Below are 144,179 nucleotides of genomic sequence, written 5' to 3' on the forward strand. Positions count from 1 at the left end.
ATGTACTCAGGCTTTATAGTGTTTCAAAGAATGTTCTTTCAAGTTCATACAAGAATGTAGCATTTTATTTCCAAAGTGTAGTAAATCTTTGTTTTCTCACAGCAGGGTGATCGCACTACAAGGCTGCAATTTTTATTTGCCCATCAAGTGGGCTTTTGGTGGAAATGACACACTACCAGCAGCATGTTGTCCACGAGAGGGGGGTGGGATGGGGCGGCGAGCAGGAGAGGACAAGTGTTTCTTCTATTGGTATGTACACAGGCTTTATAGTGTTTGCAAGAATGTTCTTTCAAGTTCATATAAGAATGTAGCATTTTGTTTCCAAAGTGTACAAAAACTTTGTTTTCTAACAGCAGGGTGATCACACTACAAGGCTGCAATTTTTATTTTCCCATCAAGTGGGCTTTTGGTGGAAATGACACACCACCAGCAGCATGTTGTCCACGAGAGGGGGGTGGGATGGGGGGGCGAGCAGGAGAGGACAAGTAGTTCTTCTATTGGTATGTACTCAGGATTTATAGTGTTTGAATGAATGTTCTTTCAAGTGCATATAAGAATGTAGCATTTTATTTCCAAAGTGTAGTAAATCTTTGTTTTCTCACAGCAGGGTGATCGCACTACAAGGCTGCAATTTTTATTTGCCCATCAAGTGGGCTTTTGGTGGAAATGACACACCACCAGCAGCATGTTGTCCACGAGAGGGGGGTGGGATGGGGGGGCGAGCAGGAGAGGACTAGTTGTTCTTCTATCGGTATGTACTCAGGCTTTATAGTGTTTGCAAGAATGTTCTTTCAAGTTCATATAAGAATGTAGCATTTTATTTCCAAAGTGTAGTAAATCTTTGTTTTCTCACAGCAGGGTGATCGCACTACAAGGCTGCAATTTTTATTTGCCCATCAGGTGGGCTTTTAATGGAAATGACACACCACCAGCTGCATGTTGTCCACGAGACGGTGTGGTAAGGAGGCGCGGGGGGGGGGGGGGGGGGGCGAGTGTAACAGGACAAGTTGTTCTTCTATTGGTATGTACTCAGGATTTATAGTGTTTGAAAGAATGTTCTTTCAAGTTCATATAAGAATGTAGCATTTTATTTCCAAAGTGTAGTAAATCTTTGTTTTCTCACAGCAGGGTGATCGCACTAAAAGGCTGCAATTTTTATTTGCCCATCAAGTGGGCTATTGGTGGAAATGACACACCACCAGCAGCATGTTGTCCACGAGTTTGCGGTGGGATGGGGGGGCGAGCAGGAGAGGTCAAGTTGTTCTTCTATTGGTATGTACTCAGGCTTTATAGTGTTTCAAGGAATGTTCTTTCAAGTTCATACAAGAATGTAGCATTTTATTTCCAAAGTGTAGTAAATCTTTGTTTTCTCACAGCAGGGTGATCGCACTACAAGGCTGCAATTTTTATTTGCCCATCAAGTGGGCTTTTGGTGGAAATGACACACTACCAGCAGCATGTTGTCCACGAGAGGGGGGTGGGATGGGGCGGCGAGCAGGAGAGGACAAGATGTTCTTCTATTGGTATGTACACAGGCTTTATAGTGTTTGCAAGAATGTTCTTTCAAGTTCATATAAGAATGTAGCATTTTGTTTCCAAAGTGTAGTAAATCTTTGTTTGCTAACAGCAGTGTGATCACACTACAAGGCTGCAATTTTTATTTTCCCATCAAGTGGGCTTTTGGTGGAAATGACACACCACCAGCAGCATGTTGTCCACGAGAGGGGGGTCGGATGAGGGGGCGAGCAGGAGTGGACAAGTAGTTCTTCTATTGGCATGTACTCAGGATTTATAGTGTTTGAATGAATGTTCTTTCAAGTGCATATAAGAATGTAGCATTTTATTCCCAAAGTGTAGTAAATCTTTGTTTTCTCACAGCAGGGTGATCGCACTACAAGGCTGCAATTTTTATTTGCCCATCAAGTGGGCTTTTGGTGGAAATGGCACACCACCAGCTGCATGTTGCCCACGAGAGGGGGGTGGAATGGGGGGTGAGCGTAAGAGGACAAGTTGTTCTTCTATTGGTATGTACCCAGGATTTATAGTGTTTGAAAGAATGTTCTTTCAAGTTCATATAAGAATGTAGCATTTTATTTCCAAAGTGTAGTAAATATTTGTTTTCTCACAGCAGGGTGATCGCACTACAAGGCTGCAATTCTTATTTGCCCATCAAGTGGGCTTTTGGTGGAAATGACACACCATCAGCAGCATGTTGTCCACGAGAGTGTGGTGGGGGAGGGGGGGGGTGGGGTGAGCGTTAGAGGACAAGTTGTTCTTCTATTGGTATGTACTCAGGCATTATAGTGTTTTTAAGAATGTTCTTTCGAGGTCATATAAGAATGTAGCATTTTATTTCCAAAGTGTAGTAAATCTTAGTTTTCTCACAGCAGGGTGATCGCACTACAAGGCTGCAATTTTTATTTGCCCATCAAGTGGGCTTTTGGTGGAAATGACACATCACCAGCAGCATGTTGTCCATGAGAGGGTGGTGTGGAGGGGGGAGGGGGGGGGCGAGCGTAAGAGGAACAGTTGTTATTCTATTGGAATGTACTCAGGCTTTATAGTGTTTTAAAGAATGTTCTTTCAAGTTCATATAAGAATGTAGCATTTTATTTCCAAAGTGTAGTAAATCTTTGTTTTCTCACAGCAGGGTGATCGCACGACAAGGCTGCAATTTTAATTTGCCCATCAAGTGGGCTTTTTGTGAAAGTGACACACCACCAGCAGCATGTTGTCCACGAGAGGGGGGTGGGATTGGGGGGCGAGCAGGAGAGGACAAGTTGTTCTTCTATTGGTATGTTCTCAGGCGTTATAGTGTTTTAAAGAATGTTCTTTCAAGTTCATATAAGAATGTAGCATTTTATTTCCAAAGTGTAGTAAATCTTTGTTTTCTCACAGCAGGGTGATCGCACTACAAGGCTGCAATTTTTATTTGGCCATCAAGTGGGCTTTTGGTGGAAATGACACGCCACCAGCAGCATGTTGTCCACGAGAGGGGGGTGTAATGGGGGGGCGAGCGTAAGAGGACAAGTTGTTCTTCTATTGATATGTACTCCAGCTTTATAGTGTTTGAACGAATGTTCTTTCAAGTTCATGTAATAATGTAGCATTTTATTTCCAAAGCGTAGTAAATAATTGTTTTCTCACAGCAGGGTGATGGCTATACAAGGCTGCAATTTTTATTTGCCCATCAAATGGGCTTTTGGTGGAAATAACACACCACCAGCAGCATGTTGTCCACGAGAGGGTGTTGTAGGGACGGGGGGGGGGGGGGGGGGGGGGGCGAGCAGGAGAGGACAAGTTGTTCTTCTATTGGTATGTACTCAGGATTTATAGTGTTTGAAAGAATGTTCTTTCAAGTTCATATAAGAATGTAACATTTTATTTCCAAAGTGTAGTAAATCTTTGTTTTCTCACAGCAGGGTGATCACACTACAAGGCTGCAATTTTTATTTGCCCATCAAGTGGGCTTTTGGTGGAAATGACACACCACCAGCAGCATGTTGTCCACGAGAGGGGGGGGGGGGGGTGTGATGGGGGGGCGACAGGAGAGGCCAAGTTGTTCTTCTATTGGTATGTACTCAGGATTTATAGTGTTTGAAAGAATGTTCTTTCAAGTTCATATAAGAATGTAGCATTTTATTTCCAAAGTGTAGTAAATCTTTGTTTTCTCACGGCAGGGTGATCGCACTACAAGGCTGTAATTTTTATTTGCCCATCAAGTGGGCTTTTGGTGGAAATGACACACCACCAGCAGCATGTTGTCCACGAGAGGTGTGTGGGATGGGGGGGGCGAGCAGGAGAGGACAAGTTGTTCTTCTATTGGTATGTACTCAGGATTTATAGTGTTTGAAATAATGTTCTTTCAAGTTCATATAAGAATGTAGCATTTTATTTCCAAAGTGTAGTAAATCTTTGTTTTCTCACAGCAGGGTGATCGCACTACAAGCCTGCAATTTTTATTTGCCCATCAAGTGGGCTTTGGGTGGAAACGACACACCACCAGCAGCATGTTGTCCACGAGAGGGGGGTGGGATGGGGGGGCGAGTAGGAGAGGACATGTTGTTGTTCTATTGGTATGTACTCAGGTTTTATAGTGTTTGAAAGAATGTTCTTTCAAGTTCATATAAGAATGTAGCATTTTATTTCAAAAGTGTAGTAAATCTTTGTTTTCTCACAGCAGGGTGATGGCTATACAAGGCTGCAATTTTTATTTGCCCATCAAATGGGCTTTTGGTGGAAATAACACACCACCAGCAGCATGTTGTCCACGAGAGGGTGTTGTAGGGAGGGGAGGGGGGGGGGCGGCGAGCAGGAGAGGACAAGTTGTTCTTCTATTGGTATGTACTCAGGCTTTATAGTGTTTGAAAGAATGTTCTTTCAAGTTCATATAAGTATGTAGCATTTTATTTCCAAAGTGTAGTAAATCTTTGTTTTCTCACAGCAGGGTGATCATACTACAAGGCTGCAATTCTTATTTGCCCATCAAGTGAGCTTTTGGTGGAAATGACACACCACCAGCAGCATGTTTTCCACGAGAGGGGGGTGGGATGGGGGGGTGAGCAGGAGAGGACAAGTTGTTCTTCTATTGGTATGTACTCAGGCTTTATAGTGTTTGAAAGAATGTTCTTTCAAGTTCATATAAGAATGTAGCATTTTATTTCCAAAGTGTAGTAAATCTTTGTTTTCTCACAGCAGGGTGATCACACTACAAGGCTGCAATTCTTATTTGCCCATCAAGTGAGCTTTTGGTGGAAATGACACACCACCAGCAGCATGTTGTCCACGAGAGGGGGGTGGGATGGGGGGGTGAGCAGGAGAGGACAAGTTGTTCTTCTATTTTTATGTACTCAGGCTTTATAGTGTTTGAAAGAATGTTCTTTCAAGTTCATATAAGAATGTAGCATTTTATTTCCAAAGTGTAGTAAATCGTTGTTTTCTCACAGCAGGGTGATCACACTACAAGGCTGCAATTTTTATTTGCCCATCAAGTGGCCTTTTGGTGGAAATGACACACCACCAGCAGCAAGTTGTCCACGAGAGGGGGGTGGGATGGGGGGGCGAGCAGGAGGGGACAAGTTGTTCTTCTATTGGTATGTACTCAGGCTTTATAGTGTTTGAAAGAATGTTCTTTCAAGTTCATATAAGAATGTAGCATTTTATTTCCAAAGTGTAGTAAATCTTTGTTTTCTCACAGCAGGGTGATCGCACTACAAGGCTGCAATTTTTATTTGCCCATCAAGTGGGCTTTTGGTGGAAATGACACACCACGAGCAGCATGTTGTCCACGACAGGGTGGTGTGGGGGGGGGGGGGGGGGGGGTGGGGTGGGCGAGCAGGAGAGGACAAGTTGTTCATCTATTGGTATGTACTCAGGCTTTATAGTGTTTGAAAGAATGTTCTTTCAAGTTCATATAAGAATGTAGCATTTTATTTCCAAAGTGTAGTAAAACATTGTTTTCTCATAGCAGGGTGATCGCACTACAAGGCTGCAATTTTTATTTGCCCATCAAGTGGGCTTTTGGTGGAAATGACACACCACCAGCAGCATGTTGTCCACAAGAGGGGGGTGGGATGGGGGCGCTAGCAGGAGAGGACAAGTTGTTCTTCTATTGGTATGTCCTCAGGCTTTATAGTGTTTGAAAGAATGTTCTTTCAAGTTCATATAAGAATGTAGCATTTTATTTCCAAAGTGTAGTAAATCTTTGTTTTCTCACAGCAGGGTGATCGCACTACAAGGCTGCAATTTTTATTTGCCCATCAAGTGGGCTTTTGGTGGAAATGACACACCACCAGCAGCATGATGTCCACGAGAGGGGGGTGGGATGGGGGGGCGAGCAGGAGAGGACAAGTTGTTCTTCTATTGGTATGTACTCAGGCTTTATAGTGTTTGAAAGAATGTTCTTTCAAGTTCATATAAGAATGTAGCATTTTATTTCCAAAGTGTAGTAAATCTTTGTTTTCTCACAGCAGGGTGATCACACTACAAGGCTGCAATATTTATTTGCCCATCAAGTGGGCTTTTGGTGGAAATGTCACACCACCAGCAGCATGTTGTCCACGAGAGGGGGGTGGAATGGGGGGGCGAGCAGGAGAGGACAAGTTGTTCTTCTATTGGTATGTACTCAGGATTTATAGTGTTTGAAAGAATGTTCTTTCAAGTTCATATAAGAATGTAGCATTTTATTTCCAAAGTGTAGTAAATCTTTGTTTTCTCACAGCAGGGTGATCGCACTACAAGGCTGCAATTTTTATTTGCCCATCAAGTGGGCTTTTGGTGGAAATGGCACACCACCAGCTGCATGTTGCCCACGAGAGGGGGGTGGAATGGGGGGTGAGCGTAAGAGGACAAGTTGTTCTTCTATTGGTATGTACCCAGGATTTATAGTGTTTGAAAGAATGTTCTTTCAAGTTCATATAAGAATGTAGCATTTTATTTCCAAAGTGTAGTAAATATTTGTTTTCTCACAGCAGGGTGATCACACTACAAGGCTGCAATTCTTATTTGCCCATCAAGTGGGCTTTTGGTGGAAATGACACACCATCAGCAGCATGTTGTCCACGAGAGTGTGGTGGGGGAGGGGGGGGGTGGGGTGAGCGTTAGAGGACAAGTTGTTCTTCTATTGGTATGTACTCAGGCATTATAGTGTTTTTAAGAATGTTCTTTCGAGGTCATATAAGAATGTAGCATTTTATTTCCAAAGTGTAGTAAATCTTAGTTTTCTCACAGCAGGGTGATCGCACTACAAGGCTGCAATTTTTATTTGCCCATCAAGTGGGCTTTTGGTGGAAATGACACATCACCAGCAGCATGTTGTCCATGAGAGGGTGGTGTGGAGGGGGGAGGGGGGGGGCGAGCGTAAGAGGAACAGTTGTTATTCTATTGGAATGTACTCAGGCTTTATAGTGTTTTAAAGAATGTTCTTTCAAGTTCATATAAGAATGTAGCATTTTATTTCCAAAGTGTAGTAAATCTTTGTTTTCTCACAGCAGGGTGATCGCACGACAAGGCTGCAATTTTAATTTGCCCATCAAGTGGGCTTTTTGTGAAAGTGACACACCACCAGCAGCATGTTGTCCACGAGAGGGGGGTGGGATTGGGGGGCGAGCAGGAGAGGACAAGTTGTTCTTCTATTGGTATGTTCTCAGGCGTTATAGTGTTTTAAAGAATGTTCTTTCAAGTTCATATAAGAATGTAGCATTTTATTTCCAAAGTGTAGTAAATCTTTGTTTTCTCACAGCAGGGTGATCGCACTACAAGGCTGCAATTTTTATTTGCCCATCAAGTGGGCTTTTGGTGGAAATGACACGCCACCAGCAGCATGTTGTCCACGAGAGGGGGGTGTAATGGGGGGGCGAGCGTAAGAGGACAAGTTGTTCTTCTATTGATATGTACTCCAGCTTTATAGTGTTTGAACGAATGTTCTTTCAAGTTCATGTAATAATGTAGCATTTTATTTCCAAAGCGTAGTAAATAATTGTTTTCTCACAGCAGGGTGATGGCTATACAAGGCTGCAATTTTTATTTGCCCATCAAATGGGCTTTTGGTGGAAATAACACACCACCAGCAGCATGTTGTCCACGAGAGGGTGTTGTAGTGACGGGGGGGGGGGGCGAGCAGGAGAGGACAAGTTGTTCTTCTATTGGTATGTACTCAGGATTTATAGTGTTTGAAAGAATGTTCTTTCAAGTTCATATAAGAATGTAACATTTTATTTCCAAAGTGTAGTAAATCTTTGTTTTCTCACAGCAGGGTGATCACACTACAAGGCTGCAATTTTTATTTGCCCATCAAGTGGGCTTTTGGTGGAAATGACACACCACCAGCAGCATGTTGTCCACGAGAGGGGGGGGGGGGGGGTGATGGGGGGGCGACAGGAGAGGCCAAGTTGTTCTTCTATTGGTATGTACTCAGGATTTATAGTGTTTGAAAGAATGTTCTTTCAAGTTCATATAAGAATGTAGCATTTTATTTCCAAAGTGTAGTAAATCTTTGTTTTCTCACGGCAGGGTGATCGCACTACAAGGCTGTAATTTTTATTTGCCCATCAAGTGGGCTTTTGGTGGAAATGACACACCACCAGCAGCATGTTGTCCACGAGAGGTGTGTGGGATGGGGGGGCGAGCAGGAGAGGACAAGTTGTTCTTCTATTGGTATGTACTCAGGATTTATAGTGTTTGAAATAATTTTCTTTCAAGTTCATATAAGAATGTAGCATTTTATTTCCAAAGTGTAGTAAATCTTTGTTTTCTCACAGCAGGGTGATCGCACTACAAGCCTGCAATTTTTATTTGCCCATCAAGTGGGCTTTGGGTGGAAACGACACACCACCAGCAGCATGTTGTCCACGAGAGGGGGGTGGGATGGGGGGGCGAGTAGGAGAGGACATGTTGTTGTTCTATTGGTATGTACTCAGGTTTTATAGTGTTTGAAAGAATGTTCTTTCAAGTTCATATAAGAATGTAGCATTTTATTTCAAAAGTGTAGTAAATCTTTGTTTTCTCACAGCAGGGTGATGGCTATACAAGGCTGCAATTTTTATTTGCCCATCAAATGGGCTTTTGGTGGAAATAACACACCACCAGCAGCATGTTGTCCACGAGAGGGTGTTGTAGGGAGGGGGGGGGGGGGGGGGGCGGCGAGCAGGAGAGGACAAGTTGTTCTTCTATTGGTATGTACTCAGGCTTTATAGTGTTTGAAAGAATGTTCTTTCAAGTTCATATAAGTATGTAGCATTTTATTTCCAAAGTGTAGTAAATCTTTGTTTTCTCACAGCAGGGTGATCATACTACAAGGCTGCAATTCTTATTTGCCCATCAAGTGAGCTTTTGGTGGAAATGACACACCACCAGCAGCATGTTTTCCACGAGAGGGGGGTGGGATGGGGGGGTGAGCAGGAGAGGACAAGTTGTTCTTCTATTGGTATGTACTCAGGCTTTATAGTGTTTGAAAGAATGTTCTTTCAAGTTCATATAAGAATGTAGCATTTTATTTCCAAAGTGTAGTAAATCTTTGTTTTCTCACAGCAGGGTGATCACACTACAAGGCTGCAATTCTTATTTGCCCATCAAGTGAGCTTTTGGTGGAAGTGACACACCACCAGCAGCATGTTGTCCACGAGAGGGGGGTGGGATGGGGGGGTGAGCAGGAGAGGACAAGTTGTTCTTCTATTGGTATGTACTCAGGCTTTATAGTGTTTGAAAGAATGTTCTTTCAAGTTCATATAAGAATGTAGCATTTTATTTCCAAAGTGTAGTAAATCGTTGTTTTCTCACAGCAGGGTGATCACACTACAAGGCTGCAATTTTTATTTGCCCATCAAGTGGCCTTTTGGTGGAAATGACACACCACCAGCAGCAAGTTGTCCACGAGAGGGGGGTGGGATGGGGGGGCGAGCAGGAGGGGACAAGTTGTTCTTCTATTGGTATGTACTCAGGCTTTATAGTGTTTGAAAGAATGTTCTTTCAAGTTCATATAAGAATGTAGCATTTTATTTCCAAAGTGTAGTAAATCTTTGTTTTCTCACAGCAGGGTGATCGCACTACAAGGCTGCAATTTTTATTTGCCCATCAAGTGGGCTTTTGGTGGAAATGACACACCACGAGCAGCATGTTGTCCACGACAGGGTGGTGGGGGGGGGGGCGGGGGGGGGGGGGGGGGGGGGGTGGGCGAGCAGGAGAGGACAAGTTGTTCATCTATTGGTATGTACTCAGGCTTTATAGTGTTTGAAAGAATGTTCTTTCAAGTTCATATAAGAATGTAGCATTTTATTTCCAAAGTGTAGTAAAACATTGTTTTCTCATAGCAGGGTGATCGCACTACAAGGCTGCAATTTTTATTTGCCCATCAAGTGGGCTTTTGGTGGAAATGACACACCACCAGCAGCATGTTGTCCACAAGAGGGGGGTGGGATGGGGGCGCTAGCAGGAGAGGACAAGTTGTTCTTCTATTGGTATGTCCTCAGGCTTTATAGTGTTTGAAAGAATGTTCTTTCAAGTTCATATAAGAATGTAGCATTTTATTTCCAAATTGTAGTAAATCTTTGTTTTCTCACAGCAGGGTGATCGCACTACAAGGCTGCAATTTTTATTTGCCCATCAAGTGGGCTTTTGGTGGAAATGACACACCACCAGCAGCATGTTGTCCACGAGAGGGGGGTGGGATGGGGGTGCGAGCAGGAGAGGACATGTTGTTCTTCTATTGGTATGTACTCAGGCTTTATAGTGTTTGAAAGAAAGTTCTTTCAAGTCCATATAAGAATGTAGCATTTTATTTCCAAAGTGTAGTAAATCTTTGTTTTCTCACAGCAGGGTGATCACACTACAAGGCTGCAATTTTTATCTGCCCATCAAGTGGCCTTTTGGTGGAAATGACACACCACCAGCAGCATGTTGTCCACGAGAGCGGGGTGGCATGGGGGGGCGACAGGAGAACAAGTTGTTCTTCTATTGGTATGTACTCAGGAATTATAGTGTTTGAAAGAATGTTCTTTCAAGTTCATATAAGAATGTAGCATTTTATTTCCAAAGTGTAGTAAATCTTTGTTTTCTCACGGCAGGGTGATCGCACTACAAGGCTGCAATTTTTATTTGCCCATCAAGTGGGCTTTTGGTGGAAATGGCACACCACAGGCAGTATGTTGTCCACGAGAGGGGGGTGGGATGGAGGGGCGAGCAGGAGAGGACAAGTTGTTCTTCTATTGGTATGTACTCAGGCTTTATAGTGTTTGAAAGAATGTTCCTTCAAGTTCATATAAGAATGTAGCATTTGTTTCAAAAGTGTAGTAAATCTTTGTTTTCTCACAGCAGGGTGATCACACTACAAGGCTGCAATTCTTATTTGCCCATCAAGTTAGCTTTTGGTGGAAATGACACACCACCAGCAGCATGTTGTCCACGAGAGGGAGGTGGGATGGGGGGGTGAGCAGGAGAGGACAAGTTGTTCCTGTATTGGTATGTTCTCAGGCTTTATAGTGTTTGAAAGAATGTTCTTTTAAGTTCATATAAGAATGTAGCATTTTATTTCCAAAGTGTAGTAAATCTTTGTTTTCTCACAGCAGGGTGATCGCACTACAAGGCTGCAATTTTTATTTGCCCATCAAGTGGGCTTTTGGTGGAAATGACACCACCAGCAGCATGTTGTCCACAGGAGGGGGGTGGGATGGGGGGGCGAGCAGGAGAGGACAAGTTGTTCTTCTATTGGTATGTACTCAGGCTTTATAGTGTTTGAAAGAATGTTCTTTCAAGTTCATGTAAGAATGTAGCATTTTATTTCCAAAGTGTAGTAAATCTTTGTTTTCTCACAGCAGGGTGATCACACTACAAGGTTGCAATTTTTATTTGCCCATCAAGTGGGCTTTTGGTGGAAATGACACACCACCAGCAGCATGTTGTCCACGAGAGGGGGGGGGGGGGGGGGGGGTGATGGGGGAGCGACAGGAGAGGCCAAGTTGTTCTTCTATTGGTATGTACTCAGGATTTATAGTGTTTGAAAGAATGTTCTTTCAAGTTCATGTAAGAATGTAGCATTTTATTTCCAAAGTGTAGTAAATCTTTGTTTTCTCACGGCAGGGTGATCGCACTACAAGGCTGTAATTTTTATTTGCCCATCAAGTGGGCTTTTGGTGGAAATGACACACCACCAGCAGCATGTTGTCCACGAGAGGTGTGTGGGATGGGGGGGCGAGCAGGAGAGGACAAGTTGTTCTTCTATTGGTATGTACTCAGGATTTATAGTGTTTGAAATAATTTTCTTTCAAGTTCATATAAGAATGTAGCATTTTATTTCCAAAGTGTAGTAAATCTTTGTTTTCTCACAGCAGGGTGATCGCACTACAAGCCTGCAATTTTTATTTGCCCATCAAGTGGGCTTTGGGTGGAAACGACACACCACCAGCAGCATGTTGTCCACGAGAGGGGGGTGGGATGGGGGGGCGAGTAGGAGAGGACATGTTGTTGTTCTATTGGTATGTACTCAGGTTTTATAGTGTTTGAAAGAATGTTCTTTCAAGTTCATATAAGAATGTAGCATTTTATTTCAAAAGTGTAGTAAATCTTTGTTTTCTCACAGCAGGGTGATGGCTATACAAGGCTGCAATTTTTATTTGCCCATCAAATGGGCTTTTGGTGGAAATAACACACCACCAGCAGCATGTTGTCCACGAGAGGGTGTTGTAGGGAGGGGGGGGGGGGGGGGCGGCGAGCAGGAGAGGACAAGTTGTTCTTCTATTGGTATGTACTCAGGCTTTATAGTGTTTGAAAGAATGTTCTTTCAAGTTCATATAAGTATGTAGCATTTTATTTCCAAAGTGTAGTAAATCTTTGTTTTCTCACAGCAGGGTGATCATACTACAAGGCTGCAATTCTTATTTGCCCATCAAGTGAGCTTTTGGTGGAAATGACACACCACCAGCAGCATGTTTTCCACGAGAGGGGGGTGGGATGGGGGGGTGAGCAGGAGAGGACAAGTTGTTCTTCTATTGGTATGTACTCAGGCTTTATAGTGTTTGAAAGAATGTTCTTTCAAGTTCATATAAGAATGTAGCATTTTATTTCCAAAGTGTAGTAAATCTTTGTTTTCTCACAGCAGGGTGATCACACTACAAGGCTGCAATTCTTATTTGCCCATCAAGTGAGCTTTTGGTGGAAATGACACACCACCAGCAGCATGTTGTCCACGAGAGGGGGGTGGGATGGGGGGGTGAGCAGGAGAGGACAAGTTGTTCTTCTATTGGTATGTACTCAGGCTTTATAGTGTTTGAAAGAATGTTCTTTCAAGTTCATATAAGAATGTAGCATTTTATTTCCAAAGTGTAGTAAATCGTTGTTTTCTCACAGCAGGGTGATCACACTACAAGGCTGCAATTTTTATTTGCCCATCAAGTGGCCTTTTGGTGGAAATGACACACCACCAGCAGCAAGTTGTCCACGAGAGGGGGGTGGGATGGGGGGGCGAGCAGGAGGGGACAAGTTGTTCTTCTATTGGTATGTACTCAGGCTTTATAGTGTTTGAAAGAATGTTCTTTCAAGTTCATATAAGAATGTAGCATTTTATTTCCAAAGTGTAGTAAATCTTTGTTTTCTCACAGCAGGGTGATCGCACTACAAGGCTGCAATTTTTATTTGCCCATCAAGTGGGCTTTTGGTGGAAATGACACACCACGAGCAGCATGTTGTCCACGACAGGGTGGTGTGGGGGGGGGGGGGGGGGGTGGGCGAGCAGGAGAGGACAAGTTGTTCATCTATTGGTATGTACTCAGGCTTTATAGTGTTTGAAAGAATGTTCTTTCAAGTTCATATAAGAATGTAGCATTTTATTTCCAAAGTGTAGTAAAACATTGTTTTCTCATAGCAGGGTGATCGCACTACAAGGCTGCAATTTTTATTTGCCCATCAAGTGGGCTTTTGGTGGAAATGACACACCACCAGCAGCATGTTGTCCACAAGAGGGGGGTGGGATGGGGGCGCTAGCAGGAGAGGACAAGTTGTTCTTCTATTGGTATCTCCTCAGGCTTTATAGTGTTTGAAAGAATGTTCTTTCAAGTTCATATAAGAATGTAGCATTTTATTTCCAAAGTGTAGTAAATCTTTGTTTTCTCACAGCAGGGTGATCGCACTACAAGGCTGCAATTTTTATTTGCCCATCAAGTGGGCTTTTGGTGGAAATGACACACCACCAGCAGCATGATGTCCACGAGAGGGGGGTGGGATGGGGGGGCGAGCAGGAGAGGACAAGTTGTTCTTCTATTGGTATGTACTCAGGCTTTATAGTGTTTGAAAGAATGTTCTTTCAAGTTCATATAAGAATGTAGCATTTTATTTCCAAAGTGTAGTAAATCTTTGTTTTCTCACAGCAGGGTGATCACACTACAAGGCTGCAATATTTATTTGCCCATCAAGTGGGCTTTTGGTGGAAATGTCACACCACCAGCAGCATGTTGTCCACGAGAGGGGGGTGGAATGGGGGGGCGAGCAGGAGAGGACAAGTTGTTCTTCTATTGGTATGTACTCAGGATTTATAGTGTTTGAAAGAATGTTCTTTCAAGTTCATATAAGAATGTAGCATTTTATTTCCAAAGTGTAGTAAATCTTTCTTTTTTCACAGCAGGATGATCACACTACAAGGCTGCAATTTTGATTTGCCCATCAAGTGGGCTTTTGGTGGAAATGTCACACCACCAGCAGCATGTTGTCCACAAGAGTGGGGTGGGATGGGGGGGCGAGCAGGAGAGGACAAGTTGTTCTTCTATTGGTATGTACTCAGGCTATATAGTGTTTGAAAGAATGTTCTTTCAAGTTCATATAAGAATGTAGCATTTTATTTCCAAAGTGTAGTAAATCTTTGTTTCCTCACAGCAGGGTGATCGCACTACAAGGCTGCAATTTTTATTTGCCCATCAAGTGGGCTTTTGGTGGAAATGACACACCAGCAGCGGCATGTTGTCCACGAGAGGGGGGCGGGATGGGAGGGCGAGCAGGAGAGGACATGTTGTTCTTCTATTGGTATGTACTCAGGCTTTATAGTGTTTGAAAGAATGTTCTTTCAAGTTCATATAAGAATGTAGCATTTTATTCCAAAGTGTAGTAAATCTTTCTTTTCTCACAGCAGGGTGATCGCACTACAAGGTTGCAATTTTTATTTGCCCATCAAGTGGGCTTTTGGCGGAAATGACAAACCACCAGCAGCATGTTGTCCTTGAGAGGGGGGTGGGGTGGGGGGGCGAGCAGGAGAGGACATGTTGTTCTTCTATTGGTATGTACTCAGGCTTTATAGTGTTTGAAAGAATGTTCTTTCAAGTTCATATAAGAATGTAGCATTTTATTTCCAAAGTGTGGTAAATCTTTGTTTTCTCACAGCAGGATGATTGCACTACAAGGCTGCAATTTTTAATTGCCCATCAAGTGGGCTTTTGGTGGAAATGACAAACCACCAGCAGCATGTTGTCCACGAGAGGGGGGTGGGATGGGGGTGCGAGCAGGAGAGGACATGTTGTTCTTCTATTGGTATGTACTCAGGCTTTATAGTGTTTGAAAGAAAGTTCTTTCAAGTCCATATAAGAATGTAGCATTTTATTTCCAAAGTGTAGTAAATCTTTGTTTTCTCACAGCAGGGTGATCACACTACAAGGCTGCAATTTTTATCTGCCCATCAAGTGGCCTTTTGGTGGAAATGACACACCACCAGCAGCATGTTGTCCACGAGAGGGGGGTGGGATGGGGGGGCGAGCAGGAGAGGACACGTTGTTCTTCTATTGGTATGTACTGAGGATTTATAGTGTTTGAAAGAATGTTCTTTCAAGTTCATATAAGAATGCAGCATTTTATTTCCAAAGTGTAGTAAATCTTTGTTTTCTCACAGCAGGATGATCACACTACAAGGCTGCAATTTTTATTTGCCCATCAAGTGGGCTTTTGGTGGAAATGACACACCACCAGCAGTATGTTGTCCACGAGAGCGGGGTGGGATGGGGGGGCGACAGGAGAACAAGTTGTTCTTCTATTGGTATGTACTCAGGAATTATAGTGTTTGAAAGAATGTTCTTTCAAGTTCATATAAGAATGTAGCATTTTATTTCCAAAGTGTAGTAAATCTTTGTTTTCTCACGGCAGGGTGATCGCACTACAAGGCTGCAATTTTTATTTGCCCATCAAGTGGGCTTTTGGTGGAAATGGCACACCACAGGCAGTATGTTGTCCACGAGAGGGGGGTGGGATGGAGGGGCGAGCAGGAGAGGACAAGTTGTTCTTCTATTGGTATGTACTCAGGCTTTATAGTGTTTGAAAGAATGTTCCTTCAAGTTCATATAAGAATGTAGCATTTGTTTCAAAAGTGTAGTAAATCTTTGTTTTCTCACAGCAGGGTGATCACACTACAAGGCTGCAATTCTTATTTGCCCATCAAGTTAGCTTTTGGTGGAAATGACACACCACCAGCAGCATGTTGTCCACGAGAGGGAGGTGGGATGGGGGGGTGAGCAGGAGAGGACAAGTTGTTCCTGTATTGGTATGTTCTCAGGCTTTATAGTGTTTGAAAGAATGTTCTTTTAAGTTCATATAAGAATGTAGCATATTATTTCCAAAGTGTAGTAAATCTTTGTTTTCTCACAGCAGGGTGATCGCACTACAAGGCTGCAATTTTTATTTGCCCATCAAGTGGGCTTTTGGTGGAAATGACACCACCAGCAGCATGTTGTCCACGAGAGGGGGGTGGGATGGGGGGGCGAGCAGGAGAGGACAAGTTGTTCTTCTATTGGTATGTACTCAGGCTTTATAGTGTTTGAAAGAATGTTCTTTCAAGTTCATGTAAGAATGTAGCATTTTATTTCCAAAGTGTAGTAAATCTTTGTTTTCTCACAGCAGGGTGATCACACTACAAGGTTGCAATTTTTATTTGCCCATCAAGTGGGCTTTTGGTGGAAATGACACACCACCAGCAGTATGTTGTCCACGAGAGGGGGGTGGGATGGGGGGGGGGGGCGACAGGAGAGGCCAAGTTGTTCTTCCATTGGTATGTACTCAGGATTTATAGTGTTTGAAATAATGTTCTTTCAAGTTCATATAAGAATGTAGCATTTTATTTCCAAAGTGTAGTAAATCTTTGTTTTCTCACAGCAGGGTGATCATACTACAAGGCTGCAATTCTTATTTGCCCATCAAGTGAGCTTTTGGTGGAAATGACACACCACCAGCAGCATGTTTTCCACGAGACGGGGGTGGGATGGGGGGGTGAGCAGGAGAGGACAAGTTGTTCTTCTATTGGTATGTACTCAGGCTTTATAGTGTTTGAAAGAATGTTCTTTCAAGTTCATATAAGAATGTAGCATTTTATTTCCAAAGTGTAGTAAATCTTTGTTTTCTCACAGCAGGGTGATCACACTACAAGGCTGCAATATTTATTTGCCCATCAAGTGGGCTTTTGGTGGAAATGACACACCAGCAGCGGCATGTTGTCCACGAGAGGGGGGCGGGATGGGAGGGCGAACAGGAGAGGACATGTTGTTCTTCTATTGGTATGTACTCAGGCTTTATAGTGTTTGAAAGAATGTTCTTTCAAGTTCATATAAGAATGTAGCATTTTATTCCAAAGTGTAGTAAATCTTTCTTTTCTCACAGCAGGGTGATCGCACTACAAGGTTGCAATTTTTATTTGCCCATCAAGTGGGCTTTTGGCGGAAATGACAAACCACCAGCAGCATGTTGTCCTTGAGAGGGGGGTGGGGTGGGGGGGCGAGCAGGAGAGGACATGTTGTTCTTCTATTGGTATGTACTCAGGCTTTATAGTGTTTGAAAGAATGTTCTTTCAAGTTCATATAAGAATGTAGCATTTTATTTCCAAAGTGTGGTAAATCTTTGTTTTCTCACAGCAGGATGATTGCACTACAAGGCTGCAATTTTTAATTGCCCATCAAGTGGGCTTTTGGTGGAAATGACACACCACCAGCAGCATGTTGTCCACGAGAGGGGGGTGGGATGGGGGTGCGAGCAGGAGAGGACATGTTGTTCTTCTATTGGTATGTACTCAGGCTTTATAGTGTTTGAAAGAAAGTTCTTTCAAGTCCATATAAGAATGTAGCATTTTATTTCCAAAGTGTAGTAAATCTTTGTTTTCTCACAGCAGGGTGATCACACTACAAGGCTGCAATTTTTATCTGCCCATCAAGTGGCCTTTTGGTGGAAATGACACACCACCAGCAGCATGTTGTCCACGAGAGGGGGGTGGGATGGGGGGGCGAGCAGGAGAGGACACGTTGTTCTTCTATTGGTATGTACTGAGGATTTATAGTGTTTGAAAGAATGTTCTTTCAAGTTCATATAAGAATGCAGCATTTTATTTCCAAAGTGTAGTAAATCTTTGTTTTCTCACAGCAGGATGATCACACTACAAGGCTGCAATTTTTATTTGCCCATCAAGTGGGCTTTTGGTGGAAATGACACACCACCAGCAGTATGTTGTCCACGAGAGCGGGGTGGGATGGGGGGGCGACAGGAGAACAAGTTGTTCTTCTATTGGTATGTACTCAGGAATTATAGTGTTTGAAAGAATGTTCTTTCAAGTTCATATAAGAATGTAGCATTTTATTTCCAAAGTGTAGTAAATCTTTGTTTTCTCACGGCAGGGTGATCGCACTACAAGGCTGCAATTTTTATTTGCCCATCAAGTGGGCTTTTGGTGGAAATGGCACACCACAGGCAGTATGTTGTCCACGAGAGGGGGGTGGGATGGAGGGGCGAGCAGGAGAGGACAAGTTGTTCTTCTATTGGTATGTACTCAGGCTTTATAGTGTTTGAAAGAATGTTCCTTCAAGTTCATATAAGAATGTAGCATTTGTTTCAAAAGTGTAGTAAATCTTTGTTTTCTCACAGCAGGGTGATCACACTACAAGGCTGCAATTCTTATTTGCCCATCAAGTTAGCTTTTGGTGGAAATGACACACCACCAGCAGCATGTTGTCCACGAGAGGGAGGTGGGATGGGGGGGTGAGCAGGAGAGGACAAGTTGTTCCTGTATTGGTATGTTCTCAGGCTTTATAGTGTTTGAAAGAATGTTCTTTTAAGTTCATATAAGAATGTAGCATATTATTTCCAAAGTGTAGTAAATCTTTGTTTTCTCACAGCAGGGTGATCGCACTACAAGGCTGCAATTTTTATTTGCCCATCAAGTGGGCTTTTGGTGGAAATGACACCACCAGCAGCATGTTGTCCACGAGAGGGGGGTGGGATGGGGGGGCGAGCAGGAGAGGACAAGTTGTTCTTCTATTGGTATGTACTCAGGCTTTATAGTGTTTGAAAGAATGTTCTTTCAAGTTCATGTAAGAATGTAGCATTTTATTTCCAAAGTGTAGTAAATCTTTGTTTTCTCACAGCAGGGTGATCACACTACAAGGTTGCAATTTTTATTTGCCCATCAAGTGGGCTTTTGGTGGAAATGACACACCACCAGCAGTATGTTGTCCACGAGAGGGGGGTGGGATGGGGGGGGGGGGGGGCGACAGGAGAGGCCAAGTTGTTCTTCCATTGGTATGTACTCAGGATTTATAGTGTTTGAAATAATGTTCTTTCAAGTTCATATAAGAATGTAGCATTTTATTTCCAAAGTGTAGTAAATCTTTGTTTTCTCACAGCAGGGTGATCATACTACAAGGCTGCAATTCTTATTTGCCCATCAAGTGAGCTTTTGGTGGAAATGACACACCACCAGCAGCATGTTTTCCACGAGACGGGGGTGGGATGGGGGGGTGAGCAGGAGAGGACAAGTTGTTCTTCTATTGGTATGTACTCAGGCTTTATAGTGTTTGAAAGAATGTTCTTTCAAGTTCATATAAGAATGTAGCATTTTATTTCCAAAGTGTAGTAAATCTTTGTTTTCTCACAGCAGGGTGATCACACTACAAGGCTGCAATTCTTATTTGCCCATCAAGTGAGCTTTTGGTGGAAATGACACACCACCAGCAGCATGTTGTCCACGAGAGGGGGGTGGGATGGGGGGGTGAGCAGGAGAGGACAAGTTGTTCTTCTATTGGTATGTACTCAGGCTTTATAGTGTTTGAAAGAATGTTCTTTCAAGTTCATATAAGAATGTAGCATTTTATTTCCAAAGTGTAGTAAATCGTTGTTTTCTCACAGCAGGGTGATCACACTACAAGGCTGCAATTTTTATTTGCCCATCAAGTGGCCTTTTGGTGGAAATGACACACCACCAGCAGCAAGTTGTCCACGAGAGGGGGGTGGGATGGGGGGGCGAGCAGGAGGGGACAAGATGTTCTTCTATTGGTATGTACTCAGGCTTTATAGTGTTTGAAAGAATGTTCTTTCAAGTTCATATAAGAATGTAGCATTTTATTTCCAAAGTGTAGTAAATCTTTGTTTTCTCACAGCAGGGTGATCGCACTACAAGGCTGCAATTTTTATTTGCCCATCAAGTGGGCTTTTGGTGGAAATGACACACCACGAGCAGCATGTTGTCCACGACAGGGCGGTGTGGAGGGGGGGGGGGGGGGGGTGGGCGAGCAGGAGAGGACAAGTTGTTCATCTATTGGTATGTACTCAGGCTTTATAGTGTTTGAAAGAATGTTCTTTCAAGTTCATATAAGAATGTAGCATTTTATTTCCAAAGTGTAGTAAAACATTGTTTTCTCATAGCAGGGTGATCGCACTACAAGGCTGCAATTTTTATTTGCCCATCAAGTGGGCTTTTGGTGGAAATGACACACCACCAGCAGCATGTTGTCCACAAGAGGGGGGTGGGATGGGGGCGCTAGCAGGAGAGGACAAGTTGTTCTTCTATTGGTATGTCCTCAGGCTTTATAGTGTTTGAAAGAATGTTCTTTCAAGTTCATATAAGAATGTAGCATTTTATTTCCAAAGTGTAGTAAATCTTTGTTTTCTCACAGCAGGGTGATCGCACTACAAGGCTGCAATTTTTATTTGCCCATCAAGTGGGCTTTTGGTGGAAATGACACACCACCAGCAGCATGATGTCCACGAGAGGGGGGTGGGATGGGGGGGCGAGCAGGAGAGGACAAGTTGTTCTTCTATTGGTATGTACTCAGGCTTTATAGTGTTTGAAAGAATGTTCTTTCAAGTTCATATAAGAATGTAGCATTTTATTTCCAAAGTGTAGTAAATCTTTGTTTTCTCACAGCAGGGTGATCACACTACAAGGCTGCAATTTTTATTTGCCCATCAAGTGGGCTTTTGGTGGAAATGTCACACCACCAGCAGCATGTTGTCCACGAGAGATGGGTGGAATGGGGGGGCGAGCAGGAGAGGACAAGTTGTTCTTCTATTGGTATGTACTCAGGATTTATAGTGTTTGAAAGAATGTTCTTTCAAGTTCATATAAGAATGTAGCATTTTATTTCCAAAGTGTAGTAAATCTTTCTTTTTTCACAGCAGGATGATCACACTACAAGGCTGCAATTTTGATTTGCCCATCAAGTGGGCTTTTGGTGGAAATGTCACACCACCAGCAGCATGTTGTCCACAAGAGTGGGGTGGGATGGGGGGGCGAGCAGGAGAGGACAAGTTGTTCTTCTATTGGTATGTACTCAGGCTATATAGTGTTTGAAAGAATGTTCTTTCAAGTTCATATAAGAATGTAGCATTTTATTTCCAAAGTGTAGTAAATCTTTTTTTTCTCACAGCAGGGTGATCGCACTACAAGGCTGCAATTTTTATTTGCCCATCAAGTGGGCTTTTGGTGGAAATGACACACCACCAGCGGCATGTTGTCCACGAGAGGGGGGCGGGATGGGAGGGCGAACAGGAGAGGACATGTTGTTCTTCTATTGGTATGTACTCAGGCTTTATAGTGTTTGAAAGAATGTTCTTTCAAGTTCATATAAGAATGTAGCATTTTATTCCAAAGTGTAGTAAATCTTTCTTTTCTCACAGCAGGGTGATCGCACTACAAGGTTGCAATTTTTATTTGCCCATCAAGTGGGCTTTTGGTGGAAATGACAAACCACCAGCAGCATGTTGTCCTTGAGAGGGGGGTGGGGTGGGGGGGCGAGCAGGAGAGGACATGTTGTTCTTCTATTGGTATGTACTCAGGCTTTATAGTGTTTGAAAGAATGTTCTTTCAAGTTCATATAAGAATGTAGCATTTTATTTCCAAAGTGTGGTAAATCTTTGTTTTCTCACAGCAGGATGATTGCACTACAAGGCTGCAATTTTTAATTGCCCATCAAGTGGGCTTTTGGTGGAAATGACACACCACCAGCAGCATGTTGTCCACGAGAGGGGGGTGGGATGGGGGTGCGAGCAGGAGAGAACATGTTGTTCTTCTATTGGTATGTACTCAGGCTTTATAGTGTTTGAAAGAAAGTTCTTTCAAGTCCATATAAGAATGTAGCATTTTATTTCCAAAGTGTAGTAAATCTTTGTTTTCTCACAGCAGGGTGATCGCATTACAGCGCTGCAATTTTTATTTGCCCATCAAGTGCGCTTTTGGTGGAAATGACACACCACCAGCAGCATGTTGTCCACGAGAGGGGGGTGGGATGGGGGGGCGAGCAGGAGAGGACATGTTGTTGTTCTATTGGTATGTACTCAGGCTTTATAGTGTTTGAAAGAATGTTCTTTCAAGTTCATATAAGAATGTAGCATTTTATTTCCAAAGTGTAGTAACTCGTTGTTTTCTCACAGCAGGGTGATCACACTACAAGGCTGCAATTTTTATCTGCCCATCAAGTGGCCTTTTGGTGGAAATGACACACCACCAGCAGCATGTTGTCCACGAGAGGGGGGTGGGATGGGGGGGCGAGCAGGAGAGGACACGTTGTTCTTCTATTGGTATGTACTGAGGATTTATAGTGTTTGAAAGAATGTTCTTTCAAGTTCATATAAGAATGCAGCATTTTATTTCCAAAGTGTAGTAAATCTTTGTTTTCTCACAGCAGGATGATCACACTACAAGGCTGCAATTTTTATTTGCCCATCAAGTGGGCTTTTGGTGGAAATGACACACCACCAGCAGTATGTTGTCCACGAGAGCGGGGTGGGATGGGGGGGCGACAGGAGAACAAGTTGTTCTTCTATTGGTATGTACTCAGGAATTATAGTGTTTGAAAGAATGTTCTTTCAAGTTCATATAAGAATGTAGCATTTTATTTCCAAAGTGTAGTAAATCTTTGTTTTCTCACGGCAGGGTGATCGCACTACAAGGCTGCAATTTTTATTTGCCCTTCAAGTGGGCTTTTGGTGGAAATGGCACACCACAGGCAGTATGTTGTCCACGAGAGGGGGGTGGGATGGAGGGGCGAGCAGGAGAGGACAAGTTGTTCTTCTATTGGTATGTACTCAGGCTTTATAGTGTTTGAAAGAATGTTCTTTCAAGTTCATATAAGAATGTAGCATTTGTTTCAAAAGTGTAGTAAATCTTTGTTTTCTCACAGCAGGGTGATCACACTACAAGGCTGCAATTCTTATTTGCCCATCAAGTTAGCTTTTGGTGGAAATGACACACCACCAGCAGCATGTTGTCCACGAGAGGGAGGTGGGATGGGGGGGTGAGCAGGAGAGGACAAGTTGTTCCTGTATTGGTATGTTCTCAGGCTTTATAGTGTTTGAAAGAATGTTCTTTTAAGTTCATATAAGAATGTAGCATTTTATTTCCAAAGTGTAGTAAATCTTTGTTTTCTCACAGCAGGGTGATCGCACTACAAGGCTGCAATTTTTATTTGCCCATCAAGTGGGCTTTTGGTGGAAATGACACACCACCAGCAGCATGATGTCCACGAGAGGGGGGTGGGATGGGGGGGCGAGCAGGAGAGGACAAGTTGTTCTTCTATTGGTATGTACTCAGGCTTTATAGTGTTTGAAAGAATGTTCTTTCAAGTTCATATAAGAATGTAGCATTTTATTTCCAAAGTGTAGTAAATCTTTGTTTTCTCACAGCAGGGTGATCACACTACAAGGCTGCAATTTTTATTTGCCCATCAAGTGGGCTTTTGGTGGAAATGTCACACCACCAGCAGCATGTTGTCCACGAGAGATGGGTGGAATGGGGGGGCGAGCAGGAGAGGACAAGTTGTTCTTCTATTGGTATGTACTCAGGATTTATAGTGTTTGAAAGAATGTTCTTTCAAGTTCATATAAGAATGTAGCATTTTATTTCCAAAGTGTAGTAAATCTTTCTTTTTTCACAGCAGGATGATCACACTACAAGGCTGCAATTTTGATTTGCCCATCAAGTGGGCTTTTGGTGGAAATGTCACACCACCAGCAGCATGTTGTCCACAAGAGTGGGGTGGGATGGGGGGGCGAGCAGGAGAGGACAAGTTGTTCTTCTATTGGTATGTACTCAGGCTATATAGTGTTTGAAAGAATGTTCTTTCAAGTTCATATAAGAATGTAGCATTTTATTTCCAAAGTGTAGTAAATCTTTTTTTTCTCACAGCAGGGTGATCGCACTACAAGGCTGCAATTTTTATTTGCCCATCAAGTGGGCTTTTGGTGGAAATGACACACCACCAGCGGCATGTTGTCCACGAGAGGGGGGCGGGATGGGAGGGCGAACAGGAGAGGACATGTTGTTCTTCTATTGGTATGTACTCAGGCTTTATAGTGTTTGAAAGAATGTTCTTTCAAGTTCATATAAGAATGTAGCATTTTATTCCAAAGTGTAGTAAATCTTTCTTTTCTCACAGCAGGGTGATCGCACTACAAGGTTGCAATTTTTATTTGCCCATCAAGTGGGCTTTTGGTGGAAATGACAAACCACCAGCAGCATGTTGTCCTTGAGAGGGGGGTGGGGTGGGGGGGCGAGCAGGAGAGGACATGTTGTTCTTCTATTGGTATGTACTCAGGCTTTATAGTGTTTGAAAGAATGTTCTTTCAAGTTCATATAAGAATGTAGCATTTTATTTCCAAAGTGTGGTAAATCTTTGTTTTCTCACAGCAGGATGATTGCACTACAAGGCTGCAATTTTTAATTGCCCATCAAGTGGGCTTTTGGTGGAAATGACACACCACCAGCAGCATGTTGTCCACGAGAGGGGGGTGGGATGGGGGTGCGAGCAGGAGAGAACATGTTGTTCTTCTATTGGTATGTACTCAGGCTTTATAGTGTTTGAAAGAAAGTTCTTTCAAGTCCATATAAGAATGTAGCATTTTATTTCCAAAGTGTAGTAAATCTTTGTTTTCTCACAGCAGGGTGATCGCATTACAGCGCTGCAATTTTTATTTGCCCATCAAGTGCGCTTTTGGTGGAAATGACACACCACCAGCAGCATGTTGTCCACGAGAGGGGGGTGGGATGGGGGGGCGAGCAGGAGAGGACATGTTGTTGTTCTATTGGTATGTACTCAGGCTTTATAGTGTTTGAAAGAATGTTCTTTCAAGTTCATATAAGAATGTAGCATTTTATTTCCAAAGTGTAGTAACTCGTTGTTTTCTCACAGCAGGGTGATCACACTACAAGGCTGCAATTTTTATCTGCCCATCAAGTGGCCTTTTGGTGGAAATGACACACCACCAGCAGCATGTTGTCCACGAGAGGGGGGTGGGATGGGGGGGCGAGCAGGAGAGGACACGTTGTTCTTCTATTGGTATGTACTGAGGATTTATAGTGTTTGAAAGAATGTTCTTTCAAGTTCATATAAGAATGCAGCATTTTATTTCCAAAGTGTAGTAAATCTTTGTTTTCTCACAGCAGGATGATCACACTACAAGGCTGCAATTTTTATTTGCCCATCAAGTGGGCTTTTGGTGGAAATGACACACCACCAGCAGTATGTTGTCCACGAGAGCGGGGTGGGATGGGGGGGCGACAGGAGAACAAGTTGTTCTTCTATTGGTATGTACTCAGGAATTATAGTGTTTGAAAGAATGTTCTTTCAAGTTCATATAAGAATGTAGCATTTTATTTCCAAAGTGTAGTAAATCTTTGTTTTCTCACGGCAGGGTGATCGCACTACAAGGCTGCAATTTTTATTTGCCCTTCAAGTGGGCTTTTGGTGGAAATGGCACACCACAGGCAGTATGTTGTCCACGAGAGGGGGGTGGGATGGAGGGGCGAGCAGGAGAGGACAAGTTGTTCTTCTATTGGTATGTACTCAGGCTTTATAGTGTTTGAAAGAATGTTCTTTCAAGTTCATATAAGAATGTAGCATTTGTTTCAAAAGTGTAGTAAATCTTTGTTTTCTCACAGCAGGGTGATCACACTACAAGGCTGCAATTCTTATTTGCCCATCAAGTTAGCTTTTGGTGGAAATGACACACCACCAGCAGCATGTTGTCCACGAGAGGGAGGTGGGATGGGGGGGTGAGCAGGAGAGGACAAGTTGTTCCTGTATTGGTATGTTCTCAGGCTTTATAGTGTTTGAAAGAATGTTCTTTTAAGTTCATATAAGAATGTAGCATTTTATTTCCAAAGTGTAGTAAATCTTTGTTTTCTCACAGCAGGGTGATCGCACTACAAGGCTGCAATTTTTATTTGCCCATCAAGTGGGCTTTTGGTGGAAATGACACCACCAGCAGCATGTTGTCCACGAGAGGGGGGTGGGATGGGGGGGCGAGCAGGAGAGGACAAGTTGTTCTTCTATTGGTATGTACTCAGGCTTTATAGTGTTTGAAAGAATGTTCTTTCAAGTTCATGTAAGAATGTAGCATTTTATTTCCAAAGTGTAGTAAATCTTTGTTTTCTCACAGCAGGGTGATCACACTACAAGGTTGCAATTTTTATTTGCCCATCAAGTGGGCTTTTGGTGGAAATGACACACCACCAGCAGTATGTTGTCCACGAGAGGGGGGTGGGATGGGGGGGGGGGGGCGACAGGAGAGGCCAAGTTGTTCTTCCATTGGTATGTACTCAGGATTTATAGTGTTTGAAATAATGTTCTTTCAAGTTCATATAAGAATGTAGCATTTTATTTCCAAAGTGTAGTAAATCCTTGTATTCTCACATCAGGGTGATCGCACTACAAGGCTGCCATTTTTATTTGCCCATCAAGTGGGCTTTTGGTGGAAATGACACACCACCAGCAGCATGTTGTCCACGAGAGGGGGGTGGGATGGGAGGGCGAGCAGGAGAGGACAAGTTGTTCTTCTTTTGGTATGTACTCAGGCTTTATAGTGTTTGAAAGAATGTTCTTTCAAGTTCATATAAGAATGTGGCATTTTATTTCCAAAGTGTAGTAAATCTTTGTTTTCTCACAGCAGGTTAATTGCACTACAAGGCTGCAATTTTTATCTGCCCATCAAGTGGGCTTTTGGTGGAAATGACACACCACCAGCAGCATGTTGTCTACGAGAGGGGGGTGGGATGGGGGGGCGAGCAGGAGAGGACAAGTTGTTCTTCTATTGGTATGTACTCAGGCTTTATAGTGTTTGAAAGAATGTTCTTTCAAGTTCATATAAGAATGTAGCATTTCATTTCCAAAGTGTAGTAAATCTTTGTCTTCTCACAGCAGGGTGATCGCACTACAAGGCTGCAATTTTTATCTGCCCATCAAGTGGGCTTTTGGTGGAAATGACACACCACCAGCAGCATGATGCCCACGAGAGAGGGGTGGGATGGGGGGGGGTGAGCAGGAGAGGACAAGTTGTTCTTCTATTGGAATGTACTCAGGCTTTATAGTGATTGAAAGAATGTTCTTTCAAGTTCATGTAAGAATGTAGCATTTTATTTCCAAAGTGTAGTAAATCTTTGTTTTCTCACAGCAGGGTGATCACAATACAAGGCTGCAATTTTTATTTGCCCATCAAGTGGGCTTTTGGTGGAAATGACACACCACCAGCAGCATGTTGTCCACGAGAGGGGGGTGGGACGGGGGGGCGAGCGTAAGAGGACAAGTTGTTCTTCTATTGGTATGTACTCAGGATTTATATTGTTTGAAAGAATGTTCTTTCAAGTTCATATAAGAATGTAGCATTTTATTTCCAAAGTGTAGTAAATCTTTGTTTTCTCACAGCAGGGTGATCGCACTACAAGGCTGCAATTTTTATTTGCCCATCAAGTGGGCTTTTGGTGGAAATGACACACCACCAGCAGCATGTTGCCCACGACAGGGGGGTGGGATGGGGGGAGCGAGCAGGAGAGGACAAGTTGTTCTTCTATTGGTATGTACTCAGGATTTATAGTGTTTGAAAGAATGTTCTTTCAAGTTCATATAAGAATGTGGCATTTTATTTCCAAGTGTAGTAAATCTTTGTTTTCTCACAGCAGCGTGATTGAACTACAAGGCTGCAATTTTTATCTGCCCATCAAGTGGGCTTTTGGTGGAAATGACACACCACCAGCAGTATGTTGTCCACGAGAGCGGGGTGGAATGGGGGGGCGACAGGAGAACAAGTTGTTCTTCTATTGGTATGTACTCAGGAATTATAGTGTTTGAAAGAATGTTCTTTCAAGTTCATATAAGAATGTAGCATTTTATTTCCAAAGTGTAGTAAATCTTTGTTTTCTCACAGCAGGGTGATCACACTACAAGGCTGTAATTTTTATTTGCCCATCAAGTGGCCTTTTGGTGGAAATGACACCACCAGCAGCATGTTGTCCACGAGAGGCGCGTGGGATGGGGGGGCGAGCAGGAGAGGACAATTTGTTCTTCTATTGGTATGTACTCAGGCTTTATAGTGTTTGAAAGAATGTTCTTTCAAGTTCATATAAGAATGTAGCATTTTATTTCCAAAGTGTAATAAATCTTTGTCGTCTCACAGCAGGGTGATCGCACTACAAGACTGCAATTTTTATTTGCCCATCAAGTGGGCTTTTGGTGGAAACGGCACACCACCAGCAGCATGTTGTCCACGAGAGGGGGGTGGGATGGGGGGGCGAGCAGGAGAGGACAAGTTGTTCTTCTATTGGTATGTACTCAGGCTTTATAGTGTTTGAAAGAATGTTCTTTTAAGTTCATATAAGAATGTAGCATTTTATTTCCAAAGTGTAGTAAATCTTTGTTTTCTCACAGCAGGGTGATCACACTACAAGGCTGCAATTTTTATTTGCCCATCAAGTGGGCTTTTGGTGGAAATGACACACCACCAGCAGCATGTTGTCCACGAGAGGGGGGTGGGATGGGGGAGCGAGCAGGAGAGGACAGGAGGTTCTTCTATTGGTATGTACTGAGGATTTATAGTGTTTGAAAGAATGTTCTTTCAAGTTCATATAAGAATGCAGCATTTTATTTGCAAAGTGTAGTAAATCTTTGTTTTCTCACAGCAGGGTGATCACACTACAAGGTTGCAATTTTTATTTGCCCATCAAGTGGGCTTTTGGTGGAAATGACACACCACCAGCAGTATGTTGTCCACGAGAGGGGGGTGGGATGGGGGGGGGGGGCGACAGGAGAGGCCAAGTTGTTCTTCCATTGGTATGTACTCAGGATTTATAGTGTTTGAAATAATGTTCTTTCAAGTTCATATAAGAATGTAGCATTTTATTTCCAAAGTGTAGTAAATCCTTGTAGTCTCACAGCAGGGTGATCGCACTACAAGGCTGCCATTTTTATTTCCCCAACAAGTGGGCTTTTGGTGGAAATGACACACCACCAGCAGCATGTTGTCCACGAGAGGGGGGTGGGATGGGAGGGCGAGCAGGAGAGGACAAGTTGTTCTTCTATTGGTATGTACTCAGGCTTTATAGTGTTTGAAAGAATGTTCTTTCAAGTTCATATAAGAATGTGGCATTTTATTTCCAAAGTGTAGTAAATCTTTGTTTTCTCACAGCAGGGTGATTGCACTACAAGGCTGCAATTTTTATCTGCCCATCAAGTTGGCTTTTGGTGGAAGTGACACACCACCAGCAGCATGTTGTCCACGAGAGGGGGGTGGGATGGGGGTGCGAGCAGGAGAGGACATGTTGTTCTTCTATTAGTATGTACTCAGGCTTTATAGTGTTTGAAAGAATGTTCTTTCAAGTTCATATAAGAATGTAGCATTTTATTTCCAAAGTGTAGTAAATCTTTGTCTTCTCACAGCAGGGTGATCGCACTACAAGACTGCAATTTTTATTTGCCCATCAAGTGGGCTTTTGGTGGAAATGGCACACCACCAGCAGCATGTTGTCCACGAGAGGGGGATGGGATGGGGGGACGAGCAGGAGAGGACAAGTTGTTCTTCTATTGGTATGTACTCAGGCTTTATAGTGTTTGAAAGAATGTTCTTTTAAGTTCATATAAGAATGTAGCATTTTATTTCCAAAGTGTAGTAAATCTTTGTCTTCTCACAGCAGGGTGATCGCACTACAAGACTGCAATTTTTATTTGCCCATCAAGTGGGCTTTTGGTGGAAATGATACACCACCAGCAGCAAGTTGTCCACTAGAGGGTGGTGTGGAGCGGCGGGGGGGGGGGGGGCGGGGGGCGAGCGTAAGAGGACAAGTTGTTCTTCTATTGGTATGTACTCAGGCTTTATAGTGTTTGAAAGAATGTTCTTTTAAGTTCATATAAGAATGTAGCATTTTATTTCCAAAGTGTAGTAAATCTTTGTTTTCTCACAGCAGTGTGATCACACTACAAGGCTGCAATTTTTATTTGCCCATCAAGTGGGCTTTTGGTGGAAATGACACACCACCAGCAGCATGTTGTCCACGAGAGGGGGGTGGGATGGGGGGGGGCGAGCAGGAGAGGACAAGATGTTCTTCTATTGCTATGTACTGAGGATTTATAGTGTATGAAAGAATGTTCTTTCTTGTTCATATAAGAATGTAGCATTTTATTTCCAAAGTGTAGTAAATCTTTGTTTTCTCACAGCAGGGTGATCACACTACAAGGCTGCCATTTTTATTTGCCCATCAAGTGGGCTTTTGGTGGAAATGACACACCACCAGCAGCATGTTGTCCACGAGAGAGGGGTGGGATGGGGGGGCGAGCAGGAGAGGACAAGATGTTCTTCTATTGGTATGTACTCAGGCTTTATAGTGTTAGAAAGAATGTTCTTTCAAGTTCATATAAGAATGTGGCATTTTATTTCCAAAGTGTAGTAAATCTTTGTTTTCTTACAGCAGGGTGATCACACTACAAGGCTGCAGTTTTTATTTGCCCATCAAGTGGGCTTTTGGTGGAAATGACACACCACCAGCAGCATGTTGCCCATGAGAGGGGGGTGGGATGGGGGGCCAGCAGGAGAGGACAAGTTGTTCTTCTATTGGTATGTACTCAGGCTTTATAGTGTTTGAAAGAATGTTCTCTCAAGTTCATATAAGAATGTGGCATTTTATTTCCAAAGTGTAGTAAATCTTTGTTTTCTCACAGCAGGGTGATTACACTACAAGGCTGCAATTTTTATTTGCCCATCAAATGGGCATTTGGTGGAAATGACACACCACCAGCAGCATGTTGTCCACAAGAGGGGGGTGGGATGGGGGGGCGAGCGTAAGAGGGCAAGTTGTTCTTCTATTGGTATGTACTCAGGCTTTATAGTGTTTGAAAAAAATGTTCTTTCAAGTTCATATAAGAATGTAGCATTTCATTTCCAAAGTGTAGTAAATCTTTGTTTTCTCACAGCAGGGTGATCGCACTACAAGGCTGCAATTTTTATCTGCCCATCAAGTGGGCTTTTGGTGGAAATGACACACCACCAGCAGCATGTTATCCACTAGAGGGGGGTGGGATGGGGGGGGCGAGCAGGAGAGGACAAGTTGTTTTCTATTGGTATGTACTCAGGATTTATAGTGTTTGAAAGAATGTTCTTTCAAGTTCATATAACAATGTAGCATTTTATTTCCATAGTGTAGTAAATCTTTGTTTTCTCACAGCAGGGTGATCGCACTACAAGGCTGCAATTTTTATTTGCCCATCAAGTGGGCTTTTGGTGGAAATAACACACCACCAGCAGCATGTTGTCCACGAGAGGGCGGTGGGATGGGGGGGCGAGCAGGTGAGGACAAGTTGTTCTTCTATTGGTATGTACTCAGGCTTCATAGTGTTTGAAAGAATGTTCTTTCAAGTTCATATAAGAATGTAGCATTTTATTTCCAAAGTGTAGTAAATCTTTGTTTTCTCACAGCAGGGTGATCGCACTACAAGCCTGCAATTTTTATTTGCCCATCAAGTGGGCTTTTAGTGGAAATGACACACCACCAGCAACATGTTGCCCACGAGAGGCGGGTGGGATGGGGGGGCGAGCGTAAGAGGACAAGTTGTTCTTCTATTGGTATGTACTCAGGCTTTATAGTGTTTGAAAGAATGTTCTTTCAAGTTCATATAAGAATGTAGCATTTTATTTCCAAAGTGTAGTAAATCTTTGTTTTCTCACAGCAGGGTGATCACACTACAAGGCTGCAATTCTTATTTGCCCATCAAGTAAGCTTTTGGTGGGAATGACACACCACCAGCAGCATGTTGTCCACGAGAGGGAGGTGGGATGGGGGGGGGCGAGCAGGAGAGGACAAGTTGTTCTTCTATTGGTATGTACTCAGGCTTTATAATGTTTGAAAGAATATTCTTTTAAGTTCATATAAGAATGTAGCATTTTATTTCCAAAGTGTAGTAAATCTTTGTTTTCTCACAGCAGTGTGATCACACTACAAGGCTGCAATTTTTATTTGCCCATCAAGTGGGCTTTTGGTGGAAATGACACACCACCAGCAGCATGTTGTCCACGAGAGGGGGGTGGGATGGGGGGGGCGAGCAGGAGAGGACAAGATGTTCTTCTATTGCTATGTACTGAGGATTTATAGTGTTTGAAAGAATGTTCTTTCTTGTTCATATAAGAATGTAGCATTTTATTTCCAAAGTGTAGTAAATCTTTGTTTTCTCACAGCAGGGTGATCACACTGCAAGGCTGCCATTTTTATTTGCCCATCAAGTGGGCTTTTGGTGGAAATGACACACCACCAGCAGCATGTTGTCCACGAGAGAGGGGTGGGATGGGGGGGCGAGCAGGAGAGGACAAGATGTTCTTCTATTGGTATGTACTCAGGCTTTATAGTGTTTGAAAGAATGTTCTTTCAAGTTCATATAAGAATGTGGCATTTTATTTCCAAAGTGTAGTAAATCTTTGTTTTCTCACAGCAGGGTGATCGCACTACAAGGCTGCAGTTTTTATTTGCCCATCAAGTGGGCTTTTGGTGGAAATGACACACCACCAGCAGCATGTTGCCCATGAGAGGGGGGTGGGATGGGGGGCCAGCAGGAGAGGACAATTTGTTCTTCTGTTGGTATGTACTCAGGCTTTATAGTGTTTGAAAGAATGTTCTCTCAAGTTCATATAAGAATGTGGCATTTTATTTCCAAAGTGTAGTAAATCTTTGTTTTCTCACAGCAGGGTGATCGCACTACAAGGCTGCAGTTTTTATTTGCCCATCGAGTGGGCTTTTGGTGGAAATGACACACCACCAGCAGCATGTTGTCCACGAGAGGGAGGTGGGACGGGGGGGCCAGTGTAAGAGGACAAGTTGTTCTTCTATTGGTATGTACTCAGGATTTATAGTGTTTGAAAGAATGTTCTTTCAAGTTCATATAACAATGTAGCATTTTATTTCCATAGTGTAGTAAATCTTTGTTTTCTCACAGCAGGGTGATCGCACTACAAGGCTGCAATTTTTATTTGCCCATCAAGTGGGCTTTTGGTGGAAATAACACACCACCAGCAGCATGTTGTCCACGAGAGGGCGGTGGGATGGGGGGGCGAGCAGGTGAGGACAAGTTGTTCTTCTATTGGTATGTACTCAGGCTTCATAGTGTTTGAAAGAATGTTCTTTCAAGTTCATATAAGAATGTAGCATTTTATTTCCAAAGTGTAGTAAATCTTTGTTTTCTCACAGCAGGGTGATCGCACTACAAGGCTGCAATTTTTATGTGCCCGACCATTGGGCTTTTGGTGGAAATGACACACCACCAGCAGCATGTTGTCCACGAGAGGGAGGTGGGACGGGGGGGCGAGTGTAAGAGGACAAGTTGTTCTTCTATTGGTATGTACTCAGGATTTATAGTGTTTGAAAGAATGTTCTTTCAAGTTCATTTAAGAATTTGGCATTTTATTTCCAAAGTGTAGTAAATCTTTGTTTTCTCACAGCAGGGTGATCGCACTTCAAGGCTGCAATTTTTATTTGCCCATCAAGTGGGCTTTTGGTGGAAATGACACACCACCAGCAGCATGTTGTCCACGAAAAGGGGGGGGGGACGGTGGGGCGAGCGGGAGAGGACAAGTTGTTCTTCTATTGGTATGTACTCAGGCTTTATAGTGTTTGAAAGAATGTTCTTTCAAGTTCATATAGGGATGTAGCATTTCATTCCCAAAGTGTAGTAAATCTTTGTTTCTCACAGGAGGGTGATCGCACTACAAGGCTGCAATTTTTATTTGCCCATCAAGTGGGCTTTTGGTACAAATGACACACCACCAGCAGCATGTCGTCCACAAGAGGGGGGTGGGATGTGGGGGCAGGCAGGAGAGGACAAGTTGTTCTTCTATTGGTATGTACTCCGGCTTTATAGTCTTTGAAAGAAAGTTCGTTCAAGTTCATATAAGAATGTAGCATTTTATTTCCAAAGTGTAGTAAATCTTTGTTTTCTCACAGGAGGGTGATCGCACTACAGGGCTGCAACTTTTATCTGCCCATCAAGTGAGCTTTTGGTGGAAATGACACACCACCAGCAGCATGCTGTCCATGAGAGAGGGGTGGGATGGGGGGGCGGGCAGGAGAGGACAAGTTGTTCTTCTATTGGTATGTACTCAGGCTTTATAGTGTTTGAAAGAATGTTCTTTCAAGTTCATATAAGAATGTAGCATTTTATTTCTAAAGTGTAGTTAGTTTTTGTATTCTCACAGAAGGGTGATCGCACTACAAGGCTGCAATTTTTATTTGCCCATCAAATGGGGTTTTGGTGGAAATGACACACCACCAGCAGCATGCTGTCCACGAGAGGGGGGTGGGATGGGGGGGGGCGGGCTGGAGACGACAAGTTGTTCTTCTATTGGTATGTACTCAGGATTTATAGTGTTCGTAAGAATGTTCTTTCAAGTTCATATAAGAATGTAGCATTTTATTTCCAAAGTGTAGTAAATCTTTGTTTTCTCACAGCAGGGTGATCGCACTACAAGGCTGCAATTTTATATTTGCCCATCAAGTGGGCTTTTGGTGGAAATGACACTCCACCAGCAGCATGTTGTCCACGAGAGGGGGGTGGGATGGGGGGCGAGCAGGAGAGGACAAGTTGTTCTTCTATTGGTATGTACTCAGGCTTTATAGTGTTTGAAAGAATGTTCTTTCAAGTTCATATAAGAATGTAGCATTTTATTTCCAAAGTGTAGTAAATCTTTGTATTCTCACAGCAGGGTGATCACACTACAAGGCTGCAATTTTTTATTTGCCCATCAAGTGGGCTTTTGGTGGAAATGGCACACCACCAGCAGCATGTTGTCCACGAGAGTGGGGTGGGACGGGGGGGGCGAGCAGGAGAGGACAAGTTGTTCTTCTATTTGTATGTACTCAGGCTTTATAGTGTTTGAAAGAAAGTTCTTTCAAGTTCATATAAGAATGTAGCATTTTATTTCCAAAGTGTAGTAAATCTTTGCTTTCTCACAGCAGGGTGATCGCACTACAAGGCTGCAATTTTTATTTGCCCATCAAGTGGGCTTTTGGTGGAAATGACACACCACCAGCAGCATGTTGTCCATGAGAGGGGGGTGGGATGGGGGGGCGGGCGGGACAGGACAAGTTGTTCTTCTATTGGTATGTACTCAGGCTTTATAGTGTTTGAAAGAATGTTTTTTCAAGTTCATGTAAGAATGTAGCATTTTATTTCCAAAGTGTAGTAAATCTTTGTATTCTCACAGAAGGGTGATCGCACTACAAGGCTGCAATTTTTATTTGCCCATCAAGTGGGCTTTTGGTGGAAATGACACACCACCAGCAGCATGATGGCCACGAGAAGGGGGTGGGATGGGGGGGGGGGGCGGGCAGGAGGGGACAAGTTGTTCTTCTATTGGTATGTACTCAGGCTTTAATGTGTTTGAAAGAATGTTCTTTCAAGTTCATATAAGAATGTAGCATTTTATTTCCAAAGTGTAGTAAATCTTTGTTTTCTCACAGCAGGGTAATCACACTACAAGGCTGCAATTTTTATTTGCCCAACAAGTGGGCTTTTGGTGGAAATGACACACCACCAGTAGCATGTTGTCCACGAGAGGGGGGTGGGATGGGGGGGCGGGCAGGAGAGAACAAGTTGTTCTTCTATTGGTATGTACTCAGGCTTTATAGTGTTTGAAGTAATGTTCTTTCAAGTTCATATAAGAACGTAGCATTTTATTTCCAAAGTGTAGTAAATCTTTGCTTTCTCACAGCAGGGTGATCGCACTACAAGGCTGCAATTCTTATTTGCCCAACAAGTGGGCTTTTGTTGGAAATGACACACCACCAGCAGCATGTTGTCCACGAGAGTGGGGTGGGACGGGGGGGGCGAGCAGGAGAGGACAAGTTGTTCTTCTATTTGTATGTACTCAGGCTTTATAATGTTTCAAAGAATGTTCTTTCAAGTTCATATAAGAATGTAGCATTTTATTTCCAAAGTGTAGTAAATCTTTGTTTTCTCACAGCAGGGTGATCACACTACAAGGTTGCCATTTTTATTTGCCCATCAAGTGGGCTTTTGGTGGAAATGACACACCACCAGCAGCATGTTGTCCACGAGAGAGGGGTGGGATGGGGGGGCGAGCAGGAGAGGACATGATGTTCTTCTATTGGTATGTACTCATGCTTTATAGTGTTAGAAAGAATGTTCTTTCAAGTTCATATAAGAATGTGGCATTTTATTTCCAAAGTGTAGTAAATCTTTGTTTTCTCACAGCAGGGTGATCACACTACAAGGCTGCAGTTTTTATTTGCCCATCAAGTGGGCTTTTGGTGGAAATGACACACCACCAGCAGCATGTTGCCCATGAGAGGGGGGTGGGATGGGGGGCCAGCAGGAGAGGACAAGTTGTTCTTCTATTGGTATGTACTCAGGCTTTATAGTGTTTGAAAGAATGTTCTCTCAAGTTCATATAAGAATGTGGCATTTTATTTCCAAAGTGTAGTAAATCTTTGTTTTCTCACAGCAGGGTGATCACACTACAAGGCTGCAATTTTTATTTGCCCATCAAATGGGCATTTGGTGGAAATGACACACCACCAGCAGCATGTTGTCCACAAGAGGGGGGTGGGATGGGGGGGCGAGCGTAAGAGGGCAAGTTGTTCTTCTATTGGTATGTACTCAGGCTTTATAGTGTTTGAAAGAATGTTCTTTCAAGTTCATATAACAATGTAGCATTTTATTTCCATAGTGTAGTAAATCTTTGTTTTCTCACAGCAGGGTGATCGCACTACAAGGCTGCAATTTTTATTTGCCCATCAAGTGGGCTTTTGGGAGAAATAACACACCACCAGCAGCATGTTGTCCACGAGAGGGCCCTGGGATGGGGGGGCGAGCAGGTGAGGACAAGTTGTTCTTCTATTGGTATGTACTCAGGCTTCATAGTGTTTGAAAGAATGTTCTTTCAAGTTCATATAAGAATGTAGCATTTTATTTCCAAAGTGTAGTAAATCTTTGTTTTCTCACAGCAGGGTGATCGCACTACAAGCCTGCAATTTTTATTTGCCCATCAAGTGGGCTTTTAGTGGAAATGACACACCACCAGCAACATGTTGCCCACGAGAGGCGGGTGGGATGGGGGGGCGAGCAGGAGAGGACAAGATGTTCTTCTATTGCTATGTACTGAGGATTTATAGTGTTTGAAAGAATATTCTTTTAAGTTCATATAAGAATGTAGCATTTTATTTCCAAAGTGTAGTAAATCTTTGTTTTCTCACAGCAGTGTGATCACACTACAAGGCTGCAATTTTTATTTGCCCATCAAGTGGGCTTTTGGTGGAAATGACACACCACCAGCAGCATGTTGTCCAAGAGAGGGGGGTGGGATGGGGGGCCAGCAGGAGAGGACAATTTGTTCTTCTATTGGTATGTACTCAGGCTTTATAGTGTTTAAAGAATGTTCTCTCAAGTTCATATAAGAATGTGGCATTTTATTTCCAAAGTGTAGTAAATCTTTGTTTTCTCACAGCAGGGTGATCGCACTACAAGGCTGCAATTTTTATTTGCCCATCAAATGGGCATTTGGTGGAAATGACACACCACCAGCAGCATGATGCCCACGAGAGGGGGGTGGGATGGGGGGGCGAGCAGGAGAGGACAAGTTGTTCTTCTATTGGTATGTACTCTGGCTTTATAGTGATTGAAAGAATGTTCTTTCAAGTTCATGTAAGAATGTAGCATTTTATTTCAAAGTGTAGTAAATCTTTGTTTTCTCACAGCAGGGTGATCGCACTACAAGGCTGCAATTTTTATTTGCCCATCGAGTGGGCTTTTGGTGGAAATGACACACCACCAGCAGCATGTTGTCCACGAGAGGGAGGTGGGACGGGGGGGCGAGTGTAAGAGGACAAGTTGTTCTTCTATTGGTATGTACTCAGGATTTATAGTGTTTGAAAGAATGTTCTTTCAAGTTCATATAACAATGTAGCATTTTATTTCCATAGTGTAGTAAATCTTTGTTTTCTCACAGCAGGGTGATCGCACTACAAGGCTGCAATTTTTATTTGCCCATCAAGTGGGCTTTTGGTGGAAATAACACACCACCAGCAGCATGTTGTCCACGAGAGGGCGGTGGGATGGGGGGGCGAGCAGGTGAGGACAAGTTGTTCTTCTATTGGTATGTACTCAGGCTTCATAGTGTTTGAAAGAATGTTCTTTCAAGTTCATATAAGAATGTAGCATTTTATTTCCAAAGTGTAGTAAATCTTTGTTTTCTCACAGCAGGGTGATCGCACTACAAGGCTGCAATTTTTATGTGCCCGACCATTGGGCTTTTGGTGGAAATGACACACAACCAGCAGCATGTTGTCCACGAGAGAGGGGTACGATGCGGGGGCCAGCAGGAGGGGACAAGTTGTTGCTCTATCGGTATGTACTCAGGATTTTAGTGTTTGAAAGAATGTTCTTTCACGTTCATATAAGAATGTAGCATTTTATCTCCAAAGTGTAGTAAATCTTTGTTTTCTCACGGTAGGGTGATCGCACTTCAAGGCTGCAATTTTTATTTGCCCATCAAGTGGGCTTTTGGTGGAAATGACACACCACCAGCAGCATGTTGTCCACGAGAGGGGGGGTGGGAGGGGGGGGCGAGCAGGAGAGGACAAGTTGTTCTTCTATTTGTATGTACTCAGGCTTTATAATGTTTGAAAGAATGTTCTTTCAAGTTCTTATAAGAATGTAGCATTTTATTTCCAAAGTGTAATAAATCTTTGATTTCTCACAGCAGGGTGATCGCACTACAAGGCTGCAATTTTCATTTGCCCATCAAGTGGGCTTTTGGTGGAAATGACACACCACCAGCAGCATGTTGTCCACGAGAGGGGGGTGGGATGGGGGGGCCAGCAGGAGAGGACAAGTTGTTCTTCTATTGGTATGTACTCAGGATTTATAGTGTTTGAAACAAAGTTTGTTCAAGTTCATATAAGAATGTAGCATTTTATTTCCAAAGTGTAGTAAATCTTTGTTTTCTCACAGCAGGCTGATCACACTACAAGGATGCAATTTTTATTTGCCCATCAAGTGGGCTTTTGGTGGAAATGACACATCGCCAGCAGCATGTTATCCACGAGAGGGGGGTGGAATGGGGGGGCGAGCAGGAGAGGACAAGTTGTTCTTCTATTGGTATGTACTCAGGATTTATAGTGTTTGAAAGAATGTTCTTTCAAGTTCATTTAAGAATTTGGCATTTTATTTCCAAAGTGTAGTAAATCTTTGTTTTCTCCCAGGAGGGTGATCGCACTACAGGGCTGCAACTTTTATCTGCCCATGAAGTGAGCTTTTGGTGGAAATGACACACCACCAGCAGCATGCTGTCCATGAGAGAGGGGTGGGATGGGGGGGGCGGGCAGGAGAGGACAAGTTGTTCTTCTATTGGTATGTACTCAGGCTTTATAGTGTTTGAAAGAATGTTCTTTCAAGTTCATATAAGAATGTAGCATTTTATTTCCAAAGTGTAGTTAGTTTTTGTATTCTCACAGAAGGGTGATCGCACTACAAGGCTGCAATTTTTATTTGCCCATCAAGTGGGGTTTTGGTGGAAATGACACACCACCAGCAGCATGCTGTCCACGAGAGGGGGGTGGGATGGGGGGGGCGGGCAGGAGAGGACAAGTTGTTCTTCTATTGGTATGTACTCAGGATTTATAGTGTTCGTAAGAATGTTCTTTCAAGTTCATATAAGAATGTAGCATTTTATTTCCAAAGTGTAGTAAATCTTTGTTTTCTCACAACAGGGTGATCGCACTACAAGGCTGCAATTTTTATTTGCCAGTCAAGTGGGCTTTTGGTGGAAATGACACACCACCATCAGCATGTTGTCCACGAGAGGGGGGTGGGATGGGGGGGCGGGCAGGAGAGGACAAGTTGTTCTTCTATTGGTATGTACTCAGACTTTATAGTGTTTGAAATAATGTTCTTTCAAGTTCATATAAGAATGTAGCATTTTATTTCCAAAATGTAGTAAATCTTTGTTTTCTCACAGCAGGGTGATCGCACTACAAGGCTGCAATTTTATATTTGCCCATCAAGTGGGCTTTTGGTGGAAATGACACTCCACCAGCAGCATGTTGTCCACGAGAGGGGGGTGGGATGGGGGGCGAGCAGGAGAGGACAAGTTGTTCTTCTATTGGTATGTACTCAGGCTTTATAGTGTTTGAAAGAATGTTCTTTCAAGTTCATATAAGAATGTAGCATTTTATTTCCAAAGTGTAGTAAATCTTTGTATTCTCACAGCAGGGTGATCACACTACAAGGCTGCAATTTTTTATTTGCCCATCAAGTGGGCTTTTGGTGGAAGTGGCACACCACCAGCAGCATGTTGTCCACGAGAGTGGGGTGGGACGGGGGGGGCGAGCAGGAGAGGACAAGTTGTTCTTCTATTTGTATGTACTCAGGCTTTATAGTGTTTGAAAGAAAGTTCTTTCAAGTTCATATAAGAATGTAGCATTTTATTTCCAAAGTGTAGTAAATCTTTGCTTTCTCACAGCAGGGTGATCGCACTACAAGGCTGCAATTTTTATTTGCCCATCAAGTGGGCTTTTGGTGGAAATGACACACCACCAGCAGCATGTTGTCCATGAGAGGGGGGTGGGATGGGGGGGCGGGCGGGACAGGACAAGTTGTTCTTCTATTGGTATGTACTCAGGCTTCATAGTGTTTGAAATAATGTTCTTTCAAGTTCATGTAAGAATGTAGCATTTTATTTCCAAAGTGTAGTAAATCTTTGTATTCTCACAGAAGGGTGATCGCACTACAAGGCTGCAATTTTTATTTGCCCATCAAGTGGGCTTTTGGTGGAAATGACACACCACCAGCAGCATGATGGCCACGAGAAGGGGGTGGGATGGGGGGGGGGGCGGGCAGGAGGGGACAAGTTGTTCTTCTATTGGTATGTACTCAGGCTTTAATGTGTTTGAATTAATGTTCTTTCAAGTTCATATAAGAATGTAGCATTTTATTTCCAAAGTGTAGTAAATCTTTGTATTCTCACAGCAGGGTGATCGCACTACAAGGCTGCAATTTTTATTTGCCCATCAAGTGGGCTTTTTGTGGAAATGACACACCACCAGCTGCATTTTGTCCACGAGGGGGGGGTGGGATGGGGGGCGGGCAGGAGAGAACAAGTATGTACTCAGGCTTTATAGTGTCTGAAATAATGTTATTTCAAGTTCATATAAGAATGTAGCATTTTATTTCCAAAGTGTAGTAAATCTTTGCTTTCTCACAGCAGGGTGATCGCACTACAAGGCTGCAATTCCTATTTGCCCAACAAGTGGGATTTTGGTGGAAATGACACACCACCAGCAGCATGTTGTCCACGGGAGTGGGGTGGGACGGGGGGGCGAGCAGGAGAGGACAAGTTGTTCTTCTATTTGTATGTACTCAGGCTTTATAGTGTTTGAAAGAAAGTTCTTTCAAGTTCATATAAGCATGTACCATTTTATTTCCAAAGTGTAGTAAATCTTTGCTTTCTCACAGCAGGGTGATCGCACTACAAGGCTGCAATTTTTTATTTGCCCATCATGTAGGCTTTTGGTGGAAATGACACACCACCAGCAGCATGTTGTCCACGAGAGGGGGATGAAATGTGGGGGCGAGCAGGAGAGGACAAGTTGTTCTTCTATTGTTATGTACTCAGGCTTTATAGTGTTTGAAAGAATGTTCTTTCAAGTTCATATAAGAATGTACCATTTTATTACCAAATTGTAGTAAATCTTTGTTTTCTCACAGCAGGGTGATCGCACTACAAGGCTGCAATTTTTATTTGCCCATCAAGTGGGCTTTTTGTGGAAATGACACACCACCAGCAGCATGTTGTCCACGAGTGGGAGGTGGGATGGGGGGGCGGGCAGGAGAGGACAAGTTGTTCTTCTATTGGTATGTACTCAGGCTTTATAGTGTTTGAAAGAATGTTCTTTCAAGTTCATATAAGAATGTAGCATTTTATTTCCAAAGTATAGTAAATCTTTGCTTTCTCACAGCAGTGTGACCGCACTACAAGGCTGCAATTTTTATTTGCCCATCAAGTGGGCTTTTGGTGGAAGTGACACACCACCAACAGCTTGCTGTCCACGAGAGGGGGGTGGGATGGGGGGGCGGGCAGGAGAGGACAAGTTGTTCTTCTATTGGTATGTACTCAGGCTTTATAGTGTTTGAATGAATGTTCTTTCAAATTCATATAAGAATGTAGCATTTTATTTCCAAAGTGTAGTTAATCTTTGTATTCTCACAGAAGGGTGATCGCACTACAAGGCTGCAATTTTTATTTGCCCATCAAGTGGGCTTATGGTGGAAATGACACACCACCAGCAGCATGCTGTCCACGTGAGGGGAATGGGATGGGGGGGCGGGCTGGAGAGGACAAGTTGTTCTTCTATTGGTATGTACTCAGGCTTTATAGTGTTTGAAATAATGTTCTTTCAAGTTCATATAAGAATGTAGTATTTTATTTCCAAAGTGTAGTAAATCTTTGTATTCTCACAGAAGGGTGATTGCACTACAAGGCTGCAATTTTTATTTGCCCATCAAGTGGGCTTTTGGTGGTAATGACACACCACCAGCAGCATGCTGTCCATGAGAGGTGGGTGGGATGGGGTGGTGGGCAGGAGAGGACAAGTTGTTCTTCTATTGGTATGTACTCAGGCTTTATAGTGTTTGAAGGAATGTTCTTTCAAGTTCATATTAGAATGTAGCATTTTATTTCCAAAGTGTAGTTAATCTTTGTTTTCTCACAGCAGGGTGATTGCACTACAAGGCTGCAATTTTTATTTGCCCATCAAGTGGGCTTTTTGTGGAAATGACACACCACCAGCAGCATGTTGTCCGCAAGTGGGAGGTGGGATGTGGGGGCGGGCAGGAGAGGACAAGTTGTTGTTCTATTGGTATGTACTCAGGCTTTATAGTGTTTGAAAGAATGTTCTTTCAAGTTCATATAAGAATGTAGCATTTTATTTCCAAAGTATAGTAAATCTTTGCTTTCTCACAGCAGGGTGATCGCACTACAAGGCTGCAATTTTTATTTGCCCATCAAGTGGGCTTTTGGTGGAAGTGACACACCACCAGCAGCATGCTGTCCACGAGAGGGGTGTGGGATGGGGGGGCGGGCAGGAGAGGACAAGTTGTTCTTCTATTGGTATGTACTCAGGCTTTATAGTGTTTGAAAGAATGTTCTTTCAAGTTCATATTTGAATGTAGCATTTTATTTCCAAAGTGTAGTTAATCTTTGTATTCTCACAGAAGGGTGATCGCACTACAAGGCTGCAATTTTTATTTGCCCATCAAGTGGGCTTTTGGTGGAAATGACGCACCACCAGCAGCATGCTGTCCACGTGAGGGGAATGGGATGGGGGGGCGGGCAGGAAAGGACAAGTTGTTCTTCTATTGGTATGTACTCAGGCTTCATAGTGTTTGAAATAATGTTCTTTCAAGTTCATATAAGAATGTAGCATTTTATTTCCAAAGTGTAGTAAATCTTTGTATTCTCACAGAAGGGTGATTGTACTACAAGGCTGCAATTTTTATTTGCCCATCAAGTGGGCTTTTGGTGGAAATGACACACTACCAGCAGCATGCCGGCCGTGAGAGGGGGGTGGGATGGGGGGGCAGGCAGGAGAGGACACGTTGTTCTCCTATTGGTATGTACTCAGGCTTTATAGTGTTTGAAAGAATGTTCTTTCAAGTTCATATAAGAATGTAGCATTTTATTTCCAAAGTGTAGTAAATCTTTGCTTTCTCACAGCAGGGTGATCGCACTACAAGGCTGCAATTTTTATTTGCCCATTAAGTGGGCTTTTGGTGGAAGTGACACCCCACCAGCAGTATGCTGTGCACGAGAGGGGGTGGGATTGGGGGGCGGGCAGGAGAGGACAAGTTGTTCTTCTATTGGTATGTACTCAGGCTTTATAGTGTTTGAAAGAATGTTCTTTCAAGTTCATATAAGAATGTAGCATTTTATTTCCAAAGTATAGTAAATCTCTGTATTCTCACAGAAGGATGATCCCACTACAAGGCTGCAATTTTTATTTGCTCATGAAGTGGGCTTTTGGTGGAAATCACACACCACCAGCAGCATGCTGTCCACGAGAGGGGGGTGGGATGGGGGGGCGGGCAGGAGAGGACAAGTTGTTGTTCTATTGGTATGTACTCAGGCTTTATAGTGTTTCAAAGAATGTTCTTTCAAGTTCATATAAGAATGTAGCATTTTATTTCCAAAGTGTAGTAAATCTTTTTCTCACAGCAGGGTGATCGCACTACAAGGCTGCAATTTTTATTTGCCCATCAAGTGGGCTTTTGGTGGAAATGACACACCACCAGCAGCATGTTGTCCACGAGAGGGGGGTGGGAAGGTGGGGCGAGCAGGAGAGGACAAGTTGTTCTTCTATTGGTATGTACTCAGGCTTTATAGTGTTTGAAAGAATGTTCTTTCAAGTTCATATAAGAATGTAGCATTTTATTTCCAAAGTATAGTAAATCTTTGCTTTCTCACAGCAGGGTGATCGCACTACAAGGCTGCAATTTTTATTTGCCCATCAAGTGGGCTTTTGGTGGAAGTGACACACCACCAGCAGCATGCTGTCCACGAGAGGGGGGTGGGATGGCGGGGCGGGCAGGAGAGGACAAGTTGTTCTTCTATTGGTATGTACTCAGGCTTTATAGTGTTTGAAAGAATGTTCTTTCAAGTTCATATAAGAATGTAGCATTTTATTTCCAAAGTGTAGTTAATCTTTGTATTCTCACAGAAGGGTGATCGCACGACAAGGCTGCAATTTTTATTTGCCCATCAAGTGGGCTTTTGGTGGAAATGACACACCACCAGCAGCATGCTGTCCACGTGAGGGGAATGGGATGGGGGGGCGGGCAGGAGAGGACAAGTTGTTCTTCTATTTGTATGTACTCAGGCTTCATAGTGTTTGAAATAATGTTCTTTCAAGTTCATATAAGAATGTAGCATTTCATCTCCAAAGTGTAGTAAATCTTTGTATTCTCACAGAAGGGTGATTGTACTACAAGGCTGCAATTTTTATTTGCCCATCAAGTGGGCTTTTGGTGGAAATGACACACCACCAGCAGCATGCTGTCCATGAGAGGGGGGTGGGATGGGGGGGCCGGCAGGAGAGGACACGTTGTTCTTCTATTGGTAAGTACTCAGGCATTATAGTGTTTGAAAGAATGTTCTTTCAAGTTCATATAAGAATGTAGCATTTTATTTCCAAAGTGAAGTAAATCTCTGTATTCTCACAGAAGGGTGATCGCACTACAAGGCTGCAATTTTTATTTGCCCATCAAGTGGGCTTTTGGTGGAAATGACACACCACCAGCAGCATGCTGTCCACGTGAGGGGAATGGGATGGGGGGGCGGGCAGGAGAGGACAAGTTGTTTTTCTATTTGTATGTACTCAGGCTTCATAGTGTTTGAAATAATGTTCTTTCAAGTTCGTATAAGAATGTAGCATTTTATTTCCAAAGTGTAGTAAATCTTTGTATTCTCACAGAAGGGTGATTGTACTACAAGGCTGCAATTTTTATTTGCCCATCAAGTCGGCTTTTGGTGGAAATGACACACCACCAGCAGCATGCTGTCCATGAGAGGGGGGTGGGATGGGGGGCGGGCAGGAGAGGACACGTTGTTCTTCTATTGGTAAGTACTCAGGCATTATAGAGTTTGAAAGAATGTTCTTTCAAGTTCATATAAGAATGTAGCATTTTATTTCCAAAGTGTAGTAAATCTTTGTATTCTCACAGAAGGGTGATTGTACTACAAGGCTGCAATTTTTATTTGCCCATCAAGTGGGCTTTTGGTGGAAATGACACACCACCAGCATCATGTTGTCCACGAGAGGGGGGTGGGATGGGGGTGCGGGCAGGAGAGGACACGTTGTTCTTCTATTGGTATGTACTCTGGCTTTATGGTGTTTGAAAGAATGTTCTTTCAAGTTCATATAAGAATGTAGCATTTTATTTCCAAAGTGTAGTAAATCTCTGTATTCTCACAGAAGGGTGATCGCACTACAAGGCTGCAATTTTTATTTGCTCATCAAGTGGGCTTTTGGTGGAAATCACACACCACCAGCAGCATGCTGTCCACGAGAGGGGGGTGGGATGGGGGGGCGGGCAGGAGAGGACAAGTTGTTCTTCTATTGGTATGTACTCAGGCTTTATAGTGTTTGAAATAATGTTCTTTGAAGTTCATATAAGAATGTAGCATTTTAGTTCCAAAGTGTAGTAAATCTTTGCTTTCTCACAGCAGGGTGATCGCACTACAAGGCTGCAATTCTTATTTGCCCAACAATTGGGCTTTTGGTGGAATTGACACACCACCAGCAGCATGTTGTCCACGAGAGTGGGGTGGGACGGGGGGCGAGCAGGAGAGGACAAGTTGTTCTTCTATTTGTATGTACTCAGGCTTTATAGTGTTTGAAAGAAAGTTCTTTCAAGTTCATATAAGAATGTAGCATTTTATTTCCAAAGTGTAGTAAATCTTTGCTTTCTCACAGCAGGGTGATCGCACTACAAGGCTGCAATTTTTTATTTGCCCATCAAGTGGGCTTTTGGTGGAAATGACACACCACCAGCAGCATGTTGTCCACGAGAGGGGGATGAAATGGGGGGGCGAGCAGGAGAGGACAAGTTGTTCTTCCGTTGGTATGTACTCAGGCTTTATAGTGTTTGAAAGAATGTTCTTTCAAGTTCATATAAGAATGTAGCATTTTATTTCCAAAGTGTAGTAAGTCTTTGCTTTCTCACAGCAGGGTGATCGCACTACAAGGCTGCAATTTTTATTTGCCCATCAGGTGGGCTTTTGGTGGAAATGACACACCACCAGCAGCATGTTGTCCACGAGAGGGGGGTGGGATGGGGGGGGCGGGCAGGAGAGGACTAGTTGTTCTTCCATTGGTATGTACTCAGGCTTTATAGTGTATGAAAGAATGTTCTTTCAAGTTCATATAAGAATGTAGCATTTTATTTCCAAAGTGTAGTAAATCTTTGTTTTCTCACAGCAGGGTGATTGCACTACAAGGCTGCAATTTTTATTTGCCCATCAAGTGGGCTTTTTGTGGAAATTACACACCACCAGCAGCATGTTGTCCACGAGTGGGAGGTGGGATGTGGGGGCGGGCAGGAGAGGACAAGTTGTTGTTCAATTGGTATGTACTCAAGCTTTATAGTGTTTGAAAGAATGTTCTTTCAAGTTCATATAAGAATGTAGCATTTTATTTCCAAAGTATAGTAAATCTTTGCTTTCTCACAGCAGGGTGATCGCACTACAAGGCTGCAATTTTTATTTGCCCATCAAGTGGGCTTTTGGTGGAAGTGACACACCACCAGCAGCATGCTGTCCACGAGAGGGGGGTGGGATGGGGGGGCGGGCAGGAGAGGACAAGTTGTTCTTCTATTGGTATGTACTCAGGCTTTATAGTGTTTGAAATAATGTTCTTTCAAGTTCATATAAGAATGTAGCATTTTATTTCCAAAGTGTAGTTAATCTTTGTATTCTCACAGAAGGGTGATCGCACTACAAGGCTGCAATTTTTATTTGCCCATCAAGTGGGCTTTTGGTGGAAAAGACACACCACCAGCAGCATGCTGTCCACGTGAGGGGAATGGGATGGGGGGGCGGGGGAGGAGAGGACAAGTTGTTCTTCTATTTGTATGTACTCAGGCTTCATAGTGTTTCAAATAATGTTCTTTGAAGTTCATATAAGAATGTAGCATTTTATTTCCAAAGTGTAGTAAATCTTTGTATTCTCACAGAAGGGTGATTGTACTACAAGGCTGCAATTTTTATTTGCCAATCAAGTGGGCTTTTGGTGGAAATGACACACCACCAGCAGCATGCTGTCCATGACAGGGGGGTGGGATGGGGGGGCCGGCAGGAGAGGACACGTTGTTCTTCTATTGGTAAGTACTCAGGCATTATAGTGTTTGAAAGAATGTTCTTTCAAGTTCATATTAGAATGTAGCATTTTATTTCCAAAGTGTAGTAAATCTCTGTATTCTCACAGAAGGGTGATCGCACTACAAGGCTGCAATTTTTATTTGCCCATCAAGTGGGCTTTTGGTGGAAATGACACACCACCAGCAGCATGCTGTCCACGTGAGGGGAATGGGATGGGGGGGCGGGAAGGAGAGGACAAGTTGTTCTTCTATTTGTATGTACTCAGGCTTAATAGTGTTTGAAATAATGTTCTTTCAAGTTCATATAAGAATGTAGCATTTTATTTCCAAAGAGTAGTAAATCTTTGTATTCTCACAGAAGGGTGATTGTACTACAAGGCTGCAATTTTTATTTGCCCATCAAGTGGGCTTTTGGTGGAAATGACACACCACCAGCAGCATGTTGTCCACGAGAGGGGGGTGGGATGGGGGGGCGGGCAGGAGAGGACACGTTGTTCTTCTATTGGTATGTACTCAGGCTTTATGGTGTTTGAAAGAATGTTCTTTCAAGTTCATATAAGAATGTAGCATTTTATTTCCAAAGTGTAGTAAATCTCTGTATTCTCACAGAAGGGTGATCGCACTACAAGGCTGCAATTTTTATTTCCCTCATCAAGTGGGCTTTTGGTGGAAATCACGCACCACCAGCAGCATGCTGTCCGCGAGAGGGGGGTGGGATGGGGGGGCGGGCAGGAGAGGACAAGATGTTCTTCTATTGGTATGTACTCGGGCTTTATAGTGTTTGAAAGAATGTTCTTTCAAGTTCATATAAGAATGTAGCATTTTATTTCCAAAGTGTAGTAAATCTCTGTATTCTCACAGAAGGGTGATCGCACTACAAGGCTGCAATTTTTATTTGCCCATCAAGTGGGCTTTTGGTGGAAATGACACACCACCAGCAGCATGTTGTCCACGAGAGGGGGGTGGGATGGGGGTGCGGGCAGGAGAGGACTAGTTGTTCTTGTATTGGTAAGTACTCAGGCTTTATAGTGTATGAAAGAATGTTCTTTCAAGTTCATATAAAAATGTAGCATTTTATCTCCAAAGTGTAGTAAATCTTTGTATTCTCACAGAAGGGTGATCGCACTACAAGGCTGCAATTTTTATTTGCCCATCAAGTGGGCTTTTGGTGGAAATGACACACCACCAGCAGCATGCTGTCCACGTGAGGGGAATGGGATGGGGGGGGGGGGGGGGGGGGGCAGGCAGGAGAGGACAAGTTGTTCTTCTAATGGTATGTACTCAGGCTTCATAGTGTTTGAAATAATGTTCTTTCAAGGTCATATAAGAATGTAGCATTTTATTTCCAAAGTGTAGTAAATCTTTGTATTCTCACAGAAGGGTGATTGTACTACAAGGCTGCAATTTTTATTTGCCCATCAAGTGGGCTGGGCTTTTGGTGGAAATGACACACCACCAGCAGCATGCTGTCCATGAGAGGGGGGTGGGATGGGGGGGCGGGCAGGAGAGGACACGTTGTTCTTCTATTGGTATGTACTCAGGCATTATAGTGTTTGAAAGAATGTTCTTTCAAGTTCATATAAGAATGTAGCATTTTATTTCCAAAGTGTAGGAAATCATTGTTTTCTCACAGCAGGGTGATCGCACTACAAGGCTGTAATTTTTATTTGCCCATCAAGTGGGCTTTTGGTAGAAATGACACACCACCAGCAGCATGTTGTCCACGAGTGTAGGGTGGTATGGGGGGGTGGGCAGGAGAGAACAAGTTGTTCTTCTATTGGTATGTACTCAGGCTTTATAGTGTTTGAAAGAATGTTCTTCCAAGTTCATATAAGAATGTAGCATTGTATTTCCAAAGTGTAGTAAATCTTTGCTTTCTCACAGCAGGGTGATCGCACTACAAGGCTGCAATTTTTATTTGCCCATCAAGTGGGCTTTTGGTGGAAATGACACACCACCAGCAGCATGTTGTCCATGAGAGGGGGGTGGGATGGTGGGGTGAGCAGGAGAGGTCAAGTTGTTCTTCTATTGGTATGTACTCAGGCTTTATAGTGTTTGAAAGAATGTTCTTTCAAGTTCATATAAGAATGTAGCATTTTATTTCCAAAGTGTAGCAAATCTTTGCTTTCTCACAGCAGGGTGATCGCACTACAAGGCTGCAATTTTTATTTGCCCATCAAGTGGGCTTTTGGTGGAAATGACACACCACCAGCAGCATGTTGTCCACGAGTGGGGGATGGTATGGGGGGGCGGGCAGGAGAGAACAAGTTGTTCTCCTATTGGTATGTACTAAGGATTTATAGTGTTTGAAAGAATGTTCTTTCAAGTTCATATAAGAATGTAGCATTGTATTTCCAAAGTGTAGTAAATCTTTGCTTTCTCACAGCAGGGTGATCGCACTACAAGGCTGCAATTTTTATTTGCCCATCAAGTGGGCTTTTTGTGGAAATGACACACCACCAGCAGCATGTTGTCCACGAGAGGAGGGTGGGATGGGGGTTCGGGCAGGAGAGGACAAGTTGTTTTGCTATTGGTATGTACTCAGGCTTTATAGTATTTTAAAGACAGTTCGTTCAAGTTCATATAAGAATGTAGCATTTTATTTCCAAAGTGCAGTAAATGTTTGTTTTCTTACACCAGGGTGATCGCACTACACGGCTGCAATTTTTATTTGCCCATCAAGTGGGGTTTTGGTGGAAATGACACACCACCAGCAGCATGTTGTCCATGAGAGGGGGGTGGGATGGGGGGGGTGAGCAGGAGAGGACAAGTTGTTCTTCTATTGGTATGTACTCAGGCTTTATAGTGTTTGAAAGAATGTTCTTTCAAGTTCATATAAGAATGTAGCATTTTATTTCCAAAGTGTAGGAAATCTTTGCTTTCTCACAGCAGGGTGATCGCACTACAAGGCTGTAATTTTTATTTGCCCATCAAGTGGGCTTTTGGTGGAAATGACACACCACCAGCAGCATGTTGTCCACGAGTGGGGGGTGGTATGGGGGGGCGAGCAGCAGAGAACAAGTTGTTCTTCTATTGGTATGTACTCACGCTTTATAGTGTTTGAAAGAATGTTCTTTCAAGTTCATATAAGAATGTAGCATTTTATTTCCAAAGTGTAGTAAATCTTTGCTTTCTCACAGCAGGGTGATCGCACTACAAGGCTGCAATTTTTATTTGCCCATCAAGGGGGCTTTTTGTGGAAATGACACACCACCAGCAGCATGCTGTCCATGAGAGGGGGGTGGGATGGGGGGGCGGGCAGGAGAGGACACGTTGTTCTTCTATTGGTATGTACTCAGGCATTATAGTGTTTGAAAGAATGTTCTTTCAAGTTCATATAAGAAAGTAGCATTTTATATCCAAAGTGTAGTAAAACTCTGTATTCTCACAGAAGGGTGATCGCACTACAAGGCTGCAATTTTTATTTGCTCATCAAGTGGGCTTTTGGTGGAAATCACACACCACCAGCAGCATGCTGTCCACGTGAGGGGAATGGGATGGGGGGGCGGGGGAGGAGAGGACAAGTTGTTCTTCTATTTGTATGTACTCAGGCTTCATAGTGTTTCAAATAATGTTCTTTGAAGTTCATATAAGAATGTAGCATTTTATTTCCAAAGTGTAGTAAATCTTTGTATTCTCACAGAAGGGTGATTGTACTACAAGGCTGCAATTTTTATTTGCCCATCGAGTGGGCTTTTGGTGGAAATGACACACCACCAGCAGCATGCTGTCCATGAGAGGGGGGTGGGATGGGGGGGCCGGCAGGAGAGGACACGTTGTTCTTCTATTGGTAAGTACTCAGGCATTATAGTGTTTGAAAGAATGTTCTTTCACGTTCATATAAGAATGTAGCATTTTATTTCCAAAGTGTAGTAAATCTCTGTATTCTCACAGAAGGGTGATCGCACTACAAGGCTGCAATTTTTATTTGCCCATCAAGTGGGCTTTTGGTGGAAATGACACACCACCAGCAGCATGCTGTCCACGTGAGGGGAATGGGATGGGGGGGCGGGAAGGAGAGGACAAGTTGTTCTTCTATTGGTATGTACTCAGGCTTTATGGTGTTTGAAAGAATGTTCTTTCAAGTTCATATAAGAATGTAGCATTTTATTTCCAAAATGTAGTAAATCTCTGTATTCTCACAGAAGGGTGATCGCACTACAAGGCTGCAATTTTTATTCGCTCATCAAGTGGGCTTTTGGTGGAAATCACGCACCACCAGCAGCATGCTGTCCACGAGAGGGGGGTGGGATGGGGGGGCGGGCAGGAGAGGACAAGATGTTCTTCTATTGGTATGTACTCGGGCTTTATAGTGTTTGAAAGAATGTTCTTTCAAGTTCATATAAGAATGTAGCATTTTATTTCCAAAGTGTAGTAAATCTCTGTATTCTCACAGAAGGGTGATCGCACTACAAGGCTGCAATTTGTATTTGCCCATCAAGTGGGCTTTTGGTGGAAATGACACACCACCAGCAGCATGTTGTTCATGAGAGGGTGGTGGGATGGGGGGGGGGTGAGCAGGAGAGGACAAGTTGTTCTTCTATTGGTATGTACTCAGGCTTTATAGTGTTTGAAAGAATGTTCTTTCAAGTTCATATAAGAATGTAGCATTTTATTTCCAAAGTGTAGGAAATCATTGTTTTCTCACAGCAGGGTGATCGCACTACAAGGCTGTAATTTTTATTTGCCCATCAAGTGGGCTTTTGGTGGAAATGACACACCACCAGCAGCATGTTGTCCACGAGTGTAGGGTGGTATGGGGGGGTGGGCAGGAGAGAACAAGTTGTTCTTCTATTGGTATGTACTCAGGCTTTATAGTGTTTGAAAGAATGTTCTTTCAAGTTCATATATGAATGTAGCATTGTATTTCCAAAGTGTAGTAAATCTTTGCTTTCTCACAGCAGGGTGATCGCACTACAAGGCTGCAATTTTTATTTGCCCATCAAGTGGGCTTTTGGTGGAAATGACACACCACCAGCAGCATGCTGCCCACGAGAGGGGGGTGGGAAGAGGGGGCGGGCAGGAGAGGACAAGTTGATCTTCTATTTGTATGTACTCAGGCTTTAATGTGTTTGAAAGAATGTTCTTTCAAGTTCATATAACAATGTAGCATTTTATTTCCAAAATGTAGTTAATCTTTGTTTTCTCACAGCAGGGTGATCGCACTACAAGGCTGCAATTTTTATTTGCCCATCAAGTGGGCTTTTGGTGGAAATGACACACCACCAGCAGAATGTTGTCCATGAGAGGGGGGTGGGATGGTGGGGTGAGCAGGAGAGGTCAAGTTGTTCTTCTATTGGTATGTACTCAGGCTTTATAGTGTTTGAAAGAATGTTCTTTCAAGTTCGTATAAGAATGTAGCATTTTATTTCCAAAGTGTAGGAAATCTTTGCTTTCTCACAGCAGGGTGATCGCACTACAAGGCTGTAATTTTTATTTGCCCATCAAGTGGGCTTTTGGTGGAAATGACACACCACCAGCAGCATGTTGTCCACGAGTGGGGGGTGGTATGGGGGGGCGGGCAGCAGAGAACAAGTTGTTCTTCTATTGGTATGTACTCACGCTTTATAGTGTTTGAAAGAATGTTCTTTCAAGTTCATATAAGAATGTAGCATTTTATTTCCAAAGTGTAGTAAATCTTTGCTTTCTCACAGCAGGGTGATCGCACTACAAGTCTGCAATTTTTATTTGCCCATCAAGGTGGCTTTTTGTGGAAATGACACACCACCAGCAGCATGTTGTCCACGAGAGGTTGGAGGGGTGGGGGTGCGGGCAGGAGAGGACAAGTTGTTCTTCTATTGGTATGTACTCAGGCTTTATAGTGTTTTAAAGAAAGTTTGTTCAAGTTCATATAAGAATGTAGCATTTCATTTCCAAAGTGCAGTAAATGTTTGTTTTCTTACACCAGGGTGATCGCACTACAAGGCTGCAATTTTTATTTGCCCATCAAGTGGGGTTTTGGTGGAAATGACACACCACCAGCAGCATGTTGTCCACGAGAGGGGGGGTGGGATGGGGGGGCGAGCAGGAGAGGACAAGTTGTTCTTCTATTGGTATGTACTCAGGCTTTATAGTGTTTGAAAGAATGTTCTTTCAAGTTCATATAAGAATGTAGCATTTTATTTCCAAAGTGTAGTAAATCTTTGTTCTCTCACAGCAGGGTGATCGCACTACAAGGCTACAATTTTTATTTGTCCATCAAGTGGGCTTTTGGTGGAAATGACACACCACCAGCAGCATGTTGTTCATGAGAGGGTGGTGGGATGGGGGGGGGGGTGAGCAGGAGAGGACAAGTTGTTCTTCTATTGGTATGTACTCAGGCTTTATAGTGTTTGAAAGAATGTTCTTTCAAGTTCATATAAGAATGTAGCATTTTATTTCCAAAGTGTAGTAAATCTTTGTTCTCTCACAGCAGGGTGATCGCACTACAAGGCTACAATGTTTATTTGTCCATCAAGTGGGCTTTTGGTGGAAATGACACACCACCAGCATCATGTTGTCCACGAGAGAGGGGTGGGATGGGGGGGCGAGCCGGAGAGGACAAGTTGTTTTTCTATTGGTATGTACTCAGGCTTTATAGTGTTTGAAAGAATGTTCTTTCAAGTTCATATAAGAATGTAGCATTTTATTTCCAAAGTGTAGTAAATCTTTGTTTTCTCACAGCAGGGTGATCGCACTACAAGGCTGCAATTTTTATTTGCCCATCAAGTGGGCTTTTGGTGGAAATGACACACCGCCAGCAGCAAGTTGTCCATGAGAGCGGTTGGTGGGTGGGGGGGGAGCGGAAGAGGACAAGTTGTTCTTCTATTGGTATGTACTCAGGCTTTATAGTGTTTTAAAGAATGTTCGGTCAAGTTCATATAAGAATGTAGCAATTTATTTCCTAAGTGTAGTAAATCTTTGTTTTCTCACAGCAGGGTGATCGCACTACAAGTCTGCAATTTTTATTTGCCCATCAAGAGGGCTTTTGTTGGAAATGACACACCATCAGCCGCATGTTGTCCACGAGTGTGGTTGGGGGGGGTGGGGGTGGGGGGAACGGAATAGGACAACTTGTTCTTCTATTGGTATGTACTCAGGCTTTATAGTGTTTTAAAGAATATTCGTTCAATTTCATATAAGAGCGTAGCATTTTATATCCAGAGTGTAGTAAATCTTTGTTTTCTCACAGCAGGGTGATCGCACTGCAAGACTGCAATCTTTATTTGCCCATCAACTGGGCTTTTGATGGAAATGACACACCACCAGCAGCATGTTGTCCACGAGAGGGGTGGGGGAGGGGGGGGAGAGGAGAGCAGAAGAGGACAAGTTGTTCTTCTATTGGTATGTACTCAGGTTTTATTGTGTTTTAAAGATTGTTCGTTCAAGTTCATGCACGAACGTAGCATTTTATTTCCAAAGTGTAGTAAGTCTTTTTTTTCTCACAGCAGGGTGATCGCATTACAAGGCTGAAGTTTTTACTTGCCAATCAAGTGGGCTTTTGGTGGAAATGACACACCACCAGCAGCATGTTGTCCACGAGAGAGGGGGGAGGGGGGCGAGCGGAAGAGGACAAGTTGTTCTTCTATTGGTATGTACTCTGGTTTTATAGTGTTTTAAAGAATGTTCGTTCAAGTCCATATAAGTATGTAGCATTTTATTTCCAAAGTGTAGTAAATCTTTGTTTTCTCACAGCAGGGTGGGATCCGTACCAGGTCGGGTTGACGGAGGAAATAGAGAAGATCCAAAGAAGAGCGGCGCGTTTCGTCACTGGGTTATTTGGTAACCGTGATAGCGTTACGGAGATGTTTAATAAACTCAAGTGGCAGACTCTGCAAGAGAGGCGCTCTGCATCGCGGTGTAGCTTGCTCGCCAGGTTTCGAGAGGGTGCGTTTCTGGATGAGGTATCGAATATATTGCTTCCCCCTACTTATACTTCCCGAGGAGATCACGAATGTAAAATTAGAGAGATTAGAGCGCGCACGGAGGCTTTTAGACAGTCGTTCTTCCCGCGAACCATACGCGACTGGAACAGGAAAGGGAGGTAATGACAGTGGCATGTAAAGTGCCCTCCGCCACACACCGTTGGGTGGCTTGTGGAGTATCAATGTAGATGTAGATGTAGATGTAGCAGGGTGATCGCACTACAAGGCTGAAATTTCTTTTTGCCCATCAAGTGGGCTTTTGGTGGAAATGACACACCACCAGCAGCATGTTGTCCTCGAGAGGGGGCGTGGGGGGAGGAGGGCGAGCGGAGGAGGACAAGTTGTTCTTCTTTTTGTGTGTACTCAGATTTTTATAGTGTTTTAAGGAATGTTCGTTGAAGTTCATATAAGAATGTAGCATTTTAATTCCAAAGTGTAGCAAATCTTTGTTTTCTCACAGCAGGGTGATAGCACTACAAGGCTGCCATTTTTATTTGCCCATCAAGTGGTCTTTTGGTGGAAATGACACACCACAAGCAGCATGTTGTCCACGAGAGAGGGGGGAGGGGGGCTAGCGGAAGAGGACAAGTTGTTTTTCTATTGGTATGTACTCACCCTTTATAGTGTTTTAAAGATTGTTCGTGCAAGTTCATATAAGAACATAGCATTTTATTTCCAAAGTGTAGTAAATCTTTGTTTTCTGACAGCAGGGTGATCGCACTACAAGGCTGCAATTATTTGCCCATCAAGTGGGCTTTTGGTGGAAATGACACACCACTTGCAGCATGTTGTCCACGAGAGGGTGGGGGGGGGGGGGGGGGGGGGCGAGTGGCAGAGGACATGTTTTTCTTTTATTGGTATGTACTCAGGCTTTATAGTGTTTTAAAGATTGTTCGTACAAGTTCATATAAGAACGTAGAATTTTATTTCCAAAGTGTAGTAAATCTTTGATTTGTCACAGCAGGGTGTTCGCATGACAAGGTGGTAATTTTCATTTGTCCCTCAAACCAGGTTGTGGAAAGTGGCTAAGGTCCATTACTGTTAGTTATACAAGAACACACACAACTTCATTCCTCAAACCAATACACTCTTTAAAACAACAAAGATTAATTCTCAGCTGAGGGCCCAAGTAACCTTTCCAGAATAAGCTTAAACGATTGCTTTTAAAACACCAGGATTTAAAGTAATGGTTGAAGGCCTTACTTAAGCAAAATTACAATATCTTTTCGGCTAAAGGCTAAGATAATATTTCAGATCAGCTAAAGAAATTATGGAAAGGCTAAGCATTAACAAATCCCAGTTAAATGACATATTAATGGCCGCGACTTTTCTCGTAGGTATGTGTTAGCTCTGCCAGACAGAAATGTATAAAATACGTTGTCGCATAAGCGCGTACTATGTAGGAAAGTACAGCTACTTGCTTCAGTCGAGTCGACTGGTGAAAGAAACGAACTAGTAGCGTGCTTGTGAGTGGCGGGGGCGGCGCGGGTGGCAATGTGTGCGACCCTGCTTGGCAAGGGGGGGGGGGGGGGAACAATCATATTTTACTCTTTGATGTGCTATATATATAAGAGAACCACTTGTATGAACATCAAGAGTTCAGATGGAAACCCAGTTCAAAGCAAAGAAGGGAAAGCAGAAAGGTGGAAGGAGTATATAGAGCGTCTATACAAGGGTGATGTACTTGAGGACAATATTATGGAAATGAAAGAGGATGTAGATGAAGATGAAATGGGAGATACGATACTGCGTGAAGAGTTTGACAGAGCACTGAAAGACCCGAGTCGAAACGAGGCCCCAGGAGTAGACAACATTCCATTAGAACTACTGACAGTCTTTGGAGAGCCAGTCCTGACAAAACTCTACCATCTGGTGAGCAAGATGTACGAAACAGGCGAAATACCCTCAGACTTCAAGAAGAATATAATAATTCCAATCCCAAAGAAAGCAGGTGTTGACAGATGTGAGAATTACCGAACAATCAGTTTAATAAGCCACAGCTGCAAAATACTAACACGAATTCTTTACAGACGAATGGAAAAACTAGTAGAAGCCGACCTCGGGGAAGATCAGTTTGGATTCCGTAGAAATACTGGAACACATGAGGCAATACTGACCTTACGACTTATCTTAGAAAAAAGATTAAGGAAAGGCAAACCTACGTTTCTAGCATTTGTAGACTTCGAGAAAGCTTTTGACAATGTTGATTGGAATGCTTTCCTTCAAATTCTAAAGGTGGCAGGGGTAAAATACAGGGAGCGAAAATCTATTTACAATTTGTACAGAAACCAGATGACCGTTACAAGAGTCGAGGGACATGAAAGGGAAGCAGTGGTTGGGAAGGGATTAAGACAGGGTTGAAGCCTCTCCCCGGTATTATTCAATCTGTATATTGAGCAAGCAGTAAAGGAAACAAAAGAAAAATTCGGAGTAGGTATTAAAATCCATGGAGAAGAAATAAAAACTTTGAGGTTCGCCGATGACATTGTAATTCTGTCAGAGACAGCAAAGGACTTAGAAGAGCAGTTGAACGGAATGGACAGTGTCTCGAAGGGAGGATATAAGATGAACATCAACAAAAGCAAAACGAGGACAATGGAATGTAGTCGAATTAAGTCGGGTGATGTTGAGGGTATTAGATTAGGAAATGAGACACTTAAAATAGTAAAGGAGTTTTGCTATTTGGGGAGCAAAATAACTGATGACGGTTGAAGTAGAGAGGATATAAAATGTAGACTGGCAATGGCGAGGAAAGCGTTTCTGAAGAAGAGAAATTTGTTTGCTTCGAGTATAGATTTAAGTGTCAGGAAGTCATTTCTGAAAGTATTTGTATGGAGTGTAGCCACGTATGGAAGTGAAACATGGACGGTAAATAGTTTGGGCAAGAAGAGAATAGAAGCTTTCGAAATGTGGTGCTACAGAAGAATGCTGAAGATTAGATGGGTAGATCACATAACTAATGAGGAAGTATTGAATAGGATTGGGGAGAAGAGAAGCTTGTGGCACAACTTGACCAGCAGAAGGGATCGGTTGGTAGGACATTTTCTGAGGCATCAAGAGATCACCAATTTAGTATTGGAGGGCAGTGTGGAGGGTAAAAATCGTAGAGGGAGACCAAGAGATGAATACACTAAGCAGATTCAGAAGGATGTAGGTTGCAGTAGGTACTGGGAGATGAAGAAGCTTGCACAGGTTAGAGTAGCATGGAGAGCTGCATCAAACCAGTCTCAGTACTAAAGACCACAACAACAACAACAACAACAATGTATGGTAGTTTATGTTTTCTCTTTGATCTTTGCTATGTAACATTGCTGAATAAATAGTCACTAAAAATGTGTGTTCCTGGCAATATGGTGTATTGTGTATTTGATTAAAAGGTCAACTTTATAATCTCACAGAGGACTAATTAGAGTCAGTATCTAATAGGTTATGGGCCCAGGAGGGATTAGTGAACTTTGCATACCAAAGAAATAAACTGATAAATCAAGGTTACATAATTTTCGCGTATGTTCAAAGCGTTGCTATCGTATTTTCTTTTTGCAGAGAAACTTTCAAGATTTATTTATTTAATTATCTGAACGTATTGAAGATGGCTTTGGGTGGACAATCACTGTTTAATTTTGAAAAGTTGACCGGTATGACAAACTACAACGACTGGAAATTCGCGATGGAAATGTGCCTGAAACATGAGAGACTAGGGGACACAATTGCTGGCACTGACGAAGATGAGAAGAATGTACAGAAAGCATTATCAAAATTGTTTTCTGTAAATTCAACTGTGTATCCAAATCTTCGTGGAGCAACGACTGCTAAAGAAGCGTGGCAAAATTTACAATCTGCATTTGAAGATAAGTTTGTCTAGTTATATTGGGCTGTTACAATGCTTGATGAATGTACGATTGGCTTCTGAGAAAAATATGGAGGCGTATTTGTCGAAAATTATATCACTTGCTCAACAAATTCGAAGCATTAGTAAGAAAATGGGCGATGATTTCGTAGTTGCAATTATGCTTAGTGGACTTCCAGCAGATTTCCAACCCTTGATTATGGCAATTGAGAATTCGGGTGTCAAGATTGCTAGTGATTTAGTAAGTCAGCGATTGATTCAAGAATCGACGAAACGTCAGTTTGCATCCACAAATGAGACCACGGATTCGGCGCTGGTAGCTAGTAAGCAGGAGAGTAAACACCAGAAGAGAAATATCCATCATGACGTGCGAAATATCAAGCCTTTTAAGTGTTATAAATGCCAGAATCCTGGTCATAAGGGGAATGAGTGTAGAGCAAAGAAGAAACCAAATAAATTTTCAAATTCTGCGAATGCAGTGAGTACTGAAAACGAAACTGTGTGAATGGCTTTAACTGCATCTTCGCCTCATAGTGATGGCTGGTTTGTGGATTCCGGGTGTTCACGACACATGACGAATCAGAGAGCCTCGTTCAACACTTTCCAATCGCCCACAGCTGCTAAAGTGACAGTAGCAGGTAACAGCAATCTTCAGGCTATTGGAGAGGGCGATGTTCATCTTCGAGTTACTTGTGACGACAAGAATAAACAGATAACTGCTACTGATGTTGCGTGTGTTCCAAGCCATGCTTACAACCTACTGTCGGTTAGTCAGATGACAAGAAGTGGATTGTGTGTATTGTTTGACAATGTGCAGTGCGGTATATACAATAAAAGTGATGTAATTGTTTCTGGAACACCAGTAGCAACTGCAACTCAAATGAATGGGATGTATCGATTAGGTGAAGTGCATCATTACGAAAATGTTGTACAAATTGACAGTTATGAATTGTGGCATCGAAGATTGGGACATTTGAATCGTGTAAGCATACATTTATTACAAGAATGGCTGATGGACTGAACTGGTCGAACGTCAATTTAGATCCGTGTATTCCCTGCATAAAAGGTAAACAGTTTCGACAACCTTTTCCTAAAACATCAGGTAGAAGAACAAAAGATCTACTTGACATTGTGCATTCTGCTGTTTGTGGACCAATGAGCATGGCTTCGTGGGGAGGATCACGATATCTTCTCACTTTTACGGATGATCTGTCAAGAAAATCTTTTGGTTATATGATAAAATCAACAACAGAAGTCTGTGGCACATTCATCGAATTCAAAGCAGGAGTAGGAACTGGTCGAAAAATCAAAATACTTCGAACAGACAACAGAAAAGAGTTCGTCAATCTGCGCATGAAGTTATTTTTACAGACGAATGGAATTAAACATGGAACAACAACTCCTTACACGCCAGAACAGAATGGTGTTGCAGAGTGATGGAATTGAACTGCACACACACACACACACACACACACACACACACACACACACACACACGCAGGCATTCAATCAATCATTCTTCCCGCGCTCCGTAAGTGAATGGAACAGGAAGAAACCCTAATAACTCGTACAATGGGATGTACCGTCTGCCATGCACCTTACCGTAGTTTGTACAGATGTAGATGTACAATAAACCGAGCGTCAATTAAATTATTAATCATCGTTGTCACAAATATTTGACTGCTTTTTCTCTCCTCTCGCAGCAATTTCAGCTGTGCTTTTAAGCATACTGCAAAGTTGCGTATTTCGTTGTGGTACAAGTAACCAGTAAGACACCATAAAAGCGGCTCCCAGTTCTCGTTAGTACGCAAGTGCCCAGCTACGAGTTAACAGGTGCAGAACCGCATTTTGCCTGCTGATGTGTGCGCCGCAGCCTGTCGTAGGTTTCGGCAGAGGACTGCAGGTCGGTTGGGTGACATGGCGGTGTTTACAAAACCTAATGTCGAAGTTTCGCTGAGTCCCAACCAACCACAAACTTTGTCGCATGTTCAGTGCTGACGGGTTCACGTGCCCGGATAACAGGTTCTGTAGCAGGCAGTGTCGCCCGGGCATTCGTGCGCGCGTTGTTACGAACTGTAAACTTGCTCCAACCCATATTTAGCAAGTCAGTTTTGAAAGTGCTGTGTGGTTGATATGTGAGAATGGTTTTAGAAAACATTGTAGCAGATCTTTTGAATCGTTTTCTCGGAGACTATATCGAAAATTTGGACCAATCTCAGTTGCAAATTGGAATATTTGGAGGTGAGTGTAGTGATATTGGGTGCGTCGTAGTTCTGTTGCGTACCGCTATACAATTCCCATAAGGTACGGTATGTATTTTCTTTTTATGTGTTGTAATCCCCTACATGTTATTCAATACTTTGTTAGGTGATGTCGTCTTGCAAGATTTAATTTTAAAACCAAGTGCACTCAGTGAGTTAAATTTGCCGGTAAAAACTGTGTATGGGCATTTAGGTAAGTTACCTCTTTCAAGTTTTTAAGTGATATCAGTTCTGGCTGGGATTCATATTTTATAGACGCAGCCTTCATTGGTTCGTACTTCCAGCTTTTGTAAAGTTAACTTAAGTCTTTCCACATTCCTTCAGGTGGAATTTGTGGAAACAAGATATTCGTGAATGCTTAACTGAATGAATGACCAGTAAAGTTAGTAGTTGTGGAGGACTCCCCTCCCCCATCAACTCTACTATATATTGCATGCCCCCAAGTCCAGTAACAGAACTCAAGAAATCCAATATTTGAGAAAGTCGTCTTACACATTATAAAACTTATATTGAAATTATATAAGTTTTCTTTAAGTTTAAAGTAAACTTTGTTGGCAGAAAATTCCATTATTTTTCGTGTATGTTGGGCACTCCACACGTATTTTTCGGTGACAAACTAAAAAATGGCGTTTTTCGACCTGTCACTTTCTTGTGGGTGTGCTATATATACGGTACAGAGGCGAAAGTGCCGAAAACCAGACCCGCAATTTCGTTTTTATTTAAAAAATAAAGTAGTAAAAATCAACTTTTAAAGGCACAAGATACTTACTTTATATCACCATTTATATTTTACGCTTAAAAAAAAAATCAAAATTATTTTAAAAAACGTGAGAGTTCTGAAAATAACTGCTAAAATTGGAGCCTCCAAAAAATAATCATAGTAGTACCAAATAAAATGTGAAATTGCTATCAAATAAGAGAACACAATCTAGTTTCAGATTAAGTGTAGTATAGCACCAATCAGAAGATTGTAGAATTTCTATCTCCTTTGCTGAAAACAAGAGCCCTGTAGTAGACATTCCTACAGGCTTTCTTTCTGAATGTGGGTCGGCTTTGACCCGTGACATAAGGGTGTTGTGGTGTGTGACGTCATGACGGCGCGGAGTTTGGTTTGTGCGTGTAGCATGTTTCTAGATGTCGTCGAGTCGTGTTGTGGTTTGCTGTGCCCTCTCGTGGTATGTTAAGTTTAACGATTTTGCGGTTTTCTGTGAAGGTTAATTTAGTGTTGTTCGCTGTACGTTGTGTGGTAATTTTAGTAAAATTAATCGGTTGTTGTTCTTGTTCAGGGATGGATATGACGGATAAAATTAACAGTGCGCGTATGAGGGAAATAATGGGGAACACTCCTTTGCAACTGATCAAGTTTTTCAAGCCTTTCGGTTTAATTGTCGAGGTTGTGAAATGCTCTGTTTGTGGCGAAGAAATGAATTAGGCTAAAGTTCCGGCGTCTCGGACCAGGGACGGTTATATGTGGCGCTGTCGAAAGGACGACATTTGGCGCCCCACACGGCGCGGTTCCTGGTTCGAGAAGCCTAGGTTGGACATGCGCGAGATTGTAGTGGTGACTTATTATTTTTGTTATAGATCCCCACAAAGTTTTTGCGCGCATGAGACTGGTGTGAGAGGAGTGTGCTTCATTGGTTTTCTTTTTGCCGTGAAGTGTTTTCAGAGTTCATTAAGTACAGGGGTAAGTACAGGTGTGTGTGAGTGCTTGTGTGTGGTTGTGGAGGCCAACCCAGTTAGTAGCGCCGGAACTTTTTTGAGGTAAGTTTTTATTTTTTTTTTTTTTTTTTGGGTGTATTGGGGTCGAGGGAAGTGTTTTATTGCAATGTGTGGATGTGAATGTTGGTACTGGTATCGGGAGATGTTCTTGAGCTACATAGGTCAAGGGAAGTGTTTGATCCTAATTTATGGGATCGGGAGCTGCTGTTGAGCTATATAGGTTAAGGGAAGTGTCAGATTCCAGATGATATTGTGTTTAGTGGTATTTGGGGGTTTTGTGATGTTGGTTTTTTTTTCGTCGTTTCGCGTTTTTTTATGGGGGCGGATGTCTAAATTTGTTTATATTTAGTTTGTCCCCACCCAAAAACCCCCATTTCCGCTCTTGTCCCGTTAGTGTGATCAGGCTTTTTGTGGAACGTGTGTGTGTGTGTGTGTGTGTGTGTGTGTGTGTGTGTGTGTGTGTGTGTGTGTGTGTGTGTTTATATGCGCCATTTTGGAATCGTGGTTTATGGTAGTTTCCGCCATATTTGTGACGTCATGGGTCAAAGCAGACGGCCGGGATCGGACGCTTCCGTATTTCCGAAACTTCCATAGCAAGGCAATACTAAATCAGCTCATCCAATTTTTACCCAAAATTGTAAGTCTACATGTTTTTGCTGCTTCCTTGGTTGTACTGTTTTTCATATTGGACAACTGTGTACCGAACATTTTCCAACCCATCTTTTTGTGTACTATAGCTTATTATTTTAGAAGGGACACTTTCTTTGATCTTCCTTCCCCGCTATTATCTTAGAATTCCGAGAGAATAACTGTGTGTGTACTAATATAGGGAGACTTTAAACGGAAAAAGTAACAGATCTGCTTCAGGCAACTGAAAGGAGTCCAGTTTACACAACTACAACCTATGTTTTGTTAACCAAATAAATTAACCAAACATTTAAGGGGATTGATCATAAACATTAAACTTGAATCTTACTATGTAAGAACCCAAAAATAAGTTGAAGGGTTTATCTACCAATATCTTCGCAAAATAATGAAACATGTAATGCAATGCAAAATCTTTTCACATAGTAATCACATACATTAATTGCCAGCAGGAATCAATTTATATAAATGAGGCAAGAACAACATTTGAGCTGGACCGGCATTCGAAGTCCCCTGCATTCGAACTCATGGTCTCCAGCATACTAGGCAGATGCGCTGACCACTACGTCGTCCTCGACAACTAATGAGCTAGGACAGTGCATCAGTGTGTTGTATAAGTTGAGAATTTGTGCCTAAGAGATGTAGGTTAGTCCATGTGGGTGTGATGGCCACTGTGTCCAGGTGGCATAGTGGTCAGCACATCTGCCTAGTAAGCTGGAGGCCTGGGTTCGAATCTGTCTGGCACAAGTTTTCAACTTGCTCCATTGATATAAATCAATGTCCATTGACAACTAACGTCTTTAATTCCTTTGTGTCTAGACGCATAGTGGCTGCAGGATCAAAATGTCTTTTGGACATCTGCAAAATCTTTGTTGACAAAACATGTAATGGTGAAAGTGGGCAACGTGTGCACTCCTTTAAATGGTGGTAGAAGCACAAGTTACTATCAACATTGATTCCTCCAGAGTGCACACTGGACTCGCATTCGGGAGGACAACGGTTCAATCACGTCTCCGGCCATCCTGATTTAGGTTTTCCGTGATTTCCCTAAATCGCCTCAGGTGAATGCCGGGATGGTTCCTTTGAAAGGGCACGGCCGATTTCCTTCCCCATCCTTCCCTCACCCGAGCTTGCGCTCCGTCTCTAATGACCTCGTTGTCGACGGGAAGTTAAACACCAATCTCCTCCTCCTCCTCCAGAGTGCAGGAGAATACATATCTAGGAGACCAAGGGTTCCACTTAAGCAGATGGGTGGGGGAGAGGAGGCATTTTTGATGACCTTACACTCTTTAGAATCGGAGAGCATTAACATACGGTGTGAACATAAACATTAACTTACAGGACAGGTTGGCTTTTACCAGAATCTTAGAAATTCTTATTCATATGACACTTTTTCATACTCTACATATATTTATTTGAATTGCCATCCATTCCAGTCATGTAACGGCATAAAACAGACTGTAGGATGTTGTTTGTTTGTGGTGGTTGTTGTCCAGACTGGCACTATTCAGCTCTATCCTTTGCAAGTCTTCATCTCTGCATTACTACTGCTGCTGTATCCATTTGAGTCTGCTTAGTGTTGCTAAGAATTGGTCTCCTTGTACAACTGTTTAACCTCTACACTTCCTTTCAGTACCAAACTTAATATTCCTTGACACCTCAGGGCATATCCTGACAATCTGACATGTCTTCTAGTCAAGTTGTGCCACAAAGCTTTTGTCTCCAGTTCAACACAGTACTCCTTCATTAGTTACTCAGCCTACTTATGACCTTAATAATTCTTTTCTAAACGACATTTAAATAGCATATTCTCCTATTGTCTGCCCTGCCAGTCATTTGTTTTCACTTCTGTATGAGGCTATACTCCAGACAAATATTGAATGTTGACAATGAGTGTATGTCTCTTAATGTCATTGTTGTATATCTGGATTCAGAAATAATGTGGAACAGTTATACAGAACACACATATGACAAGTAGTAGTAGTAGTAGTAGTAGTAGTAGTAGTAGTAGTTTATTCATCCAGAGACAATTTACATTGCATGGATTTCGTCAAAAAATACATAGTATATATATACACACATCAGACCACATTGAAATAGCATGTACAACTTTGATTATTTGCATTGATGTATGAGAGAGACTTTTTACATGGAATACACAGTTGACATTTAGATATAACACATACAATTCTAGCACTTTTGTACATATTATTTATTTAGATCATAGCAACAGTCAGATAAATATTACTATTGGCACAGAGTACATCACTATAATTGTTTAGTATGAAGCTATTCCAGGTATTCTTTTACACTATAATAGCAGTTGGTCATTAAAAATATGAATACTGCTTCTTTAAATGAAGACAATTTTTTTATTTCTTTTATCTTTACCGGTAGTTTGTTATACAATCTGCTTCCTTGTATGTTTGTTTGTTCCTGCGCCAAAGCCTTGTTAACTCTTTTTATATGAATGTCATTGCACTTTCTTGTGTTGTAAGTATGTAGATCCGAGTTGGATTGGAAATTGTTAATATTTCGTTTTACATTAATTACGCTTTTCTGTATATAGAGGCATGGTAGGGGTAGAATATTCAGCTGTTTAAATAATTGCTTTGAAGGAGTTAGCCTTGAACTGTTGGTAGTTATTCTAACAGCTCGTTTTTGTAGAGTGAAGATGGTTTTGAGCAAAGTAAACAGCTCTGCTACATTCCCTACTACATACAAAGCTAATAACGTGTAAAGCAAAGCAAGCAGAGCTTAACTTATGCGAGAGATACAGGATATGGGATTTCCAGTCTAAATTTTCATCTATATGTACACCTAAGAATTTTGTGGTAGCAACTCTCACAATTTCCTTATTTTGTATTCTAAGATCTAGATCAAAGTGTGACTTTGTTTTCCTGTAATGGATATAATTAGTTTTAGGGATATTTATGGTTAATTTGTTCACTTCAAACCAATTTTGCAAATATTCTATAACTCTGGTTGCAGATGTTGGCAATACCTGGTTTATGTCAGTTACTACAATGTTTGTGTCATCCGCAAACAGGGTTATATGAGTACCGTTTACTGGAATCTTGATATCATTTATGTAAAGAACAAATAGGAGAGGTCCTAGAACACTCCCCTGTGGTACTCCTATTGGCACAGTCCGAATATCCGATCTGTAAACAATACTTTGGTTTTTACTGTTTGTTGTTGCAATTTCTAATACCTGTTTCCTATTATGGAGATATGACTGAAACCACTTTTTAGCTATTCCTCGTATACCGACATATTCTAATTTGTCTAGCAGGATATGATGTTGGACAGTATCGAATGCCTTTGAGAGGTCCAAATTTATTCCTATTGTACTGTTGTTCTTATCTACCCCCGTTACAATATTTTCAATGAATTGGGTGATTGCTGACTCTGTACTCATTCCTCTGCGAAAGCCGTGTTGGTTTACAGACAATAGATTGAATTTCTCGAGGTAATTTGTAATTCTGTTTTTCATGACTGTCTCTATTACTTTTGAAAATACCGATAATAAAGCTATTGGTCTATAGTTTCCCACTTCATGTATATTGCCCTTTTTATACAATGGTTTTACTTTTGCAATTTTTAATCGTTGTGGAAAGACACCTTCTGAAAATGATATGTTTATGATGTGTGAGAGTGGGTCTGATATGACACTAGCACATCTCATCATGACTGAGCAAGGTATCTCGTCAATCCCTGAGGACATTTTATTCTTCATTGTTTTTATTATTCGATTAACTTCCAATTTGTTTGTGGGAGGTAACAATAATGAATTAACACTTTGTTCTTCTGGGATTGATGTTCTACTAATCTTAGAACAATTTTTATGCAGATTGATGGGACTATTTATGAAGTAGTCATTAATGTAATTTGCTAAAGTACGATTTCTGACTAGCACACCTTGATCATCTTTTAAAACAAAGTCCTCTGGATTTCTAATATTTTTGCGTGTGCCTATTTCTTTTTTTACTACATTCCATATAGTTTTTGATTTGTTTGCTGACCCAGCAGTTACACTGTCATTGTGCATTGTCTTGGCTTTTTTGATCACCTTCCTGTAAATTTTCTTGAATGTCTTAACATAATCTGTGAAGTGTTCATCTTTGTTATCTTTTTTGAGTTGACTGATATGTTTCAGTGTTTGACTAGATACTCTAATAGCAGGTGTTATCAACTGGCTTGTGTTCCTAGGCATGGCATTGATCTTTGTGAGCTTTTCTGGGAAACACATCTCAAATAGGGACATGAATGTACTAGAAAAAGCATTGAAAGATTCCTCGGTTGTTGTTTGTGCAAAGACATCTTCCCAGGTTTCATTAGCTAACAACTGGATGAAACTATTTACTTTTTCTGTATAGAAGTGCCTTTTGTATCCCCACTTATAATTTACTGCCTTGGGGATAGAGTAATTTATGTATGTTAATAGTGTATTGTGATCCGAAAGACCTAAGTTTACGTTTAGTGGCTCAGTGATACCATTCTCCATATTTGAGAAAATATTGTCTATAAGAGAAGATGACAGTTCTGTTATTCTGGTGGCATCTGTAAAGAGTGGTTTCATGTGGAAGCTGCTGAGTATACTCAAAAGCTGTCTTCTTTCATCACTTTCAATTAACAGGTTAATATTAAAATCTCCACATAAAAATAATTTCACTTCATTACTATAAAAGGTGTATAATGCTGCTTCTATTTTTTTGAAGAATATGTTTTTGTCACCCAGTGGAGATCTATATACTGTAATGACAACTAGTTTTTCACTCTTCTCCTCAGTTTTTAACTCTATGGCACATGATTCAAAATGTTTTTCTATATTTAGATGGTCCAATTCTGTTTTCACTTTGAACTGCAGTCCTACTCTAGAGTAAATGCATACCCCACCATTTTTAAAAACACTTCGGCAATAATGTGTTGCTAAATTAAACTTGCTTATATTTATGAGACTTAATTCACTAGCCTTGCACCAGTGTTCAGATAAACAAATACAAGAGACATCAGCAAGATTATTTAAAGCTACTTCTCGATCTAGTACTTTGTTTCTGAGGCATTGAATATTCTGACTCATTATCCTGACTGTTTTGCAAGTATTTTTTCTTTTGTCATTACCTGGTAATTTGCTGCTTTTTCCATAGTATTTGTGACTTATCTGCAAATTTTCTTGCTGATTTGTCACAATCTTTTCCATTTCTTTGTCTGAAGCCATAAAAAATCCCTATTTAATGATGTAGATTTACCTTGTCTTTGACTCCTCCTTAGGCAGTGTTGTGTTGCTGCAACTGTTGTTGATGGTTTTGTTGCTGCTGCTGCTGCTGTTGTTGCTGCTGGTGCTTCTGTGGCCGGAGGTGGCGCTGGTGGTGGTAGTGGTAGTGGTAGTGGATGTGGTGGTGGTGCTGACAGGATTCTTCGTGCTGTTGCTGCCTTTGATTCTTTTATTGGCACTGTTTCTGTTGGTGGTGGATCTGTTGTTGTAGTATCTGTTGGTTTTGCCCTGTAATTACTGATGCCTGTGGTTTCCCTCCTCTTTTCTGCCAGTGACTGTAGTGGAACTGCTACAGTTGTTGACACCATTTCTGCTTCTGTTGCTTGTGCTGCTGCTGTTATTGGTCTTGTTGCTTGAGCTGGTTCAGATGTTGCTGGTTTTGCTGGTGCTGCAGTTTTTACTGAATTTGATCGTGCTGCTGTAGCAATTTGTGGTTCTGCAGCTGCTTTAGTTGTTGTCTCCAAAGTTCATTACAATGGCTGGTACTGACTCATAGATACTTTGTTTTTTATATGGTTCTAACGTTTCGTAAATTGCTTTGCACAGAGATTACTTGCCTTTTCTATTCAGGTGCATGGCATGTTTTGTAAAGCTGCATCTATCCAGGAAATCGATTGATAGAAATCTTATGTTTGGGTACACTTTACACGCTGTTTGTATCTGTTTATTTGCTTCCTTAATTTCGGCGTTCACACATGAAGCAGATATGAGGTCATGCCTATGTGGTATACCAATAACAGTTACTTTTGGTTTTTTATCGAACTGAGGGCACTTTTGAGACTGATAATAGCGTTAGCTAACTCGTTACAATACACGTCATTTGCTCCTCCAATTAATACAACATGACGATTTTTGTTGTCTTGTTTGTCCAGTAAAACGTCCCTAATAATTTCCCGCATTGGTGCTCCTGGTTTCACAAGACTGCATACTTTCAGATCGTAATGGTTTCGTAGTACCTCCGCCAGTCCGCGTCCGTGGCTATCTGAGTAGATATTCAACTCAGTGAGATTTCGTGAAGATTGATTATTTATTCTTGGAGACAAATATTTCACTTGGGCACAGATTTTCGCTTCGCTGGTATGCATTTTCTGTTGAAATTCATCGATCTCTGCGTGTTTTCTATCTGAGGCCTGTCTTTGTAGTTCATTAGTTAATGAACGTATTATTATTTTTGCTTCTTGCAGTTCGCTTTTATACTTTAATATATCAGGCTGTAGGTCTTCTTGTGTTAAGGCCTCATATTTACGTTTTAAAATGCCGATCTCAGTTAGCAACGTTGCAGTCAATTCACTTTCGCATTCTGCACTGATCAATTTTTTTTCAATGTCGTCTACATAACATTCCCGACATGCCCAGAATTTTTGTTTCGGATTAGCACTTGCACAACTGTAATGGTGTAAGGTTTTGCATTTAACACACATAATACCTTTCGCCGCTCGCTTGTTGCAGTAGCATTTGTCTGAGTATACACGAGGTTGACCGGAAGACGATGTGGACGCTATACTCGCGATTGTGTTAACGAAATTTGTCGATTTTCCCATCCTTTCTTCTGATATTTTTACAATCATATGGCATGTAACACATTTCTCTTCACTGTAAATGTTTTGTTTCTTACATTTTGCACACTTTTTACCACTGTTTTTGTTCACATTTGCGGAGCTAACACACACTATATCTTCACTTTCCGCCATCTTCCAGTTGTCAAGTATTAATTATTGCCGAGTTCCTGTTACACTTTTTTCCCCCACTGTCATCATCAGAGTGGGATATGTCTGGAGTATCCATAACCAAAATACCTTGCATCTCTTATTTTAAATAATTATGTACACTGATAGCCCCATCTCTCTTAATATACATACATACATATCCAGCAATCACAGGCCCTGCAGACCATGTGTTGCTCCCACAAGCTGCCCCCATTCCTTTGTTCTGTGCTCAGTTCCTCCAGGTGTCTTCAGTCCCTAGGACTACAGGGTTATTCACCAGGCTGTCCATCCAGCACAGCCTTGGTTGTCTCACAGTGTGTCTGGTGTTTGTTTCCCTTCAAGTACCCTACATTGCCTGCCCACTGGATTCTTCTGCTCTTAACCGTCTGTAGGATTGTTGGTTGTTGCTTGAAGATTTGTCATTCATCATTATTCTCCAATCTCCTTTATCTAATATCTATGTCTTCCTCATTACTCTTATTTCAAATATTAGTAGTTTTTCCTTTGCCCATTTAGTCGTGCTACAGGTTTCTGAACCGTACACAACTGCTGGGCATATCACTTTTACATGTTCTCATCTTAGCATATGTTTATACTGATTTTGAGCTGAATGCCTCTCTGATCAGGCCACAGTTTTCCTGTTGCCTGGGTTTTAACTGATACGCTCGCGAGCCCAGCAGAGACTTTGCAGGCACTGTGTTGCTGTTAGCAACAGCATTCACATCAGTTGTCTGCGACCATAGCTAATAAATACCAAATTCTGCTGCAATATTGTAATGGATATATTCATCATACATCCAAGATTGATTACTGGGGTAATTTCATCCAGTTTGCTTGTCTGTTTGCACTGAGAACTCTATACAAATACTGCTGGTCTGTCAGTAAGTGAAGGGCATCAGCCACTGCATTTTCTTTAGTGAGATGTAATGCCTGAAATTTGATATTCTCTGAAAACTCTTGACACTATGTGTCTCAGAATGTTCAATTCCCATACTATTTCCTAAATGGAGTGTCCATGCATCAAGCTCCAACTACTATTCCACATTCAAACTCTGTCAATTCCCATTGTATAAACCTTTTCACATGAGTACAAATGATGGCTCTGCTAATGTACTACCTTGTGTACATGATACTACCACCATCTGTATATTTGTGTATAGCTACCCCATGACTTCATCACCTCAGCATATACAGTTGCATTTTTTATGTAAAAAATTTTAAGTTCCAGCCTTAAGGAATCCATTTATAACCATAATACTCACTGAACATTAAAGATTGACATGCCTGCTACTTTACTTACAAAAACACAAGTGGCAGGCACAAACACATGGGGAATAAAGCTTTTTAACATGTTACCTGTGCAGGCACATGCTGCATCTCCTTTGAAAACGATAGCCAAAAATAGTCAGAAGAAAAGGTTTTTACCCTCTTAAAAATTTTGAAGTAGCTTAAAATAATACATTCAAGAGCAGGATAATACTGGGTGACAAGTGGTGTGCTCGAAAGTTGAGTTTTGGAGGGACCAGTAGTGGAAAATGGAAATGATCATATGGCATTGTTGGCCGGGAGGCCCCATTCGGTGAGTTCGGCTGCCATATTGCAAGTCCTTTTTAGCCAACACCACTTCGTCAAATTGTAAGTCAATGATGATGAAAATGTTGATGGACACACAATACCAAGTTCCCTACCGGGAATCGAATCTGGGCCCCCTGTGTGGTAGGCGGTGATGCTACCGCTACAATACGTAGGTGGACAGGTCCTGTAGTACCAGGATTGGATGTGATGGTCCAGAAAAACTGTTTTTGAACCAGGCTGTTGGGATAATTAAGTCCCGTGAAGGCTGAGATAAGAATGTTGTATTGCCATAAAGAGTCTGAATCCACACAAATACAATTGTCTCAAATTCCAAGCCTGTTTGGGAGCAAACATTTGACACTGAAAGGATGCCAACCGTCAAAATGTAAGTAATGTAGTTTGTTACTACGTTTAATGTGGACAGAAGTGTGTAAATTGTCTTAAGTGAGGATTAGATCAACATCAAGAAAAGTGAAATAGGACTCAGGGTAGGACTATGTGAAATTTAATTGGGAGAAGGTATTTAGAGAGTCCAAAAATTTTAACAGGTCAGCTTCACTCTGAGTCCATATGCCAATGACATCATCAATGTATCAAAAGCAAACCAGGGGCTGAAGGCTTATGGATTCCAGGAAAGCCACGCCAACCCCCCCAGAACCCATGATTTCCCATAATCATACCCTGAAATGAGATCCATTCTCTCTGGGAATTTGCCCACCACACATAGAATAGCTTTTTGTTGCCCTCCCTATCTCCGCAACATTCCTGTCAGATGCTATGCTCCTTCCGCACTCTTATCCCTACCCTACGGCTCCTATCCATGTGACTGTCACCACTGCAAGACTTGCCCTATACACCCTCCTACAACCAGCTATTCCAGCCCTGTAACTGGCAAAACATGTACCATCAAAGGGAGAGCCACCTATGAAGTGACACATGTCATATACCATCTGCTATGTAAACACTGTTTGGCCTTTTATGTCAGCATAAATACCACCCAACTGTTAATCAGCGTGAAAGGACATAAGCAGACAGAGTATACCAGCAACATGCAATGTCCTGTAGCAGAGAATGCTCTACAAGACAGTTATTACCTCGGTGACTGTTTCACCACAGGTGTCATCTGATTTTTATCCCAGACTCCAGTTTCTCAGAACTCCACAGGTGAGAAATGGTGCAACAACATGTCCCTTGTTCTCGCCAACTACCTGGTCTTAATTTATGTTAACTGCTTCCATCTCAACATTTCTTCACAGTACCTACTCCTTCTTTCACTCGATTTTAGTTTTGTACAACTCTCATTTTCTGCCATGTCTATTTTTCCCATCCCCATCCTACCCCTGTTACATACAATGACAGTTTTTACTCTTATTAACTCATACACAGTGTTCCATTAGTAATCTCTGTCTTGCATATTACCCTGTCTTCCACCTTTAAGCTCTCAGGCTTTCAAATCTCATCCACTGCAGTCCCCAACAGTCAATCTTCCCTTCACATGCCATCCCCTTAAGTCTCCCCTGACCAGGGGTTCTGGGAGACTTTTCTGAACAAGTACCCCTTTTCCTAAACCTCTCCAGTCTTTTTTCCTTCACCACTCTTCCTTCCCCTTCAACTCTTCTGCCAGGAGGAGGAGCCACTGGCTCCGAAAGTTAAGCCTCTGCAAGTGCACGTGAATTTTTTTTGCCTATCCATTTACATTACATTGTCAATAATTGATTGTTTGGTCGTTATATTTGATTGTGTGTTGCACTAGTGTGTATAATGTGTTGCTTTTGTTATCTTTCCAGAATTTGCCCACAAATAGAGGTTTTAAATTCCCTAACACAGTGTTTACTTGCTGCAGTTGAGCCTGGTGAATGATAGTGTGAGCTCATGTTGAAATATTGACGGCTATTGAGATCACCATTCTGTAGTCCCATAAATTATTTGAACAACTTATTACTTTCTTCTTGAAGTCAGAGGCTATTCTGGGTATCTCATGTATTGTATATCAGGTGAATGGTTTTGTTATGTTTTTAAACCCAATACTTTGCATGTCTCATGTATCGTGGTTGCCAGGTGTACTCATTTTGTTATGGCCTGTTCCCCAAGCATCTCAATTTCTTCAGGACGCCACCTACTCTATGTACCTTGTTTCAACTTAGGCTTTTCAGTCCTATTTCAAATTATTCCTACAGTATACCAGATCTTGTCCCCTCATCTTCCCTGTCCTGGACATTGTTTTGTTGTTTCTTTCCTTTGTACAACCTTTTTGTATGTTCCTAACACCTATCACTCTTGCCCTGTTTGCTTGTCTCTGATAGTTCTCTTAATATTCATACAGGTGCTTCTGTTTTCTGCAAAGGTCTGTTTACTTTTCTTAATAACAGCATTTATATTTCCCTTAGCCACATGGTCTTCTTCTGCTCTCTGGTCATTCCTGCTAATCATACTGCAGTTGTTGAGTCTCATTTTTCAGATATCTGTATTCCCTTTTGCCTTCTTGAGTTCCTGAGTTTATGTATTTTGTTCTTTGTATTTTAATTTCAGTATCGCAAAACGAGAATTCACTCTAGAAAACTTTAAAGTTATGTGAGTGAGGGGAACTTTATCCTCACAACAGGAAATAGACAGCCAAAGTAAAAAACAATATTCACCACAATAGTAAAAGCTGTGTAGTTGAGGAGAAACTGAAAACATGCATGGGTCATTTTGGGTGTAATTTTAGATATTGTCCCTGCCTTGCCTCCGCAGATTCTATTCATATTTGGTTTTGAGATGCCCACACCTGTTATAAGTAATCCCACAATTTCTTAGCTACTGATAGGCAATATACTTTTTCCACATGGTCACAATGAGCCATGTTAGGTCTAAATTTTGTGACAAGGATGCAAAAGTTTTTATAATTTTCAGGTGTCTGCGGGTGCGTGTGTGTTTTTTTAATTATGCTGCATTCCTGGTACACTTTTTCAGCAAAGTGAACAATAAGAGGTTTTAAAGGTTTTGATGTAGTATTTGCCACACCAGAGACCCTCTAAGTTATTAAGAAATTTCATTGTAATCAAAATTCAGGTAGAACTATTTCCTGTAGTATAACTTCCAGCATCACCAGAGACCTACAGTATAATATACTGAGATTTCAAAGTTGTGATGAGTGTATCTATTGTTCTGTTTATGCCAGCCAGCAGCTACGGCAATCTAGTAGCGTGACGATGTCTCATTGTGTGTGTCAATGTCACATTATCTTTTGTTTCTCCTAACCCGTTGGACAGTTGGAATTGTACATGACCACAATGGGCCAGGAATATTTATTTAGTATCCGTGTCATCATACAAACGATATTGGACTTGTCATACATAGAAATTAACAATATAGAATTTTTACCGTAAATTCAGACAAATTAAGAAACATGAAAGGATAGATTTAGTTAACTCGATTCATTCTGCGTTTTTAAAACGCACAATTACATAATGCTCGTAATTATAAGTTGTGAAGTTGTAGCGCATTCTGGTGGAAGCTTGCGATAGTGTTCCAGTCTAGAGATCACGTGTTTTGGTTGTTGTGTGTGTGTTAATACAGCCTTCATTTGGAAAACGGAAAAATATAGTTGCCATTTGAGCACTGGAACACAGCACATTAATGAAAGTATATGTCGCCAAACTGTCAAAGATACAGGCACGATAATCAAAGTTTTCGTAAAAATTAACAGTTCTTCCACACTTATTTGTGTGTTTCAGAGGAGAGAACATAATTAAAGAAGCTTGTAAATACAGGTTTCTCTTTAACCATCAAGGCCTTGCCGAAGATTACATTTCAAAGGTCATTTTCCCTGACTTGGAATGTTGAATGTCTTTAACCTCGCACGCCCAGAAATTATGGACCATAGGACATATAGTGATGCCACACAACGTTCTTACCCCCACATACAATACATGAAGTCTCATCGATTTGATCTGTATCCATGTTTTGCATTTTAAAGAGGGGTGCAGAAGGGGTGAGGGAAGGAAAAGGGGTTTAGAGGATTACCTGCAGCCAGTGGCAGGCAGGGATGAAAGGGGAATAGTGTACACGGTTGCACGAAGATTCGGTTTTTTTTCCTTTATTGTTTTTAATTCCCCATCAGGGTGGGCTGGCAGCAGCATATGCACTGATCTTCAGCCGAAAGACATAGAAGACAGTGAAAAATATACAAAGGAGAGAATACAGTGGACATAGATATAGAAAAGGGGGAATATCATGGGAGGCAATAAACAAAAAAGGGACGACTGTAAAATGGAGATAAACTGTAAAAAAGTAGTGCACAGAGAAAGCCACACACTGCAACAATTAAAAGAACACAAGGCACAGTGTGACTGGAGCATAAAAATTATTGATGGATGCCGTAGCACATAAACACTGACAGCGAACCTCAATGCAATACACAATTAAAATCACACCTCTTGAAGCATAGGAGAAACAGCACTAAACACAACACTGACGTGGCACACTGACGATGATCAAAACATAGGATCTGCCAGGCGCAAGGAGATGAGGGACACTGGAAGAAGGGAGGGAGGGGAAGAGATGGGGGAGATGAGCGGGGGGGTTCGCTGAAGAGGGCCAGGTAGGGAGGGATGTGGGAAGGAAAGAGGCAAGTATGGGCTGCAGGGTCTCAGGGGAGGGGGGGAAGGAGGAAAGTCGGCTCTGGGAGAAGGAGGGAAGAGGAAAAAATGCGGGCCCTGGGGAGGGGAGGCAGGGGGAACAAGGCCAGGTTATAGTTGGAAGGAAGGGTAGATGTCATGGCAAAGTCCATCATCTGGGGTGGGGAGGCACTGGAAATTGCCCTGATGAAGGAGATGGAGGGTGTGGAGGTGTAGAGAGGGAGGGATGGATATAGCAATAGAGGCGCGGCAACGGGCGGGGGGTGGAGAGTAAGGAGGAAACCAGAGGGTGGGGTGTATCAAGCCTGTGGGGACAATGTACAGGATGCGGAGATGTTGGAGGAAAAGGAGGAGGTGGGGGAAGGGGATCGGTTCCTACAGGAGCCGTGTAGGGGAAGGAAGGCGGATATGGAAGGCAAGGCAGAGCGCATGGCATTCAAGGATTTGGAGGGCCTTGTAAAAGCGGGTGGAGGCGGAGATCCAGGCAATGCTGGCATAACAGAGGATAGGATGGATGAGGGATTTGTAAGTGTGGAGGATGGTAGAAGAATGCAATCCCCATGTCCGGCCAGACAGGAGTTTCAGAAGGTGGAGGCGGGAATGTTCTTTCTGCTGGATGGTCTGGAGATGAGGGGTCTAGGTGAGGTGTCGGTCGAGGGTGAGGCCAAGGTATCTCAGGGTGGGTGTGAGCTGGATGGGACGACCACAATGGGTGAGGTAGAAACCATGGAGGCGAAAGGAGCGAGTGGTGCGCCCTGTGATGATTGCCTGGGTTTTGGAGCTATTGAGACGGAGGAACCACTGGTTACACCAAGTGGTGAACTGGTTAAGGTGGGTTTGGAGGGTACGTTGGGACTGTTGAAGGGTAGGATAGAGATCCAGGAAGGCGGTGTCATCAGCATACTGGAGATGGTGAACTGGTGGGGGAGGCTTGGGCATATCAGCCGTATACAAGAGATAAAGGAGGGGGGAGAGGACAGAGCCCTGGGGGACGCTAGCAGTGGGATAAAAGATAAAGTATTTGGTGTTGTGGAGAGTGGCACAGGAAGGACAGTGCGAGAGGAAGGAAGCGACCAGACGGACAAAATTGATAGGCAGGGCATAGGTTTGGAGTCTAAAGAGGAGACCGGGATGCCATACACGGTCATAGGCATTTTGGAGGTCAAGGGAAACAAAAATGGCAGAGTGACGGGAGTTGAGCTGGAGGGACAGAAGGTGAACGAGGTTAAGGAGCTGGTCTTCAGCAGAGGAGGGGGGTCGGAAGCCACACTGGGTAAGAGGAATAGGTGATGTTTAGTAAGGCACTGACGGATACGGTGGGAGAGGATGGATTCTAAGACCTTACTGAAGACGGAGGTGAGGCAGATGGGACGATAGCAAGAGGCAGCAGAAGGCGGTTTGTTGCGTTTGAGGAATAAGAGGATGCGGGAGATCTTCCACAGGTCGTGGTAGAAGCCAGTAGAGAGGATGACGTTATAGAGATGGGCGAGGACAGGCAGGAAGGTATAAGGGCTTTCTCAAAGGTGACGCAGTCGTGACCAGGGGCCGTGTTGCGTTTGGACCAGAGGATAAGTTTAATGTCTTGTGCTGTGATGGGAGTGTCTCTGTCGGAGGAGGGCAACTGCCCCAAGTACTGGAGAATACGAGCAAGTGGAGCGACCAAGGTATCGGCAGACAGTGGGGAAAAGAGAATAATCAAAGTGTTGATGGAAGAGTCGTTTTGTCATCCCTTTTTATATGCCAATCTTGTTCACAGAGTATGTGTGAACTCATTCTTCCCAATTGATGCCTTTGTCAGACTTCAGCTCACTATATGTTTTGTCATACGATAAACATTTTGTTCCTCTCTCTGTTCCAGCTACTACTACTTTCAGGAAGCCATCTTTTTTTAAAAATCATTCAGCTTTTGTTGCCCACGCTCACAATCGCAACGTAATAAGTGTACACGCGCACAGATGGCTCTGCTGCTTCGCATATCTGCAGTGGCGGAGTTCGCTCTAAGCATTTGGCGTTGCTTGTGATCGCACAACAGGTCTCAAGGTGCGTTTACAAGGGCCATATTTTACGGAAATGTGCAGCCGCAATAGCGCTGTCATCAATGTTGCTGCAATAAACGCTAGTACTGCGCGATGACTGGGCAATATTTCACATCGAACAGGCTACTGCAAGTAGTTGCTGACGTCTTGCTGGTTTTGTCCACAGGAGGAGACCGCTTAAGGGGACCACACCCTGCCTATCTAACCCATGTATCCATTTTATAGTTTTTAAGAAATACTATTTTAAATTTATTAACAAAAAATATTAATTTTTTGTGCAGATTTTTTTTTTTTTTTTTTTTTTTTTGTGGCTTCCTAAGGGGAAATGTTAATGAATGTAGTACCAGAGGTGGCTTTTTATGTTATGCAAGGACTGAAAATTTCATTCATTTATCTATGACAGTTTCTGATATAATGGGGCATATGTACTGAAAATTTTAGTTTGTGGGAAATTGACTTTAAAGGAAAAACTTTTGAAATTTGTTACTTACAGTTAATTAAAACTGTCTTGCACTATATGATGGCCCTTCTTTGGCCTCTAGCAGGTCTTCCAGCTTTTTTTTTTTCATCTTCCTGGATGTCTGTCTTGCTTTCTTGGCCATATTAGATGCAGACCTGTCTGCATTGGCTATCCTTATTTTATCGCAATGTTTCAGCCCAGTGATCATATTTTCACCAGCATTAATTCCCAGCTTTTTCAGTACCCAACACTTTCCAATATCACCATAGTTGAATGTAATAACAGCATCATGAACTCCTAGTTTCACTCTATGCATGCCTACAAATACAGTTTTAGGAAGGCTGTTCCAAATTATGCTGTTGAAACATTCATTTGGGTTGTGTGTCTGCCCATGCAGACATTTCATTACGTCAGGATGAGCCAAGTCTCTGAAAATAGATTTAATTGCTGTAATAACAGCAGCAGGAAGAGAATGGTGGTGCAGTCAGTTTTTAAATTTATTTGGTGGTTGATGTAAGTTCATCACTGTAGAAAATGTTCTCCCTGAAGCCATGCTCTTGCCAATAGATTGTACGTGGCACATAAACACAGTTGGTAGGAAAATGCCCTTTAAATTCTCCAAAATTTTTTTTCAGAAAAATCCTTTTCAGAGTACTCAAATAAAATCTTAATCTATCGAAATACGATGAAAATCGAAAATAGATATTTTTTTTTCGAAATGAACCACTGTGTGGTCCCCTTAACTTGTTTGTGCCATGTCTTCCTCAGTCCTTGTTTTCAAATGGTTCCCAATTTTGAGTACTGCGGAATAATACAGACCGTCTGAGAATGGTTCTGATGGTTTGTGAGAAGGATATTGGAGACTGCAGAGCGTTAAAAATATTGACGCTTGATTCAAGGCACTATTTGCCTTATTGCTGAGCCATTTTCCCCACAGATACTTTGACCATCTTGTTGTTGCTGAATTTTTATCCCCGTAATGCCTCCTTGAGGGGACCAAATAAATGAAAATCCGAGGAAGCTAAATCTGGACAGTAAGGAGAAAGACATAGTGTAGGTTGACCAGACGTTGTCCAGTCAAAATACAGGGTGTCCCACTCAAACCTCCCTGATTCCAAGGACCCAGCTAGAAAAGCACAGTAGATACAATGCACCACATCGTAGAGCATCTCAAAAAATTTATATTCCCACGTCACAAGTGCCAAGTGCAGCATGGTCGTATGAAGTGAAAATGGCGACTCCACAGCAGCACGTGCAAGCAGTGGCGTGGATTGCAGAAACAAAATCGCCGATTATTAGATTATCGTTTAGTGTATGAACGTGATACACCTGATTTAAAACAAGGAATAGTATAGGAAATTTCTAACAGGAAGTGTTCTGAAACATTCTGGCAGTGCACGTTATGGAGTTTCAGAAGAGACAGTGGTGTACATCAGACGAACGTTTCTCAGATGCCCACGTAAGTCAATTCGTCAAGCATGAAGGCAACTTGATGTACCTCGATCAACGTTGCATCATGTAGTTCACCAGCGTCTTCGTCTGTGTGCTTACAGAGTGCAAAGTCTGCAACATCTGACGACGAACGACAAACCACGCCGACAACAAATTGCTGCTGCGTATTGGTATGGATGTCAGCTTCCTGGAACGATGTTTATTCTCAGGTGAGACAACCTTACATTTATCGGGAAGCGTTAATAGGCATAATGTTCAGATTTGGGGTTCGCAAAAATCTGCACATTGTCATTGAACATGCTCGTGATAGCCCTAAACTAAACGTCTGGTGCTAGCTAATGCATGGCAGGATTGTTGGACCGTTCTTCTTTGCAGAACAAACAGTGAATGGGTCAGTGTATCTGGACATGTTGGAGCAGTTTGTGTACCCTCAGGCAGAAGTCTTCCAACCCAACATCGTATTTCAAGATGGAGCTGCGCCGCATTGGCCAACGGCTGTTCGCATGTTCCTATTTAGGAAATTTCCCAGTCGTTGATCAGATCCATTGCCTAGCCACCACGTTCACCCGACGTCACGCCGCTTGATTTCTTCGTGTGGCGATTTGTGAAGGACTGCGTGCATGCGACGAAAGTGGATGATATTCCTACGTTGCGACATTCACTAATGCGATTGCAAAAATAACAGAGGAAATTTTACAAAGAACTTGGCGAGAAATTGAATGTAGACTCGATATTCTTCGTGCTGCAAATGGTTAACATGTAGAGGTGTATTGATGATAAATAAATTCTCTGAGATGCCCTACAATGTAGTTCACTTTTCATTGTCATATCTGTTGTGGCTTTTCTTCCTGGGTCTTCGAAATCAGAGTGGTTTTAGTGGGAATCCCGGCGTATGCGGTACATATGTCCCGTCCCGTCTTTCAATAACCACCCGTTTGTTTTGAACTGGTTTGTTTCTAACAAGGGAACCTCCCCATCGCACCCCCCCTCAGATTTAGTTAAGAGTTGGCACAGTGGATAGGCCTTGAAGAACTGATCACCGATCAATCGAGAAAACAGGAAGAAGTAGTGCAGAACTATGAAAAAATAAGCAAAATATACAAACTGAGTAGTCCATGTGCAAGATGGGCAATATCAAGGAGATTTTGAGCTTAGGAGCACCGTGGTCCCGTGGTTAGCGTGAGCAGCTGTGGAATGAGAGGTCCTTAGTTAAAGTCTTCCCACGAGTGAAAAGTTTAATATTATATTTTCAGACAATTATTATCTGTCCGCCCATCTGTCCAATGTGATCAGTTTTTTGGGAGTCTTTATCACATCCACAAGAAAACCTAAATCGGGCAAGGTAGAAGAATCTTCTTACCCATTCGCCAAGTGTACAAGATAGGTGTGTCGACAACATATTCCTGTCATGTGACGCACATGCCGTCACCAGTGTCGTATAGAATATATCAGATGTGTTTCCCTGTGGAGGAATCGGTTGACCTATGACCTTGCGATCAAATGTTTTCGGTTCCCATTGAAGAGGCACGTCCTTTCATCTACTAATGGCACGGTTTTGCGGTGCGGCCGCAAAACACAGACACTAAACTTACTACAGTGAACAGAGACGTCAATGAACGAACGGACAGATCATGACTTTGCAAAAATAAATAAATTAAACCTTCCACTCAAGGGAAGACTAGAACCAAGGACCTCTCGTTCCGCAGCTGTCCACACTAACGACGGGACCACGGCGCTCCTGAGGATATATTGTCCTTGATGTTGCCTGTCTTGCGCATAGACTACTCAGTTTGTATACTATGCTAATATTTTCATAGTTCCAGATAGCTTCTTCCTGTTTCCTCGATTGATCTGTGTTCAATTTTTCAAGGCCTATCTACTGTGCCAACTTATAACTAAATTGACGGGGGTGCGGTGGGGAGGTTCCCTTGTAAGTAGCGTGTAACATAAGCAAATGTAGAAGAAATGTGGTCGTACCGAAAGAATGAAGAAAATACGCTCTTTGATTACCTAAATTGGTTGAAGTACGATTTTATACGTTCTTCACCTTGCATGGGGGCTTAATTAAATTTATATTTGATTGAAAATAGTTTTTAGTGTTTTAGTATGTCCGATTACGCAAGTCTCGTAAACGGTAGGCCCTGACTAGTATTATTACGCTATCTGACTGCTAAGAACAATGTAAGAAAATTTTCATAAACACAGTTAATTAATTAAGTCCCCAGCAACTATAAAAATCTACAAATCCTGGCACAAATGTAACTGTTCTGTATGTGGGAGTGTGACTCAACGTCCACATCTGGCACGGTTCTTTTCCAACAAGACAAGAATTTTTAAATACCAACTATACTGGCGTGACAAAAAAAAATTTAGAAAAACTATAATTACGCAAGAAAACCAAAATTCACTCTAATACAAGAACACGAGCCAGATGCTTTGTTGACTGAACCTGTAGTGACACATTATTTCAGATATACAACTAATAAAGGAACATTATAAATTTTACCTTCATATATATTGACGAAATGCACTCATTACAATAACATCTGCTATCTCTCCCATCAAATAACTGCATAGGACATGGAACTACACTCTTTACTACAACATCTTGCTCCAACTTCACAACAACCACGAGCTCTGCCCACGCACACACTGCTACGAGCTCTCGACAAAACTGACTCTATGAGTTCTCAACACGCACTGTCCTCTCCGAAGTCACAACAAGCACTGACTTCCACGAACCCTAAACAGGCACTGTGGAGGCGGCTTAATAGTACTCTTTGGCGCACTCTCTGGCGCAGTGGCACAGTGTAGCCACCTTTCATATGCCCCTCCTCCACAGGCCAGAATTTGATGGTATTTTTGCCAGCATTGGTGGTGAAAATACCACCAAATTCGTCCACAAAAATACAGACAAAAATAAAAGATAATATTAATACCTAAATATCACATAATTAGTTAAAAATTTTGGCTTTGCACTGACCTTTTACTAACCTAATATATGAAATACAGTCAGCAATACAACTTCTTTTCATACATGTGACTTTACATAATAGTTTACACAATATACAAAAAATCAGTTTATACAAATGTTCACATAAAATGCTTTCAATGATTAGTTTATAAAAAAAAAAGACACCAACAGGTTACATGTTTTCCGTAGAAGCAGTCCATCAGTGGCACCCAGTAAAGTTTAGCAGGTACACCCAGCAACAAGTCACATTAGTTCAGTAGAAGCAATCCATCAGCTGCACCCAGCAATGTTAAGCAGGTGCAGACACCAACAAGTGATATCATTTCAGTAGGAGTAGTCCATCAGTTGCACCCAGCAATGTTGAGCAGGTGCAGACAGCAAGAAGTAACATCATTTCAGTAGAAACAGTTCTAACAGTGGCACCCAGCAATGTTGAGTAGGTGCAGACAGCAACAAGTGACTACATTTCAGTAAAAACAGTTCATCAGTTGCACCCAGCAATGTTGAGAGCAGGTGCAGACACCAACAAGTGACATCATTTCAGTAGAAGCAGTTCATCAGTGGCACCCATCCATGTTGAGCAGGTGCAGACACCAACAAGTGACCATCATTTCAGCAGAAGCAGTTCCATCTGTGGCACCCAGTAAAGTTGCAGAGGTACACACAGCAACAAGTCACATTAGTTCAGTAGAAGCAGTTCATCAGTGGCACCCAGCAATGTTGAGTAGGTGCAGACAGCAAAAAGTAACATCATTTCAGTAGAAACAGTTCTAACAGTGGCACTCAGTAATGTTGATCAGGTGCACACAGCAACAGGGGACATCTTTTCAGTAGAAGCAGTCCATCAGTGGTACCCAGCAATGTTGAGCAGGTGCAGACACCAACAAGTGATATCATTTCAGTAGAAGCAGTCCATCAGTTGCACCCAGCAATGTTGAGTAGGTGCAGACACCGGCAAGTGACATCATTTCAGTAGAAGCAGTCCATCAGTTGCACCCAGCAATGTTGCAGAGGTACACACAGCAACAAGTCACATTAGTTCAGTAGAAGCAGTCCATCAGTTGCACCCAGCAAAGTTGAGAGCAGGTGCAGACACCAACAAGTGACATCATTTCAGTAGAAGCAGTTCATCAGTTGCACCCAGCAATGTTGAGAGCAGGTGTAGACACCAACAAGTGACATCTCTCAGCCGAAGCAGTTCCACAAAATTCACTAGCACTGATCACACAGTTCATCAGCAGAAATTAAACACGACCAAATGTCACACATCATGTTGAAAAGTGCAGGTAACAGTTCAGAATATTTATCTTCACTAATCAGACAGTTCAGGCTTGAACAATAGTTTGAATGCACATACAAATGCTTTTACAGTAAGATACAAATCATAACAAACACACAAATGATATCAGATAATTGTCCTATTAACTATTACAATACACAAATACCAGTAAACCTATAATATTTATGGGTGTCAGTGCAAGCCACTACACACAAATAAAATAATATTTAGGAGATAGGTGGGTAGGATTAGTAAAGGAAAACACACAGAACACACTCACTCATCTCTCATCCACATTAAGTACTACTGTGTAATTGAATAGTGTTAACTGTGTAAATGCAATTCTGTCAAAATTTAATGTTCATCATGTGTATCAAGTAGTACTGGCAGCAATGTATAACAGTCACTAATAGTTAAGTCAACGTCATAGTCATCATGTCAAGACGAATGTTTGCCAAGCCAGATCAAAATGTACTGTTGTTGAACAACTGTCAGTGAGCCACGATATTACTTCCTCTCTTCAAAAAAAAGTATATACTGCTTAGTGATATAACAAAGTGTGTGTATAGACTATCTTCCTTCTATTTTAGTGTTTTAGTCTGCTCTCTTCATCCTCTTGTTCCATAAGACCAACAAAAAAAATATGCTCCTCACTTACTTTACCTCTTATCCACCAAAACTCCAATAATTATCAGCATCACATAATCTCAATAATACCTCAATAATACGTCGATAAATGTAAACCTCAGCACCAATATCACCTTACCTCTTGTCCACAAACAACTTCATATACTCTCAATACCTATAATAATACATCGATAAATATAAACCTCAGCACCAATATCATTTCACTTCCATAACAACTCTTTCCTCTCGTCAGTCTCCTCGAACAAGTACAGATAAAATCCTAATGCAACTTCAATTCAGCATCCCATACAATCCGAAGACACATTGCCAACACACAACCTCTGTGTAATCCATCTGACCCAAATTTTCTACTCATTATAAATTATAAGATACATTTTGGTTCCTTGTCCATTATTAAATAAAAGAAATGCATACCTGACCTCTAACAGACTTAGTTTGAATAACTCTCAGTAATTAAGTACGATTACGGAGTGTGAATGATCATAATATTTCACAGTGTGTACACCACTTCAAGAATCATAGCAGAAGCAAACATGTGGAGTATTTTTTGTGTCAAGTGTCACTTCCTATTTCAATTGCTCACGAAAAATGCAGTGTAATAACTGTTAATGGTCTAAAACTAGTATTGGTATGTCATGTCGTTAGCTTCCTTCCTATTAGCATAAATTTATACAGCTTTCATAAAACCTCAGCTCATGTGACTTCTATGACTCTCTTGTACTAATGTCGTTCGTCGAATTATAGCAGTTAATTTTCTTATCTTAAAAATATAAGGCACTGAGCGTAAGCAAAACAAGCAATAGCGATTAAATATACCAGTAGTGAACAGAATGTCCACAGGTGTATGCAGCACAATTCCTACAACGAGGCTCTGCCAAGCGAACAATCTATAATTAATTCAATAGTGTGACCTAAACTCTATGTTTATACACAGTATATCAGCATTTCTATACACCAAATTAAAGAGCAGTTATGGCAACAAAACAGAAATGTGTAAATATGTAATCCATGCAAAAAGCAGCAAACATATATCTTACGTAATAAACAAGTCATTAGCATCATATCAGCCTGAGCAAATAAATGTTCATATGTCATCTTAGCAAGTAAACATGGATGCGCAAGCAGATAAATCCAAAAAGTATAACTTACATACATAATCACAGTCAGCACAATTAATCAGGTTACAATTATAATCCATACGTAAAGCAGTAAACATGTCATTAGCATCATATCAGCAAAAGCAAATAAATGTTCATATGTAATCTTAATAAGTAAACATGAAGACGCAAGCAGATAAATGACAAAGTATAACTTACATACCTAAACACATCAGCACAATAAATCAGGTTACAATTCTAATTTAAATAAATAAGCACAGCAGGCACATAATTAAAAAAAAATATGACATCAGTGAAAAAGCATAGCAGCCAAGCGATGCATAATATATACAAATAACAACCCTGTTCATTAATCAATAATTGTCAAAATCAGTAAATGTACACAAGCACGTCGCTTCACAAGTAAATTCATAGAACATAAAATTTAGCACAAAGTATGAATCACGTAATCGCGAGCAGCAAATTACGTCTAAAGTACGTACCTAAGTGGAAATAGGTTACCTGTAAAATGAACTCAATTAATAGTTACCTTTTTAGTTTATTAGTTTCTTCTTGGAAATTACATTCTTTCTGAAATTTTCTCGATAGCAAGTCGTCTTAACGTCGGAGACACACACAGTTTACCTGAAGTTCTTAAATATTTTATACAACCGTATCCTGCAAAATACTGAATGTTAATAACACAATTCAACAAGTCCTTATAGCTTTATACAGAATTTAGTCGGAGAAATTAGACTGTGTATTTGTTTACGGCTGTCAGTGCATTCGCACTGAGCGCTCGATCAGCTGTGGGCGCGTGACGTAGGAAGCTATTGTTTGCGGTCAACGACTGCCTTGTACGGCGCGCAGACTTGACTGTTGCTTTGAGTATGTGCCGCCGCCAAAACACAGCGCGGTATCCTTGTACTCTCCGCATGTTTACATGTAGCTGTTAGTTTCTCACAAGTATGTCATTCCACAAAAATTTTAACGTTTGATATATGATGTATTCCTTTAGAGCGTCGAGATTTAAGAGTTTCTACTTCAACAGTGTTATCATGTATAATTTTGCGAATTCTATATGGACCGTTATAAAGCAGAAAAAATTTGCGACACAAGCCTTTTCCTTTATGAGACAAACGGTGGGACTTAATTAATACCTTTTGACCAACTGAAAGAGTTTTTAAACGACCAGGACGCTTCGCCGATTTCTTTCTTCTAGCAGCCGCAGATGCAATATTTTGCAGAGCCATGTTCACAACTTCAGAATGCCGCAGTTTCCGTGAAGGCGGAAAAGGAACGATTTCAGAAATGCGATTTGTCGGTGCTTTATTTTTTAATATCAATAGAGGCGGTAAAGAAGTTGAGTCATTAGGAAGTTCATTCAGAATGTTTTGAAAAATATGAAGGTACTGATCCCAAGTTCTGTGATTCTGATGACAATAAAGACGGCACAATTTATTGATTTCCTTCATCCATCTCTCTGAAGCGTTCGATTGAGGGTGAAAAAGTGAAATGAAGATTGGTTTAATTTTACGACGCTGTAGAGTACGAAACCAAATTTTAGAACGAAACTGTGATCCATTATCTGATATAACCTTATCAACATGACCCACTTCTTTAAGAAAATGTTTGATGAAAGCATTAGATACTGAACGAGCTGTTGCTTTGCGTAAAGGTGTAAAACACACATATTTTGACGTCAACTCCACTGCTACGAAAATGTACGCAAAACCATTAGTAGAACGAACCACTGGACCAAACAAATCGACTGCAGCCATCTCCTTTAATTTCGCTGGAATGACGGGAAACAACGGTGCTCTGTGAGAAATCGTTGGAGGCTTAGCCATTTGACATAATTTGCATTTGGCAAGAACAGATCGAATACGTTTTTCCATATTACTGAAGTAACAATTTTCTCGTAATTTATGAAAGCATTTTCGGGGACCAAAGTGTGCATAACTGAGATGCGTATACCAAATCAATTTATTGACCCACTCATCAGGAATACAAACTAACCAAACGGAGTTGTCGACCGATTTTCGTTTAAAAAGAATGTCATTGCGAACTAAATAATGCTGTCTAATCGCTACGCTTTCCTTTCTCCTCCACTTCTCCTTAATGTCCTTCCAGATTGGATCCTTATTTTGCTCCTTAGCGATGTCCTGGAGCGAAGACGAAATAAAGTTCTCAAACGCAACACCTTGAATATACATCAAACAATAATTGTTTTCCTTGTAGTCCTCTTCAGCACTTTGTTTCAAACCCATAGGTGCACGTGATAAAGCATCGGCAACAATATTAGAAGAACCCTGTATGTAAACAATACTAAAGTCAAATTCCTGTAGGTACAACGCCCATCGTGACAATCTGCCGTGAGTTAATTTTGTTGACATAAGAAATTCCAGAGCTCGATGATCGGTATAAACCTTAGTATGTCTGCCAAACAAAAATGTGCGAAATTTTGTAAAAGCCCAAACAACAGCCAAAGCTTCAAGTTCCGTAATCGAATAATTCTTTTCTGATTTAGAAAGAACACGACTCCCAAATGCAATAGTTTTCTGGACTACAACGCCGTTTTCTTCTATCTCTTGAAATAAATGTGCACCTAGGCCTTTGTATGATGAGTCCGTTGCCAAACAAAATTCTTTAGATAAATCCGGATGTGAAAGAAGTGGAGCAGCAACTAAAGCATCACGAAGCTGTTCAAATTCTGACTGAGCTTCCTCATCCCAACACCAATTAGATTTCTTTCCAGATAGTTCACATAAACGAGGTGTGGCCAAATCGTCCAATTTAACAAAGCGTCTAAGAAAATTACAGACACCAAGGAAACTACGAACATCACGTTTTGTGGTAGGAACAGCATAATTACGAATAGCGTCTAATTTCTCTGGATCAGGAAGAATACCTTCTGTAGAAATAATGTGACCGAGAAATTTCACCTGTGAACGACCAAATTCAGATTTTTCTAAGTTCACTGTAATGCCAACTCTTGCAAAGATACGTAACAATGAATCCAAAATTTTGTTGTGCTCACTCCAAGAACGTTTAGCAATAAGAATGTCGTCAACATAAGAAGTAATGTTGTCACGAAGATAAACAGGTAAAATTTCATTTAAGCTACGAATGAATGCTGCTGAAGATACAGTAAGTCCAAACGGTAATTTACGAAATTGGTAACAGTTACCAAAGGCTAAAAAGGCGGTGTATTTTCTACAATCAGGGTGGAGTTCTATTTGCCAAAAACTTGCGCGCATATCAATCGTGGATAAGACTTTAATTCCATGGAAATGTTGAAGAAGTTCATCTAAATTTTGTGGGCGGTCAGTTTCAGGAATGATGATGTTATTTATCTGTCTGGAATCCAGAACCAAACGAATTGATCCATCCTTTTTAAGAACAACGTGTAATGGGCTAGTATAAGGACTGACTGCAGGCTCAATAATGCCCTGATCTAACATGTACTGAAGTTCATTCTTAACCTTGTCTCTGTAAGCCAAAGGAATAGCGTACGTTTTCCCGCGAAATGGTGTGTGTTCTTTTACTTTAAATAAATATTGTAAGCCTTTTATAGTTCCTGTGTGATGACTAAACACTGTAGCATGTGAAGTCAAAATGTGGTGCAGCTCTTCTCTTGCAACGTCATCTGGCACTTCAGCTTTCTTAACCTTTTCATTAATTAATTCTTCGCTATTAATTATATCATCCATCGCGTCTCTGTATCTATTGTCATTATCATGAATAAACACATTGTCGTCATAATGCTCAACGAAAACATCAGAAGTAAGAAATCTTAAACATTTTGTATCTGACTCAGATCTTGTTAAACACTCGAAAAATTTTAAACATTTCGGCATTCCAGCAACAGTCAAATTTACACTTCCTTCTTTAAAATTCAAAATTGCCTTATGTGCGTTAAGAAACTCCATACCTAATATAATTTGTGTACTGAGTAATGGAACAATAATAAAATTTGCAGAAAATTCGTATCCTTGACAAATGAAATTTAAATTGGTCTGTTGTTTGACTTCCACACTTTTTCCAGAAATAGCACCTCGAATTGTAGTTTTAGAAATAGGTAACACAGGACAGGCAATAGTTCTTTCACATATACGAAAAACTGATTCACTAATGACATTCAATGGGCTCCCAGAATCTAAAACTGCAGTGAACTTATTCCTACCCACACATACTTCAATAACAGGATGTAAAAATGCGTCTACATTATTTTCCTTTTCATCTAACAAAATGTCTCTCATGTCTTCCAGGCGTACGTAGTGTAAAGCCGTAGTGTCATTACTTTCTAAACCGTCTATATTGCTGCCAGAAGCCGAAGCTGCAAGTCATTGTCGATTGTTTGCGTCACGTCTTTGAGTATTCGCGTCATTTCGCGGATCCATTTCTACAATTTGCACTTGTCTCTCTGAAATTCTGTCACGTGGAGGATGCCAATTAGGTCCCTCCTGTCTGTTAGATACAAATTCTTGGTTGTGTCTGTTATTAAAATTTCTGTTTTCCTGTCTGTCTGCATAACTACTTCTTGTGTAATTTCGACTGTCATTTCTGAAATTATTGTTGTATCTATTACCCTGATTATTTCTGTAGTAAGAATTTCTATTACTGTATGAATGATTTCTGTCCTGATGATACCGATTACTGTTTCCGTATGATTGATCATTCCGGTACGAATTACCGCTATTGTCTGTGTAATTTCTGTTAGAACGTCTGTTATTGTCATAGGGCTGGTATCTATTGTCGTGTCTGTTACGTCTGTCATTCTCAAAATTACCCATATAACGCCCGTTCCGATCACTGTCCCTTTTATCTGAAAATCTATCATAATTACTGTTACTGAAAAAATTACAGGTAGTCCCGTCGTCATTGTCGTACTCGAGTTCTTGTAGCAAAGTCTTAAAAGTCTCGATGTCGTCTTTACATCTTCCAGCTAAAGCAATTTGTCTTATGGATTGCGGCAACTTAGTTAAACAAATGCGAATTAATTCAGTCGGGCTATAAGGGTTGGACAGGAACTGATTCTTTCGAATCATGTCTTCAAAGTACTCTGCCGGCGTGCGGAACTCAGACTGTTTGAAATTACGCTGCATAATAAGACTGTGTTTGACTCTGTCTTGCGTGTTTTCGGACCAATATGCCGATAGAAATGCATGATAAAAATCATTTAGATTATTACAATCTCTAATGAGTGCGCGCATCCGCGTCGCCGGTTCGTTTTCTAAATATCCACACATAAATTCCAGTTTGTGACTTAGTGGCCAATTTGGTGGAAGTGCGTACATAAATTGATCTAACCATGCACATGGATGTATGTCATTCTTAGAGTTGCGGAAGATCTTAAATTTCCGAACAGTCAAAAAGTGTTTATAGTCAAAGTTTTCGCCTCGTGGCGACAAAGACCTACCGCGTCTGTCCCAGTCCGAATGTCGATTATTGTAAAGTTCGCGCGCCTGGCGCTCTCTTGTTGCATCCCGTAAATGAAACAAATTATTTTCTTCAAACCCCTCTGCTACCTGTGATTCTAAATTTCTTCTGCTATCTTTTCCTACAACTTCGCCTTCGATCTGCTTGACTTGCTTCCGTAATGCCTCAAATTCCTTTTTCACGCGTTCATTAAATTTTCCCTGATTTTCAACATGCTTATTTATGTTCTGGTATTCTTCGGTTTCTGCAAATGGTAATGGAGCTGTATCATCCGAATCTCTGTCCCCATGTAAACTAAGATTTGTCAATTTATCTGAAATTTCCTCAACTCTTTCCGATAAGTCACCTATTTTTTCTTTCTGTTTGTTTACATCTTCCGTAAGTGTCGCGACTCGGGTTTCAGTATTGACACATTTGGTAGTTAACTGTTCATATTGTCGTGTTAGATTATTTATTCTGTCATTTGGTACGGATTCCTCGATTCTTTCAAATATTTCTTCCTTATCCTTTGCACGTTGTAAATTTAACTCTGAAAAATTCTGTACTATCACGCGATCTCTTTCTTCCTGTTCTCTATCCTGTTCCCTTTGTCTGATTTCTACTGCAATTAATCTATTATTGTGAGAATTCAGAATCGGTTGTACTTCTTCCCTGATTTCTTTCTTTAATTCATCTTTCATATTTTTGAAACATGTCCCTATTCTTGAATCTAACCGTGTTTCCAAAGTTCCCATCTCTGTTTTAATTGTTCCAATCTCTGTTTTTAATTCAGATCCAAACCGTGTTTCCATTGTTCCCATATCAGTTTTAATTGTTCCTATATCAGTTTTAATTTCAGATCGCAAAGTTCCCATCTCTGTTTTAATTGTTTCCATTGTTTCCATTCGTGTTACCATTGTTCCCATTTGTGATCCCAGATTTAATATTGCACCCATCAACTGCTCCATTGTAGCCGGTTCGCAATTCTTTTCGCGCCTAACATTTCCCGCAATTCCAGTTTCCTTCGTCATAGCTGTAAAGCTATCTGTGTTCGATACTATTTCAGAATCTTCTATCGTTAATCTCATATTCTGTAAATTTTCTGATTGAGAAAAATTTTGAAATGGTTCTGGACTATTTTCCCGACTTATTACATTGTTTTCAACTCCATTATCCACCATACTGTTTTCCTGCGTTGGCGAGTTCGCCATGTCAACAATTTCGTTATTCTCACTATTCATCATTTTTGCCTTTTTCATTGATCGCGTAATCATTTAAAAAATATACGAAAGATTCGTCACTGTACGAAAATTACACCCAATGACTCTTTATCTCCAACAATACTATTCACATGCAATGTCTCCCTCAAACACGATCAATCGAACAATTGAAATAATTGCACTAATTTGTCAAACGCGTATACAAGACAATAAAAAAATTAAATTTTGAAAAATACCATTAGAAGAATGCCAATTACCAAATCTACACACTCAATACAGACTACAATCACTACCTACAAATTACTACAACAATACTACAGTCTACAATTTTCACAATCAGAAAAATTCCAAGGGACGATCCGAAGCAGCGGTCGCCACGTGCATGGGGGCTTAATTAAATTTATATTTGATTGAAAATAGTTTTTAGTGTTTTAGTATGTCCGATTACGCAAGTCTCGTAAACGGTAGGCCCTGACTAGTATTATTACGCTATCTGACTGCTAAGAACAATGTAAGAAAATTTTCATAAACACAGTTAATTAATTAAGTCCCCAGCAACTATAAAATCTACAAATCCTGGCACAAATGTAACTGTTCTGTATGTGGGAGTGTGACTCAACGTCCACATCTGGCACGGTTCTTTTCCAACAAGACAAGAATTTTTAAATACCAACTATACTGGCGTGACAAAAAAAAATTTAGAAAAACTATAATTACGCAAGAAAACCAAAATTCACTCTAATACAAGAACACGAGCCAGATGCTTTGTTGACTGAACCTGTAGTGACACATTATTTCAGATATACAACTAATAAAGGAACATTATAAATTTTACCTTCATATATATTGACGAAATGCACTCATTACAATAACATCTGCTATCTCTCCCATCAAATAACTGCATAGGACATGGAACTACACTCTTTACTACAACATCTTGCTCCAACTTCACAACAACCACGAGCTCTGCCCACGCACACACTGCTACGAGCTCTCGACAAAACTGACTCTATGAGTTCTCAACACGCACTGTCCTCTCCGAAGTCACAACAAGCACTGACTTCCACGAACCCTAAACAGGCACTGTGGAGGCGGCTTAATAGTACTCTTTGGCGCACTCTCTGGCGCAGTGGCACAGTGTAGCCACCTTTCAACCTATTAGTACGATATCTTTATGCATTCAGCGATCTTACGAATTTGTTACTGTGAAGTCTTGCCCCACTAATGCGCCGAAGTATCGTGACAGGACGTTACTAATATCCAGCAGTTCTCCCGTATATTTATGGAACAATCAGCACGCTGGGAAAATCTCTAAACCCACAGCATCCATATCACTAAGACCAATGACCACTCTGTGGCCCTTGTATTTACTTTGCTTTGGTTGTTAATAGTGAGGGGTGGGATTGGGAGGGGGAAGGAGCAAGGTTATGTTGGAATACCCGCAGATTAACTGCAGGCAGGGAGGAGGAAAATCACGTACATTTTGCATACCCACGAATTGTTCTTGTCTGCTTTACCTAACAAGCTTGTTCATACAATATGTGAGCGCAGTCTTACTAGCTAGTACGTTTATCAGACTCTAGATCACTACGCTTGATGCCATACAATAGACAGGTTTGTCTCTTTTTCTATTCCAACTACTAGTATTTTCACAAAGGCAGTTATTTTTTTATCTAAAATCTTTTCTCAGGTCCCTGAATGACATTCGTGCTTTCCACGGCCATAGTCGCAATGTAATACACCTTGGCACGCACAGATGGCTCTGCTGCTTTCGCATATCTGCAGTGGCGTAGCTCGCTCCGTGCTTTCTGCGTTGCTAGCCAACGCCCACGCAGTCTCGAGGTGTGTTTACATGGACGAAATTTTACAGCAACATGTGGCCGCAATGATGTTTCGTAAGTGTTGCTGCAATAAACGGCAATATTTCGGGGTGACTGGCAATATTGCTAATTGAACAAGTTGTTGCAAGTAGTCCGACGTATGTTATCATGATTGTCCCCATAAAAATATATTTTGACAATTAGCTTTACTTTTTTAACTCACTGTCATTAGCAGTAACAATTTTCATTTGCCTTTCCTTTAAAAGCAAGTCAACAATGGTAATGAGGCAGTTTTTATTCCAAACACGGACCGTTGTACTAAAGTGGTCTGAATATAAATAATCTGGAATTCCTGCAACACAGTGATTCTTATAGGCATTTCCGTCATGCGAAACATCTTTAACAAAACTTTCTACGTCACTACTACTACTACTGAGACTGCGGATTGTATAAACACTTCGTCCAATTTTCGAAACATACCGAACACGTCAAAAAATACGTGATACTCTGTAGATCTTACTCTAATAATAGACTTATTAAGCGAAGTAGCTTATATCATAATACCTGTAAGCTGTTTCTGATTATCCATTCCAGTCCAGAACATTAGTAAATAACCCCCTCCTCCGGAAATGTGAAATATAATTACAATATTGGTAAATTCAGTCTGCTGAAAAGAATGGATATAAAAATATATAGCTGTTTGTAAACTGCTGCAGTTGGATATGAACTTCTCGAGAGAAGTATATAAAGCTCCGCTACTTAAAGATAAAATTCAGCTCCACATTAATGAAGGAAAACCAGCATCCTCGATGGTGTGAACATCGGTGATAAACACGAGATTTACACCAATTTACCTGCGCAGCCCTCTACATGCAGAAACTAACAGAATTAGTCAGTGAAGGTAATAAAAACTAGAACATTCTCGTCATCAAAAAATTAGTTGTAATTCGGTAAGAAAATAAATTTAACTACCTTTACAGTTATAGGGTATATTTTCGAGGACTTTATTGTAAAGTGAACTGTAGGTCCAAAAAACTGCATAAGCAGCTTCGGTACTTGGGCACATTCTGAAGATTGTGTTTACCTACAGAAGATTATAAACTTAAATAATTATCAATTTTCAATTACGTGTAGAATGAATTAAACAGTTCTTTGCCCTACAAGACGAATGTAAGCTTTCGCTGTATGCCTCCAGGAAGCGCTATATCGGCACCAAGATACGCTGCCCACATACACAACTTACAATGTGCCAATAGAGCATAATTTCGTTCACTAAATGTTGACCTGGTGAGTTTCAGGACTTCTAGAGTGTCATGCCAGGCAACAGTCACTGCAACATTACAGCATACTCAATGGTGCCAACACACCGTAATTTCATTCACAAAATTGCGCCCTGGTCAGTGTAATCGCTCCTAGGGCTGAGGCTACGCTTGTTGCAATATCTCAATACACTGAGCGAGTTGACGCAATTTCTATTCTTCGAAATTATTTATAGAGTGGGAAGAGGAGTGTGAAGGAACAGAGGTATTCAGGAATCCCTGTTAAGTTGTAAGCAGGAATAATACAGGAAAAATTTACATATTTGCATGAACATACATTAAGCAATCTTGTTCACATAGTACGTGTGATCGCATTGTTACTAACTGATACCTTTTTTCAGAATCTAGCTCGCTACACGCTCTGCAATACAGTAGACATATTGTTTATGTCCCTGTTCCAGCTACTGCTACTTCCTACTTTCAGGAACGCATCTTTTTTTTAAAACAAAAAATATATATATATATATAATCTTTTGTTTATGGAGTATACGCCCTGGGACACCCGGCAAAATCCCGGGAATTTTTTCATCCGGGAGAAAACCGGGAAAACAATGGAATGTTTATAACTTTGACTGGTAACAACTGATACTCTTTAAAAGAATATTGCTGTTTTCAGCTATTGGAGAATAATACTGCAGATATGAAACAGAAACAAGAGGAAAAACGTAAATAAATAAAACTTGCGTTGCAAAGGAAATGCGCCATTTACAACAACAAAATATACTGCACATACAAGCGCCAACCAGTAGCAAAATGTGTCAAAGGCTTTATGACGAAGACCATGTAATACTTCATAACAACAAACTACATCTGACGTGCATGATGTTACAACTGTATTGTAAACCATTGCATTAAAAGTACTAACATCTTCAAATGATTTAGGAGCACAAAAGTGAATAATTTCAGTATAACTGAGAAATCAAAATCCTTTGGATACATAACATACATGCATGTAATCATTTTATCACCACCCCATACCCTCCTCTTACATTTTTTCTTCAGCATTTACCCAAACGTAGTGCAAAGACATGTCAGTATATTGTTAAACATGTGACAAAAATCAGTTTCATTTAATGCAAATATGAAGATGCATTTTTTAAAGAAAAATGTTGCTTACATTGATCCAACTTAATGGCCTTTCTCAAGTTTGGGTACTTAATCAATCTGAACTTCTTTATTACCATGTGTTCTTTCATCCCCTACTTCTGTAGCTGCACTACCATATCCTTTATATATGTATTTGTAAATGTATTCAACACTTTAAACTGTCATGCAAACTTCAACATTCAAATGGCAATCAAATTTAGGAAGTATGGATTGAACGGTACAAAATAACGACTGTCAAGTGATTGTCCTCAAACATTAATGCTAATACCACTAAGACACCCTCTGTACAATGTATATTGGATATATTTTGTCACCAATGGCTCAATTAATTCAATTATTTTAGCCTTGAACACTTACACAATAATTTTTCATGTGATTTGATAAAAATATTTAGGAAATTTTTTGTGCAATTGCCATCTCTCATACCCACAGGGTTTTGATTAAGTGCACCATATGGTTGAAGCAGCAAATCTTTTGTAACATACACACATTGTTTACAGTGTGTTTGAACAACAGGAATTTCTGCACATAGGATGTCATCAATATCACAAATGTTTACTGTATTATAGATTTCACTTAGAATGATTAAAATATGGGCAAGAAGCAACACTCTTAAATTAAGTAGTGTAAATGATTGCCTAAGCTTTACCAAAAATGTGTTTTGTCGCCAATATCTCAGTTAATTCCTTTATTTTAGCCTTGAATACTTACACAATAATTTCTGAAAGGAAATTAGCATGTTTATACTGATAAATTTCCAGTCAACTAGGATTGCAAGTCATTGTAAAAAATGTTTTCCCAAAATGATGAACAATGGACATGACATCCAAGTAGTTCTGATACAGATTTCTTGGAGAACCATTAAATGAAGGAGGCAAAATATCTCATCTTGCAATATTTGCAGTATCAATCAGGTTTAGTAGTAAACAATAATGTAAGTTGATATAAATTTCTGACCTTAGGACAGACTGATTTTTCTTACAAAATAGCCTCCTACCTTAAATATGTACATACATTACAAAAATGCTCTGCAGAAATAATTTTTGTGAAAGATGTAAAAGGCTGAAATCATCTTTAATTGAAAGGCAATAGCCTGTATATTGCAACACAGTCATTTTATTTCTAGGTAGCGGATGTATTTGATGTTATGGAACAAATTAGCATGCCATTCAGTGTCTCCATTAGAAAATGATTGATCTAGTGAGGAATCTAAAGCCGAGTGTTTTGGACTGCACCAGTGTTTTTTTTAAACACACTGCATTTCCTTCAAATAGTTCCAGCAGTCACATCTGTTTGAATTGTCTCGTTGTAAAGCTAGATGTCTAATTTTTTAGTAAATACAGTAATTATACAAATTTCTCTATTTTCATTCTCCACTCTTTCACAAAAAGTGATTGGTGTGTTATTATTCAACAGGAATTTTAGTATTACATTGTTATCAGTATAGCATGACTGATGATTCTTCATTCAGTCTATAGCAAAGAGCAGCATCTATGTCATAAAAATATAATTGTGTATAAGATGGTGAATGATCATACATAGAAGTCATTGGAACTGACCTATGATAAAAAATATCATGAATATTAAAGTTATATAATCCCTATAAAGCTCTGTGTGAAGTTTTTGCTTCAGAAATGACCATAGCAAATGCTGCAAATACTGAATTATGGGAATAATTCTTTGATTTAACTTAAGTTCTTGGATCATTTGACATGCATCCTTGATAAAGCGCATAGAAAAATGCCTTCTAGGCATAGCCTGAAACAAATATAGTTTGTGTGTAGCAGTGAAGTCAGAAGTCATAGTTATTTAATTTTAAGCAATTAAAAATTGCAAATTTCATTCAGACTATCTGGTAACAGCAGCAAATGACCACAAAATTACTCTTACAGAAAAGTAAGTGAAATGATGATGCCAATGTACAATGTTATTTAGTCTTCATTATTGTCATATTTTGATTTCCAATGCTAGCATCATTAACCTAGCAGTGATCGCATTGTAGCTGCCTGGTATGCCTGTGTTACTATAACTGCACCACACGAACATGAAGGTCCCTAGCATGCAATTTCACAAGACAACGTTACTTTTGTATGTCATTTTTACCATAGTACCTGATGGGTACACAGGGGGCAGCACTTCAACTATCGCTGTTCACATATTGGAGATTTTAATGTGTGATAGAGAAGGTGTCATAATGATTATGAAACCATCTATTTCACAAAGGCTACTTAGTTGTTGTTTTTTTTTCCACATTTATGGATAAGTACCTTTAGAGTTCTTTAGGATTCTTTGACCACCTTGTATAATTACTATTAAAAATTGATACTTCAGTTCCTGTGTGCACATATTAACATTATGATACTGTGATACAAACTCGCTCATGAGAACTTACAGGGTACTTTCCCTTGATGGAGAACCAATAAATTTGGCGAGAAGAAAGGTTTCACAATACAAGTAAAGGAAAAAATAAGAAAATTGTTTATTTGTAGTTATATCATACGATAAAAAATTCTTTTGCTTGTGATTGTTTTATTTCAGACTTGAAATTAAATCATTCATGAAAGTCTTGGAATCCATGGAAGCAATATCTTGCCACTATCAATCTTGAAAACAAGCAAAAATCGTTGAGATCCTCTATTCCGAGAATAGATTGACTGTCTGTATACATAATTTTGTACGGAACCCTCAGTGTGTAGGTCCTAAGCGCGCAATTTATTATTCCATAAGCAGGCAATACACAAGACTTACATATCCTCTACCACGATCAGACATAGAAAGATAAGTGAGAGCATAAATGACAAGTGGAGCTAAAACATAATCTTGACAAACAAAATAATTTAGTGAATCGTTATTTCTCACACATTTGGTTATGATTAAAAAATAATGGTACAATGTGTTGCGATGCCTGTTGGTTGAAGCAAGAGCAGGTAAGAGATCATGGCTTGAAGCGAAGGCCTCACCTGAAGTCATTTCTGCAGCTGCAGGAGATGGACGGAAACGTCAAATTAACGTCACTTTCCGAGTTGTATTCAATCCAGAATGACGTGTTATTAAGGTAGTTGAGCGTTCCAGCAATTACACTTTAATAATTTCCATATGAGTATTCCGATAGCCAAAAGAACCCGTTATTGTGAGACCATCGGGAACTGCATTAATATCAAACTGCAAGAAGCTGAGACAGTACGTCAACTATTCTCTTCGCTTGGTGACCTATTACTTTTATTTAGGATTCTCTCTGTCCAAGGCGTAATGCAATTGGAACTTGCCATTTATGAGGCGCTTGCCGTTATTCTTGACAAACATCAGCAACTTGTAATCACTGCGAGTTACAACTTTGTGTTGATAATGGTACAGGTCATCAGTAGTAGTTGTTGTTGTTGTTGTTGTTGTCAAACTGCTTACAGTGACGTTATTGGTGGCGCACATAATTTAGCGCTGACTACCTACTTAAGTAAAGATAGTGTGGTGGCGTCGTCGTTTCTCGTTATTTGGTATCAGCTTGCGTAATCCGATTTAACGAGCATAGTACTCCATCCGCGAGCTTTTATTAATACAGTGTGACTACAGAGATCATCGTGTGGGTATTACATTAATTCTGCAGTGAATTGCTCAACAAATATTACCCTCAGCTATGCAGCTGGAATGACTCATTACACAGGTACTCTACGATGGTTAAGCGATCAGTTTGCTGCAATCCTGCTTCTACTGTTCGTAAATACTTGTATACTGACCTTTCGTTATTTGACTAAATATGCTCTACAATCTGATTCGCAAGTATATGACATGGGTTAGCGTCGTCACAAAGCAATGTCTAAGGGTTGGATGCCGGTGATGTCCCGTTACATTGATGGCAAGACAAATGTTCGCAAATCACCTCTGTTGTCTCAAAAAACAATTGCATCTTAAATATCGAAGGACGAATGTCTACACTGTCACAGCGCGTTGAAATACAGCACCGAAGGCAGACGAAAATTTGTGACCGACCGGGCTTCGAACCTGGACCTCCTCCTTATTAGATAGACGCGCTGACCACTGCACTATTTTTTAAAAGAAGTTTGGGAAGACTTTCAGCACCAGGTAGGCGGGGGCAAAGAGGGCAGGGGTCGAAGATCCGAGGCCTGGCCACAATGCCTCCCCAATACCTGTCTACTGAGTAACTGCGTTATTCCCGTACATTCCATGTTTGTTGCCATGTGCGCCTTAAATTGTAGAAAAAAATTGAAGTAGTAATTAAGGTAAAATAAATTACAGATTGCCACCTGCAATGGCCTGCGTTCTTTGTAGAACATAACTATAACAGTCAAAAGGGTGACGGATAAATACATAACAAACATTCATTCAGAAACATATTCTCAATTTGTGTTATTATGCACTGGATGCATATGAGGTCTGTAAAGAAGCCATATATTTTTCAACGAATGAAAGAAATTTCGGAGCCAGAGGGGTTTTGCCAAATTAGAACACTTCTGACTTTAGAACCAACGTAAAAGAAGATTCCAGGAATTAAAAAAGTGAAAGAATAGTATTCTGCTTCTAATCAACAAAACTGTCCACATCTTTGTAGCCCACATAAAGCAATAGACAAAAAATTTTGAAACCATTCCATATATTTGTTATTCTTCTTCAGCTTAAAACATTCTTCTGCAATATAAAATATGTACTCTTCTAAGTTCGAAGCTTTTTTTGTTAACACGTAAAATACAAATTGTCCCAGAAGCCACGAAAAACTGTTATTCTTTGCGGACGGGTAACATTTCCAGTCGGGTTGTAAAGCTTCAGTTATCGATATATGACTTTCTGCGGTTCTGTTCATAGTGCTGATTCCTTCGTATTGCAGTTCCAAATTCTGATTCTATTTTCACAAAAGAACATGTGCGCTTCAGTTTCTACAAGCCGACGTTTGTCGCAGTATGGAGATGGTCTCAATTTGATTTTCCATAATCGTTCCGCTGTGGATGTGGTTTCGTTTACAACGTCGTACCATACTGCACCGACTCTAGTTGGTAGAATTTTATTGTGGATATTTTTCCAGACGTTCATCCAGTTTTTAGTAGGTGTTTGTTGTTGTTGTTGTGGTCTTCAGTCCTGAGACTGGTTTGATGCAGCTCTCCATGCTACTCTATCCTGTGCAAGCTTCTTCATCTCCCAGTACCTACTGCAACCTACATCCTTCTGTATCTGCTTAGTGTATTGATCTCTTGGTCTCCCTCTACGATTTTTCCCCTCCACGCTGCCCTCCAATGCTAAATTTGTGATCCCTTGATGCCTTAAAACATGTCCTACCAACCGATCCCTTCTTCTAGTCAAGTTATGCCACAAACTTCTCTTCTCCCCAATCCTATTCAATACCTCCTCATTAGTTACGTGACCTACCCACCTTATTTTCAGCATACTTCTGTAGCACCAAATTTCGAAAGCTTCTATTCTCTTCTTGTCCAAACTGGTTATCGTCCATGTTTCACTTCCATACATGGCTACACTCCATACAAATACTTTCAGAAACGACTTCCTGACACTTAGATCTATACTCGATGTTAACAAATTTCTCTTCTTCAGAAACGATTTCATGGCCATTGCCAGTTTACATTTTATATCCTCTCTACTTCGACCATCATCAGTTATTTTACTTCCTAAATAGCAAAACTCCTTTACTACTTTAAGTGTCTCATTTCCTAATCTAATCCCCTCAGCATCACCCGATTTAATTTGACTACATTCCATTATCCTCGTTTTGCTTTTGTTGATGTTCATCTTATATCCTCCTTTCAAGACATTGTCCATTCCGTTCAACTGCTCTTCCAAGTCCTTTGCTGTCTCTGACAGAATTACAATGTCATCGGCGAACCTCAAAGTTTTTACTTCTTCTCCATGAATTTTAATACCTACTCCGAATTTTTCTTTTCTTTCGTTTACTGCTTGCTCAATATACAGATTGAATAACATCGGGGAGAGGCTACAACCCTGTCTCACTCCTTTCCCAACCACTGCTTCCCTTTCATGCCCCTCGACTCTTATAACTGCCATCTGGTTTCTGTACAAATTGTAAATAGCCTTTCGCTCCCAGTATTTTATCCCTGCCACCTTTAGAATGTGAAAGAGAGTATTCCAGTCAACATTGTCAAAAGGTCTCTCTAAGTCTACAAATGCTAGAAACGTAGGTTTGCCTTTTCTTAATCTTTCTTCTAAGATAAGTCGTAAGGTTAGTATTGCCTCACGTGTTCCAACATTTCTACGGAATCCAAACTGATCTTCCCCGAGGTCCGCTTCTACCAGTTTTTCCATTCGTCTGTAAAGAATTCGCGTTAGTATTTTGCAGCTGTGACTTATTAAACTGATAGTTCGGTAATTTTCACATCTGTCAACACCTGCTTTCTTTGGGCTTGGAATTATTATATTCTTCTTGAAGTCTGTGGGTATTTCGCCTGTCTCATACATCTTACTCACCAGATGGTAGAGTTTTGTCATGACTGGCTCTCCCAAGGCCATCAGTAGTTCTAATGGAATGTTGTCTACTCCCGGGGCCTTGTTTCGACTCAGGTCTTTCAGTGCTCTGTCAAACTCTTCACGCAGTATCTTATCTCCCATTTCATCTTCATCAACATCCTCTTCCATTTCCATAATATGGTCCTCAAGTACATCGCCCTTGTATAAACCCTATATATACTCCTTCCACCTTTCTGCCTTCCCTTCTTTGCTTAGAACTAGGTTGCTATCTGAGCTCTTGATATTCATACAAGTGGTTCTCTTCTCTCCAAAGGTCTCTTTAATTCTCCTGTAGGCAGTATCTATCTTACCCCTAGTGAGACAAGCCTCTACATCCTTACATTTGTCCTCTAGCCATCCCTGCTTAGCCATTTTGCACTTCCTGTCGATCTCATTTTTGAGACGTTTGTATTCCTTTTTGCCTGCTTCATTTACTGCATTTTTATATTTTCTCCTTTCATCAATTAAATTCAATATTTCTTCTGTTACCCAAGGATTTCTATTAGCCCTCATCTTTTTACCTACTTGATCCTCTGCTGCCTTCACTACTTCATCCCTCAGAGCTACCCATTCTTCTTCTACTGTATTTCTTTCCCCCATTCCTGTCAATTGTTCCCTTATGCTCTCCCTGAAACTCTCTACAACCTCTGGTTCTTTCAGTTTATCCAGGTCCTATCTCCTTAAATTCCCGCCTTTTTGCAGTTTCTTCAGTTTCAATCTGCATCTCATAACCAATAGATTGTGGTCAGAATCCACATCTGCCCCTGGAAATGTCTTACAATTTAAAACCTGGTTCCTAAATCTCTGTCTTACCATTATATAATCTATCTGATACCTTTTAGTATCTCCAGGATTCTTCCAGGTATACAACCTTCTTTCATGATTCTTGAACCAAGTGTTAGCTATGATTAAGTTATGCTCTGTGCAAAATTCTACAAGGCAGCTTCCTCTTTCATTTCTTCCCCCCAATCCATGTTCACCTACTATGTTTCCTTCTCTCCCTTTTCCTACTGACGAATTCCAGTCACCCGTGACTATTAAATTTTCGTCTCCCTTCACTACCTGAATAATTTCTTTTATCTCGTCATACATTTCATCAATTTCTTCATCATCTGCAGAGCTAGTTGGCATATAAACTTGTACCACTGTAGTAGGCATGGGCTTTGTGTCTATCTTGGCCACAATAATGCGTTCACCATGCTGTTTGTAGTAGCTAACCTGCACTCCTATTTTTTTATTCATTATTAAACCTACTCCTGCATTACCCCTATTTGAGTTTGTATTTATAACCCTGTAATCACCTGACCAAAAGTCTTGTTCCTCCTGCCACCGAACTTCACTAATTCCCACTATATCTAACTTTAACCTATCCATTTCCCTTTTTAAATTTTCTAACCTACCTGCCCGATTAAGGGATCTGACATTCCACGCTCCGATCCGTAGAATGCCAGTTTTCTTTCTCCTGATAACGACGTCCTCTTGAGTAGTCCCCGCTTGGAGATCCGAATGGGGGACTATTTTACCTCCGGAATATTTTACCCAAGAGGACGCCATCATCATTTAATCATACAGTAAAGCTGCATGTCCTCGGGAGAAATTACGGCTGTAGTTTCCCCTTGCTTTCAGCCGTTCGCAGTACCAGCACAGCAAGGCCGCTTTGGTTAATGTTACAAGGCCAGATCAGTCAATCATCCAGACTGTTGCCCCTGCAACTACTGAAAAGGCTGCTGCCCCTCTTCAGGAACCACATGTTTGTCTGGCCTCTCAACAGATACCCCTCCATTGTGGTTGCACCTACGGTACGGCCATCTGTATCGCTGACGCAGGCAGGCCTCCCCACCAATGGCAAGGTCCATGGTTCATGGGGGGGTTTAGTAGGTTAAATTACCTGAATTGGGATGTGAAGACCATGTCTGGTAATATAATCATAGGCGGTTCTAGTGTTGGTTTGTGCTGGTAGAAGTCTTATACAGCTGCAATCGACATAGTACTTTCGGACGTTATGCAGGCTGGCATCTAAATGTGCTACATTAACAGGAGCGTTCCTATCCCCAGTATCTAACGAGAAGAACAGAAGTTTCGTGATGCCTGTCTTAGTGGCATGTATTACTATGAAAGCACGAGTTAGAAACAGTGCGTCACATCTAGATTTAACGTCTTTAATTCCAAGTCATCCGTTTTGCCTCTGCAAAGTCGCCGTATGGACGGATACTTTGAAGATATTTTGTTTCCACATATACCAACACGCTGCACCTAGTATTTTATGTGTAGTGACCTGCAGTATCGGTAAGACTGCTGCGACATCATATATTTTGCTATATATGTATGTATTTATAAACTAAACTTTCTGCAGTCAGTCTAACGAACGCATGTCACGGTCCTTCAACAAGGCTCCGATGACATTAAGTATCCACTCCCAATTGTTCGTAGCCATGAGCTTGGGATTCGCCCTTAGCTACAATCCGAGTTGGAGTCTCTCTTCAGTTATATCTAACCAGTGCACACCTGTTGTGCTATTGTAAGAACCGAGATGCAGTATTTTGGATTTAAAATTTTGTATATTTGTGGTAAGATCTTATGGGACCAAGCTGCTTAGGTCATCGGTCCCTAAGCTTACTCACTGCGTAATCTAATTTAAACTATGGACAACACACACACCCATGCCAGAGGGAGGAGTCGAACCTCCGATGGTGGGCACTATCGGGACACAGCAGCCAACCTCTCTGCAGCACCTATCTACACATGATCCTCGTCAGATGCGAATTCCCATTTTTGCCGCATACCACATGCGCGGTACCTTCCGCCCCCCCTCGCCCCCCCCCCTCTCATACATTATTCGAATCGCTAGTGGCCACTCCGTATTCCCACGAGGGTTCGGACGATGTCTAGAACTGAAAACTTTCGATGACCTGTAGAGACCTGAATAATTATTCAGGATGTTTCAGGAGGAGTAGTAAACATTGTAGGAGGGGGTAGTATAGAAAAATTGCAGAAAAAATGCCATATAACATGTGTCCAATTTTTATTGAGTACATATAGCAGGGGTTGAATGCATTTTCGTTTCGTATGTTGGTCCTTACAGGACCCAGTTGTCTACACTTCCTTGAAAATGAGCTTCCACCGTTAATGGAAGAGGTTCCTTTGGCTACAAGAATGCGTTTGTTCCTCCAGCAAGACGGGGCTCCTGCACATTCTAGTCGTCAGGTGACAAACTATCCAAGCTTAACATATCCCGGAAGATGGATCAGTAGATATGGGCATTTTTCTTGGCCACCAAGGTCCCCGGACCTTATCTCTTTGGATTTTTGTCAGCAGGGATGGTTAAGGGTGAAGTGTACAAAGAAAAAGTAAACCCAAGAGCCGATTTGATCATTCGGATTATGAATAGTGCGGCCCTCATAAAAGAACGCAAAGACATCCTCATAAGAGCTACACATGGTGTTATCAAGGAAAGCCAAATGTGAATTGAAGTTGGTGGGGGAATTTTTGAATGTCCTCATTTGCCTTTCCTTTGAGTTTGTTAGGGTTAAGTACTAACAGCTGTATCTCTGTACTCAATAGAAAGTGGACACATTTATTTGGAATTTTTTTATGCATTTCGTCTTTACTACCACCTGCTAAAATATGTACTATTCCTCCTGAAACACCCTGAATATGGATATATGTGTGGTGTCTGATCTTTCGGACATGTCTGAAAGAAAAGACACTGTGACTCAGGGTTTGAACCTCATCAGGCACAAATTTTCATATGATGCCGTTGTTCTATTTCAACGCTAATGACAGCCTGGACATCTGTCCCTCGATATTTAATTGATTAACAAGGCTGTCTATTTCGATTCGTAGTATCTGTTCTTTCGGACATTTCCGAAAGAACACACACACACACACACACACACACACACACACACACACACACACACACGCACATTTTTATCTTAAGTGCTATTCGGAAAATGTTTGGCAACACAGTGATAGTGCCGGACTGGAGCCGCATCAACCTACTCATTTCATTAGATATAGTTGTAATTTTCTGAACAATTCCTCTTTAATAAGTGACAGCGACAGTGTCTCTCATCGTTTACTTTGTCAGAAACCTGCTTCTTTCTGCCCTAGCCTATACTGCAGCAATGAGTGATTGCTCACATTCTTGATACCTCATTGGACGTGCTACTGCAACTGTAGCCGAAGATTCATATCCCACTGGAAAAGTATGTTTCGAGTCAGATGGTTTTGCTCCTCCCCTACTGTCATTGAAAACGATCACAACGAAATTAAGTATAGGAGTTCTATGAAACCTTCGAGCTCATACTGCAGTGCTGTGCAGATGAAAAAAGTAGTTTATCAGGTGACAAATGGAATTTGTCAGATTCCACTAATTATCACTGCATTATTAATTGTTGGTTCACAGGTGCTTTTCTGCCGCTTATTGTAACTGTTTTTTGAATGTTAGAGCTGTATGAATAGAATCATCAAATTTTTGCCATATGGAATGTTCGAGTTCACCTTAAGTCTTCACGTTTTGAGCAAAGCCAGAATATCCGTCAGAAAAGATGACAACAAAAAGCCAGGCCATGCCTGTCTTCTGGCGGATGTGCCAATGACAGTGATCTCAATAACAAAATTGTACAGCAAAGATACGTTGCCAACTCAACCACTGGAGAATCTCCCAAAATTGTGATCGCGTCTGGTGAATATGCTTTCAAAGTTTCGGTCCGATTAAGACAGTAAATCAAAAATTTATGACATTTAGTTTGCACTCATTGCATCAATGTGTTACAAGTAAGTACACTCTAGCGCCTAAACCTAGTTACAGAAATGCGAATAAGACTCATTGACATATAATGAGGATATTGCGGCCCTTGCCACCCGCAACTCTGAGACGAAGCTATAGTCACTTCTGAGGTCACTCGTAGAACACATCAGATGGTATCTTTCCTGGCTGTATAACTGAAACTTGGCAACAGTGCAGAGTAGGTTTGGCAACTCTGTGACCGACGAGTTAATTCCTTGATGGCACAGAACTATCCTGCTAATATCACTTGACATTATCGTGTCATTTCAATTGAATAATGTGATCTTCTCTTGAAATGTGACACAAAGATATCAGTTAATGATTTTGAGTCAAGGGAAGTCGTTCCACACTGGAAATACAACTACTCTCGTCTCTTATGTTGCGATTTACCTGCCGTAGCAAACTGGGCTAACACGTAAGTCAGAGATATCTCATGTGGTCGCTAGCTCCTAGGTAACGTGCCTGCCTGTTAGGTGTACACTGCCTTTGTTCGTCTTTCGAGACTCGCTGAAAGCCAATTTTTTAATTCTTTTGTAGCAGAGCTACAAGCAAGCAGATACAAATTCAATAACGGAATCGTAAGACAACGCTCGAGCAAAATTATGTGAAGTGTTGTGGCAGTTGGCAGTCACTGCTGAACACAGACACGTGCAAATATCCTCACTGCTCTAGGGGAACTCGTCTTTGTTGCATTTCTCCCATACTGTAATTGCACAATAACATAGGGCTTATTCTGCTGAAGAACTTGATGCCCACAAATCTTTAAATAAGAATCTACGAGCGGTAGTAATGCATGAAAGGAAACATACTGTTGGACAAAAGAATGGACATCTATCGGCTTTTTGCTTCTCCGATAGCGCCTACGATAAGAATCTGGTGTCATATTATGCTTCAGACCTCTAAACTGTTCATTTTTTACTTCATAATAAAACAAAACCTATAATATGAGATGAGGAAATGGCTTATATGCTCCTCAGGAACTTCAGTTTTTCGTGTTCGTTTTCTCACTTCATATTATAACAAGGGCGTTGATATGAGAACAGAAAATGAAATATATTCGTCCAAGACATAATATTTCTTTATGTGCTACTACTGCGTCCATGGAATCTCTGCAGTTAATTTTTGCGTCTTAGATAAAGTTTGGTATCATCTCACATTACTTTGTGAGAATGTTCCCATATTTTTGGGATTCAAATCACTGATAAATACTCTGATAATACCCGCTGCGATTCCTCCATGGCACTTGTGAGTAGAGTCTCACGTTTGTTACTATAAGAACATGGAGGTTGTGATGTCTGCTCATTGCAGTCAGAGCCAAGGTGATTTCTTTCTGTTTATGGCGAAGTGGCTGCTGCAGTGTCCGCGCTCAGCCAACGGAAACAAATCGCGGCGGCATTGGCCACTGCTAGTCGCTGCACTTACGAGCCGCGACAACAAGAGCGCACTGTCTCTCCTAACGATATTATGGAGTTAATACATGTTACTTACTTAACGTAATATGCAGGACGTGAGTTGGGTAAAAATTCAGTTTGTAACGTACCATCGCATTAAAATACTTTAGAGTCATATTTGATGCAATATTTATTGTTGGTTGTCTCTCTAATGTTAATAGTATTGATTCAGATGCCGGCCATGGGGTCCGAGCGGTTCTAGGCGCTTTAGTCCGGAACCGCTCTGCTGCTACGGTCGCAGGTTCGAATCCTGTCTCGGGCATGGATGTTTGTGATGTCCGTAGGTTTAAGTAGTTCTAAGTTCTAGGGGGCTGATGACCTCAGAAGTTAAGTCCCATAGTGCTCAGAGCCATTTGAACCAATTTTTTGATTCAGATTGGGCGTGAACACGAAAACGCGCGCACACCAGTCAGTTCCTCAGTTGGCGTAGAGTGGATGAGATTTTTCAATTACCTTGCATTGCAAGAATTGTAAGGAGGAGATTGAAAGGAAGTGGACTTGTATTCTAAAGAGCTGCGACAAAGCAAAGCTTGACCGATTATCTGATAATTGCCCGCATGGATTTTGTAGATGAGTATACTTTTAGTAACCAAGCCACTCACCATCATTACATAAGATTTCTCGAAGGCGTAGGGGCATTGACTTCATTAAGTCATCTATAGTGTAGCGTCATGGTTTACTTCCCACCATACGTTTTCTATGTTCGTCCAAGGTCGCTTGTATTTGTAGGTCCACATGGCAATGCCCTTGTTACCTCTGCACACACATTTTCTATCTGGTTGATGTTCAGTGATCGTGCAACAAACGGCAACAGATTTATCCTCTCTTGGCCCTGAAACCAATCTTGCACAGCTCTGTTATGATCTATGTGGCTCTGCTCCTGTAAGTAAATAGTCATCTCGTTACTTCATATATTTATATTCAAATAACGTATGTGTAATTAGCACATTGTATTAGAATTTTCCATAGCGTTTAAGAATTCAGGCCCTGTCATAGATAAGTGATACAGATTCAACAGTCCGATTAAGAATGTGGTTCACCCAGTTTATCGTGTGAAGAGAGTCGTAGTTGGATATCCACATTAAGACTGACTGGCTGAATCCGATTAGAACGATCTCGTACCGAAATGAAATTACAGAAATCGGATAATTTGAACGTCTGTATTGCAACAATACTGGGCACGTAATTCCTTTGATGGAGTAATATTTAGCAACTGTCTAAGAAAAAGTGAGAAATATGCCAACTAGCAGCAATGTAACGTATTTATAATCCACATTTATGTGATGGAAATACTGAATCGAACAATACACATCTACTTCAGTAGTGGGAAGACCCACCATATCAGACTTGCTGATGATGATGATGATGATGATGATGATGATGATGATGATGATAGTAATAATAACAGTAGTAATAATAATCCAGTGTGGCGGATAGGGGAAAGCGTCCTACATATCGGTGGTAGCGAGGGTATCAAATACTTGGGGTGACAAAATAATAACACAATTCTGAACGGCTACTCAATCCGTTGAACACAAAATCCAGACATGTCTCAGTGAAAATCACCAGTACTCTGGTCACCGTCTGTTAGCTCAATGAGCGCGGCTGAAAATATTGTCTTCCTAAGGCTTCGGCACCCTCTGGTCCTGTCTGGTCCTGGTATCACCCAGGCCATACCAATAAAACAGAAACAAACATGAACTGTGCAAGCAACGTCAACTTTACCCCAGGTGGTACGCAACGCGCCGGTCGAAAAGCGGCAGCTGGATTTTCGGATTCTGGGCGTCCAGGCTAGCACGACAGAGAATATCACAGATCTCTGGTAAATTTCCCTACAAGCAGAAAACATGCATTTGCAAACTAAATATCGATACATTTATCCAAACACGAAAACTACATAATCTCACATAAGAAACCGACAGACAAAAAATTCTCAGCTAGCTCTTCCAGAACCACGACTAACTGGCAATGAAACCTTGCATTACGGGAACCATCGCATCTTTAAGAGCAAAACACAACAAAAGGTAGCAAAATGCGCACCAGTCTTCGGCATGGCGTTTCTCGAATACAGATAGATTATCAACACTCTCAAAGAAATCACACCAATCAACAATCGACTTATGACTATGCTCATTCAGAGGCCCAATAAAAAATATACCCTCATCAATGCACATGCCCCCACCAACATCGAAAATAAGAAAAACACCGAAAAATTTTGTAACACACTCGAAAAAACTATGAGCAAAATTCACCAAGAGACGTGAAAATACGAATGGGAGACTTTAACACTCTACTTGCGACAGAAAAAACCTATAGAAAAATCATTTGTACAAATTCAACACACCGAAACACTTACACCAACAGCACACGTCTGACTGACATTTGGCAGCAATTCAACAACAAAATGATTTCACCCACTGTAGGAAAAAACCAGTTCTCAGGTAACATGCTCGGCTACCAGCTGCAAGCTGCTTTCGTTCGCCTTTCGAGACTCGCTGAAAGCCATATTTTTAATTCAATAAGGATCATTTATGCTAATTCTCTGTGCATTCTCACTCAGAATCACTAAAATGTTCACCTCCTGTATAACAGTCCTCTAGAATCAATACACCTGACCACTTCTTCCACAATATCAATGTGTCAGGCAACCATAAGTTTATACTTACTCAATTCTCAGTGACAAACTTTGGTGTAGCCTATTAAAAATTTCCAACACTACTTTATGATCCACTATGAATTTTTCAACTGTTCTGGTAGATGTAAAAAACAAAAATCTACTTCCATACAGCCTGCAATTTTAACATTAGGTTTTATCCTAAACACTATCTCCCAAGTTTTTCTTTTAATAGTTCAGCTAAAGTTCTGTTCTGAGAGTGTGCAGCTGCAGAAATGACTTCAGGTGAGGCCTTCGCTTCAAGCCATGATCTCTTACCTGCTCTTGCTTCAACCAACAGGCATCGCAACACATTGTACCATTATTTTTTTAATGATAACCAAATGTGTGAGAAATAATGATTCAGTAAATTATTTTGTTTGTCAAGATTATGTTTTAGCTCCACTTGCCATTTATGCTCTCGCTTATCTTTCTATGTCTGATCGTGCTAGAAGATATGTAAGTCTTAAGTGTAGCCTGCTTATGAAATAACAAATCGTGCGCTTAGGACCTACACACTGAGGGTTCCGTACAAACTTAATTATGTATACAGACAGTCAATCCATTCTCATAATAGAGGATCTCAACGATTTTTGCTTGTTTTCAAGATTGATAGTTGCAAGATATTGCTTCCATGGATTCCAAGACTTTCATGAATGTTTTAATTTCAAGTTTGAAATCAAACAATCAAAAGCAAAAGAATTTTTTATCGTATGATATAACTACAAATTAACAATTTTCTTATTTTTTCCTTTACTTGTATTGTGAAACCTTTCTTCTTGCCGAATTTATTGGTTGTACGTCAAGGGAAAGTACCCTGTAAGTTCTCATGAGCGAGTTTGTATCACAGTATCAATGTTAATACGTGCACACAGGAACTGAAGTATCAATTTTTAATAGTAAATATACAAAGTGGTCAATGAATCGTAAATAACTCTAAAGGTACTTATCCATAAATGTGCAAAAAAAAAAAAAAAAAAAACTAAAAGAACCATATGTGAAGTAGTCTTTGTGAAATAGATGGTTTCATAATCATGATGACACTTTATCACACATGTGAACAGCGATAGTTGAAGTGCTGCCCCCTGTGTACCCATCAGGTACTATAGAAAAAATGGCACACAATAGTAATGACGTCTTGTGAAATTGCATTCTAGGGACCTTCATGTTCGTATGGTTCAGTTATAGTAACACAGGCATACCAGGCAGCTACAATGCGATCACTGCTAGGTTAATGATCCTAGCATTGGAAATCAGAATATCACAGTAATGAGGACTAAATAACATTGTACATTGGCATCATTATTTCACTTACTTTTCTGTAAGAGTAATTTTGTGGTCATTTGCTGCTGTTACCAGATAGTCTGAATGAAATTTGCAATTTTTAATTACTTAAAGTTAAATAACTATGACTTCTGACTTCACTGCTACACACAAACTATATTTGTTTTAGGCTATGCCTAGAAGGCATTTTTCTATGCACTTTATCAAGGATGCATGTCAAATGATCCAAGAACTTAAGAGAAATCAAAGAATTATTTCCATAATTCAGTATTTGCAATGTGATGCAGGATTTGCTATGATCCTTTCTGAAGCCAAAACTTCACACTGAGCTTTATAAGGATTATATCACTTTAATATTCATGATATTTTTTATCATAGGTCAGTTCCAATGACTTCTGTGTATGATCATTCACTATCTTATACACAATTACATTTTTATAACATCGATGCTGCTCTTTGCTATAGACTGAATGAAGAATCATCAGTCATTCTATACTGATAACAATGTAATACTACAATTCCTGTTGAATTATAACACACCAATCGCTTTTTGTGAAAGAGTGGAGAATGAAAATAGAGAAATTTGTATGGTTACTGTATTTACTAAAAAATTAGACATCTAGCTTTACAACGAGACAATTCAAACAGATGTGACTGCTGGGACTATTTGAAGGAAATGCAGTGTGTTTAAAAAAACACTGGTGCAGTCCAAAACACTCGGCTTTAGATTCCTCACTAGATCAATTACCTTCTAATGGAGACACTGAATGGCATGCTAATTTGTTCCATAACACATCAAATACATCCGCTACCTAGAAATAAAATGACTGTGTTGCAATATACATGATATTGCCTTTCAATTAAAGATGATTTCAGCCTTTTACATCATTCACAAAAATTATTTCTGCAGAGCATTTTTGTAATGTATGTACATATTTAAGGTAGGAGGCTATTTTGTAAGAAAAATCAGTCTGTCCTAAGGTCAGAAATTTATATCAACTTACATTATTGTTTACTACTAAACCTGATTGATACTGCAAATATTGCAAGATGAGATATTTTGCCTCCTTCATGTAATGGTTCTCCAAGAAATTTGTATCAGAACTACTTGGATGTCATGTCCATTGTTCAACATTTTGGGAAAACATTTTTACAATGACTTGCAATCCTAGTTGACTGGAAATTTATCAGCATAAACATGCTAATTTCCTTTCAGAAATTATTGTGTAAGTATTCAAGGCTAAAATAAAGGAATTAACTGAGACATTGGCGACAAAACACATTTTCGGTAAAGCTTAGGCAATCATTTACACTACTTAATTTAAAAGAGAGTGTTGCTTCTTGCCCATATTGTAATCATTTTAAGTGAAATCTATAATACAGTAAAAATTTGCGATATTGATGACATCCTATGTGCAGAAATTCGTGATATTCAAACACACTGTAAACAATGTGTGTATGTTGCAAAAGATTTTCTGCGTCAACCATATGGTACACTTAATCAAAATCCTGTGTGTATGACAGATGGCAAATGCACAAAAAATTTACTAAATATTTTTATCAAATCACATGACGAATTATTGTGCAAGTATTGAAGGTTAAAATAATTGAATTAATTGAGCCATTGGTGACAAAATATATCCAATATACATTGTACAGAGGGTGTCTTAGTGGTATTAGCATTAATGTTTGAGGACAATCACTTGACAATCGTTATTTTGTACCGTTCAATCCATACTTCCTAAATTTGATTGCCATTTGAATGTTGAAGTTTGCATGACAGATTAAGTGTTAAATACATTTATAAATACATATATAAAGGATATGGTAGTGCAGCTATAGAAGTAGGGGATGAAAGAACACATGGTAATAAAGAAGTCCAGATTGATTAAGTACCCAAATTTGAGAAAGGCCATTAAGTTGGATCAATTTAAGCAACATTTTTCTTTAAAAAATGCATCTTCATATTTGCATTAAATGAAACTGATTTTTGTCACATGTTTAACAACATACTGACATGTCTTTGCACTATGTTTGGGTAAATGCTGAAGAAAAAATGTAAGAGGGTATGTGGTGGTGATAAAATGATTACATGCACATGTTACATATCCAAAGGATTTTGATTTCTCAGTTATACTGAAATTATTCACTTTTGTGCTCCTAAATCATTTGAAGATGTTAGTACTTTTAATGCAATGGTTTACAATACAGTTGTAACATCATGCACGTCAGATGTAGTTTGTTGTTATGAAGTATTACATGGTCTTCGTTATAAAGCTTTTGACACATTTTGTTGTTGGCTGGCGTTTGTATGTGCAGTATATTTTGTTGTTGTAAATGGCGCATTTCCTTTCCAACGTAAGTTTTATTTATTTACATTTTACCTCTTGTTTCTGTTTCGTTGCTGCAAACAGTAATATTCTTTTAAAGAGTATCAGTTCTTACCAGTCAAAGTTATAAAAACCCCATTGTTTTCCTAGTTTTCTCCCGGATGAGAAAATTCCCAGGATATTGTCGGGTGTCCCAGGGCGTATACACCATAAACAAAAGTTTATATATTAAAAAAATGCGTTTCTGAATGTAGGAAGCAGCAGTAACTGGAACAGAGACATAAACAAAATGTCCGTTGTATGGCAGAGCATGCAGCGAGCTACATTCTGGAAAAAGGTATCAGTTAGTAATAATGCGTTCACACGTATTGTGTGAACAAGATCGCCTAATGTATGTTCATGAAAACACGTAAATTTTTCCTGTATTATTCCTGCTTACAACTTAACAGGGATTCCTGAATACCTCTGTTCCTTCACGCTCCTCTTCCCACACTACAAATAATTTCAAAGAATAGAAATTGCGTCAACTCCTTCAGTGTATTGAGATATTGCAACGAGCGTAGCCTCAGCCGTAGGAGCGATTACACTGACCAGAGCGCAATTTTGTGAATGAAATTACGGTGGGTTGGCACCATTGAGTATGCTGTAATGTTGCAATGACTGTTGCCTGGCATGACTCTCCAGCAGTCCTAAAATTGACCAGGTCAACATTTAGTGAACGAAATTATGCTCTCTTGGACCAACAGTTCACTTTACAATAAAGTCCTCGAAAATATACCCTTTAACTGCACATGTAGTTAAGTTTATATTCTTCCCGAATTACAAATAATTTTTTTATGACGACAATGTTCTAGTTCTTATTACGTTCACTGACTAATTCTGTTAGTTTCAGGAAGTAGGGGGCTGCGCAGATAAATTGGTGTAAATCTCGTGTTTATCACCGATGTTCACACCATCGAGGATGCTGGTTTTCCTTCATTAATGTGGAGCTGAATTTTATCTTTAAGTAGCGGAGCTTTATATACTTCTCTCGAGAAGTTCATATCCAACTGCAGCAGTTTACAAACAGCTATATATTTTTATATCCATTCTTTTCAGCAGACTGAATTTACCAATATTGTAATTATATTCCACATTTCCGGAGGAGGGGGGTATTTACTAATGTTCTGGACTGGAATTAATAATCAGAAACAGCTGACAGGTATTACGATATAAGCTACTTCGCTTAATAAGTCTACTATTAGAGAAAGATCTACAGAATATCACGTATTTTTTGACATGTTTGGTATGTTTCGAAAAGTGGACGAACTGTTTATACAATCCACAGTCTCAGTAGTAGTAGTAATGACGTAGAAAGTTTTGTTAAAGATGTTTCGCATGACGGAAATGCCTCTAAGAATCACTGTTGCAGTAATTCCAGATTATTGATATTCAGACCACTTTAGTACAACGGTCCGTGTTTGGAATAAAAACTGCTGATTACCATTAGTGATTTGGTTTTAAAGGAAAGGAAAATGAAAATTGTTACTGCTAATGACAGTGAGTTAAAAAAGTAGAGCAAACTGTCAAAACATATTTTTATGGGGACAATCATAACATACGTCGGACTACTTGCAACAACTTGTTCAATTAGCGATATTGCCAGTCATCCCGAAATATTGCCGTTTATTGCAGCAACTCTTGCGGCCATATGTTGCTGAAAAATTTCGCCCGATTAAAAACATCTCAGGACGGGGTGGGCGTTGGCTAGCAACGCAGAAAGCACAGAGCCAGCTACGCCACTGCAGATATGCGAAAGCAGCAGAGCCATCTGTGTGTGCCACGGCGTATTACATCGCGACTATGGGCGTGGAGGGCACGAATGTCATTCAGGGACCTGAGAAAAGATTTTAGATAAAAAAATAACTGCCTTTGTGAAAATACTAGTAGTTGGAATAGAAAATAAGACAAACCTGTCTATTGTATGGCACCAAGCGTAGTGAGCTAGAGTCTGATAAACGTACTAGCTAGTAAGACTGCGCTCACATATTGTATGAACAAGCTTGTTAGATAAACTAGACAAGAACAATTCGTGGGAATGCTTGTCCTTGAAGGACTTCCACAAGAATCGGTCATCTCTCCACTGCTGTTTAATTTATATATTAACGACCTCCCGACGGAGCCACATGTTACTGCCAGTTTCTATGCCGACGACACAGCGCTCCTGACTGCAGGCACCAGAATGGACCACCTCGTCACACGGATGCAGCGCCAACTAGATTTAGTGGACCACTGGACCCACATGAACAAAATAACGGTCAATGCGGAAAAAACCAAAGTTATTGTCTTCACACGTCGGAGACCCATCGTCAATGACCGCCTGCGGATATCAGACCAGCCACTCCCCTGGGCAACAACTGTAAAATACCTGGGAGTGCATCTAGACGCCAAACTGTTGTATAGTCATCACATTATGGAGAAGAAGACGTCTGGCCTCAAAATGCTGGGAGCTCTCCTCCCCTTTCTGAAGAGCTCATACCTCAGCCAACGCACGAAACTCCAGTTGTACCATGCCACAGTCGAACCATCCATTTTGTATGGATCGACCTCTTGGGGTACTACGTGTGCCACGAACTACAAGCAGTTACAGGTTGTACAAAGCAGATGCCTGCGATGGATCACAGGAGCCCAATGGTGGATCCGAAATCAAGACATTCATCGAGCCTTAAGCGAATCTTACCTCTCAGACAAGGTCAAGGAGAAGGCACGAACCTTATTTCGGAAGTTGGACATGATACGTGACAGTACACCACAACTCACCACAGTAGGGGCGGTAGAACCCTTACGCAACCACAAATATTAAGTACCGAAGGCGATAGTATTTGAGCCTCCGTAAATGATATCCCTACGTATTTCTCCATAATTTAAGGACATATCGTCCTTTAGCACTTCTACACACATGTTTTCAAACACACACCAAAAGCAGCGAGTTAAAGGACCCTTCTGTGTGCCCAAACTAAAGCTGAAAGAAGAATAAATAAATAAAGAGAAAATTTTTACCCCTTCCATTCCCTACAGAAGTAAAAATCAACGAAGTTGATCAGACTTCAGCACCACCACAAAAAAAAAAAAAAAAAAAAAAAAAAAAAAAAAAAAAAAAAAAAAAAAAAATCGTGGGAATGCAAAATGTACGTGATTTTCCTCCTCCTTGCCTGCAGTTAATCTGCGGGTATTCCAACATAACCTTGCTCCTTCCCCCTCCCAATCCCACCCCTCACTATTAACAACCAAAGCAAAGTAAATACAACGGCCGCAGAGTGGTCATTAGTCTTAATGATTTGGATGCTGTGGGTTTAGAGCTTTTCCCAGCGTGCTGATTGATCCGTAAATATACGGGCGAACTGCTGGATAATAGTAACGTCCTGTCACGATATTTCGGCGCATTAGTGGGGCAAGACTTCATAGTAATAAATTCGTAAAATCGCTGAATGCATAAAGATATCGTACTAATAGGTGAAGAACGTATAAAATCGTACTTCAACCAATTTAGGTAATCAAAGAGCGTATTTTCTTCATTCTTTCGGTACGACCACATTTCTTCTACATTTGCTTATGTTACACGCTACTTACAAGGGAACCTCCCCACCGCACCCCCGTCAATTTAGTTATAAGTTGGCACAGTAGATAGGCCTTGAAAAATTGAACACAGATCAATCGAGGAAACAGGAAGAAGCTATCTGGAACTATGAAAAAAATAAGCAAAGTATACAAACTGAGTACTCTATGCACAAGATAGGCAACATCAAGGACAATATATCCTCAGGAGCGCCGTGGTCCCGTCGTTAGCGTGGACAGCTGCGGAACGAGAGGTCCTTGGTTCTAGTCTTCCCTTGAGTGGAAGGTTTACTTTCTTTATTTTTGCAAAGTCATGATCTGTCCATTCGTTCATTGACGTCTCTGTTCACTGTAGTAAGTTTAGTGTCTGTGTTTTGCGGCCGCACCGCAAAACCGTGCAATTAGTAGACGAAAGGACGTGCCTCTCCAATGGGAACCGAAAACATTTGATCGCAAGGTCATAGGTCAACCGATTCCTCCACGGGGAAACACGTCTGATACATTCTATACCACACTGGTGACGGCATGTGCGTCACACGACAGGAATATGTTGTCGACACACCTATCTTGTACACTTGGCGAATGGGTAAGAAGATTCTTCTACCTTGCCCGATTTAGGCTTTCTTGTGGATGTGATAAACACTCCCAAAAAGCTGATAACATTGGACAGATGGGCAGACAGATAATAATTGTCTGAAAATAAACTATTAAACTTTTCACTCGTGGGAAGACTTTAACTAAGGACCTCTCATTCCACAGCTGCTCACGCTAACCACGGGACCACGGCGCTCCTAAGCTCAAAATCTCCTTGATGTTGCCTATCTTGCACATGGACTACTCAGTTTGTATATTTTGCTTATTTTTTCATAGTTCTGCACTACTTCTTCCTGTTTTCTCGATTGATCGGTGTTCAGTTTTTCAAGGCCTATCCACTGTGCCAACTTACAACTAAATCTGAGGGGCGTGCGATGGGGAGGTTCCCTTGTTAGAAACAAACCAGTTCAAAACAAACGAGTGGTTATTGAAAGACGGGACGGGACATATATACCGCATACGCCGGGATTCCCACTAAAACCACTCTGATTTCAAAGACCCAGGAAGAAAAAGCCACAATAGATATGACAATGAAAAATGAACTACATTGTAGAGCATCTCAAAGAATTTAACATCAATACACCTCTACATGTTAACCATTTGCAGCACGAAGAATATCGAGTCTACATTCAATTTCTCGCCAAGTTCTTTGTAAAATTTCCTCTGTTATTTTTGCAATCGCATTAGTGAATGTCGCAACGTAGGAATATCATCCACTTTCGTCGCATGCACGCAGTCCTTCACAAATCGCCACACGAAGAAATCAAGCGGCGTGACGTCGGGTGAACGTGGTGGCTAGGCAATGGATCTGATCCAACGACTGGGAAATTTCCTATCCAGAAACATGCGAACAGACGTTGGCCAATGCGGCGGAGATCCATCTTGAAATACGATGTTGGGTTGGAAGACTTGTGCCTGAGGGTACACAAACTGCTCCAACATGTCCAGATACACTGACCCATTCACTGTTTGTTCCGCAAAGAAGAACGGTCCAACAATCCTGCCATGCATTAGCCAGCACCAGACGGTTAGCTTAGGGCTATCACGAACGTGTTCAATAACAACGTGCGGATTTTGCGAACCCCAAATCTGAACATTATGCCTATTAGCGCTTCCCGATAAATGTAAGGTTGTCTCACCTGAGGATAAAAATCTTTCCAGGAAGCTGACATCCATACCAATACGCAGCAGCAATTTGTTGTCGACGTGGTTTGTCGTTCGTCGTCAGATGTTGCAGAATTTGCACTCTGTAAGCACACAGACGAAGACGCTGGTGAACTACACGATGCAACGTTGATCGAGGTACATCAAGTTGCCTTCATGCTTGATGAATTGACTTACATCTACATCTACATCTACATTGATACTCCGCAAGCCACCCAATGGTGTGTGGCGGAGGGCACTTTACGTGCCACTGACATTACCTCCCTTTCCTGTTCCAGTTGCGTATGGTTCGAGGGAAGAACGACTGTCTGAAAGCCTCCGTGCGCGCTCTAATCTCTCTAATTTTACATTCGTGATCTCCTCGGGAGGTATAAGTAGGGGGAAGCAATATATTCGATACCTCATCCAGAAACGCACCCTCTCGAAACCTGGCGAGCAAGTTACACCGCGATGCAGAGCGCCTCTCTTGCAGAGTCTGCCACTTGAGTTTATTAAACATCTCCGTAACGCTATCGCGGTTACCAAATAACCCGGTAACGAAACGCGCCGCTCTTCTTTGGATCTTCTCTATCTCTTCCGTCAACCCGACCTGGTACGGATCCCACACTGATGAGCAATACTCAAGTATAGGTCGAACGAGTGTTTTGTAAGCCACCTCCTTTGTTGATGGACTACATTTTCTAAGCACTCTCCCAATGAATCTCAACCTGGTACCCGCCTTACCAACAATTAATTTTATATGATCATTCCACTTCAAATCATTCCGCACGCATACTCCCAGATATTTTACAGACGTAACTGCTACCAGTGTTTGTTCCGCTATCATATAATCATACAATAAAGGATCCTTCTTTCTATGTATTCGCAATACATTACATTTGTCTATGTTAAGGGTCAGTTGCCCCTCCCTGCACCGAATGCCTATCCGCTGCAGATCTTCCTGCATTTCGCTACAATTTTCTAATGCTGCAACTTCTCTGTATACTACAGCATCATCCGCGAAAAGCCGCATGGAACTTCCGACACTATCTACTAAGTCATTTATATATATTGTGAAAAGCAATGGTCCCATAACACTCCCCTGTGGCACGCCAGAGGTTACTTTAACGTCTGTAGACGTCTCTCCATTGATAACAACATGCTGTGTTCTGTTTGCTAAAAACTCTTCAATCCAGCCACACAGCTGGTCTGATACTCCGTAGGCTCTTACTTGGTTTATCAGGCGACAGTGCGGAACTGTATCGAACGCCTTCCGGAAGTCAAGAAAAATAGCATCTACCTGGGAACCTGTATCTAATATTTTCTGGGTCTCATGAACAAATAAGGCGAGTTGGGTCTCACACGATCGCTGTTTCCGGAATCCATGTTGATTCCTACATAGTAGATTCTGGGTTTCCAGAAATGACATGATACGCGAGCAAAAAACATGTTCTAAAATTCTACAAGAGATCGACGTAAGAGATATAGGTCTATAGTTTTGCGCATCTGCTCGACGACCCTTCTTAAAGACTGGGACTATCTGTGCTCTTTTCCAATCATTTGGAACCCTCCGTTCCTCTAGAGACTTGCGGTACACGGCTGTAAGAAGGGGGGCAAGTTCTTTCGCGTACTCTGTGTAGAATCGAATTGGTATCCCGTCAGGTCCAGTGGACTTTCCTCTATTGAGTGATTCCAGTTGCTTTTCCATTCCTTGGACACTTACGTGGGCATCTGAGAAACGTTCGTCTGATGTACACCACTGTCTCTTCTGAAACTCCATAACGTGCACTGCCAGAATGTTTCAGAACACTTCCTGTTAGAAATTTCCTATACTATTCCTTGTTTTCAAATCAGGTGTATCACGTTCATACACTAAACGATGATCTAATAATCGGCGATTTTGTTTCTGCAATCCACGCTACTGCTTGCACGTGCTGCTGTGGAGTCGCCACTTTTACTTCATACGACCATGCTGCACTTGGCACTTGTGACGTGGCAATATAAATTATTTGAGATGCTCTGCAATGTGGTGCATTTTTCATTGTATCTACTGTGCTTTTCTCTCCTGGGTCCTTGGAATCAGGGAGGTTTGAGTGGGACACCCTGTATTTTGACTGGACAACGTCTGGTCAACCTACACTATGTCTTTCTCCTTACTGTCCAGATTTAGCTTCCTCGGATTTTCATTTATTTGGTCCCCTCAAGGAGGCATTACGGGGATAAAAATTCAGCAACAACAAGATGGTCAAAGTATCTGTGGGGAAAATGGCTCAGCAGTAAGACAAATAGTGCCTTGAATCAAGCGTCAATATTTTTAACGCTGTGCAGTCTCCAATATCCTGCTCACAAACCATCAGAACCATTCTCAGACGGTCTGTATTATTCCGCAGTACTCAAAATTGGGAACCATTTGAAGACAAGGACTGAGGAAGACATGGCACAAACAAGTTAAGGGGACCACACAGTGGTTGATTTCGAAAAAAAAAAAAATATCTATTTTCGATTTTCATCGTATTTCGATAGATTAAGATTTTATTTGAGTACTCTGAAAAGGATTTTTCTGAAAAAAAGTTTTGGAGAATTTAAAGGGCATTTTCCTACCAACTGTGTTTATGTGCCACGTACAATCTATTGGCAAGAGCATGGCAGGCAGGGTGTGGTCCCCTTAAGCGGTCTCCTCCTCCTGTGGACAAAACCAGCAAGACGTCAGCAACTACTTGCAGTAGCCTGTTCGATGTGAAATATTGCCCAGTCATCGCGCAGTACTAGCGTTTATTGCAGCAACATTGATGACAGCGCTATTGCGGCTGCACATTTCCGTAAAATATGGCCCTTGTAAACGCACCTTGAGACCTGTTGTGCGATCACAAGCAACGCCAAATGCTTAGAGCGAGCTACGCCACTGCAGATATGCGAAGCAGCAGAGCCATCTGTGCGCGCAAAGACGTATTACGTTGCGATTGTAAGCAAGTGCAACGAAAACTTATAGATTTCAAAAGAAAAGATGGCTTCCTGAAAGCAGCACTAGCTGGAACAGAGAGAAACAGAATGTCTATCGTATGGAAAAATGTGTAGTGAGGTCAAGCCAGCTAAAAGTATCAATTGGTAAGAATGCGCTCACATGTACTGTGTGAACAAGATAGCGATGTACAAGGGGACAACCTAGATTCTGCCCCTACTAATACTGTATAGGACTATTTTATGTGTGACTACTATGATTGTGTAGAGATTTTGCAATACGCGTAGCGTGGCGTGCTGCATCAGGAGTGATTCAGGTAATCAGAGCGCAATTCCGTGGACAAAATTAAGGTGTGATGGCACCATGAAATATGAAAATAAAAAGCCCTTGAAAATATACCCCACATTTAAAAATGTAGTTAAGCTTATATTCTTCCCAAACGACAAGCAATTTATCATGAAGAAAGCGTTGCAGCTCTTTATTATGTTCACTGACTAGTCCTATTCGTTTCTGGGTGTAGACGGATATGCAGATTTGTGTAAATCTCATGTTTATCGCTAATGTTCGCACCAACATCATGGACTCTGTTTTTTTATTCTTTTTCATTAACCTGGAACTGAATTTTGTCTTCGAGTAGCGGAGCTTTATATACTTCTCCCGAGAAGTTCATATCCAACTGCAGCAGCTTACGATAGCTATGTGTTTCTATATACATTCATTTGAACAGACTGGATTTACCAATAATATAAATAAACACTGTTGCAATTATATTTCACAGCCCTGGAGGTGGAGAAATATTTGCTAATGTTCTGGACTGGAATAGAGAACCAGAAACAGCAGACAGATTTTGTGATGTAAGCTAGTTAGCTTAATGAGTCTTATTGAAGCAAGATCTACAAAATATCAGTGTTTACGTACTTTTTACAAGTGTTGGAAATGTTTCGTAAATTGGACGAACTGTATATAATCCACAGTCTCAGTAGTAGTGACGTAAACAGTTTCTTTCTCGAAGCATATTTTTTATGGCGACAACTATGATAACACAGATGTCAGTACGTTTCTCTGGTACGATCTGTATGGCATCCCGGCCTCCTCTTTAGACTCCAAACCTATGCCCTGCCTATCAATTTTGTCCGTCTGGTCGCTTCCTTCCTCTCGCACTGTCCTTCCTGTGCCACTCTCCACAACACCAAATACTTTATCTTTTATCCCACTGCTAGCGTCCCCCAGGGCTCTGTCCTCTCCCCCCTCCTTTATCTCTTGTATACGGCTGATATGCCCAAGCCTCCCCCACCAGTTCACCATCTCCAGTATGCTGATGACACCGCCTTCCTGGATCTCTATTCTACCCTTCAACAGTCCCAACGTACCCTCCAAACCCACCTTAACCAGTTCACCACTTGGTGTAACCAGTGGTTCCTCCGTCTCAATAGCTCCAAAACCCAGGCAATCATCACAGGGCGCACCACTCGCTCCTTTCGCCTCCATGATTTCTACCTCACCCATTATGGTTGCCCCATCCAACTCACCCCCCACCCTGAGATACCTTGGCCTCACCCTCGACCGACACCTCACCTAGACCCCTCATCTCCAGACCATCCAGCAGAAAGCACATTCCCGCCTCCACCTTCTGAAACTCCTGTCTGGCCGGACATGGGGATTGCATTCTTCTACCATCCTCCACACTTACAAATCCCTCATCCGTCCTATCCTCTGTTATGCCAGCATTGCCTGGATCTCCGCTCCCACCCGCTTTTACAAGGCCCTCCAAATCCTTGAACGCCATGCGCTTTGCGTTGCCTTCCATATCCGCCTTCCTGCCTCTACACGGCTCCTGTAGGAACCAATCCCCTTCCCCCACCTCCTCCTTTTCCTCCAACATCTCCGCATCCTGTACATTGTCCCCACTGGCTTGATACACCCACCCTCTGGTTTCCTCCTTACTCTCCACCCCCCACCCGTTGCCGCGCCTCCATTGCTGTATCCCTCCCTCTCTACACCTCCACACCCTCCATCTCCTTCATCAGGGTAATTTCCAGTGCCTCCCCCTTCCCGGTGATGGACTTTGCTATGACATCTACCCTTCCTTTCAGCTATAACCTGGCCTTGTTTCCCTCTCCCCAGGGCCCCCTTTCCTCTCCCCTTCTCCTCCTCCCAGAGCGGATTTTTCTCCTCCCCCCCCTGAGACCCTGCACCCCATACCTGCCTCTTTCCTTCCCACATCCTTCCCTCCCTGGCACTCTCCAGTGTTCCCCCCGCCCATCTCCCTCCCTCCCTTCTTCCAGTCTCCCTCATCTCCTTGCGCCTGGCAGATCCTATGTTTTGATCATCGTCAGTGTGCCACATCAGTGTTGTGTTTAGTGCTGTTTCTCATATGCTTCAAGAGGTGCGATTTTAATTGTGTATTGCATTGAGGTTCGCTGTCAGTGTTTATGTGCTACGGCATCCGTCAATAATTTTTATGCTCCAGTCACACTGTGCCTTGTGTTCTTTTAATTGTTGCAGTGTGTGGCTGTATCTGTGCGCTACTTTTTTACAGTTTTTTATCTCCATTTTACAGTCGCCCCTTTTTTGTTTATTGCCTCTCATGATATTCCCCCTTTTCTATATCTATGTCCACTGTATTCTCTCCTTTGTATATTTTTCACTGTCTTCTATGTCTTTCGGCTGAAGATCAGTGCATATGCTGCTGCCAGCCCACGCTGATGGGGAATTGAAAACAATAAAGGAAAAAAAACCGAATCTTCATGCAACCGTGTACACTATTCCCCTTTCATCCCTGCCTGCCACTGGCTGCAGGTAATCCTCTAAACCCCTTTTCCTTCCCTCACCCCTTCTTCACCCCTCTTTAAAATGCAAAACATGGATACAGATCAAATCGATGAGACTTCATGTATTGTATGTGGGGAGAAGAACGTTGTGTGGCATCACTATGTCCAATGGTCCATAATTTCTGGGCGTGCGAGGTTTAAGACATTCAACATTCCAAGTCAGGGAAAATGACCTTTGAAATGTAATCTTCGGCAAGGCCTTGATGGTTAAAGAGAAACCTGTATTTACAAGCTTCTTTAATTATGTTCTCTCCTCTGAAACACACAAATAAGTGTGGAAGAACTGTTAATTTTTACGAAAACTTTGATTATCGTGCCTGTATCTTTGACAGTTTGGCGACATATACTTTCATTAATGTGCTGTGTTCCAGTGCTCAAATGGCAACTATATTTTTCCGTTTTCCAAATGAAGGCTGTAATAACACACACACAACAACCAAAACACGTGATCTCTAGACTGGAACACTATCGCAAGCTCCCACCAGAATGCGCTACAACTTCACAACTTATAATTACGAGCATTATGTAATTGTGCGTTTTAAAAATGCAGAAGGAATCGAGTTAACAAAATCTATCCTTTCATGTTTCTTAATTTGTCTGAATTTACGGTAAAAATTCTATATTGTTAATTTCTATGTATGACAAGTCCAATATCGTTTGTACGATGACACGGATACTAAATAAATAAATATTCCTGGCCCATTGTGGTCATGTACAATTCCAACTGTCCAACGGGTTAGGAGAAACAAAAGATAATGTGACATTGACACACACAACGAGACGTCGTCACGCTACTAGATTGCCGTAGCTGCTGGCTGGCATAAACAGAACAATAGATACACTCATCACAACTTTGAAATCTCAGTATATTATACTGTAGGTCTCTGGTGATGCTGGAAGTTGTACTACAGGAAATAGTTCTACCTGAATTTTGATTACAATGAAATTTCTTAATAACTTAGAGGGTCTCTGGTGTGGCAAATACTACATCAAAACCCTTAAAACCTCTTATTGTTCACTTTGCTGAAAAAGTGTACCAGGAATGCAGCATAATTAAAAAAAAACACAAACACACACACACCCGCAGACACCTGAAAATTATAAAAACTTTTGCATCCTTGTCACAAAATTTAGACCTAACATGGCTCATTGTGACCATGTGGAAAAAGTATATTGCCTATCAGTAGCTAAGAAATTGTGGGATTACTTATAACAGGTGTGGGACTCTCAAAACCAAATATGAATATAATCTGCGGAGGCAAGGCAGGGACAATATCTAAAATTACACCCAAAATGACCCATGCATGTTTTCAGTTTCTCCTCAACTACACAGCTTTTACTATTGTGGTGAATATTGTTTTTTACTTTGGCTGTCTATTTTCTGTTGTGAGGATAAAGTTCCCCTCACTCACATAACTTTAAAGTTTTCTAGAGTGAATTCTCGTTTTGAGATACTGAAATTAAAATACAAAGAACAAAATACATAAACGCAGGAACTCAAGAAGGCAAAAGGGAATACAGATATCTGAAAAATGAGACTCAACAACTGCAGTATGATGAGCAGGAATGACCAGAGAGCAGAAGAAGACCATGTGGCTAAGGGAAATATAAATGCTGTTATTAAGAAAAGTAAACAGACCTTTGCAGAAAACAGAAGCACCTGTATGAATATTAAGAGAACTATCAGAGACAAGCAAACAGGGCAAGTGTGATAGGTGTTAGGAATATACAAAAAGGTTGTACAAAGGAAAGAAACAACAAAACAATGTCAAGGACAGGGAAGATGAGGGGACAAGATCTGGTATACTGTAGGAATAATTTGACATAGGACTGAAAAGCCTAAGTTGAAACAAGGTACATAGAGTAGGTGGCGTCCTGAAGAAATTGAGATGCTTGGGGAACAGGCCATAACAAAATGAGTACACCTGGCAACCACGATACATGAGACATGCAAAGTATTGGGTTTAAAAACATAACAAAACCATTCACCTGATATACAATACATGAGATACCCAGAATAGCCTCTGACTTCAAGAAGAAAGTAATAAGTTGTTCAAATAATTTATGGGACTACAGAATGGTGATCTCAATAGCCGTCAATATTTCAACATGAGCGCACACTATCATTCGCCAGGCTCAACTGCAGCAAGTAAACACTGTGTTAGGGAATTTAAAACCTCTATTTGTGGGCAAATTCTGGAAAGATAACAAAAGCAACACATTATACACACTAGTGCAACACACAATCAAATATAACGACCAAACAATCAATTATTGACAATGTAATGTAAATGGATAGGCAAAAAAAATTCACGTGCACTTGCAGAGGCTTAACTTTCGGAGCCAGTGGCTCCTCCTCCTGGCAGAAGAGTTGAAGGGGAAGGAAGAGTGGTGAAGGAAAAAAGACTGGAGAGGTTTAGGAAAAGGGGTACTTGTTCAGAAAAGTCTCCCAGAACCCCTGGTCAGGGGAGACTTAAGGGGATGGCATGTGAAGGGAAGATTGACTGTTGGGGACTGCAGTGGATGAGATTTGAAAGCCTGAGAGCTTAAAGGTGGAAGACAGGGTAATACGCAAGACAGAGATTACTACTGGAACACTGTGTATGAGTTAATAAGAGTAAAAACTGTCATTGTATGTAACAGGGGTAGGATGGGGATGGGAAAAATAGACATGGCAGAAAATGAGAGTTGTACAAAACTAAAATCGAGTGAAAGAAGGAGTAGGTACTGTGAAGAAATGTTGAGATGGAAGCAGTTAACATAAATTAAGACCAGGTAGTTGGCGAGAACAAGGGACATGTTGTTGCACCATTTCTCACCTGTGGAGTTCTGAGAAACTGGAGTCTGGGATAAAAATCAGATGACACCTGTGGTGAAACAGTCACCGAGGTAATGACTGTCTTGTAGAGCATTCTCTGCTACAGGACATTGCATGTTGCTGGTATACTCTGTCTGCTTATGTCCTTTCACGCTGATTAACAGTTGGGTGGTATTTATGCTGACATAAAAGGCCAAACAGTGTTTACATAGTAGATGGTATATGACATGTGTCACTTCATAGGTGGCTCTCCCTTTGATGGTACATGTTTTGCCAGTTACAGGGCTGGAATAGCTGGTTGTAGGAGGTTGTATAGGGCAAGTCTTGCAGTGGTGACAGTCACATGGATAGGAGCCGTAGGGTAGGGATAAGAGTGCGGAAGGAGCATAGCGTCTGACAGGAATGTTGCGGAGATAGGGAGGGCAACAAAAAGCTATTCTATGTGTGGTGGGCAAATTCCCAGAGAGAATGGATCTCATTTCAGGGTATGATCATGGGAAATCATGGGTTCTGGGGGGGTGGGGCGTGGCTTTCCTGGAATCCATAAGCCTTCAGCCCCTGGTTTGCTTTTGATACATTGATGATGTCATTGGCATATGGACTCAGAGTGAAGCTGACCTGTTAAAATTTTTGGACTCTCTAAATACCTTCTCCCAATTAAATTTCACATAGTCCTACCCTGAGTCCTATTTCACTTTTCTTGATGTTGATCTAATCCTCACTTAAGACAATTTACACACTTCTGTCCACATTAAACGTAGTAACAAACTACATTACTTACACAAACTACATTACTTACATTTTGACGGTTGGCATCCTTTCAGTGTCAAATGTTTGCTCCCATACAGGCTTTATGGCAATACAACATTCTCATCTCAGCCTTCACGGGAGTTACTTATCCCAACAGCCTGGTTCAAAAACAGTTTTTCTGGACCATCACATCCAATCCTGGTACTACAGGACCTGTCCACCTACGTATTGTAGCGGTAGCATCACCGCCTACCACACAGGGGGCCCAGATTCGATTCCCGGTAGGGAACTTGGTATTGTGTGTCCATCAACATTTTCATCATCATTGACTTACAATTTGACGAAGTGGTGTTGACTAAAAAGGACTTGCAATATGGCAGCCGAACTCACCGAATGGGGCCTCCCAGCCAACAATGCCATATGATCATTTCCATTTTCCACTACTGGTCCCTCCAAAACTCAACTTTCGAGCACACCACTTGTCACCCAGTATTATCCTGCTCTTGAATGTATTATTTTAAGCTACTTCAAAATTTTTAAGAGGGTAAAAACCTTTTCTTTTGACCATTTTTGGATATCATTTTTAAAGGAGATGCAGCATGTGCCTGCACAGGTAACATGTTAAAAAGCTTTATTCCCTGTGTGTTTGTGCCTGCCACTTGTGTTTTTGTAAGTAAAGTAGCAGGTATGTCAATCTTTAATGTTCAGTGAGTATTATGGTTATAAATGGATTCCTTAAGGCTGTAACTTAAAATTTTTTACATAAAAAATGCAACTGTATATGCTGAGGTGATAAAGTCATGGGGTAGCTATACACAAATATACAGATGGTGGTAGTATCATGTACACAAGGTAGTACATTAGCAGAGCCATCATTTGTACTCATGTGAAAAGGTTTATACAATGGGAATTGACAGAGTTTGAATGTGGAATAGTAGTTGGAGCTTGATGCATGGACACTCCATTTAGGAAATAGTATGGGAATTGAACATTCTGAGACACATAGTGTCAAGAGTTTTCAGAGAATATCAAATTTCAGGCATTACATCTCACTAAAGAAAATACAGTGGCTGATGCCCTTCACTTAATGACAGACCAGCAGTATTTGTATAGAGTTCTCAGTGCCAACAGACAAGCAAACTGGATGAAATAACCCCAGAAATCAATCTTGGATGTATGATGAATATATCCATTACAATATTGCAGCAGAATTTGGTATTTATTAGCTATGGTCGCAGACAACTGATGTGAATGCTGTTGCTAACAGCAACACAGTGCCTGCAAAGTCTCTGCTGGGCTCGCGAGCGTATCAGTTAAAACCCAGGCAACAGGAAAACTGTGGCCTGATCAGAGAGGCATTCAGCTCAAAATCAGTATAAACATATGCTAAGATGAGAACATGTAAAAGTGATATGCCCAGCAGTTGTGTACGGTTCAGAAACCTGTAGCACGACTAAATGGGCAAAGGAAAAACTACTAATATTTGAAATAAGAGTAATGAGGAAGACATAGATATTAGATAAAGGAGATTGGAGAATAATGATGAATGACAAATCTTCAAGCAACAACCAACAATCCTACAGACGGTTTAGAGCAGAAGAATCCAGTGGGCAGGCAATGTAGGGTACTTGAAGGGAAACAAACACCAGACACTCTGTGAGACAACCAAGGCTGTGCTGGATGGACAGCCTGGTGAATAACCCAGTAGTCCTAGGGACTGAAGACACCTGGAGGAACTGAGCACAGAACAAAGGAATGGGGGCAGCTTGTGGGAGCAACACATGGTCTGCAGGGCCTGTGATTGCTGGATATGTATGTATGTATATTAAGAGAGATGGGGCTATCAGTGTACATAATTATTTAAAATAAGAGATGCAAGGTATTTTGGTTATGGATACTCCAGACATATCCCACTCTGATGATGACAGTGGGGGAAAAAAGTGTAACAGGAACTCGGCAATAATTAATACTTGACAACTGGAAGATGGCGGAAAGTGAAGATATAGTGTGTGTTAGCTCCGCAAATGTGAACAAAAACAGTGGTAAAAAGTGAGCAAAATGTAAGAAACAAAACATTTACAGTGAAGAGAAATGTGTTACATGCCATATGATTGTAAAAATATCAGAAGAAAGGATGGGAAAATCGACAAATTTCGTTAACGCAATCGCGAGTATAGCGTCCACATCGTCTTCCGGTCAACCTCGTGTATACTCAGACAAATGCTACTGCAACAAGCGAGCGGCGAAAGGTATTATGTGTGTTAAATGCAAAACCTTACACCATTACAGTTGTGCAAGTGCTAATCCGAAACAAAAATTCTGGGCATGTCGGGAATGTTATGTAGACGACATTGAAAAAAAATTGACCAGTGCAGAATGCGAAAGTGAAGTGATTGCAACGTTGCTAACTGAGATCGGCTTTTTAAAACGTAAATATGAGGCCTTAACACAAGAAGACCTACAGCCTGATATATTAAAGTATAAAAGCGAACTGCAAGAAGCAAAAATAATAATACGTTCATTAACTAATGAACTACAAAGACAGGCCTCAGATAGAAAACACGCAGAGATCGATGAATTTCAACAGAAAATGCATACCAGCGAAGCGAAAATCTGTGCCCAAGTGAAATATTTGTCTCCAAGAATAAATAATCAATCGTCACGAAATCTCACTGAGTTAAATATCTACTCAGATAGCCACGGACGCGGACTGGCGGAGGTACTACGAAACCATTACGATCTGAAAGTATGCAGTCTTGTGAAACCAGGAGCACCAATGCGGGAAATTATTAGGGACGTTTTACTGGACAAACAAGACAACAAAAATCGTCATGTTGTATTAATTGGAGGAGCAAATGACGTGTATTGTAACGAGTTAGCTAACGCTATTATCAGTCTCAAAAGTGCCCTCAGTTCGATAAAAAACCAAAAGTAACTGTTATTGGTATACCACATAGGCATGACCTCATATCTGCTTCATGTGTGAACGCCGAAATTAAGGAAGCAAATAAACAGATACAAAACAGCGTGTAAAGTATACCCAAACATAAGATTTCTATCAATCGATTTCCTGGATAGATGCAGCTTTACAATACATGGCATGCACCTGTATAGAAAAGGCAAGTAATCTCTGTGCAAAGCAATTTACGAAACGTTAGAACCATATAAAAAACAAAGTATCTATGAGTCAGTACCAGCCAATGTAATGAACTACCAATACATTACTGGAAGCAACCGTGGAGGAAGTGAATCTGTCTTGGAGACAACAACTAAAGCAGCTGCAGAACCACAAATTGCTACAGCAGCACGATCAAATTCAGTAAAAACTGCAGCACCAGCAAAACCAGCAACATCTGAACCAGCTCAAGCAACAAGACCAATAACAGCAGCAGCACGAGCAACAGAAGCAGAAATGGTGTCAACAACTGTAGCAGTTCCACTACAGTCACTGGCAGAAAAGAGGAAGGAAACCACAGGCATCAGTAATTACAGGGCAAAACCAACAGATACTACAACAACAGATCCACCACCAACAGAAACAGTGCCAATAAAAGAATCAAAGGCAGCAACAGCACGAAGAATCCTGTCAGCACCACCACCACATCCACCACCACCACCACCAGCACCAGCACCACCTCCGGCCACAGAAGCACCAGCAGCAACAACAGCAGCAGCAGCAACAAAACCATCAACAACAGTTGCAGCAACACAACACTGCCTAAGGAGGAGTCAAAGACAATGTAAATCTACATCATTAAATAAGGATTTTTTATGGCTTCAGACAAAGAAATGGAAAAGATTGTGACAAATCAGCAAGAAAATTTGCAGATAAGTCACAAATACTATGGAAAAAGCAGCACATTACCAGGTAATGACAAAAGAAAAAATACTTGCAAAACAGTCGGGATAATGAGTCAGAATATTCAATGCCTCAGAAACAAAGTACTAGATCTAGAAGTAGCTTTAAATAATCTTGCTGATGTCTCTTGTATTTGTTTATCTGAACACTGGTGCAAGGCTAGTGAATTAAGTCTCATAAATATAAGCAAGTTTAATTCAGCAACACATTATTGCCGAAGTGTTTTTAAAAATGGTGGGGTATGCATTTACTCTAGAGTAGGACTGCAGTTCAAAGTGAAAACAGAATTGGACCATCTAAATATAGAAAAACATTTTGAATCATGTGCCATAGAGTTAAAAACTGAGGAGAAGAGTGAAAAACTAGTTGTCATTACAGTATATAGATCTCCACTGGGTGACAAAAACATATTCTTCAAAAAAATAGAAGCAGCATTAAACACCTTTTATAGTAATGAAGTGAAATTATTTTTATGTGGAGATTTTAATATTAACCTGTTAATTGAAAGTGATGAAAGAAGACAGCTTTTGAGTATACTCAGCAGCTTCCACATGAAACCACTCTTTACAGATGCCACCAGAATAACAGAACTGTCATCTTCTCTTATAGACAATATTTTCTCAAATATGGAGAATGGTATCACTGAGCCACTAAACGTAAACTTAGGTCTTTCGGATCACAATACACTATTAACATACATAAATTACTCTATCCCCAAGGCAGTAAATTATAAGTGGGGATACAAAAGGCACTTCTATACAGAAAAAGTAAATAGTTTCATCCAGTTGTTAGCTAATGAAACCTGGGAAGATGTCTTTGCACAAACAACAACCGAGGAATCTTTCAATGCTTTTTCTAGTACATTCATGTCCCTATTTGAGATGTGTTTCCCAGAAAAGCTCACAAAGATCAATGCCATGCCTAGGAACACAAGCCAGTTGATAACACCTGCTATTAGAGTATCTAGTCAAACACTGAAACATATCAGTCAACTCAAAAAAGATAACAAAGATGAACACTTCACAGATTATGTTAAGACATACAAGAAAATTTACAGGAAGGTGATCAAAAAAGCCAAGACAATGCACAATGACAGTGTAATTGCTGGGTCAGCAAACAAATCAAAAGCTATATGGAATGTAGTAAAAAAAGAAATAGGCACACGCAAAAATATTAGAAATCCAGAGGACTTTGTTTTAAAAGATGATCAAGGTGTGCTAGTCAGAAATCGTACTTTAGCAAATTACATTAATGACTACTTCATAAATAGTCCCATCAATCTGCATAAAAATTGTTCTAAGATTAGTAGAACATCAATCCCAGAAGAACAAAGTGTTAATTCATTATTGTTACCTCCCACAAACAAATTGGAAGTTAATCGAATAATAAAAACAATGAAGAATAAAATGTCCTCAGGGATTGACGAGATACCTTGCTCAGTCATGATGAGATGTGCTAGTGTCATATCAGACCCACTCTCACACATCATAAACATATCATTTTCAGAAGGTGTCTTTCCACAACGATTAAAAATTGCAAAAGTAAAACCATTGTATAAAAAGGGCAATATACATGAAGTGGGAAACTATAGACCAATAGCTTTATTATCGGTATTTTCAAAAGTAATAGAGACAGTCATGAAAAACAGAATTACAAATTACCTCGAGAAATTCAATCTATTGTCTGTAAACCAACACGGCTTTCGCAGAGGAATGAGTACAGAGTCAGCAATCACCCAATTCATTGAAAATATTGTAACGGGGGTAGATAAGAACAACAGTACAATAGGAATAAATTTGGACCTCTCAAAGGCATTCGATACTGTCCAACATCATATCCTGCTAGACAAATTAGAATATGTCGGTATACGAGGAATAGCTAAAAAGTGGTTTCAGTCATATCTCCATAATAGGAAACAGGTATTAGAAATTGCAACAACAAACAGTAAAAACCAAAGTATTGTTTACAGATCGGATATTCGGACTGTGCCAATAGGAGTACCACAGGGGAGTGTTCTAGGACCTCTCCTATTTGTTCTTTACATAAATGATATCAAGATTCCAGTAAACGGTACTCATATAACCCTGTTTGCGGATGACACAAACATTGTAGTAACTGACATAAACCAGGTATTGCCAACATCTGCAACCAGAGTTATAGAATATTTGCAAAATTGGTTTGAAGTGAACAAATTAACCATAAATATCCCTAAAACTAATTATATCCATTACAGGAAAACAAAGTCACACTTTGATCTAGATCTTAGAATACAAAATAAGGAAATTGTGAGAGTTGCTACCACAAAATTCTTAGGTGTACATATAGATGAAAATTTAGACTGGAAATCCCATATCCTGTATCTCTCGCATAAGTTAAGCTCTGCTTGCTTTGCTTTACGCGTTATTAGCTTTGTATGTAGTAGGGAATGTAGCAGAGCTGTTTACTTTGCTCAAAACCATCTTCACTCTACAAAAACGAGCTGTTAGAATAATTACCAACAGTTCAAGGCTAACTCCTTCAAAGCAATTATTTAAACAGCTGAATATTCTACCCCTACCATGCCTCTATATACAGAAAAGCGTAATTAATGTAAAACGAAATATTAACAATTTCCAATCCAACTCGGATCTACATACTTACAACACAAGAAAGTGCAATGACATTCATATAAAAAGAGTTAACAAGGCTTTGGCGCAGGAACAAACAAACATACAAGGAAGCAGATTGTATAACAAACTACCGGTAAAGATAAAAGAAATAAAAAAATTGTCTTCATTTAAAGAAGTAGTATTCATATTTTTAATGACCAACTGCTATTATAGTGTAAAAGAATACCTGGAATAGCTTCATACTAAACAATTATAGTGATGTACTCTGTGCCAATAGTAATATTTATCTGACTGTTGCTATGATCTAAATAAATAATATGTACAAAAGTGCTAGAATTGTATGTGTTATATCTAAATGTAAACTGTGTATTCCATGTAAAAAGTCTTTCTCGTACATCAATGCAAATAATCAATGTGGTCTGATGTTATGTAGTCCACTATGCACATCTGTATTTTGTATAGTATTGTTCACCCTATATGTGTGTATATATATATACTATGTATTTTTTGACGAAATCCATGCAATGTAAATTGTCTCTGGATGAATAAACTACTACTACTACTACTACTACTACTACTACTACTTGTCATATGTGTGTTCTGTATAACTGTTCCACATTATTTCTGAATCCAGATATACAACAATGACATTAAGAGACATACACTCATTGTCAACATTCAATATTTTTCTGGAGTATAGCCTCATACGGAAGTGAAACACAAATGACTGGCAGGGCAGACAATAGGAGAATATGCTATTTAAATGTCGTTTAGAAAAGAATTATTAAGGATTCATAAGTAGGCTGAGTAACTAATGAAGGAGTACTGTGTTGAACTGGAGACAAAAGCTTTGTGGCACAACTTGACTAGAAGACATGTAAGATTGTCAGGATATGCCCTGAGGTGTCAAGGAATATTAAGTTTGGTACTGAAAGGAAGTGTAGAGGTTAAACAGTTGTACAAGGAGACCAGTTCTTAGCAACACTAAGCAGACTCAAATGGATACAGCAGCAGTAGTAATGCAGAGATGAAGACTTGCAAAGGATAGAGCTGAATAGTGCCAGTCTGGACAACAACCACCACAAACAAACAACATCCTACAGTCTGTTTTATGCCGTTACATGACTGGAATGGATGGCAATTCAAATAAATAAATGTAGAGTATGAAAAAGTGTCATATATGAATAAGAATTTCTAAGATTCTGGTAAAAGCCAACCTGTCCTGTAAGCTAATGTTTATGTTCACACCGTATGTTAATGCTCTCTGATTCTAAAGAGTGTAAAGTCATCAAAAATGCCTCCTCTCCCCCACCCATCTGCTTAAGTGGAACCCTTGGTCTCCTAGATATGTATTCTCCTGCACTCTGGAGGAGGAGGAGGAGGAGATTAGTGTTTAACGTCCCGTCGACAACGAGGTCATTAGAGACGGAGCGCAAGCTCGGGTGAGGGAAGGATGGGGAAGGAAATCGGCCATGCCCTTTCAAAGGAACCATCCCGGCATTTGCCTGAAGCGATTTAGGGAAATCACGGAAAACCTAAATCAGGATGGCCGGAGACGTGATTGAACCGTTGTCCTCCCCAATGCAAGTCCAGTGTGCACTCTGGAGGAATCAATGTTGATAGTAACTTGTGCTTCTACCACCATTTAAAGGAGTGCACACGTTGCCCACTTTCACCATTACATGTTTTGTCAACAAAGATTTTGCAGATGTCCAAAAGACATTTTGATCCTGCAGCCACTATGCGTCTAGACACAAAGGAATTAAAGACGTTAGTTGTCAATGGACATTGATTTATATCAATGGAGCAAGTTGAAAACTTGTGCCAGACAGATTCGAACCCAGGCCTCCAGCTTACTAGGCAGATGTGCTGACCACTATGCCACCTGGACACAGTGGCCATCACACCCACATGGACTAACCTACATCTCTTAGGCACAAATTCTCAACTTATACAACACACTGATGCACTGTCCTAGCTCATTAGTTGTCGAGGCCGACGTAGTGGTCAGCGCATCTGCCTAGTATGCTGGAGACCACGAGTTCGAATGCAGGGGACTTCGAATGCCGGTCCAGCTCAAATGTTGTTCTTGCCTCATTTATATAAATTAATTCCTGCTGGCAATTAATGTATGTGATTACTATGTGAAAAGATTTTGCATTGCATTACATGTTTCATTATTTTGCGAAGATATTGGTAGATAAACCCTTCAACTTATTTTTGGGTTCTTACATAGTAAGATTCAAGTTTAATGTTTATGATCAATCCCCTTAGATGTTTGGTTAATTTATTTGGTTAACAAAACATAGGTTGTAGTTGTGTAAACTGGACTCCTTTCAGTTGCCTGAAGCAGATCTGTTACTTTTTCCGTTTAAAGTCTCCCTATATTAGTACACACACAGTTATTCTCTCGGAATTCTAAGATAATAGCGGGGAAGGAAGATCAAAGAAAGTGTCCCTTCTAAAATAATAAGCTATAGTCCACAAAAAGATGGGTTGGAAAATGTTCGGTACACAGTTGTCCAATATGAAAAACAGTACAACCAAGGAAGCAGCAAAAACATGTAGACTTACAATTTTGGGTAAAAATTTGATGAGCTGATTTAGTATTGCCTTGCTATGGAAGTTTCGTAAATACGGAAGCGTCCGATCCCGGCCGTCTGCTTTGACCCATGACGTCACAAATATGGCGGAAACTACCATAAACCACGATTGCAAAATGGCGCATATAAAGACACACACACACACACACACACACACACACACACACACACACACACACAGTCAGTTTTGAAAGTGCTGTGTGGTTGATATGTGAGAATGGTTTTAGAAAACATTGTAGCAGATCTTTTGAATCGTTTTCTCGGAGACTATGTCGAAAATTTGGACCAATCTCAGTTGCAAATTGGAATATTTGGAGGTGAGTATAGTGATATTGGGTGCGTCGTAGTTCTGTTGCGTACCGCTATGCAATTCCCATAAGGTACGGTATGTATTTTATTTTTATGTGTTGTAATCCCCTACATGTTATTCAATACTTTGTTAGGTGATGTCGTCTTGCAAGATTTAATTTTAAAACCAAGTGCACTCAGTGAGTTAAACTTGCCGGTGAAAACTGTGTATGGGCATTTAGGTAAGTTACCTCTTTCAAGTTTTTAAGTGATATCAGTTCTGGCTGTGATTCATATTTTATAGAAGCAGCCTTCATTGGTTCGTACTTCCAGCTTTTGTAAAGTTAACTTAGGTCTTTCCACATTCCTTCAGGTGGAATTTGTGGAAACAAGATATTCGTGAATGCTTAACTGAATGAATGACCAGTAAAGTTAGTAGTTCTGTAGGACTCCCCTCCCCCATCAACTCTACTATATATTGCATGCCGCCAAGTCCAGTAACAGAACTCAAGAAATCCAATATTTGAGAAAGTCGTCTTACACATTATAAAACTTATATTGAAATTATATAAGTTTTCTTTAAGTTTAAAGTAAACTTTGTTGGCAGAAAATTCCATTATTTTTCGTGTATGTTGGGCACTCCACACGTATTTTTCGGTGACAAACTAAAAAATGGCGTTTTTCGATCTGTGTCACTTTCTTGTGGGTGTGCTATATATACGGTACAGAGGCGAAAGTGCCGAAAACCAGACCCGCAATTTCGTTTTTATTTAAAAAATAAAGTAGTAAAAATCAACTTTTAAAGGCACAAGATACTTACTTTATATCACCATTTATATTTTACACTTAAAAAAAATAATCAAAATTATTTTAAAAAACGTGAGAGTTCTGAAAATAACTGCTAAAATTGGAGCCTCCAAAAAATAATCATAGTAGTACCAAATAAAATGTGAAATTGCTATCAAATAAGAGAACACAATCTAGTTTCAGATTAAGTGTAGTATAGCACCAATCAGAAGATTGTAGAATTTCTATCTCCTTTGCTGAAAACAAGAGCCCTGTAGTAGACATTCCTACAGGCTTTCTTTCTGAATGTGGGTCGGCTTTGACCCGTGACATGCGGGTGTTGTGGTGTGTGACGTCATGACGGCGCGGAGTTTGGTTTGTGCGTGTAGCATGTTTCTAGATGTCGTCGAGTCGTGTTGTGGTTTGCTGTGCCCTCTCGTGGTATGTTAAGTTTAACGATTTTGCGGTTTTCTGTGAAGGTTAATTTAGTGTTGTTCGCTGTACGTTGTGTGGTAATTTTAGTAAAATTAATCGGTTGTTGTTCTTGTTCAGGGATGGATATGACGGATAAAATTAACAGTGCGCGTCTGAGGGAAATGATGGGAAACACTCCTTTGCAACTGATGAAGTTTTTCAAGCCTTTCGGTTTAATTGTCGAGGTTGTGAAATGCTCTGTTTGTGGCGAAGAAATGAATTAGGCTAAAGTTCCGGCGTCTCGGACCAGGGACGGTTATATGTGGCGCTGTCGAAAGGACGACATTTGGCGCCCCACACGGCGCGGTTCCTGGTTCGAGAAGCCTAGGTTGGACATGCGCGAGATTGTAGTGGTGACTTATTATTTTTGTTATAGATCCCCACAAAGTTTTTGCGCGCATGAGACTGGTGTGAGTGAGAGGAGTGTGCTTCATTGGTTTTCTTTTTGCCGTGAAGTGTTTTCAGAGTTCATTAAGTACAGGGGTAAGTACAGGTGTGTGTGAGTGCTTGTGTGTGGTTGTGGAGGCCAACCCAGTTAGTAGCGCCGGAACTTTTTTGAGGTAAGTTTTTTTTTTTTTTTTTTTTTTTTTTTTTGGGTGTATTGGGGTCGAGGGAAGTGTTTTATTGCAATGTGTGGATGTGAATGTTGGTACTGGTATCGGGAGATGTTCTTGAGCTACATAGGTCAAGGGAAGTGTTTGATCCTAATTTATGGGATCGGGAGCTGCTGTTGAGCTATATAGGTTAAGGGAAGTGTCAGATTCCAGATGATATTGTGTTTAGTGGTATTTGGGGGTTTTGTGATGTTGGTTTTTTTTTCGTCGTTTCGCGTTTTTTTATGGGGGCGGATGTCTAAATTTGTTTATATTTAGTTTGTCCCCACCCAAAAACCCCCATTTCCGCTCTTGTCCCGTTAGTGTGATCAGGCTTTTTGTGGAACGTGACCATTCTCACATATCAACCACACAGCACTTTCAAAACTGACTGGCTAAATATGGGTTGGAGCAAGTTTACAGTTCGTAACAACGCGCGCGTGAATGCCCGGGCGACACTGCCTGCTACAGAACCTGTTATCCGGGCACGTGAACCCGTCAGCTCTGAACATGCGACAAAGTTTGTGGTTGGTTGGGACTCAGCGAAACTTCGACATTAGGTTTTTTTGCCATGTCACCCAACCGAACTGCAGTCCTCTGCCGAAACCTACGACAGGCTGCGGCGCACACATCAGCAGGCAAAATGCGGTTCTGCACCTGTTAACTCGTAGCTGGGCACTTGCGTACTAACGAGAACTGGGAGCCGCTTTTATGGTGTCTTACTGGTTACTTGTACCACAACGAAATACGCAACTTTGCAGTATGCTTAAAAGCACAGCTGAAATTGCTGCGAGAGGAGAGAAAAAGCAGTCAAACATTTGTGACAATGAAGATTAATAATTTAATTGACGCTCGGTTTATTGTACATCTACATCTGTACAAACTACAGTAAGGTGCATGGTTTCATGTTTAATTCCATTCGTCTGTAAAAATAACTTCATGCGCAGATTGACGAACTCTTTTCTGTTGTCTGTTCTAAGTCTGTTGAT

The sequence above is a fragment of the Schistocerca americana genome, chromosome 9 (genome assembly GCF_021461395.2).
Source record: "Schistocerca americana isolate TAMUIC-IGC-003095 chromosome 9, iqSchAmer2.1, whole genome shotgun sequence".
NCBI lineage: Eukaryota > Metazoa > Arthropoda > Insecta > Orthoptera > Acrididae > Schistocerca > Schistocerca americana.